The sequence below is a fragment of the Buteo buteo genome, chromosome 4 (assembly GCF_964188355.1).
Source record: "Buteo buteo chromosome 4, bButBut1.hap1.1, whole genome shotgun sequence".
Lineage (NCBI taxonomy): Eukaryota > Metazoa > Chordata > Aves > Accipitriformes > Accipitridae > Buteo > Buteo buteo.
In genome coordinates this window covers 49,691,325-49,835,503 of record NC_134174.1, presented here as the reverse complement: position 1 = coordinate 49,835,503, position 144,179 = coordinate 49,691,325, and the positions used below count along the sequence as shown (strand labels likewise).

Genomic DNA, 144,179 nt, shown 5'->3' with positions numbered 1-144,179 from the left:
ATGTTCACAAAGCTGTTATCTTGCTGGGCTCCCAGTTCAGTGCCAAGTGGAGGAAAAGCCTTTGAGGTTGCATTTACTATTTTACCTCCTTGGATAATGTTATGTCTGCTCACTGGAAGCTGGATACCAGTGCAGACAGAACCAATTAGCCAAGCCCTTCCACACCTGGCACACAAGTACCTGCATGCTACCATAGCTAAATGGCATTTGACCTGGGAGCCTGATCTTCCATAGACAGCAACTTTATTAAGAATGGCTCAAGGAAATTCACCCACCTCAAGTTGTGCTGTGCTAAGTTGCCCTCTGCTTAGTCACTCCTGACAAATACTGGACTGCTAACGAGGCTTTGCGGCATACACACAAAGCCACTACAATGGATTTTACTGGCATACCCAACCTTCTCTGCTGTTGCTTATTGCCATCTTTCAGCACAGTGTCATGGGATGTTTGTGTAAAAGGCTTAAGTATTCATCTCTCTAGAGGTTCATTTGCACTGTAACATCTCAGACTTGGACTCTACCCTTTTTTAATACATTCTGTGGGATTTGCAGTGTATAAACCAACACAGAGTGGTTTATGAGAAATTTCCTCTGGCAGCATGAATAGCTAAAGTTTCTTGGAGCATGAGAGTTTGTGTGGAGGGTGTGAGTTTTGCTCCTTGAAGGTTTTTTTTGTTGTAGTTCGTTACCTGCTTAGCCCAGATTCACATGGCACTTTACATCCAAGTGAAATCAAATGCCCAAAACGAAACAAGGCAGTTTCACGGAGGGAAAAACCCAACTATGTAGTTTTGATATGATTGATGAGTATGACATTAGCAGAAGGCTCAGGAGCTACACATCCAGGTCATGTTAAAAAAAGACCCAAATATGCATGACTTTGCTCATATGTACTAACTACAGCCTTCTTCACAGCTGAGACACCTTTCCAGATTACCCAACCATAAGTGGCACACCAAAAAAACCAATCTATTAAGAGATGACCCATTCTAATTACTTATATGACTCCACTGTTGTAGCATACAAAAGTCTGTAATGTTATTATGCCTAATCTTTCCTGCTTCGATGACAAGTGCAAACTGGGAGATAGAGAAAAAAAATGGCACAGTTAAAGCATCACAGACTGTTCAGGGCAGAAAAATTGACCTTGGAGGCTTGAAGCACAGGTCTAGCCTCCTTTGCACTAGACTGACTGTTGTCTTGAGAATCTTCACGTGCAGATAAGGACATGCACTCTCTCTCTGTATGTACAGCAGACAATGGGTTTGCTGTACTATAATAAAGTACAAGAGACACTGTTAAAAGTCACTTGAGGCTGAATCCTAAGGATTTCAAGATCTGGCAGTAAATCTCAACTATAAAGCATAAAAAGTGAAACACCACTTGTCTTTTGGGTGTTGTTTGTTCTACTAGGTTGCTCCAATCCAACCAGTCACCTGTTTCCAAGGCCATCTTTGTCTACAAGTTCAAATCATTCTCCTTACAAAAAGTGAATTTATATTCTGAGAGGAGAAGTGGTAGCACTTTTCAAACAATACTGTTTCAGTATTGTTTCCTGCTATGGATAGACTAGCTTAGAAATAGAGCAGTAGGAAGTATTCATCATGATTTGTCATTGCAGCTGTACTATAGATTCATGATTTATATCAAGTTTCCCAAAGTTTGTGGGCATTTTCAAGTGACATTCCCCTCACTTCAAACCAGACCCGAGTAAAACTGGATCAGTTTATAGCTCCAGGTCAAAACTATAAGAAATTCCTTCTTTTGACCTCAAAGCAGTTGATTTTGAGTATGTTTATCCCTCAGACCTTGGATATGTGGATCAAAACTAAAGAAAGCATTTACAACAGAAACCCTTTCACCATGAATCTGCATAGCTTTTCTTGGGAACTAAAGGAAAGCAAGCTGTTCATTCAGCTTTGAAGGAAGACGACAAATTGTTTAGGATCAACAGTGTTAGAGGAGAAAGATGCTGCAGCAGTTTATTAACAAGCCTGGGATCCAAGACATGTGCCTTCATTTCCCACTTGAACTACATAATGTGATTTTTCAACTAGTTCTTTAGATAAGAAGGAGATTACAAATGTGGTGTATTCTGAATACAAAACTTGCCACTTGTAAAGGAGGAATTTAACCTCGACTACAATCAGTAGTTTCTACAAGTGCAGAAATAGTAACAATCAAAATGGGGCAAGAATACTACATGAAAATGCCATAACCTGTTTCTTCATTCGAAGTTTTCAATTTAGAATATTAAGTCTTTGAAAAAATAGAGTGTGCAGAGGCAACATTGCTAATAAAAAGACTATCTTGACATGCTATATCTGAAGAAGAAAATGACTACAGAAGGTTTTTTTCACACATTTGAATGAATGTTTGATTCTGCCTTGTACTATGCTTTTCATTGCTAATTGATTACAACATTTACATCAGCTAGAAATTCAAAAAGTAGGTACATTTACTGAGATCACATTTCAGGCAGGCATAAAAATAACAAAACTAGACTGGCAGAGAAAGAGCAGCATCCAGGGACATCCACCCTGCAGTTACTCAAGGCTTCCCTTGCATTGCCTACCCTGGTTCAGAGCAGAGCAGAAGGACTGGGAGAGGGGCTCCTGTATCATTCTGACAGTCTCCTACAGGAATTCAAGGCTCACATGTGTCTCAGTTTTTCTTTCCCGGAAGGACTTTGAAGCTCTTAGGACATCTAGGATCTAATGTGTAAGAGAGGATGAACCTTAGTCGCTACAGAAAAACATCATTAGGTGTGTTTTCTGCCTTTAGATCCAAGAGCCCTTTCCACAGGTTCCGGGACTCTTTGTCCCATCAGGTTTTCAACAGCTCTTGGAAGACTAGGAACAGAAGATATCTCTAGCCACCACCTCAGACAGAAAGATCTTCTTTCAAGACTACAGCTTCCATGTGAGAGAAAAAGTCTGCAGTGAGACCCACAACTCCATAGGAAACCTCAGCCTTCAAGAGAACTCTCTTAGGTCAATAGTAACATGGATGCAGGCAGTGGGAACCTGACCCTGTGTCATGGGAGCATCCTGTTATCCCTGGCGTCTTGAGTAGAGAAAGCAAGCTGCCCTGGGTATCCAACAGCCCACAGAGAGAGCCCACTTACTTTGTGGGCTGCCTAACTGGCTGTATCCTCTGCAAACCTAGTATCTTTGGTCCTGAGAATCAGCTTCTGCCCTGTGGGAGAGAGAAGAGGTCACCTCCAGACCTCATACCTCTGACAGACAAAGTAAAGGGAGCAGGAAGACTCAGTGGGTTTGAAAATATATATATATATATATATAAAAAAAAATTTTTAAAAAAGAAGCAAGCTGAGAAACTCAAGTGTTGGATGTGAAAAGTAGCTAAACTCTGTATTACCGAATACAGAACACCATGAAGCCTCTGGCAGCTCCTTCCAAGGGAGGAGGACCATTCATTAGCATTTCCTGCAATTTCTGCATTTCTCCTAGGAAAAAGAAAGAATCATTGGGCTTCCCTGGCTACCCAGCTCTCTATAAGTCCCATAGCGGTGAGGTCCTTGGGCTCTAGATGAGGAGTAGCTCTTCCACCTCTCACAGCACAGTTGAGTCTCCTCATCTGCTGAATGCAAAACAGGTCTGCTGCACTCATAAATATAAGAGTCAAGACTACCTGCTACACTCACAGACACAAGAGTTATACCCTCTCAATAAAAAACCAGTCACTTCACTAGTGAATCTTCCTATTTTTTCTTCCCCATTGTTTATGCTCTGGTAGAAATTATGTATAGAAAAGGCCACGCTTCCCTTACAATAACTTACCTCATTAAGATTACTGTTCCTTAAGCACCATCTACCTCTCTGTGGACATTTTCCATCCAACCAGTAGCATGCTCTTTGTCTGCCTGCTCTTCCAAACAATAAAGCAATGAGCTAGACTTACTCTTAAAATAACTGAACTCTTTTTCTTCCTGAAAACCATGTATATATCAGTGCTTTATAACTGAAGCTCACCAAATGATTGGGAATGATGAAATAATTGAGTGGGCTCAAATCTGTTTCCCCAGCCTGATTGAATTGGCATTATTTTAAATGTTAATAACTGAAGAGAAACAACCTGGCTTGATTAGCTGTGATTGAGCAGAGGAGTCACCTGAGTTTTTTTATGGGTGGATACAAATTCTACATATGCTGATTATTCATGTAGAGCAATATAGTCATTTGCAGGTGGTTTGCACAAGCTGATGTCAGTGAAAATTGTCCTCTTAAGAGCTCCTTGAAAGCTGAAAGTATTCAGCTGCTCTCAGATCATCAAACAGTATTTAGCAAAACAAAAACCCTGTGAAGTTAATGGTACAACCAGCATCCCCACCATCACAATTACCTAGAAGCATCCAGCTTGGAGAGGATCCACTCATGCCAAGCATGCTTAATACAGTACAAAAAAACCCCAGGTTCCTGACTCAGAAAGCTTGTTTTCAGTGGTGCTCCTACTCCTCCTCTTGTGCTGTGGCTCTTAAAGCTCCTTGGTCAAAAGAGCTGATTGAATTCTGTTTCTCAATGAAAAATAGCTGGTATTAGATGGAAATTTAAGAGACTTTGCTCCTCCTCTCTTTTTTGTATAAGAGGACATCATTCAGAATCACAATGTTAAGATCTAAAGACTAAAACACTCCAACCCAGTGTGGTTTCTGTGGGAACACCATAAAATTTGTGTGGGATATCCCATAAAAGTTTGCTTTAAAGTCCCATGCCAAAAGCTGAGTTAAAAATCAGGCGAGCTGTATGGGAATGATGGCAAAGAAATCTTCCTCCAAACCATTCTTTTCTTTTCGGCCACCCAACCCCACTGCTGGTCACCCCCACAGGTCCCACACGTGTGTAAAATCTGCCACTGGAGACAGAACCTCAGTTCTCACTGAAGTCAGCAGGGTCTTCTACAACCCTTCACAACCAGCATATGCCCATCAGCTGTCCCTCCCTCTCTCCCCTTCACCGGGCACACCATGCAGAGCACCTCTTGAAGTGAACAGAAGTTTTGCCAAATTAAGATCTGCAGGTTCAAGCCCTGCATGCTATAAATAATTAGCCTTAAAAATATCCGCACAACAAAATTCACTGCCTGAGGACTTGTAAATGCACACAGTAAAATAATTCTCTTGCTGCCTGTAAAATGTGTTTCTTATTAGAGATCTCTCCTGACCCCAAGAGTGCCCACACTGTATTTCTCTCTCTGCCTCTCACACTTACACGCATGCGCATGTGCGCGCACATACTTTGTTCATTTCTAAACCTGGCAGCTGTAGCAGTACAGCAGTTGTAGACATTTTGAGTATTTATTCATCCCCCATATGTCAGGAAAGACTTTGGGGTTTCAAAATAAGATCCTTTGCCCTCACAGAAAGAAGAATAAATATATTTAAAAGAATGTTACAAATTTGGCAAATATCACATCACAACATCAATCCAGACCCTCATCGGAGCAAAGCAAATAATGACGTGTGGATTTTATTAAAAGTACAAGAATTAAAAAACTGTTTCCCACAACTGAGGAACTCAAAGCCAAAAATAAGCAAGTCTGAACTCTAGCTTTGCCTGCAGTAATGAGCTGTTCCTCCCCTGGTGGAGTAGAGATGACTGTTTGTTTCACCCTGCATTGCACTCCTTTCTCTGAGAGTTGTCAGTTAAAAAATAGATTGCTGTGACCAAAAAAGAAAACATTTTTTTCAGTAGCCAATGAATCCTGATCCCCCTTCTGCCCTGGCTTTACATGTTCTTTAAAGCAAAAATAACATTTTAATGGATGAATGCTTTTCCATGCAAGGTGCCTTCTGTTTGGTTTCCCAATACACAACGGCTGTTCAGTTTCCACAAAGATGCAACATTGCTTGATCTTAACAATTCCTGATTAGAACTAAAGGTAACTTATCGGCACAGTTGGACACAGAACAAGTATATGTAAGTGACTGTGTTCTGGGTGCAGCAAGAACCACAGCCATCATCTCCACAGCTCAAAATAGTTTTTGAGGAGAAGGAAAATTCTTTTCACTGTCATTGGGATTGTAATCACTGAGATCAGGCATAAGAGGGAGACGTGGTCACATAACAGGGCAATTCAGAGTTTAATTCCATTCTTTCTACTCTTAACTGAGGATAGCATGAGAATAGAATTTCCCCAAATGAAAATATGGAATGACTATTGGTTCCACTGAGGCTGCTCTGATTTATGCTGATGGAAGCAAAATACTGTCTGGCCTTAGAGGCTTTAGCTTTTAAAAAGGACTTATTAGAAGGCAGTCACAGGAGATAAAAAAAAATTAGAGTCAAGTTCCCTGCTCTGGGTAGGTACAACCCAAACAAGAAGTTCTGGGATTGATGCTGAATGCACAGAGTGAGCTTTCAGACCTGTGCTCTGAAAGAAGCCAGATTAGGTGATCTCTGTGATTCTTGCTGGCCTTAAAACCTCCTATCTATAAGATGAAACTACATAAACCAAGATAAAGATTTTATGAAAGGTCCTTTGTTTAGTTCCTCTGTATTCCCTTCTATTTCCTATTTGTTCACTTCATCACTGCTGTACTTTGACTTTGAATGAAATGAAATGTTCTTCAGCTCATGCAAGAAATAGCACTAAGGCAAGACTGACTAATAATTCCCAGCAGAACCCCTTGGTGGATAATGCTTATTTATCAAATTTGACATTGATTTGTATTTTCAACACTTGCAGCAATCTGATCTCTGCAGAAACTGTCACCTTTACATTGTCTTTGGAGCTGGAGGGTGTTTAGAATCACTCTTTGGATGCTGTAAACCAAGATCCTTATCCCACAAGAGGGTTTTACACAGAACTTTGACGGCATGTTTGAATCAGTTATATTAAACCTGAACATTTTTCAAGCAGTCAGACAAGTTTAAATTCCAGTGGAGCCAAAACATTTTCAGCCATATAACAACCAGCATTTAGTGCTAATAAATGTCATTTTCCTCCTGTCTACAGTACGTCACTAGATTCCCTCAGCATGAAATGAAACTGCTCCTAAAGAATGCTAACAGAGACACACAATACATTTGACCTCTTTGGACTCCTAGAGTTGTGCAGCAAGGGTAATTCAGGGGTACCTTCCAATCTCTGGTGCTTATAAGGTAATTTTCCTTTGTCCTCAAGACCACACTTGTCTCTCTGATGAGGTCAAAGAGATGACTGGGATGGAGGGGCTCCTAAGTGCAGATCTCATTTCCATCATAGATGGGGCTGGTAATTGTAGGCAGGTTACCAGACTCCTGAGGGCCAAAATCAAAGAGGGAGTCTGCAACCTTGTAACATCTATTTTCAGTGGCTTCTTTCAGCTCCCTCTGCCATTCCAAACACAGTTCCTCCAGCTTCATTTAGACTTGGGCTCAATTCCTACCATGTAAATGTATGACTTGCCTTTACAGAAGGTTGTTTGCTTGTATTCCTTCCCCTACATATGTGTATGGGGTCCCACATGCCAATAGCTCACACCAAGCACAGAGCAAAACCAGCTAGCAAGATGGTGTAGAAAGTTGTAAATTAGGAGATCTGCTCAGATGAATTTTCACCAAAGTAGATCCTCAACTGCATTGACTGGGGATAAACAAATCTACGAGAAAATAAACATAAAGGTATCTAAATCAGAACGTTGCACTATCCTACTGAATGTAGCCGAAATTTATTTCCCGATTTACAGTCTGTAGCCTGATCTAATAAGACCATATCACCTCATAGTGAATTAATTAATTTGTCTGAGTTTGAACCCATGCCTCACAGGACCTCTTGGTGAGCTGTGAAGAGTGTTGCCCCAGACATATTATCCAGTGTAACCCTATTAACGGAGAGTAAACTATGATGTCTCAGAACAAGGCTCTAAATGCAGGTGAAAAATCCCTTTGTATCCACTAAATGCATGCAAGCAAATCCTGATGATAAGACTATATAAGCTTCCAGGTGTAAATTGCCAGTAAAATATACTAAATATACTACCGTTTCTGAAACATTAATTTTAACGATTGAAATTTTCCAGGCTCAGTTACTTTCCCAAAATCATTTGAAAGTTTGACCAAAATGTTCAGCAGCTTTTAGAGCACAAGGATAATGAAAGCCTTCTCCAAACTTATTTTCATTATTAAAATAGGGGAAGAAGGGGAGACTTTTTTTTATTAAATGCAAATGCAGTAAAAGTTTGCACCAAAATAACAAAAAGAAAAAATTAAAACTCTTTCTTGGACATGTGTATTACAGATCCTACCTTTGTTGACATCTCCTCCAGTCAGGCCCTGAGACAGATGGGAAAAACAAAATAATACCAGTCATATTAATAAAGCCACGAAGCATAATTATTTATGGGTACGTAGCCAATATCCACCTGCCATAACCTGAAACTGCACTATGCTCCCAGGTAAGAATGTGAACCATGATCAAGTACAATGGAAGTCACAGACAGCTTTGGGGAAAAAGGAAATCCAGCATTTGTTTTCCTGTTTAAATCTTCAGATAAAAGAACATGGCTCCACATTGGGGAGGTGGCTCTTTTCACTGGCAGCTAGAGGGTTGGCTGGGGTCACTGTGGAATTCAAAACCATCTGAAGGTAATAGGCAGTATGAACAATCCTGGGACTCTGGCTGGACACAGATGCTGATTCATCCTTTGGCAATGATTGTCAGCAGGGAAGCAAAGGAAGCAATACAGGGAGAATTATAAAATACTTAAATATTCTACAGAGTTAGCCAGAGGATGTGAGTTATATTGATCTTGACGTCATGAAGTTTTAATTTGCCATTTCACATGTCACAGTGAGAGCTATGAATTCAGGCAGACACATATTCACAGCAATATTTTATTCCATATCTTATGATTTTCCCCTGAGGGACAAAGGAACTGGAGTGCAATTTCAGAACCACAGTGTGCACATATATAACGTGAAGCTGCCTTTGTGTCATCTGCTGATACTGTTGTATCACCTTTCTACTGATGGCAGGAAGCTCCTTCTAGGAACTACAACAGTCACACTAAGACATAAGCAAGAGTTAAGATAAACATGTGCTGGTGGCAACTGGACAGTACAGTCAAAAGTCGTTCTTAAAAATGGTCCGCAGGTCATTTTAGCCCATCAAAAACTTCGAAGTATGAAGGAATCTCAGACCCATCATTTCCTACTGAATTTATACGTAAGATTTCTCCAAGTGCTTTAATGGTCTGGTTCCTGTTGGGACTGGAGTAGACAAAGGCTAAAATCCCAGTCTAGATTTATGATATGCCAAATGTGAGTTTTGCAACACTAAGACATGGAGAGATCTTCAGTTCAAGAGTTCTGTGTCCTAGTCCACTAAACTAGTCTCACTTTCTTTCTGATGCTTCCTTACGTAGGAGACCTGTAAGCAAGTACAGTGTGACAGCTGTTACTGTGGTTTATTTCCATCAAACCTTTTTCTTTGGAAATTTACAATTAAACAACATCTTTAGAAAATGTCTCATCTTTTACTGTTTTTTTCTTCAAAACCTTGTAATTTAACAAATTTAAAGTGTTTGCCAAAATTTACTGATTGGAGAAGTTGGTAGAAAGAGACAGGTATGAGGGAGGCAGGTAGTAATTGGTAGTGTCTGGGGGAGGGGAGCTATTTTCTGCCAAAAAAAATGTTCGACTTTCAGAAACAAATGTATTTTGAGTTTTCAGAGTTTGAGGCAAATTTCTGAAAACAAAAGTTTCCATGGTGGGAAAGAGACACACTTTTTCTACTAGCTCTACATGATTCATCAGTTCAGTTGCGTGTTACGTGAACCAGCAGCCTGAAGTTCACTGTGCTATTAATTAGCCAAAGTAATGGGGGAAGGCTGACCTAAACAGAGCACCAACATTTATAACATAAAATATATTTGGAGGAGGCCAGAGCACTGTGCATAAGTAGGATGTAGTAGCAAAAGGAAAGAGAAGAGATCTTCTATTTGGCAGAATAGTAAAGTATTATGGGGCAGGTCTCATGGCAGTGGAATGGACAGACAGATAACTCACATCCAGAAGCTCATGCAACACCCGCAGAAGCCAGTAAATCCTGACAACAGTTTACATAACCATTAGTTCAGGGGCAGCCCCACAAAGGCACAGCCAGCCTGCTTACAGGGCAGAGTTGGACAGACTTCATGAGAGAGGGTATCTCTGAACCCACTGCCTGCTTAAATCACCCCTGTATTATCCAGAGTACTGTCCCGTTCTTTAGAAATACCTAACTTTTCCTCTCATCCCATTTTGTTAAGGTGAAAAACCTGTCTTTATGCATTCTGATCCCTTGAATAACCAAGCAGGTAACACAGCATCTATTTGACTGAAATGCTTGCTGATCACTTTTGAGTCAACTGAATGGAAGAATTTCAGTGAGAAAAGGTATCTTAGTCAGGTCTGGAGCGGAGCTTATCTTAAGAGGAAATGGAGTCCAGAACCTGAATCTGAATCTCTGAGATCCTACGAACAAAATTCTGTTCTCTAGGAAAAAGATAATTTCTAAGAAAACTCTGTTTCAGATTTCCCCATCAAGAAATAATTCCCTCCCTGTAGGAAAATTAGAAAAAATAGGGGACAGGCAGGCGGGAGGTTGAGAAAACAAAGACTTGCTTTGTTCCCCATCCTCTGACTGTCCTTAGGCTTTTGTCAGTTGAAAACCAGCTAATTTTTTTTTTTTATTCTAACTTTGCCAGTTGGAACAGAGCAGTGGAACTATGTGCAAGTGTTACTTTCTGAGTAGAAATAACACTTCTACATGGAAATGAAATTATTTCCAAAAAAGCTGTGCAAGAGAAACAAAACCTGCAATTACACCCTATTTCATTCTGGTGAAAAATCATTTTTGACAAAAAGTTTTTACTTTAATTTAAAATGTTTTCTAACTAGCTCTGCCTACAGAAGATATTTTAAAGATCTGTTTCACAAATCAGTGCGAGCTTTCCTAGGGCTCATTGGTGAGGCACACATTACTTTGTCCAAAGCTATTGCCCTTATCCAAAGCTTTCTGCCTCAGTTCTCGAGCTGATCAGCTTGCAACTGGCTCGTTTCATACTTGAATGCCTCATTTACACCAATGAAAACATGTGAGAGCCATTTGTGTTGGCTCACATCATATTCTGTTCTGCACAAAAGAACCGAGGGCAATTTCACTATAGGCAGAACAATGGCCACTGTGCCTGAGACCCGTGGCAGCTCCAGCCTGCACTGTTTACAGCCCCACACGTGCTCTGCCGCTGCTCCAGCTGGGAAGACCAGCCTTCCCATGGGGGATCTTTTGCTCTGAATGTTTTGGTCTGTCCAGCAGGAGATCAGAGGCAGATCAGACACACGGGATCCTCCCACTGAACACAGAAAGGGCCGGGAATCACCACAAAGTCACTCTTCTCTTATGATTTGGGTGGGAAAGAGACTCCAGGTACTTTCTCTGAAGTTATAAAAAGTTGGAAGCACAAAACGTAAAGATAGAAATGGAGTGGTTCACGTGACAACAGCCAGTGTTTAGGTTAAGTGCCAAGTTCCCAGTGCAGCAAAAATGCCAGTCCTTAACTGCCCTGGCTTCAGAGCAGATGCTACGCAAAGAAAGTCATGGCAGCACTCTAGCAGAGCAAAACTGGCCCTGAACTGTTAAGGGAGGTGCTCTTTACTACCTAGGAGTCAGCAGGGCTGAGAAGTTCTGCCTGAGATCCCTGAATTAATCCACCTATACCCACAGGCTACACAAAAGGCTTAGCTTTAAAGATCTCAGTTTCTAGCCATGTTGGAGAAGCAGAGCCATGGGTTCAAAGCAGAGGATAGGAAGAACATGAAATCGGATGGACCTCTCTTAAGAATAGCTGCTCTCTGTACCTCTGATTGAATGGACAGATCAATCTGTCTTTTTTTCTAGTGAAAAAAATCATTCCTCAGCCAAGACAGGGATTGTAAACTTTGCTTAATTTGACTCCTGCATAAGGTCATGCCATCATTCATTACCTTCCTCCCCTCTCTGCTCTGATGTTTGCAAGCCCTCAAGCCTTCCTGTATGACAGGGCTGGAAAGGAAGACACTACACTGCAGCCTGAAACAACTTCACACACCAGCCTTCATCCTTCTTGGGTTGCCCTTTGGCACAAGAAGCCACATTTCAATTGTCTCTTAGTTGGGAGAAATACGCAGGAAACACCTAAGGAAAATATATGATTCTTCCTTTTTTTTTTTTATTTTTATTTTTTTCTGAGGGGTACAGGGAGGAGGAGTACGGTGAAATTGCCCATCTGCAGGGAATATTTTCTAAAATGTCCTATTTATAATCCATCTCCTTTCATAGCTGACCTGCCAGGTAACTCTCTCAGGAATGTAAATTCCTGAACTCTAGAATCTGTGGTTGTTACCTGTGTTAAGACTTATTTATGAAGGAAATAAATGGTAGGAACACCCTGGATGGATGTGCCAGTGACGTGATTTCATTTCTTCCCTGTGGCATAAGTCTCATTACCAAACACATCGTTATCCTCTGGAACTCATTTCCACAGGATCCTTGGGAGTGGGAGACAGAAGCCAAATACACACACATACAAATCATGGGAACCACAGTCAGACTAGTTGGAAATCACTTCAAAATGCGGAAGAGATATAAGCCTGACTTTACTTTGGGGAATTAACCAAGCACCATTTAACAGAAATTAGAGTAATGGTGCATCCTCTGGTAACTTTTTTCCTGTTATCGTTCACCAAAAATTCTTCTATGATTCTGTATGACTTTTTCACAGCATTTCATACTGGTCACTAGCAGAAAGAGGAGATGGAACAAACTATTTGACAGAACTTATGAATGATTTCTATTTCCTATCTATTCGAGTAAAAGCCACCAGCAGCCCTTAAAGAACACGTTGCACCTAGGTGATGGTGGGAGCTCAGCTCTTTATATGACCAAAGAATCAGGGTTTAAATTGCTTCAGCCTCGACTTGTGCATATAGGTAAGTGCTTTCCTGAAGAAAGGCCCCTGTTTCTCAGTTTGCCACCTATTTAACAAGCACAGCAGACTTGCCACTTCACAAAAGCCTTTGGGCAAGGAGAAATATGTTGGTTCCCAAAGGGTGAGAGGGCCCTTTCCACCTGCCACTTTGCATCCCTACAAGGAAGCAGAGGGAATCAGCCAAGTGACCAGTAAGATTTTGAAGAAAGGCAGGGTCATGGTGGTGGCACTAATAATAAATCCTCTCAGCCACCCCATTTTCACTTCAGTAGCAGCCTTTTCTGGGACTTACAATGCACTGTGGCCCTTCCATGCCAAGCAAAATGAGGATCTGATTCTTGGCAGAGAACCATTTTGGTACGCTGTGACAATGACAAATGAACAAAAGACCAGCCATGAACAGCTGACGTCAGCTAGCTTCTTTCCAGAGCTGATGTGGGATGGGATATCGTCTTTTGGGGGCTGCTGATGGTGAACTCAGGAGGCAAAGACAAGCAAGAACTCTGTCTGGTGTTTGAAAGGAGTCAGGAAAAGTTAGAAGAGCAAAGGGGGTCTCCACAGAGGGGAGATAAAGTAATGATGACATCCAGCTGAACTGAGCGTTCACGTTCATGCCTGAGTCAAACCCCCAGATCGAAACATTAACTAGTTGTGGAGGGCGCCTGCCCCAAGATCTGTGCCTCGCAAACACCCACTCTAAAGAGAGTGAATCAAAACTTGTGCCTGAGTTTCCCATGCTATGGTGTGGCCAGAGAGAAACGCCAGACTCAAATCCCAAGCTTGATCCCCTTCCACAGATTAGATCCCTTAGGGAAAACTGGAGGTTCAGCTTGGTTGCTTATCCCAGCATCTGTACTTTGCACAGTGGCCTAGAAACCGCAGCAAGCTTGGCTCCCCCTTGGCACTGCAAGATTTCTCCTAGAGTTAACACTGGAAAGCAACCAGAAATGGCCACAAATCAAAACCACAAAGGGCCTGCTGCTAGTCTCACAAACCTTGGTTTTGCACCAAGCTAATAGCAGCAACATCACTGAAGCTATGCATGATTTGTAGTCTGTAAGTGAGAACAGAAGCTGGCCGTCTGTGTAGAGAAGCTAAATCCCTTTAATTATTAAAACATAAAACATACATTACTGCTGTTGAAAATCCCATTGCCATTGGAGAAAATACACTTGTAATAAATGTATACTATACATCAAAGACCTCTTTTGTAAATAAAGCATTCCATATTTTTTTCTTTTTTCTAAAAATGAATTGGCCCAGGGACTAAATTAATGTTCGGTCTGTTATCTTAGAAACATTTTAGAGTGGCAGATTTATCTGCTGTTTACATTTTTCCTCCTAATACAGCAATGAATTATTCTTGTTGATAATGGGAAATGATTTAATATAAATGGTTGGAGGGTCCTTTTCTGAAGTCAGTGGGAGATTTAGCTGGGCAGGAAAGGCAGCATTGGAGCAGAGGGTAGTAAAACTCAGAGAAGCATTCCTGCAGTCCCAAATGCATTTTGCAAAGCATAGCACCCATGCAAGCCTGCCCCATTCTGGCCCTCAGAGATGAATAAAGCTGAAGCCCCATTTCCAACATGTACAACGTTTTGGTTGTGAAATGGCAATTGTGCAGTTACCTCTCACTTATTACATGTTACAAATTCATGGCTTATTTCCAAAGGACCCAATGTCCCATACTAGTATAAACACCAGAGCTGAGTATTTGCTCTTCCCCTGGTAGAAACCTGTCTTGGCTTTCAACTGCACAGAGGTCTAGGCACAAGAAGCTGGGGTTCCCAGCTCCCCTCCCAGCCAGTTGTGTAGGCAGCATTTCTGGCACAAAGACCACAGTCAACTCTGCTAGCTCCAGAGTCGAGCTCGGCCACCTGGGTGGGCACAATTTGGCTGCAGAGACTGAAGACGAGAGCTGGTGAGCGCTCAGCCTGCAGCAGTAGGGCCTTTGCCATCCAAACTGCACCAATGATCTGGACTCTGCAGGGAAACCCAATGTGAAAGGTGCCACTTTTAATACCTGCATGTGTCTTACCATGCCCTTGCATCTTCTGCAGGTAGCAGACAGGCAGATTTTTGACCCCATGTCCCACCATGGGTTTGTGCTGTTCCTGCCATCGCTTCCCCTGCTGAAAGCAGGGTCCATTCCGGCCCTGTGCACCACCTGTTCTGCCCCGGGACCGCTGACACAGCAGGATGGAGCCACTGGCATGGCCCACAGCCCCTGATGCCTCTGTGTGCTGCACTTCCCCACTCCATCCCTGCAGCCCCAGGCACTGAGCCAGGCTACCACTTTCCCTCCTGCAGTGCACCACGGAGACCTGGCCAGCGCTGCATTTATGTAATGCTTCATAAGCAAGGCTATCTAAATAAGCAATGTGAGCACAACATCTGCTACCCAACCCTACCCATTGTTTTTACGCAGAGCTTCAATCAGCAGTCCTCCCCACCCGAATTCAAATTAATGTAAGGATACTGACTGCACATTTCTGCTTGGACCATGTTTTACACTGCAAAGTTGCAGGGCTGAAATAACAGACCCTCAGGGGTTTACAGAGGAAATACGTTCTTGGAAGTCCCAGGGGCCTTAAGCTCTGCACCTTCTTGCTGGCTTCCAGCCCATTCAGCTCCTCTGATCACAGGGGAAGGACCTGCCACGGCCCTTTTCCAGGCTGTCTGAAGGGAAGGTGCCATCCCTCTCCCACCCTCCCACCTCATTGATGGAGCCTCCAGGGCACCCTCCTCTACCTAGGGACTTCTGGAGTGCTCTGAATTTTAGCCACAGATACCCTGCTCCCTCTACAGTCCTGGGACATGTCCCTGATGCCTCCTTTCAGTAAGGTCTGCTGGGAAGATCTCTAGCCATCACAAAATACTTGGCTCTGTCCTCGTTGTCTGCTCCATCCCTTTGTCGTGTTGGACTGGCACAAAGGGAGTGGAACTGGCCTGAGGACTCACCTTCTGCTTGAGTGCTGCCTGACCCTCACCCTACCTGAGCTGGATGAACTTGAAAAAACTATGAACTATGAAAACATAGGTTATAAAAAGGCATGGGGAAATGATAAACTAGCTCTCCAAATGGTGAATCTCCCATCTAGCTATATTAGGCACTGATGGAGCTTTAAGGCAGGGCAGGAGTTCTCCTTAAGTAAGCCACATGAAAGCAAAGTGGCATATCTGAAGCAAGTATCAAGGGTCTCCAGAGAGTCAGAGGAGGACACAAGTACTTCCTCTAGAGTCTATTCAGATAATTGATAGCTGGACAGCTCTGACAGGACCTGTCTGGAGATTCTGGACTCTTTCGTGACTACAGAGCCTCTGTGACTTCCTTAGATTTGACGCCATTTACAGGGCTGAAGTTGGCAAAAAAAAACCACCAAACACTTATTGCAGTGTAAGCCTTGCTAAGCAAAGCTACCAGCTGTGGGCGGAGGAAGCCTTGGAAAGAAACCCTATACCAGGTTTCAAGTGTCGTGAATGTATCCCTTCAAACCAGGTCCGGATATAAATGTTCCCCACTTGGGCCTTTCCACTCCACACTAACTGTTATTTATAAAAATCTGTTATTGCCTGCCTTATCAGATCTGTAGACAAGGAGACCCTCCTGTGTGCCTTTGCCAAGTGCTCATACAGTTCCTGTCCCTGAACTTTCAAGTCATTCAGGCAACTCTTAATTTGATCTGTAATAAATCCAGTTTTGGTTGGCAGGGCATTGCAAGTACTCCATGAGCTTTCCTGCTACCCGTGGGGCTGAACTGAAAGAAAACCCACAATCTGAGGAGAAGAAATAAATGCAGAGATTGCTTTTGGGTAGCTGAGAGAGTAGTATCTATTTTGGGAGTAACTCAATGAGAAATTTGTTTATGAGACTCTGGGGAGGAACAGAAGTTATGTGCTGTAAACCAAAATAGGTCCTTAACCCTCTTCCTAAATACTGTGTACTTGAAGGCTGCTTTAGGGTGGAAACACATGCAGTCCTTGGAGACAAACCACAGGAACAAGAGTAAAAAGAAAAATAAAGAGAGCTCTGCCCACCCACCCCTGCAGCAATATCCCTCTCTGAGATACCTATCACCCCAGGGCAATGGTTAGGAGATTGTCTAAATGGACTTTGGTCAGGGTAAGAACCTTGACAGTGCACATACTGCTGCGGTTTTAAATACAGACCTACAGGGTGGAATTTCAACCAGAGGCAGTTGGTGCCTTGCACTCTTGGCTTCCATAATTCCCAGGGTAGCTGGGGCCAGCCACCTTCGATCCTGTAAGAGATGCATGCAGGGACTGCTGCATGGCTCTGTCTTCTGATGATCTGGCTACGAGCTATTTTGGCAGGCAGATTGTGCAATGATTTATGATGCCAAATGTTCACTTGAGAGAATACAGTGAAGTCTTCATGAGGGAACCGGTATCTGAAAGTTTCATTGAGGTTTTCATAAACGCTGGGGTTTTAGCTTCCTTATTGCATTTGTATCTCCCTGAAGCCTCACAAAGCAGCAAGCTGGCAATCCAAAGTATACATCCACATCAAGTCTATACACATTTACATGTTTTGCTCCATATTATTGATATTACAGAGACCCCAGTGCTAAGCTCTACATCACATGTCCCCCTCTTATCCTAGACCAGATCATACCATCAAAGTTGCTTCACAGCTACTGGCAAAATTAGGTTACATAGGTCGGACCCAGAAAAAGATAAAATTTAAAACAAAAAAAATTTAATGACACTTTTTTAAAATCAAAGATCTCATTTTGAAAATGCTGAAACATTTCATGTTGACTTTTAAAATTATATTTAGGTCAGAGTTTGTTTTCAAAATGGAAATAGAAATTTTCATTTAAAATTACCTACACTTTACAAAAAAAGGTGAAAGGGGTTTAATATGAGCAAACTAACTCGAGAGCAACTTTGTTGCAGCTAGATCTGAATTTTGATGGAATTAAATATTTTTTTCCTGATGTATCTGCTTACTACACTCAACAATTGCTTAGCTCAGTAACGACATTAAAAAAACCACTGGCTGCTCCAGCCCTAGGTGATATTCATCCTTCAGCTATCAGTGAAATTGGTTCTCTAATGAAGTCACAGATGCTTCATGGAGTGAGGTCACAGCAGCCCCTTGTGAAGACCCAAGGGTGTCATGGCTCAGTGCTCTCACGATATACAGTACCCAATCCTCTCTCTTTTCCACCCCTCCTTCCCCCAAGAGTAGCATAGCTATGGGTGGGATATACACTGAATGGTGCAGATATGCAGAACACTGGGAAGGCCCTGATGGAATACTGGAATAGCCCCCAGTCATAACAACGGTTCCTTTTCATTGCTCCAGTTATAGCCAATCATTGACTATGGCTCAGGAAAAGCAGGAGCTGGACACCCTCCAAATCTGCTGAACAGAGCACCAAGATGCTGATTACAAGGGAGACGGTTCCTCATGGGCTCTGCTTCAGCAGGACAGAGGCATCTGTGTGAAGGATGACACAGAAGGGTCTTACAGTCCCAGAACTGGAGGATTTTGCACTCTGAGGCCCCTCTTCAGGCCCGTCAATTACCCTTCATTAGAGGGGTGATGATTCTCTGCAAAATCTGATCTGCCTCTTGGGAAAACCAGAGCTGCAGCAGTTTGTTCCAGAATACATTTCCACTTTACTGTTTCACTTAGCCTCGCAGAACCAAACATGTAAAATAATTGTGCTAGTGAGTTAGCTAGCCCAAGTGCAGGCAACCTGGAGTCCATTCCTCCCTAGGCATTGGCATGAGATCCATTAAGATTATCTTTTTGTGCAAGATGTCAGCCAGCCTGACTCTCAGATTCCAGCTGGATTTGCAGGACAGGTGGCTGGAAAGGAACATATTTCCTTCATGGTAAAGTGGGCACATGTGGATTGGGCTTTCTGTGCAGCAGCAACCAAGGCATATTTTTGCTGCCTTGCTTTTCAAAGCAGAACTGCATTTAACCGGCAGATACTCAAGTCTGGGAGCAGGAAACTGAAAGCAGCCCTGATATCCTAATTATACGCTGCTGCGTCTCCCAGCTGGAGTAGCCCTGGAAGGCCCTGCAGGAAGACCAGCCGCCCCACACACAGCGAGCTTGTCATTAAGGGCCAGCCAGTCCTGGGGCCTGCCATTCCTGCTGTCATTCCCCTGCTATATTAAAGAAGGCAGTCTCTGTCTGCTCCTCCGTGCGCACTCTGCACCGGGCTGCTGGCAAGTTACCAGTTAAAGCCGTGGTGGGAAAGCCTGAAATTCTTCCTTTCCATCTACATTTCCCCTTCAGTTTCTCATGCTCTCCAGACAGTCACTCCTACAGCTTTCCTTCCCTCTTGCCCCGACCCACTCAGCACCCCAGCGAGGTGGTGACGGTGTTCTGCCAGACATGCTGAACCTGAAAGCGTCCCCGTCTTGCCTGGCAATCACCCAGGGAGGGAGGCAGTATTTATCACCACTCCATCAGCCGCTGCCAGACACTCTTGCCATTAAGATGTCAAAACAGGTTTCTCTCTGGAAATCCAACAGCCCTGCAGACTTACCCTTGCCAGCAGCAGCCCCAGTTGGACATCTGTTCCCTTTCAACCTCACACGTGCACTTAAAATGCCGGTACTGTCCACTTCTTCGGGGGATTAGGCTCCTATTAAAGCTGCCTTCCGCATGATTCATTGTTATCTCCTGGTGTTGATCTGATTTATGGATTGGCCTGTGTTAATTAAGGTCATAAAATTGGGAGCGGGAAAAGGCTTCCAGCACTGTGATGCTGTTTAACGTTGGGTTATTTTCCAGTGCCTATGTTATTTTGCAGGGGATGGGAGATGGTGCAGCTGATGTCCTGTGGTCAGAAATGAGACTTCACTGGGAGAAGCCCTCGCTGCCCTGTCAGCCTCAGGAGAGGAGACAAGTCACTGGGAAGGTGAAACCACCTCTGCTCAGCACTGATTCATAGACACCAAGGAATTCATAGACCAAGCTGTTACTATTCAGATTAGGCTTGCGTCTACAGCCCCAGCTGAGGCTGGATCTCCATTGTGCTAGGCACTGCACAAGCATCTTGTAAAGATTATCCCTGCCACATGAAGTTTTGCTGAGCACTCAGACCATGGGCACATTGCAGTCTCCTCTGTGACCGCAGCAAAACAAAGACAGACCTGAGACCACTTTGGTCAGCTCAGGAATGACCAGCAACATAACCCTGGCCAAATGCTGCTCCCTGCAGGTTACCACTGTGCTCCCAGGGCACACTGAGCTCTGCGCTGCCGTGACTGGTCTGTTACTCCTTCCTGAGCCACACCGGTTGAAGCTAGCTCAAGCACCTAAACCAGGGCTTGGCGTATGAATCGGAAGGAGTGCTGTCACCAAAGCAGTACCCAGACATGGAGCGACTGGCCACCGCACCCAAGGTCACACTACGAGTCCACAGAAAAGCCAGGACCCAAGTGGGTGCAGCCACCACAGTGCTTCAGCCACTTGACCACTTCCCACTGGACCCAGACATCGGTCCAGCTGCAGTGATGCCATCCTGTCATTTCAACGGTGTCTTTTCACACTTAACTTTGGGGTTTTGATTTGGGATTGGGTTTTTGGGTTTTGGGGTTTTTGGTGAAAAAAATCTTCAAAGCCCAGAGACTGTTAAGATAAAAATTACTCATGAGATTCACCTCTGGTACAGCAGCACGGACCTGGTTGATGCACATTCAGCCTCATGTGCTATCTATGAAATAGGCAGATAAAAACACACAAAACCAGCACTATTTCTATTTGTAAGCTGCTACACTTTGTTTCACTAATTTGTTACAACTTGTGATTTCTTACACTTTCACAACCTTCCCTTATTTTACAACATACTTGCGCCCATTGGTAGCACAGGTTTACCTTTGGCATGTGAACCTGACTTCCCCAGAAAGGGTGATTTCTTTCTCTGTTTCACTTTCCTCTCACAGACAATTTCATTACAAGTTTCGCATGAACTGGCTCAGAAATTCACTCGTTGTGGCCATATTAGCCACCAGGGACTTCATAAGCACACGCTTATTACACTTTCATTTTAACATCCAACTTGGCCACTGTAAATCTGCTATGGCTCCGCCATCAACCACAGCAAAAATGTTTACTTGATGCAAGCATGATGCAATCATATATATTTCCAGTGCTAGACAAAAATATTTTATGTCCCATAAATAAAAGTGAAAAACAGTGCTAAATATTTCTATCTGAAATTTCAATTAGGAAAAAAAATCAAAAGCAACATATAAATTTAATTCTTCTGTTAAGAGTTTGCAGACTTTACCAGAGGGATATGCAAGTAGGAAAACCTAAACATGGTAAATTCTTCATCACATGAAGTCTTTATTTAAAGAGTGCACATCTTTAAAAAAAAAAAGGTACAATTTATAGCCTGGTTGAAGGAATTTTTGGGTGAGTTTCTGTGACCTTTGTTATGCATGAGGTCAGATCGATTATCATAATGCTCCCTTCTGGCCATGAGCTACGAATCTGTTAATTTTAGCTCAATATCCCCTTTCTCTGGGGGCTAACCTAACTGAAATGATATCACATTTTCCACTTTAGGACTAAAGACACACACACAGTCCCTACAGTTGAGCTGGCATGTACTGCTGTACTATTACACATTAACTTCTGTGTATATCTGAACCTTTATTCAACTAGTTGATAAGTCACTTCGTCCTCCTTGGATTATGAATTATTAATGATATTTCTGATGATCAAAATCAGACTGAGATATCCCTTGTGCTCCACCCTCCAAAACCTAGGACATTTAAAAACAATTAAATATTCATCTTCCTTCTAACACAAATGTTTAAGTTCCTGTTTTGGAGTTCCCCTTGTATTCTATTTATGAATTATCACGGCTTATTTATGTATTTTAAGAGGACCTGAAATTCTCTCAGTCACCCCATTCCCATAGGTGGGGCTTTAAAAAAGAGTAAACAGATACCATGATACTTAGCAGTGCTGCAAAAAAGCACTACTATTATAGGTTATCAGAAGAGAAATTGAACAATTTCACAATTAAGCACACCAATGTATTTCACGGCAGCAAGGCTTCTCGGTGGCCAAGTAAAAGCCACAAATTTCATTTCCAGCTGTTCGTGTGATACAATGTTAAAAAAAGGTTCTTTTCCAACACAGACAATCCACCCGCAATTAACTGAGATCTGACTATTCCATTTTGGGCTCCTTAAGCTGAAATCAAAACATTTTGCCTTGGCCAGCCGAGCAGAAGCATTCTGCTTCAAATCAGTTTAACGCTCCTTTGCTTTTGGCCCTGGTGCCTTCCCGGCCATTGCACAAAGTAGGGTGCAGCATACCTGAATGCTTTGCAGACTCCACCCCTCATCCACTTTGAGATTTTTGATTCCACATTTTTCCTAACCGTACTTTCTGTGGGAAACAAATGAGCTATCCAGTCTCTTTTTCCCAACTTGGAATGGAAACTAGTAGTGATATATGAGGATTTTCCTTGAGAGAAAACATCCAATTTTTGCACAGAGTCTATCCAAGATGTTGAACTTGGATAGAGGAAAGATTTGGTGAAAGCAGAGAGGAGGGGTTTAGCCCAGGAAAAATTATATAATGTTTAATCCTGATCAGTTCCCCAACTCCTCCACAGGGACATCCAAAGAGCTGTGCTGGTACAAAGGAAAGGGAGAAGGAAGACATATTGGGGGCAGGAAAGAGTGGCATGAAGCCAGGGAAACTTAATCCAGCTCTCATGAAATTACAGCCTCAGAATGGGAAGGTCAAAATGGGGTTTACAACAGAAATGCAGACACAATATGATGATGGGGAGACAATCTGCTCTCCATAATATTCCTATTATCCTAAGCAAACAGAAGATGAGAATACAAAGTACCACAGGGCTGTTCTGTTGTGTTTGTGTAAAAATGCCGTTTTAATTCACTTTCACCAGTGCCTTTAAGTCAATACTTTTTTAGAGCTACATTCTCATGTGAAATCTATATCCTGGCAATTTGAATCAAGATTGCCCCAGGTCAGACACCTGTAAAGCTGAACTGCAACAGGAAAGAATGGCACTTTTGTATTAATAGGCCAGAGACAATTCAGAGTCATAGTTTTCCTGTTGGACCTTCAGGAGGCAGAAAAAAAGACTCGTCGTGTGATTACAAATGTCCACATCATTATGCAATTTCTCATGAACCTTCCCCCTTTACTCATCTCCACACTCACTTGCAGAGGCAACTCAGGGAGGCAAATTCCAGGGTGATTGGGCATACAACAGATCCATGCCAAATCTGTCTACAAACACTTTTGTAGATTTAATCAGTTTTTAAAGACTTACACTCCAGGTTCTTTGCCTTTCCCAGACTTTGGTCTCCAAGATTTGTCTAGTGAGATTCCTGTGGCTTAGTCACTGAACTCTACAGTTGGGAAGGGGATAGGGAGGAGGAGGGAAGAGTCCAGTCATTTGCAGTTTATGCCAATATAGAACTACTGTAGATGTCCTCAACACTAAGTGAAAACTTGCTTTTATCTCCAAAAAACACAGCCAGTACCTTGATCTAATGGCTCATAATGCAAAACATGTGCTGTGGGTTCCTAACCACGTTCATCCCAACAAACCAACCAGTCCTTAGAGGATGCTGTTATATGTACCCACAGCCCCTAGATGTTTTGCCAGCTGAGGTTAAGCATGCAGAAAGTAACCTTAGTGAGGTGTCTTTATATCCCCCACTATCCCTGATGCCTGAGGTGAGAGCTGGGAGACCTCGCTCACAAGCAGCAGCAAATGGGTTGGGGTGGCTGATTGGGTTACCCTTCCCCACCTTTCCACCCCCTCTTTCTCTCAGAGGTTGCTGCCACTGCAGCATGGGTGGCTTAACTGCTCGTGAAACTGTTCCTGAACTACGATAGTTTACTGCCTGATGTCTTAAAGGCTTTTCCAGATGTGCTGGAAACAACCTCCAAGAGACGGATGAGACAAACAGCTGAGGACAGCAATTTCACCACCCTTTCTGGCTGCACCCATGGGTGCCTGTGACTCAACACCCTCAAGCTCTTCAGCTTTGCTCAGAGGCCAGGGTCTCCCAGCAGACAGCTCAGCAGTACTGGAGTTGGAAGAAGAGCAAGCACTAGCAGACCAGGCCTTGGACCTGCTGCCGGGAAGGGCAACTGGTGGCTCAGAGAAGTTCCAGGGACACCCTCCCCGTCCTGTATCTTCCAGCAAACAGCTAATGCTAATGCTGTGCAGGAGGCAGCTGCAGGGGAGCAAGACATTGCTGCTCTGTACATCTCTACTGCTGCTGCAGCCTGGAGTGTGTCTTCTCTTGCAACCAACTGCTAGGATTCTCTGAGCAACTTGCCATGATTTACAGTACAGCTACTAACTGCCTGGAAATGCTAAAGAATTATAGATCCTAAGGCATAAAATATCTATCAACCTTAACTCAAACAAAATTGCTGTATATTATTACATAAGCTGAAGACCTATTATTTTCCCCAGGCTAAGTGCCTCTTAATTGAAATCCCTGATTGTCCTTTCCAGGCCCCTCTCCAGCCCGCCACCCAAAGATTAGCGATGCATGTAGTAATGTGTTGTTAACATGCAACGATGTGCGGTAGGGATTGCCCACGATTATTTCACCAATCCCCTCTGTGGTGTGGTCTTCTTATTGAAGCAAAAGGGTCTTGCCAGACTTAATTGAAGTTAAATAAGAAGAAATTTTTCCAGGGACCTCCCTCCACATATTACAGATCATATACATGACACTCAGTTTTGCAGCCCATAATCACATTAGCAATGCCACTGAAGTGAACAGAGCTCCTTGGGTAAGTAAGAGTTACTTGCACAAAAAAGTATTTCAGATTTGGTTACAGACTAGGCTGGAGTCATTCCAAACTGAAAGTTTCATATGCCCTAGTCTTGTTCATAATTTGGGGGCAAAGTTCATCCTTTTAAGAAGTGATGCCAACTGCACATCAGATGAGTGTGGGCTTTCTATTTAAAGAATGGAGTGTTTCTAACAACTTAATTCCACTGATGCTTTATGATTACAATCCCAAACACCGTTTTTGCAGCTGACTGATTAGAGATGAAATAAGACCAAAGCATCTCAGTAGGGACGAGTCTTTTAAGCTGCACTGGATGGGATGCATGCACACCTCTGTAAGACACAATGAGAGACATATATGCTGAATAGAGCAGGACAGAGCCAGTTCTGGCACCAAATACTATTTAATGTAGTTCAAGTCCATGGAAATGACTGGGCTGGGGTGTTCAAGCTGAACAGAAAGTGGGGTACCTTGTTTCCAGTGTAACTTTCAGACAGCTGTGTGTCCTAGGGCTACGGGTGCAAAGTTTCAAGCAAAGGCTGTATCTTCTGTAGGCAGCATAAAGCCTGTGGCATGCTTTGGCCTCACACAGAGGGGTCATTCACACCACCAGAAGACATGCCACAGCATTTCAGTTGCTAATGGAGACACTCATCTGGGGTTTGCTGATCCACTGAGCTCCTCTTGGGCTCTGGCAGGCAGCCCAGCAGCCTCAGCAGTCCTTCTGTGCCACACCACTGCAAAGTCACACAGATAATGGGTCCTTTGGGAGTTATCATCTAGCTCCCTTGGGATCCTTTTGTTCATAGACAATGCTGAAATAACATCAGCCATTGTGGCCAATATCAGTGACTGTATAGCTCTCCAGAAACCAAACCACAAGGTTTCAGACTGACTTGAGCCACAGAGCTAGTCTGCACAATGAACGACTGCACCAGACATATCCACAACAGGTCAGAGCTGAAGGGCCCCTGGAGACTCATGAAACACTCCCCTCCTCACACAGACATTTGACTTTTGGTCTTAATTCCTATTTTCCTGGGATAGATCTGGTTGCTTTCTGAGGGAGAAACCCAGCCCTGGCTCACTCTGGAGCTGGAACCTGCCCCCCACAGCATGGTCTCTCTTTCAGCATGAATTACATGTTATGCTACAACTTTAACATTCCCTGGGGCTTTGCCATGCTGACATCTTATGTGAGGTGCCCAGGCTTTCAAAAGAAAAGGCTTTCCACCACCAAAGACGTGGCCAGAATGGCCAGGAGGAGCTTCCAGAAAATCTACTACCAGCAATGTCATTCCCACACCCCAAATGCCCTCCATAATACTGCAAACAATAAGTAAAAGTTCGCTTCCTGTGAAGGATCTTTGAAAGTCCTTTGGGACTACAGTACAGATCAGGAAAATGTAGGTCTTTGGGATCACAAGTGCAGGAAACAATGAAACAATATTCAATTTTTTAATAAAATGTATTCCATATTGTATTGCAATGCTTCTATGAGACTGCTCCTCAGTCACTTGTGGCCCTTAGCACACCCTCTTCTCCTTCCCTGGGGGCACCTGACATTTTTAACATCAGCAAATTTGAACATGATTTATTCAGTTTCTTAAATATAGCACTTACCTAGTTATAAAATACTGCCCCAATTCTTTTATATACAATAACCATTGTGCTTACGATGACTTAAGCCATGCGTATTATTTTTTAAAAGAATTATATTTACATGGAATGTTTAAGAAAAGAATTTCCCAGATTCCGGAAGTAGAACCTCCTTCAGAACAGGAAGGAAATCATTAATTTTTACCTTAAAACCCAACAAGTGTAATGCTTTATTACCCAGCAGGAAAACAGTGAGAGAATTTCTTTTCAACTTGATGAGGTGGGTGTTTATATTAAGAGATTGTTCTGAAACTCCGGTGCCACCAGAGAGTGAATAACAACACTCAGATCATACCTCAAGCTCAAAACATTTTAGAGATGAAGTCAGTAATATTTTGGGATGGGGGGACACATGAGGCACAGTGAAAGACGGGGACTTGCTCAAAGCCACCTCAGAGGCCAGTAGCAAAGCTGAGCATTGAACTCAGGGCTCCAGTCACTCCCTTCTACTGGTCTGACCACGATTCCTTCCTCACTTCTAAAGCCTCAGTCACAAAGTCTTTTTCTGGAGTCATTAATTCCTCCTTGATGGACAGGACTTTAGGGATGCACTCTGTCATACTGTCAGGTTCTAGTACACGTTGTCCCTGGATTTTGAGCTCAATATAAGGACATTTGAGGAGATTGACAGTAACTCAGAATTTGACAGTATTTTGGAAAGTCCTATTTAGAGATTAAGAGAAGAGAATAAAAAAAAATATATGGCCTTGCTGCAGCAGGACAACTGTGTGTTCACATCTGTTCATGTCTCCCAAATGACCCCAGTTCTGGAACTGCCCAATATGGATGTGCAGGGATCCAAGTAGGGTGATACAACAGTGAATGTGTTTTCCCAAATAATTTCTGAATCACTGTTCTTGCAAAGCTGAAGTGCCCCAACTCCAACACAAATCAAGAAAAAAAAAACCATTCCCCTTCAGACCTGCAGGTTCCTGCTCAACATTAGGAGACTTGTGCCATTTCAGGTACCTTCTTTTGGCCAATAAAGTCTTAAGTACTTGTGCTATTGGTGATCTTTTGACACATGTGCATAGCATGACACCAACACTGATATCCTGGCCACGTAATGATTAGGGAAGTGCTGTCTAGCCCCTTCCACATTCCTGCTGGTGATTCAGTTCCCTTTGTACTCTGCTTTGCTGCACAACCTTGACAGTAAATAGCCTGCCTTGCTCTGTCCCAGAGGTGGGGCTGCATTTCAACAGTGGCGAAAGTAATTCCTGAACATAACTGTTTTCTTTTATTTCCAGGCTTCAAAGCACTTTGAGATCCCTCAGAAGCTGGGGACATATTACTCCTTCTATAGAATATTACTTCTCCTACAGACATACATGTACCCCTAGGGCCCAAAGGCAAACACAGGGGAACTTCAGTCCTAGAGCTGAACTCCAGCTGCATTCATCACCTCATCTGTTATTTGATGGACTTTTGCCAATGGGCATTGTCAACAGGAAAAAAAAAGGAAGAAAAAACCCCTAACAACTTTCCAGCTAGTATTTTAAGGCTGTGAATTACACACCATTTCCAAGAAAGGAGAAGAATAGACATTCTGAGCATGTGTTCTGTCTTTAGTTGGACATGGGGAAGGTATGCCACTGTATGACGGGTCTTGCGGCATGAGCATTGCATTAATCAGTCAGGAGAACTGCAGGGGGTGAAGCTGCAGAGCTCTGAGCCGTATCTTCTCCTTTGACAGATCCACCCCTTCATGAGAATACAGCAAAAAGATAACCAGCAGGGAAGAAGATTTGATGTTGGGGTGTCTAGTACATCCAGATATGTCAATGACTTTAAAGGATATCCAGTTAACATGCGTCAGTGAAAGCAAGCTCCATGCTGGCAGTGACCCAGCCCTGTGGGATGTTTTGTGTGCCTCCGCTAACACCCATTCACCTCCGGCCAGGGAAATGGGCTGCACAGCCCCTGATCCTTATTCTCAACTCTCAGACATCACTTCTAGAGAAGTCACCCCCCTGCCTTAAGAGCAAAACTAAACTTAAAACCCAAACACTTTCCTGAATGCTTGTATTCCCTAAACCAGCACCTTCTCAAACTTTTCCATCCCTCACTTGCTTCCTTCATTGAGTCACAGTTTGTCACTTCATACCAGCAAGCAGGCTGCATTGAATCTGGTGGTGGGCACATGTGTATGCAGTCACAGGCAAGTGCCTGCACCCTGAACTGGATGAGATCAGAACTACAGCACAGCAAAACTGTGTGTCCTGAACCTCTGTAGTGCAAAAGGCAACAAATGATTCACCTAGCTTAAAAGACCCTGGGATCTGAGCTTCTGGAACAATACATTTTATTTTCCTGGTTTCTGCGAAATAAGATGTAGCTACTGGGCATGTAGTCGAATCAGGTATTGGAAGCCATACACTTGTTACAATTCCTCCTCTCTGGGATTAGCAGTTCTCAGAAGTGGTCCCCAGCATGCCACAGGCCAGCAGCTGGGGGGGCTAGCTAACCCGCAGCCTCTGTATTTCTAACATCTGATTCAATGCGTGTAAGATTCACCTTCCCTAAGAATAGACAGAATTTGCACATTTGCCACTGTTTGCTTACTGTTGGGCTTCAAGAGGCAGAGCACCTCCAGCATTTGCTTCTCAAAGGATCAGAGCTGCAAATCCTCTTGCGGTGACTCACAGCAATCTCAACTATCTCAGCCTGAAGCTCTGCAGAACATTAGGGACAGACATACCAGCATGTGACTGGACATTGATTCAGAGTTTATGTTTGACCTCATTGTCAGGACTTGGGAAAAAGGGGGGAAAGGGGGAAGGGAGAACTGGACTGAAGTCAAAGTCATTAATATCCTTCTACTTGAAGAACGAGTCCAGAGAGCAGAGGCAAGTAAGGTCAAATGTATATTAAAGTAGTGAGATATAATAGCCACCAGGCACAGCTGAAGTCACAGAGCAATACTTGCCTCCTTTTTCCCCCCTCCAAACTGAAGAATTCTTGTCTAAGCAAAATTAAGTATCTGGGCAGAGACTAATCCATATTTATAATCCTCGGTGCTGAGGCAGAGTGAAGCAAGCTGCCAGATGCAGGGTGGAGGCAGCTGAAAATGAGCTGCTCTGGGCCTTAGGGATATCACCACTTCGGTGCCACAGAGGTGTTAGAGCTGCATGAACTGCTGTTGCAAGCATGGTCATCTCTGGGCTCCCTGTGATTTGCAGAGCGGCAGAGCACCCTTGTGCACTAGTGAGTGAGATGTTTGGGAGCTCTGAACCACTCTGCTGTACTTCTTCCCAACATGGGAGAGAGAGCACTTGGTAAACACAGACGGCTCGAAATGAGTAATCCTTCTAAAAGCTGCTCCTCATACCCTGTTACTAAACCAAGAAGCCCCTTCCCATACCAGATCTGACTCATTGTGAAACCAATGGGAAGAGTGTCTGCGCTTTCACTGGCAAGTCCTTGAGAAATCACTGGGAAATATATTTTCATAAATACTTGCATTTTTCACAAATCTGGTAGGGACGTCTCCATCTAGTGGTCTGGCCAGGGAAGAGAGGCTTACACACTTCATCCTCCCCCTTGTCCTTCTACGCTGAGCAAGCCCGCTCTGTTTCATGTGCTTTGGCTTCTCCAGCTGCACATTGATACAGCAACATTTCCCAAACATCCAGGGGGTCCTGTTAATGTCAGAGAAAGGCCTGGAGATTCTTGGCCGGACACTCCGCTGTGAGCTACAGCCCAGATTCCACCCACTCAGCTCAGCCAAAGCAGGAGGGGATCAAATTGTCATCTCAACATCTGTTTTGAATCCAGTAAGAGTGTAAGTGTCACACACGCACATACACACACACTCAAGTGCTTACAAATAGCAGGCCGTGGTGACATCCAAGTGGTTTCAGAAGGTGGAGGTGTGAGTGAGGGGAAAATCTGGCTGCTCATCAGCCCCCAAATACTATTTACTTGGCTCTCCTTAACAGCAGGTATAGCAAGTAACAGCAAGCAATACCAACGTTAATGCTTTTATCTCCTCAGCATCCCTAAGAGTCATCTTCACTTCATGGTTGGGGAACCAAAGGCCAAGAGTAGCCAAACCGAGTCAACACCAAGTCACACGCAGGTCAGAGGCAGAACGAGGAGGTGAATGTAGGTCCTTCACTGTTCAGCCTAGCCCGCTTGCTGACTCCACGCTTACTGACTCACTCTGGAGCCTGGCAGAGGGTCCAGAGCAAAGCTACAGCCCAGTATAAATACAGTAATACAGCTTAATTCCCTATGTTTTGTGTAAAGTAGTATCTCAGCCAGGGGACACACTTGGATACCTCAACAGGAGAGCTTTGTGTTATCACCAAGTATGATGATGAATTGCGTGCTAGAAGGTAGATTTCATCCTGCACAGCAGATGGGGAACGAGCCATAAAGATAGCTCACAAGAGTACAGAGGGGAGCAGGGCTGGGTCCTCCTGCTGACCAGGCACAGTGCATCGCCTGCCACAGGGTCTTGGCCCCAAACTGAGCATTTTGAGGGGCAGCCAAAAGAGGAGAGTGGAAATGGATGGGGAGGTACAGAAAATGGCAGGGACTTCACACAATGTAAGCAGACACATTTGGGATGGAAAAAGCAGCTCTAATCAAATGGTACTGTGAATTTCCCTCTAGACACAGGGTATTAAAAATAATCCCAGCTGAACTTTACCTACCTCTTTCACAGCATCTCCCAGCTGCTTCAAAAATAAACAGCTCTGTCTGGGTGGGGCTACAGCCACACATGATTTTGGGCTCCCAACCTGAGTGCAGAGACAGTGAATAGAGCTTCCATGGCCCAGCTGTCCAGGGGCATCTGCCACATATGGTTTGTGACTGCAATGCCAACTGCCCCGAGGATAGGACACAGTGGAAAGAAGCACAAGCAGAAGGGCTCTGAGGCCATGAGCCTGCTCCCAGGCTGTTGCCACAAGCTGCTCCTCGCAGACCTGCAGCCCCCCAAGCTCCCAGGCTCCCTCCCACCCTGCAGCCTCTGTGCTGTCCTACCCCAGCGCAGCCTGTGTTCCCACCCAGCTACTGGCTGGCCTCAGCCCAGCTCTGGTGAAGGCTTCATCCTGGTTTGCTCCTGCTCAGAAACCCACTGCGCACACAGACAGCCCCTGCTCTGCTCCCACACACCAGCCCACCCCACTCTGCACAGCGTTTCCAGACAGCCCCACTCACTTGCCAGCACCCACACCTCCCTGCGGTCCTCCGTCTTACACCTCCCTCCTTCACACACACATACATTCCCACGAGCAGTCTCTGTCTCCCCAGTCTCACCCCTTTTTTCCCCCAAACTCCACCTCATGAAGCTGCTTTGGCCCAAAGCCACAAACCCCCAGCACACCACTCCTTTCTGAGATGTCTGTCCTTCTTTCCTCTTCCAAGGCCTGGGCATCTTGTGCAGGTAGGTTTTGAGGTAGTCCTGTGTTTTTCCAACAGTGCTGCCAGTGCTACCATCCCACCCCAGCACCCACATGGGGCAGCACCTTGCCAGGCGCCCCAAGAAGAGAAGGTGTTAGACCTTCCCGCCAGCATGCCAGGATATAACCTCCACATTGCAAGATGCCAGGAAGGACACACCCCACGTTTTAAGAGGCTTTAGCACAAGTTATGTAAATTCCAGTGCCCATGGGACTCTCTCTGCCCACAGGCTCTCCAAACCTGCGACAAAAGTTTCACCAGGAGGCCATGGGTGCCTGGTGGAGTCAGGGCCAGGATGGGGTGCAGGGTCACTGGAAGACCCAGGACCTCTCAATGACCATGTTTAGCCACAGTCATCACAGACCTTGCATCTCTGCCCCAGAGCTGGGCCAGCAGCAAGTCTGGCAGCATGGGAGTTGGGGAACACAAAACCAAGGCTTTACTGGTGCCAGGGAAGAGGACACAGTTTTCGGTGTGAAACAGCTCCTGACTGGCTCTTGGGTTTTAAGTGGTTTATGTTGCAATCTCTACTTCTTTAAATTATCTGAGGTTATTCAGGTGTACAAAATTTCCTGCATCAGTCTCTGCTGATCTTCAGACACCAGAAAGCTTTTCATTTTTTAACAAATTCTCTCCCAGGGACTGCAAGATCTAACAGATACCTGGCAGATGACAAATGAGCTCAACCCAGGCTGGAATGCTGCTCTCCGTCAGCTGTCTTTCTGCCCCCCTTTCAGTCTAAAGACCAGGATCCCTTCCACCCTTGAACCCTGCCAACTCCTAACACTGTACAGAAACCCCCAGGGAAAGTGGAAACTGCTGTCTCCAGCAGACTCCAAGTCTCTGGCAAGTTCCGAATTTTTGAAGGTGTTAACCTTATTTGAAAGGGGAAGCAAGCAACAGGGCTAGTCCATGGCAGAAATAAACGGACTGGGTGGGAATTACAGCTCCTTTTGACGGGGCACACAATCCACTCAGCAACAAACCCTTTGTTAATCTCCCACCTATTTCCTGCTGCAGCATTAATTGTCAGGAGTTACTCAGAGGGAGGCAGCAGGCAGCGGCAGGCTTTCTCTTCCGACCCAGCAAGGGCCACCGCCGCCCCATGGCGAGCACACCATGTCACATCTGAAATCTCCTTTCTGAGAGACTTGGCCAAAGGACCGTTTCCAATTCTGTCTGCTCTATTTCAGGCAGACCACATACATCCACCCCAGGCTTGATGCATCATTGCAGGCTTGCCTTTTTTACTTTCCTCAGATTCTGTTCAGGCAAATTCTCATTGACTTCTGTCCTCCGGTACATCCTTCTCAGCAACTTACCGACACTCTCGGCTGTGCTGAGGCTGAGTAGCCTACACCCTGCTCAGACGCAGGCAATCTCCAAGGAAGCCTCAGAGGGAGATGCAGCCACATGCTCCCACCTGCCCCATCTGCCATGGGTTCACAGTGGGAGGCTTTCAACAGGGGAACCCCCCAAAAGAAGCTTCAGCCGCTCTCCCTCCCAAGCTGCCCATGTGGGCAGCAGGAACAAGGCTGGGCACCTTCCTGCTCCCAGCAGAGGTTTCTCCAGCACGGACATGGTGAGAACTCAGCCAGGGTAGCAAGACTGACCCAGCACAGGCGTACATGGAAGTGTCCGGCCTGGCACAGTTGTCCCTTGATATTCTTAGAAATGTCTTTCTGGCACGAGTGAGGAGCTTTTCCCACAGGACAGATGGGGCATGGGAACAAAGCAGGCATGCACGAGAGAGAGCCTTCAGGCAGCACTTGACAAGGGGTTTGAAGAATGTGACGGAGACTGAAAATCTAACACTGGTGAGTTCATGAAATGACAGAAAACCATCACTAACAATCAGCTCCTTCAAGTCCAAGGCCTCACAGATGTTCCTGAGCCTGTCACTGCTGCCAGCTGCATTCTGATGTGACAAATCCAAATTTTTAACATACCAGCATGCTTTCCCCACCTTTCCTATATGGATTGCTCATTGTTCTCTCATTCCTCATGGCAGGCAATTGCTCCTTGCAATGAAGATGTTAAAGAGTCACAGGTTTCCTGAAAACTGTAGCATGGCCTGTGAAACTAAACAACACGTGCTGTACAATAAGTCATAAAGTATGTGTGAAAAATAGTTGACACAGAAGCTGTCATGGAAACCAGTGCTACCAAAGAGCACGCAGCCACAGAGCTCCCATTAAAGGCTGCAAAGTTGAACACAAACGCTAATCACTAAGGCAGAATATATTAAATTTACCCTCATGCCCCATTCAATCTTCACAGCAAGTTAGCTGAAAACTGCAATCATTTCCGCTAGCAGCACTGGATGGTAGTTAGTAGTAATTAAATTACCAGAAATCTTCTCATAGAGAAATTCTTTTCATCTTGTGTACTCTAGAAACTGTTTTTACTGACTAGGCACCACTCTTCTCCCAGGGAATAAGTCTGTTTAAAACAGACTACACGCAATTCCCAGGTTTGGGTTATAGTCTCCCACTTGATTGTCTCCCCGCTCCCCTCAGCAACAATACCCTGCGAGTGAGAAAAAGCCCAGGCTGGAAAAAGAAACATGGTGAAACCAGATTAGGCTGTTTAGGCAAGATAAAGAGAGACAGACTGAAAACTGCACAATACCCTGCAAGTATTACAGGCGTATCCCATACCATGATCAAACCTGTGGTCCTTAGATACCAGCTAGAAGGAAGTAAGTAAGTGACGTAAGAATATTTGCATATATAGATACCTTTTGACATCCCACAGGCAGAGAAGGGGTGGAGGAACCTTGCCCTGTGTTGTGGAGAAAAACCCTACAGCCTTTCCTCATTCCCCAGCCTGGCACGTTTCTCAGATGGCCTCACTGGCTGGGCTTTGGACATGGGCATTGCATGTTCTGATGTGATAGAGACACACCAGAATTCATCCCTGACAGCAGCATTTACAGCTGAGAGCAATGCTGAACTGTCTGGTGTGGTCTGGATGGAGGCACAAGATTCCATTTTTTCCCTCTGCCACTTGCTTCAAAAGATTTTGATGTATCCAAGGGCCAGAGCTGTGCATTTAGTGTATTTTTCATGCTCTCTCTCAGGGCCTGGTCTTTATCTCAGTGACTTCAGAGAGCTTCAGGATTGCACTGGTTCAGGCTATGAGGAAAGCCAGCTTTTTCTGCTGACTCTACAAACATATAACAAGGCTTTTACTGACCTATAAAGGAAGCGTCTAGGCCACAGTTGTCAAAAATAGGGCACAGGCAAACTTATTTCACCTTATTTTTAATCCACCTAAATACCACAGGTTGGAAAGTTCATCTAGTACTCAAATGTTTATAGGGATCTTATTTTGCTCAAGAGGCTATAGAAAGAGAAATGGTGGAGGAGAAAATAAAATCCTGATGAAGAAAAATTAGGACTGGTTGAAAAATTTGTCAGAATTCTTTTTCTGGACAGAAGTCAGATCCTTGAGTAAGTGAAATTTTTAGATTATATGAAAAATGTGAGCTTTCTGTAGAAAATAGTGTTTGTCATAACCTTTTGACTGGAAAGAAAGTGATTCTGCCAGATGGTCCTGGCTAACTCTTTTTGGTTTATAGGTGAAAAGTTGCCTTGTTTCACAGGGAGATGGAAGAGGAAGAGGAAGGGTCAGGTAGGGAGCGGTCCAGTTACAGTTCTACAAGAAAAGATTTTAAAATAAACTAGAGAATGCCCCACTACAGACGAGAAAGGAAGAAGGATCCTGAAAAGGGGATGAGACAAGAAAGTGTAAAATTAAAGCTCAGGTTCGGATTTAATGAGATGCATAAGAATGACAAAGTCAGTGCACTTTTAATGTAGGAGTCAGAATAATGTCTTTGGCCAAGAACTAGGGCCTTTTCCACACATTCATTGCCTTCTTTAATGATAAGATCACAACCCATTTTTTCTACAGTGCTGTTCACTGCACATACCTTGTTATTATGCTTCAGCGTATCAAACTACAATATGCACATTTCTTATGATACATAAAAGGTGCAAGCCTAGCTAACACAGATGGCTACATGACAGTCATGATGGGAAAAGGACAATATTTTCCATTAAACAAAGAGCCTTCAGTACATAAATATTGAAGTGTAACACAAGATCAAGCTGCAGCTCATCAGATTGTGTGCAGCTTTCCTTTAGACTCACTGAAATCCAAAGTTCTGCTGCTGACTCCATGTCAGCCTAGGTTTCTTTCTTCAGAAGAAAGATGTGAATGCCATGGCTCCAAAGGAGGCATTATCTCTTCACTTGCTCTTTCCCCACCTGACAAGATGGGGAGGTTGCTGTATTTGACATTTCCCATTTAAAGTTAAAATACTTATACTGATGCTGCCAAGACCTATACAGAGCAAATCACATTAGCTATACTGATGTCAATACAGTGGGGCAAATTTACACCAATGGAACGTGTGACCCAAACTGACTCAGACCTCAGCAGTTTTTTCTGTGAGAGAGACCCCAGAAATGCCAGTTTTATCTCCCAAGCTTGACAAAAGCAGCTTAAAGGCTTTCCCATCACACTCAAAGTGAGAGCTGATAAGGCTCAAAATCCAGAAATTACTTACTTTAAAACTCTAAGTCCCTTTCAAGCTGACCTTCTGCCCTGAAAGCCTAAAACCCCTCACCAACAACTATATTTAGGCAACTAAAGAACTGGAACATCTGGGAATAATAACAGCAGTCTCACTTGGAAATGGCATTTATATACCATTGTCTAGAAAGCATCACCATGCTGCAAAAGCTTTGCAAAATCCACTTTGTAGATTTCAGACTGGAAAATTACCTGCTAGACAATTTGTGCCTCACCAGAAGTGATGAGTGACAATCATATGTAGGAATAATCCAGTTATTAAAAAAAAAAATCTTCAAACAAGGCTCAGCAATGGGATCTGGGGAAAAAAAAAAAAAACCAAAAAAAAAGCAACAACAACAAAAAAACCCAAAACCTTTAAAAAGCATCCAAAACTTTCTTCAACCAGAATGTTTTTCATGATCTTTTGAAGGTGTATTTCAACATTGCCCTTCCAGCACTGAAAATGCAAAGCCATCAACAAGTGACCAATGCCTGAGAAAGAGGAAATCAAACTGACGGGTATTTTTACCTCCCAAGCTGAGCAGCATGTGAAAAAAAAAACAAACAAGCAGCCTTCAGGATCTCATAGCACTTTCTTTTGATTGCTTCCTTTTAAAGGGGGCTGCAAAGCTAAATGGAGCTCTGGGTCAATATTAGCAGCATTAGTTGTTTGTCCAGTCTGCTCTTCATCACAGCTTGCCTAGGGCTATGCATGTTCAACATGTAAGTAAGCAAAATAAAGTCAGCCAAAAGTTCTTTGTAGATATCTAGAATTCTGTTGGAGCACGCTCTGATTTCTTGAGAATCCCTAAATGGTTTGGTAGTGTTGAAAAACAGCTACTAACAAGCCTACTTCATACAGCCATGGGGGCAGTAGCAAATGTGGGATCTATCTTGACCTAACACTTGACACTCAGGACTGCAAACTGGGTGCAGACATTAGCTGTTGGACCACTAGATGTCCCCGGTAAAGACCTCTTTTCTAGACTGTCCTGTACCAGCTGTAATTTGCTGAAACCAGTGTCTAAGCTTGCAGTGAAGTGCAAAAATAGCAGTTACAGTTACACAGGACATCATATTCACTGGCTCTGTAATGCACGGCATAGTTCTTTAGGTGGGGGGTTAACAGCTGTATCTGGATAGACAGCCAGGACAATTTCAGTATGATGGACCAAGCCTAGCAAACATCTTCATGCTGTGGCCAAGAGTTGAGGTACAGACAGTCAAGAATTCATTTGCATCCAGACACATCAGTACATTGAGTATTTAAAAGCATGTGATGTACCACGCTGATACACGCAGAGATATCCAGGACCAGAATCTGACCTCCATTTGAGGCCAATAACACGCTGCCTGTGGCTGAGATACTTATTCAGATTTACATCTCTGGCTCTGCCTGCTTGCAGTCATAGCAGCTCCATGTGATAATTAAATGTCTGTTACACTAGTATGCTAGTACTAATTCCTGGACTAGTAGGAACATCCTAAATTTAGCAGCACAGCATCAACACAGACAGCAAACAGTGTAAGACTGGGACTGGTTAACATTTGCAAAAGTCAACACACAGACACTTACATACCAACCTCTACCACACCTGAAAGTAAAGGCTGGGCTCCTAAGTCCAACAGCATGTCCGCACCGATTACTAGGATCAACAGCAAGGTTACTGTTAAGCTACAATCCAGTGACCATATGAGTTGCAAACCCCCTTACTCTTTTTCACCATCATCCAATGCAGTCAAGGGAGTTTTGCTGAACCCCCACGTGTGAAGTCAGCACCATCCCCAGTCTTCATCCTCTCTACTGGATATTTGGAATTTAGTCAGGAATGCAGGACATCAGCCCAAGAAGATCCCCTGCAACTCCACCTCACTCCCGCTTCCTCTGCTCCCCACTTCCTCTTCCACCTCCCCATAAGTAGCAGCAAGTCTGTGAGGGTAGGTAAAAGACTTTTTTAGATAAGATTGCTTCCTTGAATGGAACTCAGAAAGGCATCTGAAATACATGTTTTGCATGGAGCTTAAAAATAATATGAAAAAGCAGCAGCATCTGGACAGCCCTGGTGTGCACTGCAAGGTGCAAAGCCCGCAGAGGAAAGGCAGCTCACACACTACTGAGCTGGTGGATCCAGGTCCACTTACCAACCCTGGCTCCAACTATGATGTCACACTTCCTCTTCAGTTCACCTTGGTGACTGTGTAGCATCCACATGCTTGTTACGTGCTTGGCAAGTGCCGAGGTCAAACTGAATTCCCACTGCCTCTCTGATTTCAGCTTTAGGCTCACTCAAAAACCCAAAGCTGTATCATGTAGCATGCATTCTTTAATTTTAAAATTAACTTCTGTGGGGACAAAAGGTGAAATAAAGTAGGGAAGTAGGATAGAGAAAGGCAAAGGAAATTGCTTTACTGGAACACATTTTATTAATTTTGGTACTGTCTCTTTTTCAGCTGGCCAAATAATTGTCAAAGCTGTTTCAAATCCTGCAGAGGAGTTTGTGGAGACTCAAGTGATATGCACTTGTCATGACTCAGCCAGTCAACTTAAGGTTCCCCAGCATCAGCCTCTGCGCCAACAGGACACTTCATGACTCCACTAACAAAACCAATAATAATAATTTCAGAGAGTGACAGCTATGAAAAATAAACAGCAACAAAGACTAAAGACTCCAAAGTCACCCAACCAATGGGAGATACAGTTTATGTACCCAGTTTAAAAAAGACGTCTTAGAGCTCCCCTGTGGTCTTTTGGCAATTTGATTTAATTTAGTCTGTCCCTCCAACAAATTATTTTTAAATTAAAAGAAAAGAAAAGGAAAAAAAAAAAAACCACAACCCAAATGACTGCAGTGCATTTGTCCACTGCTCAGGCTTGGTTGCTTACAGATCTCTAGTTTCCAGGAAATCTTGGAAAGCTTTAAAAGCCAGACGACTGTTGCTGGATCCATGAATTCGTCCCTTTTGCAGATGTTTCTCCCTTTACTTACAGTCCAACAGAGCTCACCACTTCCAGTCACAGTCAGCTAGGAAGATGGGAGTCCCCTGTCTTTGTAGAAACTGACCACAACCATATACATAGCCAACCAGTAGGTATACAGGGCTCCCTCCAGGGAGAGCAGGAGGAGCTATTCCTGGTCCTGCCCCCAGCACCACTAAAGAAGTAGGAGGAGGATTTAAACACACACTTTCAACCCAAATAGTGGAGCCATTATTGCTTTTAGCACCTGTTACACACAGGTCGACTAACAACACTGTTTTCTTCTGGACCTCTTCTTTGGGCACTTGGGCACTTCCTCTGTTCTATACACCCTCTGATCAGGCAAATCATCTGATGGTTCAAAGGACTTAACTTTTTCATTTATGCCTGCCTTTCGTAGCCTTAGACCTTCACCTCCCTCCTTTGCAGAGGTCCCCCCCCCGCCAGTCCCTCTTCAGTTCTGACCATGCTAAGGGGAATTTGCAAAGACAGCCATGCAAACTTGGGCTTTCCTCTGCTGCTTTTCAGGGTAACAGCCCTAACTTGCCTTTCTCCAGCCCAAGTCTGCACCAATGTCAGCATAGAGATATGCACTGAAATCTGCTGAAAGGAGATGAAAGTCAAAGAGATAGAAAGAGCCAGGAAGGCAGACCCCATCTTGACAAGCATATGAATTTCTGCAGGTGAACATCACACGTTGCAGTCTGAAAACAAGCTCTTCAGATGTGTTCTCAAGCTGGAGGCTTACACTAGCCTCAACTCATGCAGGCTGGACTGTATGTGAGTGCTTGGTGCCTGCCAGAGCACTGAGCTCCTTCACCACCACAGGGTGTGCTGGCCTGCAGTTACTCACAGATGAGATCCATGAGCTGAATGCTGTCTTTCGGTCAACATTACATAGAGCTTTTGGGTTACTGAATTTTCTTGTCAGGCGCTTCCTTCCAGACAGGTATTTGTCAAAGACTCATCCCATGCTCTCTGAAGCCAGCAGAAAGGTTAGCAGGCACAGAGCCAGACCCCAGCACTGCAGCACTAGCTTTAAATTTTCATGGACCAAATTGTATACTCAGTTTCATCCTCCCCCCAGTTATATTTTACAAACACCTGTCACTCAGAGCTGGATCAAAAAGTTTCATCTATCTGCACTCCCCCAGATCCTCGTCCTTTAGTTTTTGAAACATCTATTGGTACACCATTGTCCACAAAATATTGAAAATTCCTGACCTATTTTGAGAGCAATGTCAAAGGCTACTTGCACTATTAGTCTGAGAAAAGGGACTTCCAGTGCAATGTATCTGAGAAAGGAAATTTAAGACATGAAAACCCTGAATGATTTATTATGTCCTGAATAGGAACAAATAGTATCTGTGTGACTTTCTAGAAAAATGGTGGTATTTAAATGATTCTTCATTTTATGCTGAAATATAGTTTTTATACTTTTCCTTACTGCTTCCTGCCAAGCAGGTTCTACCCCACTCTCCTCTTTATCTCTATTCCTTGTACCGATGGTGATTTCAGGAACTTGCTTGTGAGGATCTTAGAGTCATGTTTTTTCATATGAGACTTTACTCTTCTTTATATTCTTGTCACTTCCTTTCACTTAACACTGGGTTTTTACATGATGAAAGAACAACAAAAACACAATTCAAAAAACGTTAATGCTGTTGGCTCGCTCTCCTTGTGGAACACACACTCCTACATTCTGGATAACTCAGCAGTACTCAGAAGACCTACTGCCTACATGCCAGCACACACACATGACTACACACAACTACACTTTATGTAACGGATCCAACCCTTGTGTGTGGCCAGTTTGTGGCCAGCACAGACTCAGCGGTGGCTCTACAGATTCTCACCATCCCTTGATTCTTACAAATTTACCTTTCTGATCCATTCAGTCAATGTTTCATACAAACATATTTCAACCCCTGATCTGTCTGTCTTCTGAATCACAGAGCATAATCATAGCTACAGAGTGCAGAAATCAAGAAGAAAACTCATGAGAAAAGTTACCAAAGCTTATTTGGCAAGGATGTCCAAGCAAACAAGGCTATGCTTTAAAAAAATATGGTTTCCTTTTACCAGAAAAACAGGACTTGGGTGTTTATATCACCACCAAAGCAACTGCAGTAGCACAGTGACTGTAGAACTTTGCTGGGACATTGATTTAATAAATACAATATCTCAATAAACCAACACTATTTCCTGAAACACCTGTTCTTGTCTGCTTCCTATCCAAGTTTTGGCATGATTGACTCTTGCTTAGCATTGAGATCTGATGAGATCATAGCCCAAAGCAGTATGTTGAGAATTAAAGGGAGGAGTCAACCAACATTGTCAGAAGCCCTAAATTCTCATTCAAGTCGACACTGGTGGGCTGCATGCCCTTTGGAAGTAATTACTGTATAGTTGTTGGCAAGGCACTTAAATCACCTTTTGTCCTTCAACTCATTTTTATCAGAAAAATAACCAGATGAGGAATGACCTTCAGTTGCTCCAAGTCACTTATCTTTTTCTAAATTAAAATGGAATAAAAAGTGAAACAGTCATTTCTGCAGTACTTTGAAGGCTGCTCCATGCAGCAAAAAACAGTGCCAACATTTTGAGTCAATATTACAACAATCAAGTCTCTCCCTATACTAATGACCTGCAAGTAAGTATCACTTTACATCCTCCTTCAAATATTATCTCCCTTACACCTAATCAATCCCGTTGTGATCTCAATGTAATTTGTAAAATCCCTTATTATTTGTTGGTGGGAGGGAAGGGCCATATTCTTTGGGGACTGCTCCGTAAGGCATGAGAATACACATCAATTGGTAACATTTAAGGACTATTGCAATATTTTTTTATAAATTCCACTCTAATTGCTAGGCTGCCATTGACCATGCTGCATGCCAACAGTTCCCGGTAATAGGCTTCTTCACATGAGGAGTGAAAGAGATCTGGCAGTAAGTGGTAGGTAGTGTCAGTGGCTTTCCTGAGTAATTTCCTGAATTCCTACAGAAAATGAACCTGCAAGACAGCTGCCTTAAAGTTCAAGAGGTATAATCAGACACAGATGTGAAACAAGGGCAGCTTTTTGCGCTCAGTGAGAGGAATACATCATTTTGAATGCAATCCTCTATTGGCAGCTAATTAGTTCCAATCAAATTGGGTGTGCGCTGTTTGTCAGGGCTCTGAAAAGTCCTTCACTCCCAGAACACAGATAACAAAACACTGTGCCTGACCCACCTGTGCTGTCATCAAGGCAAAAATGCTCATGTTGAGATTATTTTTTAAAGGTGTCTTATCAAAACAACTATTTCATACTCATTAGAAGTATTTCCACCAGCCTTTCTAACTATATTAGTCCCTCTCTGTCCACTAGGTACAGCCCTGTCCTGCTGCTGTGACTTGTCTAGGTTTGCAAAGGCCACTCATAGCTGAGATATGCAAGCCCAAGTCCAGGTTTTCTGAAAAGCCATCTCCACCTCTTCCAGTGATGGAGCATTTCAGAGTCAAGTCAAAAAGTCTTGGAAAATGGAGCACCCACTAGCAGGCACCACTGAAGGCCAGGCAGTATTAACCTTCATGCAGGTTGGCTGTTCTCCAGTGAAAGCCACCTGGAAGAGCAGTAGAGGAGAGGCTCAGACAGAGAGAATATGCAGCATCATATTTGGAAGACTGTTGCTCTCAGAAAACACTGCTTATGACCTCCCATAGAGTCTCTGCAAGCAATTCAAGTGGCTGAGATGAGCATACCACAGTGTTGCAGTTTTGCACCAAGTTGATTGTTTTCACTGGGGTGTTTCTTATTTTGCCTTCCCCCCCCCCCCCCCCCCCCCGCTTAATTAAAAGGAGCTAAGATTTTGTCTAAGACTTGTTAAATCAGGAGGGAGAATCCCACCGGCCACAATGAAGGGTGCATCGGTCTGTTTGCAAGGACATGTTGGTTTAACTCTAGTAGCATGAGCAGATTGAAGATGCTTACATAGTATTTACAGACTGGTTTACTGCTTGGAAAAAATCCTAAATGAATCCTGTAATGCTTCGCCTTTTTGTCAGTCTTAAAGATAACTCTTTTGACATAGTCCAGTAAAAATGGCTCTTCCTTACTAGAATAACCCTATCCTTGAATAAGTATAGTGAATTTGTATTTGGAGAAGACACAGATCTTACATGTTTGCTCTTGTTCAGTGAGGACATTTTTCTGCAGCATTCCTCCTCCTCACCTTCACAAGGAAGCCTGTAAGTACAGGGTGGGATTTTTTTGCCGGGCTCTCTATTCACCAAGCCAAGGCACTGTTCAAGCCCAGTACCCTGACAGTCTGATCTTTTCACTGTAGAGATAAATAAGAACAGAAGCTGCTGGCCTTCTCTTTAATCAATGCTGCACTCCCTGAAGAGGCTAGAAGCCAGCCAGGATCAGAAGAGAGAAGCTGTGGTCATTGCAGGTCATGGCTGTATTTGCTTTCTGGCTTCCTTCCAAAGTAACACCTTTTCTTGGACCAGAGTTTATTTTGCATTCTGAAAATATTCTCAACAACACCATTTCCTTTTTCAAGTTATTTTTTGCACAGCCCTTTGGGAAACACTGTAGCATGCTGGCCAGCATGTGTGCGTGCGCGCGTGCATGCCTAGGTCTCACACCACCGCCCAGGACAGCCTCAGAGCTTTCACAACAACTTCTGACCTCTGCAACCTCGATTAAGTCTTGAGTGGTTGCTCAGTGCCTAGGCAGCTGCAAACATAACTAGTGGCAATAGAAAGAACTACTGTTTTAGTAGACCTAGGCCTAAATTGTGTCTTGCCCTCTCACTCAAAACCGCATCTTTTTTTCAAGCATCATATACAGCTTAGCCATGGCAACATCATATTGTGAAGTTCAACTATGCAGGATACCTGTCCCAGTGATTGAAAGAGAAGCAACCACACTACCAACACCATTTAGGCCAGGCCTCCCTGGGCTTTCTGATATTGTTCTATGTTCACAGGGACCACATACACCTTAGTCAAGGTCCTCTCCTGGAGGCCAAACTGTAGAACTGCCATGAAGGCAGTTGCAGCAAAGGGCTACATTCCCATCTGGCATCCTCTGGTTTAGGATCTCCAGTTCAGTTGTCATAACTCCACTCATGCTTAAGCCCAAGAAGATCCAGTTTGCATCACATCCCTTTCACTTCCAGTTCAGACATTAGACTTGGTAAACAGCCTCAAATCTTCCAGATGACAATAACATTGGGTCACAGCTGACCAATTCTCCATTTAGGAAATGGAGGATTAAACAGCACTGTGGTTCCCCCACCAACAAAAACACAGGACATTTCCTTCAGCCCCATGCTTTAGTTTCTCAGAGAATGTTTACCCACACGCTGCCAGAGCTAATGATGTACTGCAGGTTTGGGGACTTGTCGTGAACCAACCATAGGATGAACTCAAGGAGCAGATTGCAACTGCACGGTGTTTCTGAAGGTGAATAATGGCTCAGTGAGTAGGAGCAAAGGGCATTGATTAATCTTACTTTAAAATTACATGGCTTATTTGTCCCTACAGAGTATTTCTGCTGTACCAGAAAAATAGCAGTTTGAAACATATGAGACATCAAATTCTGTATTTAAAAATGCCTCTCTGTATTATTTCTCTCTCAGTCACCATGGGGCTAGATCAGGCAATGCTTTCCATGCATGCTGGACTGAACGTAAAAAGTCAGGGCTGGTGACTTAGCCACTGCCTCCTGAACAAAGACCTGTTTCCCTTTTAGAAAAGAAAGATAAAAGCTGAGCTTGAGCCAAAAATTTCATAGCGATCCAACTCTGACTCTGGTTTTTGGGTCAAGTAGCAGAGTAAGCAGGGCCACTGTGGTACCTCCAGTATTCTAGTGTTGGAAAATGTTGTTTTCTTGAACTTTAGATTTTCTGTTGCAAAAAAGATGTCAGTAGAACTGACCCTGGGGAGAGGAGGGAAGCATGGAGGGAGTGAAGAAGAAACATTTCCCTTCAAAAAATCCCCTGCATCCACTCAGTTCCTCATATCCCCATTTTCTCCAATGGACCACACTAACCTCCCAGCTGTCTTTTAATTTACTTGTAATCAGAGGCAGTGTGAGCTACACTTTCCCTTATTCTTCCCTATTGAAATGACCTCTTTAATGCAAAGATAGGAAGTATGACTGAGTATTTCTTTATACTTAGCTGGTGCTTTATGTGTATAGTACTAGTCTGAGTCACTGTGCTGAAGAAGGAGAGCACAGCCTTCCCCATCAGTTCAGGACACTGCATAGTCTCTACATCTGCGTCACAGATGTCAGTATGGAAGACCTTTCCATAGATACAGCTCTTGTCCCAGTCTGCTCTCAACTGCAGCTCACTGATGTTTTTCTTCTGCTCTCAACCCTACCTTGAACATGAATCACAGAATCATAGAATTATAGAATGGGTTGGGTTGGAAGGGACCTTAAAGATCACCTAGATCTAACCCCCTTGCCATGGGCAGGGACATCTTCCATTAGACCAGGTTGCTCAAAGCCCCATCTCACCTGGCTTTGAACACTTCCAGGGATGGGGTATTCACAACTTCTCTGGGCAACCCGTTCCAGTGCCTCACCACCCTCACGGTAAAGAACTTCTTCCTTACATCTAATATAAATCTACCCTCTTTCAGTTTAAAACTGTTACCCCTCATCCTATCACTACACTCCCTGATAAAGAGTCCCTCCCCGTCTTTCCTCTAGGCCCCCTTTAAGTACTGGAAGACCACTATAAGGTCTCCCCGGAGCCTTCTCTTCTCTAGGCTGAACAACCTCAACTCTCTCTGCCTATCCAGATAGGGGAGGTGCTCCAGCCCCTTGATCATCTTTGTGGCCCTCCTCTGGACTCGCTTGAGCAGGTTCATGTCTTTCTTATGCTGGAGGCCCCAGAGCTGAACACAGTACTCCAGGTGGGGTCTCATGAGAGCAGAGTAGAGGGGGAGAATCACATCCCTCAACCTGCTGGTCACACTTCTTTTGATGCAGCCCAGGATACGATTGGCTTTCTGGGCCATGAGTGCACATTGCTGGCTCATACTCAGTTTTTCATCCACTAATACCCCCAAGTCCTTCTCCACAGGGCTACTCTCAATCCACTCATCACCCAGCCTGTATTTGTGCTTGGGATTGCCCTGACCCATGTGCAGGACCTTGCACTTGGCCTTGTTGAATTTCATGAGGTTCTCACAGGCCCACCTCTCAAGCCTGTCAAGGTCCTTCTGGATGGTATCCCTTCCCTCCAGCCTGTCAACAGCACCACACAGCTTGGTGTTGTCAGCAAACTTGCTGAGGGTGCACTCAATTCCACTATTCATGTCGCCAATGAAGATGTTAAACAGTGCTGGTCCCAATATCAACCCCTGAGGAACACCACTCATCACTGGTCTCCACTCAGACATCAAGCTGTTGACCACAACTCTTTGACTGTGACCATCCACCCAATTCCTTATCCACCAAGTGGTTCATCCATCAGATCCATGTCTCTCCAATTTAGAGACAAGGTTGTCGTGTGGGACAGTGTCAAACATTTTGCACAGTTCCAGGTAGATGATGTCCATTGCTCTTCCCTTATCCACCAACACTGTAACCCTGTCATAAAAGGCCGCCAAATTTGTCAGGCACAATTTGCCCTTAGTGAAGCCATGTTGGCTGTCACCAATCACCTCCTTATTTTCCATATGCCTTAGCACAGTTTCCAGGAGGATCTGCTCCATGATCTTGCCAGGCACAGAGGTGAGACTGACTGGCCTGTAGTTCCCCAGGTCTTCCTTTTTTTCCTTTTTAAAAATGGAGGTTATGTTTCCCCTTTTCCAGTCAGTGGGAATTTCACCAGACTGCCACAACTTCTCAAATATGATGGACAGTAGCTTAGCTACTTCATCTGCCAGTTCCCTCAGGACCCACGGATGCATCTCATCAGGTCCCATGGACTTGTGCACCTTCAGGTTCCTCAGATGGTGTCTAACCTGATCTTCTACAGCAGGCAGTTCTTCATTCTCCCAGTCCCTGCCTTTGCCTTCTGCAACTTGGGCAGTGTGGCTGGAGAACTTGCCAGTGAAGACTAAGGCAAAAAAGTCAATAAGTACCTCAGCCTTCTCCATATCCCAGGTAACCAGGTGTCCCGTTTCCTTCCAGAGAAGGCCCACATTTTCCCTCATCTTCCTTTTATCACTGACATACGTATAGAAGCTTTTCCTGTTGCCCTTGACATCCCTGGCCAGATTTAATTCTGTCAGGGCTTTGGCTTTCCTAACCTGATGCCTGGCTGCTCGGACAATTTCTCTGTATTCCTCCCAGGTTACCTGTCCTTGCTTCCACTCTCTGTAGGCTTCCTTTTTGTGTTTGAGTTTGTCCAGGAGCTCCTTGTTCATCCACGCAGGCCTCCTGGCATTTCTGCCTGACTTCCTCTTTGTTGGGATGCATCGCTCCTGAGCTTGGAGGAGGTGATCCTTGAATATTAACCAGCTTTCTTGGGCCCCTCTTCCCTCCAGGGCTGTATGCCATGGTAGTCTACGAAGCAGATCCCTGAAGAGGCCAAAGTCTGCTCTCCTAGAAATCCAGTGTAGTGAGCTTGCTGTGCGCCCTCCTCACTGCCCTAAGAATCTTGAACTCCACCATTCCATGGTCACTGCAGCCAAGGCTGCCCCTGAACTTCACATTTCCCACCAGTCCCTCCTTGTTGGTGAGAACAAGGTCCAGCATAGCACCTCTCCTTGTTGGTTTGTCTATCACTTGGAGAAGGAAGTTGTCATCAATGCATTCTATGAACCTCCTGGACTGCTTATGCCCTGCTGTGTTTTCCTCCAACAGATATCAGGGTAGTTGAAGTCCACCATGAGGACCAGGGCTTGTGAACATGAGGTTGCTCCTATCTGTCTATAGAGGGCCTCATCTGCTCGGTCTTCCTGGTCTGGTGGCCTGTAGCAGACCCCCACTATAATGTCACCTGGCCCTGCCCTCTCTTTACTCTTGACCCATAGGCTCTTGGTCAGCTCCTCATCCATCCCCAGGCAGATCTCCATGCACTCCAGCTGGTCAATGACATAGAGGCCAACACTCCCTCCTCATCTCCCCTGCCTGTCCTTCCTAAAGAGCCTGTATCATTCCGTTTCAACACTCCAGTCAGAGGAGCCATCCCACCATGTCTCCGTGATGCCAATAAGATCATAGTCCTGCAAGCATGTGCACATGTCTAACTCCTCTTGTTTATTGCCCATGCTACATGCATTTGCATAGAGGCATTTAAGTTGGGCCCCTGATGAAGCTGACTTACTGGCTGGAATTCCTTTGTGCTGCTCTTCAGGTGCTCTCCTGCTGACCTGTGATCCCTCTCCAGGCTCTGGGCATCTATTGCCAGCACTGGCATCAAACTGGTAGGAGTGGGATGGATTGAGGTTCCCCTTCCCCAACAACTTTAATATAAAGCCATCTTCACTAGTGAACTCACACATAAAATGTTTTCCAAACAACTGTGAAGCGCAACTGCAGCATAGGCTACTGAGTGAATGAGCTTTGTTGTTTAGCTGCTCAGAATGCCCCAGCCAGGCCAGATCAAAGGAAAAGAGAATAACAATTTCATCAAATGAGTCACACAGAATTACCACACCTTTTCAAGCAAGGCCATCCTTCAGAATAGGCAAGTTCCACTAACAGATTTAATTTCCTATGTCTGTGGGCAGCTTCTCAACAATATTAGAAATTTTTTGGTTTTCTTCCGAAAGAGTGGGTGGACGGAGTGGGGAAAATATAATTGCAGGAAACAAATCTTCAGGACCACCGCAGAATCTGTGATCCATTAAGCTTTCAGAAATGAACCACTTCCACGGTATGTGTTATTCACTAGCCATTACACACACTCTGCAGAAAAAGTCCCCCCCACCATGCAGAATGCCCACAGATAAAAGCCATGCCTCCATTTCCCACCCTCCCTGTCTATGTGTCTGCACTGTGCTGCACAGGGAGCAGGGGAAAGGGCCACTACGTGAGTGAAAGTGTCACACTTCTACTCATGGCCTCACCTGGAGCACCTGGGACTTCTCAAGATCTGAGAAACAGTCAATTCCTTCTGCTTGATACCTATTTCTTGAGCCACTGCTTTACCCAAGTGTACAGTAGAAGGTGGCCTTACTGTTAAAAGTTGCTTTCCCACAGCACTCCTAAAGGTCCTCTGCCTAGATTTATTTTCCTCCTGTTAAATAAATATAATAGCCTGCACCTCTAATGGTGACTAAGCCATGGTTGTTTTGTGTTTCAGCAAAGGTTTAGCTCCTGACAAATGGAGATGGTCAGATTATTATATACCTGATGTGAACTGGAGAGTAATGCAATGCTAAATGGCTTAATGAGCTGGAAGAAAGCAAGCTCTGCTTAACCACTGTTTTTGCAGGCCTGCAAATATCTGTAATTCATCCAAATAATTGGCAGATAGATGATCTATAGCAGCCAAGTAATTCTGGCCATTCCCACCTGGATAGTAAAAAATCTTGATGATTAAACAAAATGCCTGAATCTGTTGGTGGGAATAAATCTTTGCGTGTTGACACAGGATCTGAGCTAGCAGAGTCCATGGAGATCAGGGACGCTCTATGCTGGCTAGATCCCACCAGGGCAAACTGTGGTTGGGCTGGTGAGACAAGTAGCTACAACATTACCCTCGATGACAAGGAGGTGGCAGAAAATAAAATGCTGGTCTTAAAGCATCTGCTGCTATTGCTTATATAAAGTTTTCTGGAAGGTAGAGTTGTGTAGTCTCCCTGGCCTGACTGTGTCAGCCATCATGTGAAGTTCTGTCAAGGCTGAGGTTTATGGAAAGATGGATGTGCTCCCATGACTCACAACTATCTTCCAGTGAAAGGAGCTTTTAGACACTGTTGAATAAGACATGAAAAAGAAGTATGTCAGAGAAAAATAAACCCACCCTGATTTTAGTGAAGCCTCTTTCTTATGGCTACCACCCACTCAGCTTTAGAGGAATAAACATTGCAAAGTGGACACACAGCCTCCAGTACCCAGACACTGATGGGGTGCTCTGGGATGTATTAAACTTTCTGACAAAGAACAGCAGCACCAGTGAACTTATAAGGTAACAGAAAAAATACACAGAGCTAAGCACTGGTCGTATGTGCTGCTAAGACAACCAGAGCTGGGGTTCCCTTTCTGGCTCCAATCCAATACTTAGAAAAATGCTGCTGTTTGTTAGATGCAACTCCAAGTCAGCTGTCATCACCATCTAGCTTCTGGGCCTACACACTGTTTCTAACATGTGCCTCTGAACAGATGATATGAGCCTCCATAAACTCTGTCGAATCTAGATAGTGACCAACCTTGTGTCTCAGAACAATCCACAGTTACAGTTAACAGAACCACTAATGTGCCAATTGCGCTGAGAGCAGGGTTTGCCATTAGCAAGGCTCCATGCTTTAGATTCTTTCAGGATATGTGACTGATGCTCCCTAACATGGAAATCATAATGCAAGCAAGACTTGACAGTGTAGAGAATTTCCTCTCTTCACCTCAATAAACTTGTATTCTTGGTCCTTGAATCATTCCAGTTACTTCTAGGACATCACCAGGGATGGTGGATGCGAACTTTCTGGGTATGAAAACAAGTAGACAACATCTTGGAGAAAAAAAAAAAAAAAGAGAAACAATTTGATTTCATTGTGATCTATTACTTTTGCAGACAGATGGAAACTAAGGTATAAATCTACTTGCCTCCTCTGAGTTTATCAGTTGACATAGGCTATAAGAACCAGAAACAAAGTCTTGCAAAACACAAGATAGTCTTGATAAGAACTTTCATTATTGTCCATTGAGTTTTAAAAAAAAAAAGCAACAGTCTGTGCTCATCTGGCAACCTCAGAACTGCCACTAGAGAAGCCCATTCCACAGTTACAGTGGTGCAATCCAACCATCTTCATTTGCTCCCACACATGCTGTTTAAAGCAAGGCTTTTCCCTGCTCTCAGCAGCACATAACTGTGCTTTCACAGTGGAAGGACAAAGCACCATGGATTTGATGTGCACTCTCAACATGTTCTCATTTGTTTTGAAGAAGAAAAATGTGCAAAAGAAACTTCAAGCACTTCCTCAGTAGATTGCAACTCTGTTCTCTCTGCATCTGGTTTACACTTGCTTTCATTCCAACTTATTTCAAGTTAAGCCTCCTGGTTATTAACCAGAACAAATTGTTCTCATGTTCCCTTCAGCTCAGTAATCAGGGGAAGATTTCATACCCATAAAAACGCATTAGATGGTTGTGATAACGCTTTTGGGGGAAAGGGAGTTAATAAGAAACTCCTGCCAGCTTGAACACATTGGATAGTTTCTCTCGAGCTAACGTGGGAGGATGTGCTCCACACCTCTGATAGAGTGACTCAAGCTAGTGCTGTCCACATAAACCACCAACAAAGCATAAAGAAACATCTTGTCATACTTCCTAGCTTTGCATTAAACAGGTCCTTTTGACAAGGAAGAGTAAAGGAAGGAAGTTGCAACTCACATGCCCTTCATTATAAGTAAATCAAGAGACAGCTGGGAAGTTAATCTCAGATGTAGCATTTGCAAAACATTGATGCAACACATCTCTCCCTTGTGATATACTGCCTTCCTGTAAGCAGCTGTGAGCCCTTTAAAATATTGCTTTCCTAGGGATGACGTACGCAGACAAACAGGTAGCTATTTGAAGAACATATTGGTATGCTTAACTCCAAGGAGGCACAAAACCTATGCCTGGGCTGTTCCATATAACCACGTGCAAGACTGGAGCCCAGAAACTGCTCCTGCAGCATCCACTTCAAGTGGAATTTTGCTGTCAACCTCAGTGCAAGCAAGATCAGGTTCCTGAAGGCTCCGGCTGCAATTGCCTCAGCAAACTAAACTGATCTCCAGGCTCACTGTTGCTGAAAGTGTGAAAGGGTCTTGCTGACCCTCTCCACTGACAATTTTCACCTACATTAATGAACTGAATCAGGTCACAGACGAACCCAACAAACAGCAGAGTTGGCAGGAGAAAGGGGATGGGGTGACACAGCCAGGAGCAAGAGCAGGAGACTCTCACACTACCTATCAACAGAAGTGTGTTAACCAAAATACTGTCAGAGAAGACTTCATAAAACGAGGTAAAACTGAGGAGCAGTTGCATAATAGCAGTGTAAGCCTAGGCTGCCGATGGAAAAACAGGATAGCATAGCAAAATACTCCTGTATTCCTTAGGCCAGAGAGCTGAGTGGCTGTGGGACAGACTGGACCAGCTTGCTGATCTACCAAGTCTGCATTTAGCTGACCTTCCTCATCCAACGGCCACAGCACCAGCATTGCTCACACAGGGAGGGTGCGAATGCCCAGTTGGCAGCAGAGCGGTGCAAAACAGCACCCTGTTCACCCACAGCACAGCTGTCAATTAGCTTAAATCAGCTGTAAACATCGATCTCCAGTACTAGGGTCCCAAGTGCCAGGAAGGAACTATTCTGCTCTGATTTTCCAACCACCTGGTTGTATTAGTTTGCCACAATCTGACTATTCAAGGCTTCAGGGAGTTTAAGAGCATGCTGTGTTCCTAGTTGATAGTATGTTTAAGAACATGCTCTGTTCCTATTTGGTACTAGGTCATCATTGTGTAATTTAAGAGTCATAAGTTGTCAGGCTGCCAGCAGCACACTGTACATGGGGAGCGATGGTTTTTGTTGTTTAACCATTGTTTAAGTTTAAATAAAAACTTAATTGCAAACGGAAAAAAATCTGCCTACTCGATCAGGCCATGTCTGCTCCGAAGAGCACTTCCAAAGCCCGTTCTGAGTTTCGTAATTGGCTAGTTCAATCCAGTCCAGAAAAAACTTGCTGGAATTAACAATACGAAAGAGCTTGCTTCAAACTGCTAACAAACGCCCGCTGAAGACAGAAAACCAGCTGGAGAGCACCACCTATTGGCCAGCAAAAAATCGCTGTATCGCTACCTTTCCGCTTTCTGTAACTGAGAGCCAAAGGCACCTCCAGCAGGGCTAAGGCCGGACGCCCCTCCGCCGGCAGCTCCCCCGGCTGGGGGCCGGAGGCTGTGCCCAGCTGCCATACAGCCCTGCGGGGCGCGGGAGGGCGCTCGAACCCATCGCGCTCCTGTGTACCCCGTGCAGGGGCAGCCCTTTCGCGCTGAGGGCAGAAATTTTGGCTTGAACGTATGGGACCCAAGGGCCAGCTGCTGACGGGAGGACAGTCCAGGCAGTCCCAGTGCTTTATTTCAATGTCATTTTCCTCCCTGCCGATGACCTCTAGGTTTGATGACTTCATGGCACAACCGAGCTACTGGTGTTCTCTCATTCTGGCTTTAGACAGCTACTGACCCCTCACCCAAAGGTCCCGAAGGCCCATCCCACAGAACAGCAGCATCGTACACCCGTGAAACCAATGTCAAACTGGCACCTGGCCACTGTCTCTGCATGGCTCTGAATAAATTCATCAGCCCCTCGGCCTCTTTCTCCCCATGCACACAACAGCATTTTCCTGTGCGTCTCAATGCAGAAGGGGCAGGAGAGGGCTAGCCTACATCAGCACCTGTATTTTTATGACACTCTGTCAACAGCCCCATAGGTGGCTGGCTTGTCCAGAAACAGTATTTTTGACCTCAGAATTCTGCTTCTGAGGATTCCTACTCCAAGCTGCTCTTTAGACTATCTCCATTCGGATGCCTAAGTTTAAATTTCAAGGGTTGGCCTATGAATCCTACTTTTAACTCCGAAACACAGCTCCCTGGGGAACACTTTTATTAGAGCTGGTTAACGCTTTTGGTCAGGGAAGCAGGAAAGAAATCTTAAGTAGCTTTTCACTACTTTTTGTCTAATTGCCAATGGTGTTTATTAGAAACACCATGAAGGCATAAAAATGAAGTTAATGCTGTCCTTGCACCCAGGGAGACTGGCCCAGGCCAGGTCCAGCAACACAGGTGACCACCATACTCTGTGGCACTGGTGCTCTCCTGGAAGAGCTCCTCAGAGGTCAAATAGGTTGAAAGGTCTCGCTCAGTGTCCACCTCCAGCAAGGTCAGAGGGACGTGGCTGTGGTACAAACATAAGAGAGGAGCAAAGCCCCACAGCAAAGGCACGGCTGCAGGTAACCTGAGTTGGGTTTCCCAAAGTGACACCAGTGGTTCAGATCCTGACTGGCCATGAGGAAGGCTCTGAACTGCCCGAGCAGTGAGTCACAGAGGGACTATCTCCATCACATGCAGGTCTCTGGAGCATATGCAACTCCAGTAGTTTTCCAGAGACTTTTTGCGGAAGCTGTACAGAGTAAAGTTGGATAAATAAAAGTTATCAGCGATAACTGTGAATTAAACTGTCAGTGATATCAGTGAATTAAATAGCCAGTACAGGCTGTGTTTTGGTTCGAATTAAAATGGAAGTTTCCTGAGAAACAGAAAAGCTGTTCTGGTCAAACCTGAGTATTTAATACATATTTTTTCTAGAAAGAAATCTGTTAGTGGGGGTTTTGGGGGCGGGGGGGAAGTGGGGCAGTTCAGAGCTAAATTCTGAGTCGATACAAACATCAAACTTCAGAGCAACCAAAATCCGGATCCCAATCAGAACATCTCAGCTCAAATCAAATGCTGGCTGAGAAAGTAAACTTAACAGTGGCAACAACTGCACCCCCAACATCTCTAGAAAGGTCTGCCCACCGTAGCAAATTTCCTGATCTAAAAATGTGGGATGAAACAATACAAAACTAACTGGATTCCATGGGAGGGAGGGGGGTCCTCTTTTGTCAGAGCTCTTCCCCATGATCTCCATTCAAACTGGCACAGGATACAGTAAGGGATGCAGCAGTGCAGAAATGGAAAGGTGGGCCATGGTAAACTGCAACAAGTGCTCAAATAAATCAGCGCCAATAAGCTAAGCTCTAAGGCAAATTTCTGCTGCAGAGTAGAGAGGAGACAATTAAATTGGAAGCAAAAATTATGGCTGACAAATAGCTTGATACAATTAGGAGAAAGATAAATCAGCCTGTTAGTTATTCCAAAAGAGGCAGGCAAGGGAATCTCCAGCAGACAGCACCCTGTCTGAGCTGCTTAAGTGGAATTCTCCTGGGAGAAGGCTGGCAGGTCTGAGGTCTCAGAGACCAGAGCACAAATTAGAAAATAATGAAGCTGGTCTGCTGCGATTGCTATAGAGGTGACAGCGCTGCAAAACAAAGGGATTCTGGAGCCTGAATTAGGGCAGTGGGAGAGATCAGCTTACACATACGGCAAGGGGTTGGGTTACATGTAATTGCTCCTGTGAAGAGTGGGTGGTTTGCAAGTGTTATGACAGCTGCAGAGCAGAGGATGTCTCTGCTATGAGACAATACAAAGCTGGACCAGAAAACAGGGAGGCCCAAGTCACCAAACTCTCTAACACAGGGCAAGTACTTTGTCCCAAGGCACTTGCACTATGCAGGGACTCCAGAAGCAGGTAAGTTTATCAGCACTTACACTCATCCATTCATTCCCTCCCTGCATCCAAGGAGCGCAGAGTGGCTCCACACAGACAAAGAAATAAACTGCAGGGTAGCTAACAGGTTTATTCACTGCACAAACCCATGCATTAATCATATAAGTGGGACTTTCTTCTCACAACTTGCAGGGCAGGGCTGGGGGACAGTGATTTTTCAATCTAGGTCTATCATCTTTATCGGGTTTTCATCTTCCTCACCTGAAGGCAAAAAAGCTTTAATTGCATGTTCTTAACATGACAGGTTGTCTTGCCAATGTAATCTGTATTCAGAAGTTCCTGGAACTGCAGAGCTCATTACAATGTGCTTTTAACCTCTAAATGACTGATACACCACCTCACCTTTAACTCCATCTTTACATCTTTTATCTAGCAATGCATTTGGCAATTGTCTGGACTTTCTATTTAAGATACTTAATATGAAAGAGCCAGCAGCAGGGCAGCTAGCACATTCTTACACTAACAGCTCCCATGCACACCAAGAGCTAGCCGTAAGTGTTGCTGCTTTTAAAACGCTCTATATCTGCATGCCAGTCTGGGCAATGTGCTCACAAAGCATCCCATCACATCCCAATAAACTGGGCAGTGGTGCCTTGTAAATGCACATTCGAGGAGCCTGGCACTTTGTCCACAGCCAAAACCTGAGCAGGCCCCAGGGCTCTGGCAGGCCAGCTGGCCAGGGCTGCTCAGCCCACTGCCACCGCCACTGGCTCATCAGCCAGCCCTGCTGCGCCTTCCCTCTATTCCCTGTCTAGCAGGACCCCGTGGGTGCTGGTTTCTTCCCTACTGGCATCAGCATCCAAAACCCGTCGGAAATGCTTCACAATGGATGGGTTTGTGGTGCAAGCAGGGCATATTTCCCCCTTCTGATTTTATTCCACTGAGTCCTATTTTGCCTGTGCAGTGCTTGATCTCCTAAACTGTGTTAGGGTACCACTTGATTTTCCTGTTCTGGGGAAACTGGCAAGTGAAAAATGGACTTGAACAAAAAAAGAAAAAGCTGTCCTGAAGAGCAGCACAGCTGTTAACTTTCCCTCTGCCAGAGGGGAGCAGGACAGCATTTTTAACACAGACAGCAAGATGAAACTCCAGCTTAACAGCTTGGTTTTGATACTGCAGCAACAAATTTTCTTCCACAGTGCTTTCCATACCAAGTCGCCCCATGGAAATTAAATGGGGACCCTACCCACCCCACCCTCCTACCCTGGTGCCCAGGATTCCCAACACTTGACACCTATGTGGCTGTTTCCTACAGACTACTGTTTGGCCAGCCTTTGTTCACCCTCCCTTCCCAAGCCCTGTGGTCATTTCCCCAAGAATATAAGCCCATTAAAAACCTTAATTACACAGCCCACATTAGCTCAGTCTGGACAGACCCAAGTGTTTTCAGCACAGGAGGTCTCTCATTTCAATCCTGGGGGAACCTGCCTAGACAACCACCGCCACAAAATTAGTAGAGCCAGATTGTGCCTTGAAGGCTTGAGCCCATGTGGGAGCATCACTCAGCTGCATGACCTGGGCAGAAGCTCGAAATGTGATTCTCCAAGAGGAGGTGCAGTCCTTCCATTGAATAAGTCATCTCTGCTATACTGAAAGCACTGTCCCCTTCCCTTGCTAACAGTGAGGGTGGATTGTGCCTGACAGGTCCGCTGAGCTCTGAAAGTAAGACCCAGAGAACTGCTGGGGAAGGGACCAGCAGGAGAAGAGCAGTAAATGGATAAAGAGTCCTTGTATCTGCCCCCTTCAACATACCTTTCTTTAAAAAAGCAAGACTAGGTATCTCTGCCCCACATCCTGAAAAAACACCTTTTGGTTCTGCTGATGTGCTTTCTTCTGGACCCTGCCAAGAGCTATCTTTGAAGCAGAGCAAAAACATGCCCAGTGCATTACAAAATTTGACTGTACCAGGAAATCTAGGAGTGAAATAGAGAATGATGCTGCAGAAACCCGGTATCTCTCCTTCCACACCTCCCTGTCCTTGTAGAAAGGGCAGACAGCTAGCATAGTGGTTTGCTGCAAAGGGAGACAAAGCAGCACACACCAAGCCCTCACTGTTCAGGGCACAAGAGAAGAGGCACTTCTGCGTCAGGTCACTCCTGCACACACTGCGTGGGAGCGGAGGTGAACAGGGGACCTGCAGCCTGGGGGCCACCCCTGTACATGCTGGCAGCCACTTCTTTGCCCCAGTCCCCTCATTATTCAATTGCACTGTGGTGGCTCACAAAAGTACAGGAAAATCTATCTGACCCTCACCAAGGAAAAATTCCCTTGCCTCTGATCTAGCATTTTCAGCAGAGAGAAGCAGGCTCTTTGGCTAGTTGTCACTCCCACTTAGTTCTCTGAGAGTTTACCTGAGAAAAGGCTGAGAAATTCAGCCCTTCCACTGTAACCCAGTATGTACAAACCATGGGCAGGACCTGGCCCCAATAAGAGCCACAGGAACATTGTCACCAGTTTTGCTTGGGCCATGATTCCACACTTAGTTTTCTATTGAGAGAGGACAGAGAAGCCCCCTCCTCCTTCTTCCCCTGCCTCCATTCTCACTAGTGCTTGCACGTTCTCCAAATCTACAGCACAATTTGCACAGGAGATTCTTTGTTATTTTGCCTTTCCTGTAGTAGCACAAATTTAACATGCAACTACCTCGGCCTTTTTGATGTCAGATATGACTCGTGAGATAGACACTGGCTTTACTGATTAATCTTACTTATGCACATGTCTTATTCCTCCCCTATGACTTGCCAAGAGCATTTATTTCTGCTACACTAGGAACAAAATCTCAGCTATGTCTCCGGAGCATTACATACTGCAGACTCTGTCTCTTTGGCCCTCTGCATTAATTTTCTTCAAATGACACCAAGGGGCCAATATGTTAAGTTTGCACTATTGGTCTGACAAAATTTTGGCTTCTATTTGTAATCATTTGTGTAAAAAGCATCAGTTTGGGTTAGCTTAGACCTATTGTGGAGGGAATTGCTCTAGCACAGATCATTCCAAAATTGCTTTCGCTTTCTGTACTTGCTGAGGTTTGTGGTTTTGATGCAGTGTAAATTGTATCTGGGATACTGACAACTCTCTGACGTGCGATTGGAGGTGTACACTGGAAGGCTCTATTAATCCTGTCTTTGGGCTCCTGTCCTTTTTAAGCGGATTCCTTTATAAAATTAGGTATTGATCCTACCCTAGTTATTGGAGTTGATTCACAGCTGCATGACTCCATGGCCTGCTGGCATAAACAGTCTAAAATTAGAAGAATACTAAAAGCAGCAATACACAAGATGCAACAAGGGCAATTCCAATTACATACTAGGGATGGAGATTTCTGAGCCCCTTTGGACCCCTGCCCCTGTGGTTTACTTTCCTTACTGTTCATTTTCTTCATCATTCAGCTACAAGGATCTAAGATTATTCCTTACACAGTATTCTCCCAGGTTTGTGTATATCATAGTTGCATGTGACCCATGCTACAGGGCTTCTGATGTTTATTCAGGCTGACTTAACTGTAATAAATTTAGCTGTCATGAATTTCTTTGATATTTAGTCTAAATTTTTTTTTAATGTTGTCATAATGCTTCCAGTTATAAATGAATGCTGTCCCCAGCTACTCTATAGGGAGAAGGACTGTAAAAAGTGAATGTGTATCTTCATCCAAAACATTCAGAGAACACAAAGGTTTCCCTAACAGTGAGACATCTAGGGTGGGTCCCACTCAAAGGAAAAATCGCCTCTTCCCTACATGGTTGTTCATGGATATGTTGAAAAAATTCTTGCAAGCTTCCTTTTGATGCAGTAGCTATGAGCTCCTAGATCTGCTAGATCAGCCTGCTCATCTTGTGGACTCTTCCAGGACAATTCACTAGGACCACTCCTAGGAGCAACTTGAAAGCACACTGAATGCTGGCACCTTACAGTGCATGCATGGTGCTGCCATCTACTTTCATCCAGCAGTTCTGGGAGCACTGTGTTCCCTACATGTGCTGAACAGCAGTGATACAGATACACAGTAAGACAGACACTTCCAGGAGTATCAACCAGCCTACCTGACGGTAGGGGAAAAGGTGCACCATGCCACCCTTCCCTTACACAGAAAGGATGCAAATAACCCATCAGATAAAAATCTTGGGCTCTGTAAACCAATCCTAGATCTACTTTATATTATTCTTGCAGCAAGATATACCAATGGGGAAGAAGTGTGCCAACATCCTGAATGGACTGAGCAAAGACATATATTTTAATGCAGAACTTACTGGCTCACAGTTCCTACTATGTGCCCTGAAGGAAATCATAGAATACCTTTTGTATATACCTAAACAAAGGTATTGCTCTGCTTTTCCATACCTAACCACATGGCAAAATACAAACCAGAGCTACATCCTACATCCTAGAAGTACACACCATATACCCTACTCAATTAAGTCTTAAGTTAAAAACATGAGACTATTCACTGAGGAATCTTGATCTGAAGTTTTGGCTTTTGATCACTTCACAAGTAACTAAGAAAATAAACTAATGAGGTAACTGATTGATCCATGTTTGGAAAAAAATACTGTGCTGATATATACAGCAAGACAATATAAAGCTAACCAGAACTATCCCTTGCAAAAACAGACCAGCATGAACAGAGTCCCAAACATCTCATCCCTTCCTCTTTCTAGCTACATTGCCATCATATTTGGCAGCTTCTGGAATTTAGGAAAGTTTTTATACGCGTTCTTATGAAAAGCCCAACAAATTTTTGCAACCTTAATTGCATCTTGCCGTAATGAAAAGCCTCTTAGCAGAGGCTCTATAGAGCCTGGATCTGCTCCAGTGAAGTCTATGGAAGGTTGCGTATGGATTTCAACCTTTTAGGCTCAAAACTAAAAAGATTCATTCACACAAAGAGCCTCAGTGAAGCCAAATAACTAGGCTTAGCCTAGGCTGCCCTGAGATATTTTATTATAGATGAAACCAATTCCCTTTGAAGATAAGGGAATGCTTTAGTCGATGGACTCTATTTTGCTTCTGGCTAGATCTATGTAAATCTGGAGTAATGCCACTGACTTCATAAGAATCTCACCCCAGATTTACAGTGATGTCACCAGGAGCAGCATACAAGCCCTTGTTGATTGGAAATGAGTACCGAACCCTTTAACTGAAACTGAATCATAAAGTAACCAGTGGGAAGATATTTTCTCAATTGCACTTGTGATTATTTTTAATTTGTAGTTAATTATTAATGTAGCCATTAAAGTCTAAGAATTCACATAAATCAGCATAATTTATGTGAGGAATTGACCATACCTAATTAACTCAAATTGTCGATTATTAATTATTATTTTTTCTGGGTAACCAAGGCCCCTAATGCTATAGAGTGATGGAGGAAGTTTAGTCTGCTTTGATAACGTATAGATATTTGGGATTTCTAGCATATTGAAAGGCCCACATTCTCTTCAGTATAACTTGGCCCAACACAAACACATCCAAAGTGAGGTGCATGGAGAATTACATTTTTTCTTAGGAAAACTCTCAGTGTTTTTCTTCCAAAATATTTGAATTTTGGACCAAAATAAGCCAAAAACATATATGGAAAGAGAAAAGTTTAGGCATAAAAACTACATATTCTTCAAAAGTCCTTTCTCCTGAGAGAAATGCATTTTTGAGATACCTTTTTTCCACACTACTCATAATACCAAAGAAATAAGCCAACAGCAAATATGTTAGGGTTATGCCATACTTTTAAATGTTATTTAATGTAACATTAAGAAATCATTTGAGTTCCTGGCAAAGCCTACTCATTCCTTTATAAACGTTTAAGGCTCAGTGGGACCATTATCATAATCTAGTCTGATCTTCTGCTAAAAGGACAGCCAAGCATTGAAAGGGAATATATTGTTGATATCGTTAGTAGTGAGGCTTTGTATACCAAGTCTGGACATGGAAGACTCCATGGTGCCACTTGGAAGTTGCACTGTTCTTCTAGTCTTGACCAACCAGGCTAAATTGGTGAAAATTCTCAAGGTAAAATTTACTCAGCTATCTTAAGAAATTACATGATACAGAGCTAGCATTTTACAACAGCATAACCACTTACCTCATAGATGATCTTCACCTTTTCACCCCACTCTAACTTGCATCCAATACTGCCTACCATTAGATCATGGCCTCTAGAGGCACTTGATGGAGGTATGGTACCTTTTAAACCTCCCAACACATGTAGTTAAGCCCTTACACTGAGTAAGGTCCCTCACTTATGCTCACCTTGGGTCATTATGACACAGAAAGCAGGCTGCGGGAGCCTTACTATTTCATCAGTGACGTCAGTAGCCAGGACATTTATCCAGATCCTATTTCATCCTCCAACAGGCTCCTTGCCTCAGAAGATGTCATAGGGTCAGGAGATCTGGGGTAAAGTCCAGAGCTGAGGAGAAGGAGAACGTCAACCTCAGAACAGGCCACAGAGGGGTAGTATCAAACACGTCGTACCACAGACAATAGCAAGCCACTGTAAAGCAGCAAGATGGAAGATGTTTTCCTATCATTCCTAGAACTGATATTCTGGGTCTAATCTGTAATCCCAAACTTTACAACAGTCTGATCAGCCTCTTGGCCTCATCTTTCTAACTCCCACCTCATGCCCCCTGGATCTATTTAAAACAGTCCAGCTAAAATTATTTTCTTGGCCTGTTATTTGACCATGTCACATACACCAAACCTGAGCCAAAGGCAGATCCAGTTCAGGCTGTGGTTCAGGTTTAGGTTTAAATGAAAAGAATCCTTGTGCTTTGAGTAGATAGAACATTAACAAGTAACAACAATGTAATAGCCTGTAATAACAAGTTTACTTTGCAAGAATACAGTCACAGATGAGTCAAAAGAAGAAACTAATCCCCTGGGTGATACGGTTTTAGGATTAATACAGTATGAAAACATTTAGATCTTCAGAGACATGCAAACTGATCCAAAATGCTGTAGGGTTTGTTTGGCACCAAGTTTCCAACTTTGACTCCATTCTAATAAAAAACGGAGTTGTATATATTTTTGTATCTTTCCCCTAACTTACATAAACTGATTTCAACCAATTTAAAGAGCAAAACCCTCCCAAACTACCAAAGTTCAGGGGCCTCTATTTTTGCAGCTCCAACATTTTTACTAAGACATCTCCTACTTTGTGACATTTTAATTATTCACAGCACCAGCGCTCTGCAAGTAGAACATGCTGTGTATTCTCCACTCACTCATTCATTAGTTTTAATTAAACCCTTTAATTTTATTTATGCTGTCATGGACTGATTAACAATTTGCAGCACAAACCAGGAAGTCTTAAACAGCACCTTGAGAAATCTTCCTTGCTCTAAACAAAGATCTGCTACAATAACTACAGTTTTGCAGGATTATGTTCTGAAAGGCAAAAAGGAACCACATCAGCAGCTTTCCCAACACAATTTTCTTTAGCTGTTTAACAAAACATATCTCAAGGCCTTTGGTGAGAATCACAGATGATGAGGTGTCCAAGGGATTCAACAGAATGAAACTGCGGCAGACGCTGTGAAAGTTCCTTTATTAGAAGCAGTATATGGCTGAGCTGGAGCAGTGGACCAAGTGGCAATAGGAACAGTGAACCAAGTCCCACTTCAGCAGAGACTCAGGACATTTTAAGTGTTGCCAAAAGGATGAAAGGCACTGCCTGGAACTTGTTAAAGGATAAATTCATGGAACAGCTTAAGTGACTCTAAACAGGGGTTTGATAGCTGTAACTTACACATTTTATTATTCTTTTAAATTCCTGCCATCCATTTGAAGTGTCTGTAACTTGCACCTTCTGACAACAGACCTTCTGTCTCTTAAGACCTTCATCACAGTGATCTTGGAGCACCTGGGCCCATCGGCATGTACGCTATACCTCACTGAAATTCAAAGATTTAAATACACTCAAACCAGCCACCCATATACCTCTGCACTGCCCTGCTCAGCAAGTAATTCTTGTCCCCAGATTTCATAACAGCCCTTCCCTCACTCTTCACCTCTGTTCTTTCCTCTCCCATCCCTCTCTACACATTTCCTTCTAACATCTGTTTCTGTCCCCATCTGCACATCCCAGCTCTGCCTCTCTTGCTCCCTCAGCAGTGTTTCATGCCTCCTACCTGACTTGAAAAGACTGCCTCAGAACACCTTTTTCCCCCCTCCCTGCTAGGTGTAGCTGTGCTCACCAGCCAAGGCAAGGCAGATATAAGTCTAGGAGAAGAAGAAACAAGCATCTCCACTGAACAGAGCTCACTGAAAGATTTCAGCAGGATATCCAGAGGTCCTGGGCCCTTTATCCTTCCTCACTTCCCTTCTCCATGAACCACCTTTACTCCTGACAACAAGGAGTGGAGGAAAGAACAGGCAGTCATATTCCCTCTCCCCCTTTGCTGGAATTAACATGCAGGATTTTCAGCTACCTGATCCCTGCTTTAGGATTGTAACTTTCAACTCTCTGCTCAGCACAATATACAACTCCAGGTTACAGTCAACTGCTGTGGAGCCCTCAAATAACTATTCACATTTTTCTATGGTCTTTTTGTGCAACCTAGCAAAATGCAGTTTACAGACAGGGAAGCAATCCTACCATGAATGAGGGAGCTGTGCATTATCTACCCCTTATGTGGTACAGGATCCATGCTGCAACAGGAGGAGCTAATGGGGTACAGGGGGAGAGGGAAAGCCTCCTAAGAGACCACAACCATCCCTACATAGCCATCATCATTAAGTCAGTCCCTATTATTTTGCTTATAGGCTTGCAATTAGGGAGAAATAAATACAGAGTGAGGCACTGACATTTTGTCTTCCTGGCCTCTGCTTTGAGTACAAACCGAGGCCAAATAGGGAAATCTGTTTGAGTGTGTCAGTCTGAAGTGAACTAAAACAACAGAAGTCTTTATCCTTTGGCACAGCCCTCAAAATCTGCTCACACAAGAATTCAGCAATGAGCTATTTATAGAGGCTGAACTACCTCCAGGCCTTGTGCACAAGGTTGTCCCAGGAGAACCCAGCTAAGACAAAGCAGAGCAGCACAAGCTGAATCTGCCTGCCTCATCAGGAAGGTTGAATTTCACTCTGGCCAAGAGCATTCTGGGCAACAGATGAGGCCTCCCATAATGTATTCCAATAAAAACAGAGGCTTTAAAAAGAAATAAGTGTTTTGTTCCCTTCCAAGACACATATATCGGTTTAAATTGCGCTATTTTAGAAGCCTCTGTGATTTCTTTTAGGCGATGCCTCCCTCTAGTGTTAAAGCAGGCAGGTGGCTGCTAACGGGTCTGTCCCTGTCGGCCCAGTTTTTGAGGTGAAAGATTTTCAAGTACTTACTTCAACATTTATATACTTCTCTTCCTGGCACCATCTGACAGTTCAAACACGGTCTTAGCATGACTCTGCCAGCGAGCTTTAGAAATCATCATACATGCTAGTCACTGCAAGGAGACCCAGCACAGGTCTTCAGCAGGTGAGAAAGAAGCAGCCTACGGCTGCCTGGGTAAGACGGCAGCAGATGATCCTGGTTCTGGGATACAAGGGCCAGAGCTTGGTGATAAGCTTCCCGCTGAACAGCTATGAAGCACACAAAATGTGAAAGGCTGGTTTGCAAAGACTCAATAAACTTCCAGGTTCAACCTCCCTCTTTGACTCCAGGAGACTGATGCAATTGCTCTGGCAACATCCTATTACATGCTTACTCGGTACTTAAAACTAATATATATTTGTTTGCTTTTTATACAGGGCCTTAAAAAGTGCTGTGTCCGCGCAGTTATAAAAGATAGATAGCAAAGACACATGTGAAGCAATGATCTGGCTGCAGGCTCAGGAACAGTCCTCTACGAGCTGCAGCAGATTTGGCTAGAAAGTCACTTCTTTCTTCCTCTGGAAAAACAAGGAGCCCAAATAAGCACAAATGTGGAGTTTTCCTAAAAATTTGATGTTTTCAAGAACTTCCTTACATGTAAGCCTTAGTCCAGCAATATTTGTTGGAAATAGAAAAGGTGAGCAATCTAACCACACTAAAGTAGTAGAAACCTTCACTTCTGGAATTTGTACCCATTTGCAGTCATGACTTTTCCAACCTAATAGTGCATCAGAAGTAGATTTCTGCATTTAATTTCTTAAACACAACACAGCAGGGAGAGAAAGGGAGAAAAAAAACAGTTTTATTTCTCTGCAATATAAAGAGTAAGAGCTATTGCTTGCCAACTACACAATTATTTTCAAAGAGCTTAGCATCTCTCTTAAGTTGATATATTAGCTTTATTACACTGGCATGGCTCTGAGAGGTACTTGCCACTCAACTCGCTCGTACAAATTGATACAGATGCTTTATTACCCTGGATGGAATTCCCATTTCTGCCAATGTTGCCGGCAATTCTGTGCCCTCCTGAGAAGTAATGCAGCCTCTAAATCATTTATTATCTATATTCATCACAACTTCACAGTTTTAGCATTTCGTTTTAAAAGTGTCAGTGTGCCTCAGTGTACAGCATTTTCACCACCAGCACAGAAGTCTCCTAGAGTGTTGGCTCAGACCCACAGCTGATACTTCATCAGGAAAGGATTGAGAACTAGAGACACTAAACTGATATGCACTAAAATATGCCACTGCCATCTGTTTTTTAACAGAACAGTGCTGCCTGTGGGTACTAGGACACTCCACACCTGACTAACCGACCCCTCTAGCCTGGTGTTGGGATTTTCAGCTTCTAAGCTGGCTCCAGGCAGGACAAGTGTACCCAGCTGATCAGCTCAGCCACAAAAGCAGCATTTTTAGGAATAGCCATAGCACTGGGAAGCACATAACTGCTTAGGGAATTGTTAGGTGGAACCAGAGGTGTCCATCCCATTGCAGACCTCTAAGCAGGTAAAGGAATGTTTGTTCTCCTGAAATTCAGTCTCAAGGTTTTACAAAGTTGTGTTTGAGGCTTCTGCCAAAATTCCACTGGACACTTTCCCTCCACTATGTTTAACAGGCCAGCCCCTTATTTAAGCACCTGGCTTTTTTTTAAAGATATTGTGTTTCAGGCTACTTGAAACATGTTTTTTCATAGCAAGGGGAATTGGCCCCTAGAACAGTCTACCAAGTCATGTAGCGGATTTTCTACTGTTGAATGTATTTAAATCAAAATGTGATGTCTTGCTAAGCCATCTGTGCTACCTCAGTTCCAAGACACAGGCCTGATGTAGGAGTGAGAATGTTTGCTGTGTGTCACACAGGAGGTCAGAAAAATGATCTAATGGTCCTGTCTGGCCTTAAGCTCTATGAATCTATGAATAAATGAAAATCTTAGGCCTAAGCACTTTCGGACAAGGAGCGTCTTTAAATATTTAGCAAAGCACTGCATCCACTGGGACTGCTCCATAAATAAGAGTTAGCAGCCACATGCCTGAGGCTCAGCCATCTCAGGTCACCTTAATGCACGTAAACACTTGTGTGATGATTGCTCGAAGAAGATGTTCAAATCCTGGGGTCAGTTAACTCTGAAAATGTAGTGGTTCAGATTACTTTTTTCTTAGCTGGCCAGTCCAAGCCTTTCTGTGCAGTTGTTCTGTTGCACTCAGTCATAGTTCATGCACAGGATTTCCTCAGAACAAAATCCATAAAAATGTTCTGTCACAAAGTCCTTCCTTAGCCTTCAGTTTTGCAAAATACAGACTAGAATCTGTGGTGGAAAGGCCTAATTGAAAAAGCAAGACTGAAGATTTGGCTAACTGTCAGCAGGGTACACGCTGAACAGCACAACCAGGCCACTAAAGGGCTTGAGAGGATCATCTCCTGCTAAGAACCAGGGACTTGGACATGGCAGATTGTTACTGGGTACACTGGGTACATCACTGGGATGTGCTTCTCATAAAATTCCCATGACTCTCAGGATAACTTTTTAAAGTAGGAAACTGAATAAAAATGATGGACTAAAAAAATTAAACCACTGCCCCTTTCCCCCTCATCGCTGACAATAATTTACAGAACCTGATTTTTCATTACCAAATTCAGAGTCACAGAAACAAATTGTTTCCTTTCCAAGTTGTTATTCTATTTGAGCTTCCTTGGAAGCCTGTTTGCTTTTCCTCAAAGCCCTCCAGAACTGACAGCTGAGCTCTGAGCTGCTGTTTTCCACACTCTGCCAGGATCCTTCCCAGTAATCCTGCAAGGCTGATAGAAAGGGAAGACATCCACGCAGTTTAATTTCCCAGTCTTGCTAGTTCAAGTAACAGAGCATAATTACTGCATGTCAAAAGTTGCCAGAACCAGCTCCATCAAGAATTACGTGTCATCACTATTGCCTGCATACAAGGGGGGTGAAGACTGTGGCTACATTAACAACATTACAAAAACCTAGCCAAACAAGCAGAACTTGTCCTGCCCAGGAATACACACTGCCAATGGTTTAGCAGCGTAGCTGCACTGCAGCTAGCAGTCATCTATGTGTAGAAAAAAAAATATAACAAAACAAAGGTAAATTCAGTTAAAGACTTCAGTAAAATATAGAAATGAGTGTGTACGCATGCATTCCGTATGAAAAGATCAGAAGCCATATGTGTATGTAGCTGAGAGCAGAATTGAACTTCCAGTTCATCAGAGGTTAATTTTCTGTGTGACAATGACTGCACTGAAAATATAACTTCAAAGTCATTCTGGTTTATAATACAGATTTTGTACTTTTACAGCCTTTGAAATGGACAGTTTCAGGCAATAGCTGAGGCTGAGAACAGAATGCAACCACAGATCTCAGCAGCTGAAGCAAAACTATGTGTTGAGTTAGAAGAGGTAAAGAAAGGCATAGTGTTGCAAATGCATTGAGGACGGACCACCACGAAATGAGCTTTAAAGGCCTATAGAATCTATCCTTGCTATGACTTTAATGGAGCCATATTGATTTTCAAATGCTGGGAGACCTGGCTTCAGCAGGCTTCAGTTGAACAGCCTTCATTCACACCTCCTGGGAGTGTGACCCAGTTTGTAACAGACTAGTTGTATAATATGCTTATTATTTATACATCATTCCCAGTGTATATGGTGTTTCATGGACAGATGCCATTGATCAGTCTCTGCCTGAAGGGCCTCCCACATTTTCATATCACGCTTTCAGAACGCTCCCACAAAGATCATCTTCAGTCCCATATAACCCCTCACCTACAGAGCACAACAGGGATCTTTATGAGCAAGCTCTACCAGGGATCTTTGGAGTCACAGTCAGGATACCAGTGTAACTGCTTTGTTCTGCGAGTACTTGTCTTGAAGCAATAGTATTTAATGTTGGATTACAGCGTCTTCTTTCAGACTTAGTACTAACCATCTCCCATATCAGTAATCTCTTAACGTATATAAGTCTATTAACATATAGGAAAATCTTCACTTATTTTCCTCTTGAGCTTGGGAAAGAAGCAACCTTTCATTTGAAAACTCTTCTCCTAGCAAATAATACAAAACTCTGTTTTCTTTCTTCCAGGACAGCTTATCTTTCCCCCCTCATTAATCAGTTTCTGGAAAACTGAGCCTACCCCTCCATACAGCAGTTTAGTTTTGACAACAGCTTGATGTTGCTCTGTCCTTAAATGCCCCCTGGTTGCTGCCTTTCTCACTCTGCTGAAAGACTTTGCACTCCACATTTTCAATTGTTTCAGCAATTACGTATTGAGTTTGCATGGCAAGGTTTTGGTAGTGGGGAGATTACAGGGGTGGCTTTTGTGAGAAGCTGCTAGAAGCTTCCCCTAAGTCCAATGGAGCCAATGCCAGCCAGCTCCAAGATGGACCTGCCGCTGGCCAAGGCCAAGCCCCTCAGTGACAGTGGTAGCACCTCTGTGATAACTTATTTAAGAAGGGAAAAAAAAGTTGCTGGGTCACAGAAACCACAGCCAGAGATAGGAGTGAGAACATGTAAGAGAAACAACCCTGCAGACACCAAGGTCAGTGAAGAAGGAGGGGGAGGAGGTGTTCAGGCGCCGGAGCAGAGATTCCCCTGCAGCCCGTGGGGAAGACCCTGGTGAGGCAGGCTGTCCCCCTGCAGCCCAGGGAGGTCCACGGTGGAGCAGATCTCCACCTGCAGCCCGGGGAGGACCCCACGCCGGAGCAGGTGGATGCCCAAAGGACAAGCAAGGTGGATGCTGTGACCCCACGGGAAGCCCACGCTGGAGCAGGCTGCTGGCAGGACCTGAAAATCCATGGAGAAAAGCCCACACTGGAGCAGGTTTTCTGGCAGGACTTGTGACCCTGTGGGGGACCCACGCTGGAGCAGTGTGCTCCTGAAGGACTGCACCCTGTGGAAAGGACCCACACTGGAGCAGTTTGTGAAGAACTGCAGCCCGTGGGAAGGACCCATGTTGAAGTTCGTGGAGGACTGTCTCCCATGGGAGGGACCTCATGCTGGAGCAGGGGAAGAGTGTGAGGAGTCCTGCCCCTGAGGAGGAAGGAGCAGCAGAGACAACATGTGATGGACTGGCCGCGACCCCCATTCCCCGTCCCCCTACACTGCTGGGCACGGGTAGGTAGAGAATTTGGGAGTGAAGGTGTGCCTGGGAAGAAGGGACAGGTGGAGGGAAGGTGTTTCAAGATTTGGTTTTATTTCTCATTACCCTATTCTGGTTTGATTGGCAATAAATTAAGTTAATTTTCCCCAAGTTGAGTCTGTTTTGCCCATGACGGTAATTGGTTGAGTGATCTCTCCCTGTCCTTATCTCGACCCACGAGCCTTTTGTTATATTTTCTCTCCCCTGTCCAGCTGAGGAGGGGGAGTGATAGAGCAGCTGCATGGTGCTTAGTTGCTGGCTGGGCTTAAACCACAACAACAAAGCATCATTCCTTGCACTTAGAAGATAGCAACAAAAGTTAAAAACAAGCCTCCTCATTCTAGTCATTAAATACGAAGTAAAGGATATTTGCAGTAATAGCATATTTCAGAGCAAAGGAAACAAACAAGAGTATATCAACTAAGCACTACTTTATTTGCCTGCTGACATTTTGTGTCTTGGTCTTACAGACCTTAGAGAACCCATTCTGTGGTTTCTTGAGACTTCCAGACATTGGGGGAAGGAGGGAATAAGGGAATGGAAGGAAAGGAGCATCTTAAGTCAAGGACCTGAAATTGTAGTTCAGAATAAAACCACCAACAATTTTGAGAGTTATTCATTAATACTCACACCAGTGGGTATTAAAGGAAATGGTATAACGTGTCATAGAGAGCTAGCAACATGGAGAACTTGGTAGGATACAGTATTTTACAAAAACTGTCAGTGGTGGTGATTTATGAGAAAAAGTAACAGAATCCCTACTCATGTGTAGGGAGTCTGTGGGTGTGTTAGGTATGCCACAAATTTGGCAAAAAAGTTTCAACCATGTTTGAAATGCTTGAATCGCTGGATACTTTATTTATCAACAGTGTTTTACTACAGCAGCGGGCTCCATCAACTCACTGTAGGGACATAGTTGAGAAAATGTCAGACAATCAATGTCTACAGAGACTAGGACTTTCCTGGTACAGGAGACATATGGGGCTAGTAGACAAGAGTCCAGCAAAGGGCCACTAAGATGAGTAGGGACTGGACCATCTCCCCTATAAGGAAAGGCTGAATAGAGCTGGGACTGCGTAGCCTAAAGAAGAAGGAAGATCTCATCAATGTGTACAAATATCGAAAGGCAGGGTGTAAAGAAGACAAAGCTCAAAATCTAATAAAAGTTACCATCTCTCCCTATACACCCTAACTTACATCCTTAAATTTTCATTATTAAAACATTACATCTAGTCATACACAAACACCACCTCTGCTATTCCTCTGTTAAAACAACTGACATTTCTGCATAGCTACAATCACAATCTTCTATATGCAGGGTGACTAATCAGTAGTATCTGGGATTTCTTTGGATCAAAGGTGCACTATAGATGTATTATTATTATTATTGGACTTGTTTTCTCTCATCTGCAGCATTTTGTTGAAATTAAGAGTGAGAAGCGTAAGGTATCATGCCTCTGTCACTTACTTATATATGCCTTGTCTGCACCCCTGAATAATTTACAAAGTAGTAATATATTTTTCACAATATGCATGTTGTTTCAAGACATTCACTGTAAAAAGACAGCATTAAGAATACATGGAGCAGGACAACTGAAAGGCAACTGAAGAAAGCAACTCTGTGGTCAAACGGAATCACGAACTGTCCCCTAAAGCCAAGAGCTAAACTCGATAGAAATGGCTCAGCATTTCATTAGCAATACATTTCCAAATGGATTCGGCTACGTATTTATCCTCTTGCAGTTGGCCCAAGGCTGTTGGCAAATAAATTCAGTTCTGCTGCCCAAAGAGGGAGGACCTGGGTCCAGGAGTTTCACACCACTGGAACGGGGAGATAGAAAGATGGGGAGAAATTGTAGAGACAGCAAAAAGACCCCCGAAGAAAATCTAGTTTTCTGCTTTCGCCGCTACCAGAGAATTATGAAGAAAATAGAATGGAACGCATAAAACATAAGGAACTGCTGCTACAGAGCCCAGCAGGCAGATGACCCGTAGCTCTTAAAAGACTGCTCCTCTCGCCAACTGATTGGTAAGCCTCTAAGCAACCCTACTGCTAAATCCCAAGCTGCATATTATGCACCCTTCTCTCTTCTTCCCTTGGAGGAGCCTTGAAGCAATCAGACTACTTGCTCAACAACACTTGTTTTTTGAGTCCCGGGCTAATTTTGCAACCACTAGAGCACGCTTCCTTCCCCGAGCCTTTCAGAGGACAATCACCTGACGCTAAGAGACGTCAAGTGAGAAAACCGAACTTCTGAAGCGGTCCCTGCAAGCAGTTCCTCTGTGGCTCCGGCCTACCGGCCCTTCTGCCCCAGGCATCGCTCCCCCGCAGGGCGGCCGGCCCGAGGTGCCCCGTGTGCCCCGGCCCGCAGCCCAAGCCGGGCCCGTGCGCCGCCAGCTAAAAACGCCCTAGCGAGGCAGCCTGGCACGCCCGCGGTAAAGGTCAGCGGCCGCCGGCGGCCCCGAGGAAGAGCCGAGCACGGCCGCCCGCTCCGCCGCCGCCCACCTCGCCTCAGCCGGGCGAGCGGGCCACCACGGGAAGCGGCCGCGGCACGTCACTGCCCCCAGCCCCGCCGCGCTGCAGTGACGCTCACCGACGTTGCGGAAGTGACGCGTGCGCGTTCGGCGTGGGCGGGTCGCGCGTCGCTGGGGTGAGGCGTCCTGGGTGCCGGGCAGCGAGGGGAGTACCGCGCCGGGACCGCCAGCGGGGCCGCGGCCGGCCCGGCTCGGGCAGAGGCCGGGCGGGGGCGGGGGCAGGCGGCGCCCCCCCCCCCCGGAGCGCCTCGCGTTTCCATCCCGGCCGGGCCTCGTCGCCAGCCGCGAGGGAGAGTCTTCGGCCGGCCCCGGGCTTGCTCGCAGAGAGAGGTGGTGAAGCACGGGAGCTTGGGGACCGGTGTAGGGGCGGGGGGCGGCGGGGGGCGGGGTCCCTCGAGGGGAGGCGATGAAAGAAAACCGTGAGCTGGGACCGAGACCCGCGGGCAGCCGTGCTAGGAGAGGATGCTGATGAAGCCCCCCTGCCTTGTTAATGTCTTCCTGCAAGTTAATAACACTTGTTTCTCCCCGAAGGTGACAAAAATTACATCCTTTCAAAAGGCAGTCTCGCCCTGAAGGCTCCAAAGAGTAATCAGCTCCAGGCTTGCCTTGGTAAGTCAGTCCAATGTTAACTTCCAAACAGCTAAGATGCTTTATGTTCTACTTCAAAGCTGAATTGGGACACTAAAGTCTACAGCCAACTATTCTCATCAGTGTTTTCACTGGCAAGTCCTACCCTGTTTCAAAAACTTGTATTCTTTGGTTTTGGACATGTTAAGTTGCCTATGTTTTTGTTATGCTGTAGTCTTCAGAGCGTGACCATTTACACACAAGATTGAGTTCACTGTCTGGCGAGTAGAGTAATTTTTACAGGTTGTTTTATTTATCTTGATATCAGTGTTTTCCAGGAGTATTCCATATAGTTGTCTTTAAGAAGTTTTGGCCACTTTTTTCCTTTTGGTTGTGGAAATGAGCGTGGAGAAGCCTTTATGGGGAGGACTCATGGAGGAGTAGACTACTAGGTGTTTTGAAACAAGAATTTCTCATAAAGAAACGTGTTTGTTGTTTTGCTTATTTTTATTTGGGCACAGTCTTCATGAGGAACTTTGTGTGTGTGAATGTTCTTATAATGATGTGGTTCTTCTTTGTTGCCTTGGAGCAGAGGATGCCAACAGACAACAGCCACCTGGCAGATAGTATCCAAGAACAAGACCCTGTTACTACTTCAAGCAATAATTGCCTGCATAATGCTGAGGAATTGGGAATTGAACAAGAAAATGGCATTTGTAACAGTGACCTGGGTAATGGTATTAGAGTTCCCAACTCTGCCAGCCAGTCATCCACTTCCACGGCTGTTCCTTTGGAGGTGCCCAGAAGAGGACACCCCCTTTTACAGATCAACAGGCAGCAGATTCAGTCCATCTCATATAGTGCACAGGCTGCTGAGCTCAAAGGTTTAGGAGTTGATGTCTATGACCAGGATGTATTGGAGCAAGGAGTTCTTCAGCAAGTAGATAATGCAATTAATGAAGCTAATAAAGCAACAAAAATAGGTGATGCGGAGAAAGAATATCAGTCAGTGTTGGATGACTTAAGGTAAATTGTGTCCTTTCTTACTGTTCTTTTCTGTTACTGACTATCTATTGAGGCTTGGTGTCTCATGTTTTTAAAAGCTGGAAGATGAAAAGCTGTTTTGAAAACACTAGATTACATGTACTCTTCTGAGTCGCCTACCTTTTAAAAAAAGAAAATATTTTTCACATCAGAACAATGCTTCATTGCTCTTATTTGACTAATTCAGTCATGCATCAAGGCAGTAGAGGACAGTGCATGTCCTTTTTCTTCTTTGTCTCCTACCTTACCAAGATGTATGTCTGTTTTCTGGGCAGTGTAGAATTGCATTATACTCTATTATTCAAAGTAATAATCAGAAAAAGTGCCACTTCTTCAATTCTGTATGCTTCATAGGGTTATCTGCTTCTGGTTATGTGCTTTCTGTAACTTTGATGACTCGTATCATGAGTGTGCTACAACCAAAATAACCTTATCACAAGTGCTTGTATGAAGTATTTAAGGACACCTTAAAAGAATCAAATGCTTAATTAACATGGTATATTGATAGCAGAAGACTTTGAGGGATAGGAGCCTCTTTCAGGTTTTGATCTTGGATCTCTCTTTCTGTTTCTAGTCTCATTGTAGAGTTACTGTGTGAACTACTGCAGGTAAATAATTCTACCTGTGCATCTTTCTCTGTATTGCATTAATGTTGGGTTTTAGTGCTCAAGAGTGCTGTAGGCCTCCATTACCTATGTGAACTGTCGCATAGCTCTCTTATTATGCATATGCTTAATTTTATGCACTTCATTAATTTTCCAGTTTGGGTGTGGAGATGCGAAGTTAAGTAAGTTTCCGAGACTGGAACCTAATTTCAGATGTTATGTAGTAGAAGGACATAATGTGTAAGATGGTCATTGAGAGGACAAATGGAGCGGTGTAACCATTGCAATTAGATTATGCAGTTATTGAAAGAATGGTGCAGGGCATTATCAATTAGTTGATATTTTCCTGGTTTTCTTTAAGAAGCATCCTATGATTTTTCTTACCCCCCTATTTTCACCTTCTGCTTAAAGTCATAAAATGAGATTTACATGAGGGGATGCAAATGGTTTACGCAGACCTGTAGAACGTCATCTGTATAAGATGTAACATGCAAGTCTGAAAGTTGATTTTGGAGATCAGCAGAGATATAGCTGTCTTGTTGAGCAGAGGGACTAACAAAAGTAAAGATGTACGAGTAGAGCATGATAGAGTTGGTTAAAGTCCTGTAGCATGGTGAATGCATGACTAGAGGTAGAATCAGGCAAGAAATAGTTTTTGAGCAGTTGGCATGGAGTTCATGGTAGAAGCTGCATGATTCTATAATATACACGCAAATTTAAGCAGAAGGAGGAGAATAAAAAAAGGTTGCCTGTTTAAATCCTGCAGTCCTGTTAAATAAAGCTTTGTGGAAGAAGACGGTAGCGGTATGTGTCAAGAGACCCTAGGGCCAAGGAAGCAAGAGCCAAAAGGTAGGAGACTTGCAAGAAGGTGGTATACTTAAAGCAACAAAACAGAAGACTAACAAAGGGGATGGGATGGTTCAAAAGTGTTGAAAGAACGGAGAAGTGAAGATGGCAGTGATAGCTGGGGAGCTAGTAGAATACGTGTCCTAGGAGAACAGTGGTAGAATCCAAATTAGAGCTGGAGAGAAATGTGGTCCAACAATTTTCTCCCTGACAGTTGAGGAGACTTATGTAGTGCTTTTCTTTGCATATGAGGGGAATAATGGCTGCTTTGCAGGTGTTGTAAAGAGTTTTCTTTGACATTTTTCATAATGCTTTGAGATGCTAATTTGTATATCCTTACAAAATCTGCTGTTTGAATCAACAAGCCTAGATTTGGTGCTTCTGATGGTGGGGCAGTATCTCCTTTCTTGCGAACAAATTCAACAGCAGAAACAGATGATACTAGGTTATAATATGTGGTTCAACCTTAATTTCATATTCTATATGGAAACATGAAAAATGGTAGTGCGTGAGTAAGGAAAGTTTTAATGTTATGTGCTGTTAATTCTTTGAGCTAGTCTGTCTTCCTGAAACTGTATTTGTATCTTGTAATCTATTCATTGTGTAAAAGAGGTGTTGTAAAGGTAAAAGAAATAGCCTTCCTTATATAATGGCATCAAACTATTAAAACAGTTTTAGAAAATGAAAACATGGGATTTTCCACTCGGGTTTTTGTTTTGTCTTTTGTTTACCGTGAATAAAAAGCAACAACTATCATTTGCTTATTATCATCATCAGACTTGTAACTTTTGAGTACTAAATATTGCAGTGGTTTAAGTTTCCTTGCCTTTAGAATTCTAGTATTAGCAAAATTTTGTTTAAAAATATTTTATGATGTACAACTTTTTAAAGCGTTTAGTATTTCCAGTGTTGTTTAAATATAAGATGCTTATTTAGAAACTTACTTTTAGACCTTTTTAAATCTTACCTTAAATTTCCTGGAATTTCTAAATTGTCTGAATCAAGAATGTGGTATTTTTCTTTCTGGAGTTGACTAGTACATTGCAATCTTCTTGTTTTTTCAGATCATGTACAACATCTCTGAAACAAATAAATAAAATTATTGAGCAACTTTCACCTCAAGCAGCCGACAACAAAGATATAAACAGAAAACTAGATTCTGTAAAACGGCAAAAATATAACAAGGTGATTGGATTACGTTAATTTCCTACTGACAATACTTAGCTTGTGCTTTGGCTTAAGGTTTGGATTATGTGATACAATTCTTGCTTAATTATATAGTTCAGAGTCAGTCTACAATTGCTGTTCCTTCCCTTTTAAATGGTTTAATTTTCTACCAAAAAAATGTAAATAACTAAATTAAAGATGTGAAAGTAAGAGCTGATTTTTTTTTTTTATTCTAAGTTTCAGAACAAGCTGTAAAACTGAAATTCCAGGACCTGCTCAGAAAACTGATTTGCATTAATTTAATTAAATCCCTCCCAGTAGTATTTGGAGAATTAACAAAGCATTGTTAGGGCACGATTTAATAGCTGACCTAAATCTCAGCTCTTGTGGTCTTCATTCCCTACGTTCCTTTTCTTAATCCTTTTTCATGGTCTGTATCTTTCTTGTACCAGTACATATCATTCCTTCCTGTGAGCCATTTTAACTCGGTGATTTGGCAGAAACTGCTCCAGCCTTTTTCTGCCAGAGTAGTAAGTTAAAGGAGCTTGTAGAGCAATCTATCAGGCATCAGAGTAATGTAAGCGATAGACCTGTACAGCTGTGAACCGGAAGAAGGAGATCTGAGAAGAGGGAAACTTCTGGTCAGCTCACCATCTGATGGAAATTCACCTTAATATTTTTTCTAACGATAAACCTGACTGAGAAACTTAATTGTCCTTTGCCCTCAGATACTTCTTCCCAGTCTCAGGCCATTTGCCACAGAGTCATTCAGTTGTTTGTTTTTTAACCTTGACCATTTCAGCAACTGGATAACACTGTGCTCACAGTTTGGCCAATTAAGAGAGTGAGGGGGACAGTACTGAACAGCAGCACAGGGCTAGGAACAAGTAGCTGGAAGTAGTGGGAAGAAATGCATTAAATCAGACTTACCACTAAAGAGTGATCATGTAATTGGACACTATTTTACTTGTTTTCATATTGCAGTAATTTACGCAAGCATTAGTTGCAGGGGAAGTTCAAACCTCATTGAATGTTCATTGTTAGCCATCTCTAACAGTCCTTGAAGTGTAAGAATAAATCCCTGTATGAAAACTATAATTTGTAAAAGTAGTCCCAATTAACCACAGGAGTGTTTTCGAGGCTGTTTGGAGGCTGGCAGTGTATTTAAACCTGGTCTTGAGCTACCTTATGCACAGAGGAGTGCTTTTTATTACTCTTCCTTTTGTAGTATTTAAGAAAAAATAAATGGTTAAAGACAACTGAATTCTTCCATTATTGAGACAAATGGGAAATTAATGACTGGGAAAAGACTGCTATTTCCTTAGAGCTGTCATACAGGGAGTGTTTTATGTTATAAAGTACTCTGGTAGCAAGGATTATAGTGCATACACAGGAGATAATATATTGTACCATACATGAATATACTTACCCTTAGTGGTTTGATAAGTGCTACATGAAGACACGGGCAGACTAGTGAACCATTCCTCACCAAAAAGAAAAAAATTGCTCATTTTGCCATGAACTTGATTTTTACTGAAATACATGCCTCTCTAGGTAAGGAAATATTACCAAAGAATGGAGTTACAAATGTGGAAAGTTACATTGCCTATGTCTTTATTTTACTGGTTGGAATTTCTTGTTTCATAAGTGAAAGTTAGTGACACCAAGGAATCACAATGTCACCAGTAAATACACAGTTGAGGATATTACAATCAGATAAAAAGTGTAACAGTAGAGCTAGCTATGAATTATTTTCATAGCAGGAATGAACTATACTTGTTATAGCATCTGTAATGTTGATTTTTTCACTTTTTTTTTTTTTAAGTAATTTCACTTTTCATAGTTTTTGCTGTTAAATTAGCTGTAACCACTCCTGAATTAACCGTGTACAACCATATATTAGGATGATGGACTGATTTACAATTTCAGTTTCTTTCTAACAAAACATTCCAACACTTCTGGGATGATAAATAAATCTTATAGCTGTTTTTAGTGGCTTGTTAACCATCAACCCAGCCTCGCAAATCATGATGAAATCTTTTGGTGTTCTCTGTGCATCTCACAATCTTCTTGATGGGCTTCCTTCACTAGAATCAACACATTCATAAAATACCTCAAAAGATGTACATAAAAATGCACAATGTGCATGTGAAATTTGTGTATAAACAATCTGATCTTACTGTATGCATATTGTAAGATGATTGTACACACAAAATTGTGTGTGTTCGGTGGGTTGGAGCACTACAGATATTGTGGTGTCACTTTTTTGCACTTTTTTTGTTTCAAATGCAATACTGTGAACATTTGAATATGAGGTTCTGGTGGAAAATACTGCAAATGTATTAATTTGTCTTGTTTAAAAGGATAGCAAGTGTATGAACCAGATTAAAAATTAAATTATGTATCTACTTGTCATTCAAGGAGCAACAGCTGAAGAAGATCAAGGCAAAACAAAAGCGTCTCCAAGCAATTCTTGGTGGAACGGAGATTCTTGATAAAGTAAATGAGATTGAATTAGAGGAAGATGAAGGTATGGGAGAAGGCTGAAAGTTCTGTTCTACTTTGATGTAATGCTTTTTGTTGTTGTTGTTTGAAGCTAGTTTGCAAGATCTTTGCCAATAAGGAAGTACATTTCAGTGGTTTGCTTTTAATGAGAGAGTTAAGAACACTTACTCTCTGCACCTGCAAAATTGCAGATCTTGGCATATTCATGTGGGAAGTTTTAAAAAATGGATGTTAATCCGTGTTCAGCTCAGTAGGGATGGCTGAGGCACATTAGAGTATTGGGCTTAATAAATTGGAAATTCTAACATTTTTTTCACAGCTAATTTGATAAAGATGACTAACATCATGATTGAATTACATTTTATATGCTGGATGCTATCAATCAGCATTAACAAAATTGTTTTTTCTTACTGTTGGGATGTATCACTAGAAATGGAAGGGGGAAGTGCTTCTCTTTTTCAGGCTGCACTGTGATTTAAAAAAAAAAAGTAAAATAAAATAAGGCTTCTTCCGAAGCAGGATATCTATTCTCTCTGTTTCGCTAGGTGTTCTTTATCACTACTGTCTGCAAACTGAGCTTGGATTTTTAACTCCACCTTGGCTGTGTCTTGGCCACAATTACTAATCTGCAGTATTCTGCAGGGCAAGTTTGGACCCCATTGACATTTGCACATCACCTTTGGGTTATATTATTGTGTGCAAAGGTGTAAACTCTTTGCGCTATTTGTCCATTGCAGATGTGGCTGCAGTGGATTCCAGATCTCGCAAAGCTCATGCTTCCCTCCTGATTCAACAAAACTTAGAGGAGTCAAAACCTCAGTAAACTTTTCTTGGTAGAAAAGCATCTTTAATCCTCTTTCTTTGAATGGGTTCACGCAGTAAAACTCAGGCACCTGGTGTGATGCGATGTAACTAGGAAGTGAATGGACCACAAGACAGAAGAAGTGGAGTTGAGCCGTTCCCATAGTTTGAGAAACTAAGGTGGTGGAGAGGGAGGTGTTTCATGCCTGATGCATCATCATTACTTGTTAAACATGTTTTGGTGATAAATACAGCGCTTCAGATGGGACCATATACAGTAGCATGCAGTGCTGGCAATTGTGGTACAGCTATTTAGAAATTTTGGACCCTAATAATAGATTTCAGGCTGGAATTCCCCTTCAGCTTCCTGAATTCAAGAGCTTTTCCTCCTCTTTGGTTTTAAACATCAATTAGTTTGTGTTAATATGTATAGTAACTGTGAATGCAGTTTAACTGAAGAGCTCTTTTATGGCAATGTGCTGTGCAGCCAGTCCAACTTTTAAAGTCATTATCCTAATGTTAGTATTGTAGAGTAGGAAGATGGGTTTGGGGGTTCTTTTTGTTTTTGTTTTTTTGAAGCATGTGGGAAGGCAGTCTTTTATGTGTTTTGTAAGATTTGTGTCTGTCCTGGTATGGTAATGTAAATGTCACATTTCAAGCTTATGAGTGGGACTGAAAAATCAATAATAAAATAGAAATGAACGATGTTGCTGCATGTGGGAACGCAGTGGTTTCTTGCACTGAACATGGTGACATGGGTTGAACTGACAGCAGAGGGAACACACCAGAGTTCATGTGCCACGGGGGACTGTAATTTTATGGTAATTCTTGCTCTGTGTGTTGTTTCAAAAGTATTTGCATTTTGATAGTATGCGTAATGTTTCCTATATGAAGTTTGAGAAGTAGTTTGAAGTAAAAGTTACAGTCTGACTTCTTCGGCCTTCTGTTTTGTTGGGTTTTGCCTATTTTGAACTTCAGGTATTATGTGTGACAAAAATTTGGACTTTTAAGATGTATATAAAAACTGAACCAAATGTATATAAAGCTTGGGGGGGGACGGGGGACGGGGGGACCAAAATAAAACACCCTTGTTCCTGCATTTGAGTTATTCAGAAGGTGTAAAAGGCATGCTGGATGTTCTGATTTTTGTTGTAGAACCTGGTCCATCATGTCTTGGCAGTATGCTTATGCCTGTTCAGGAAACAGAGTGGGAAGAGCTTATTCGTACTGGCCAGATGACTCCATTTGGAACTAAAATACCTCAGAAGCCAGAGAGGAATACCCGACGATTAATGCTAAATGAAGCATCTGATTTTGAGAAGTACTTAGCAGACCAAGCTAAGCTGTCATTTGAAAGAAAGAAGATATCCCTTCACAAAGGAGCAAAGAAGAAAGCACAAGCCAAAAATGTTCAGTGCATAGCTCCTGCATCTACTACAAAGGAAAAAAGGGGTAAAGGCATGTCAAAAACAGAGAAGCGCTTAAAAGAACACATGAGAAAGCTTCAGAAGCATGCCCTTCAGATTCAGTCCAAGGCAGAGATTCCAAAAGAAAAGAAATATCTTGAGGCCAAGAAGTTCAGGCGTAAACAGGAGGATGATAGTGGAGAGTCTGAGTATGTACCTGATGAGGAGCTCTTTGATCCAGAAGCAGCAGAAGAGGAGGAAGAGCAGGCATCTTCTCATGTTGAGAATGATTCTGATTATGAACTTAGGAATTTGTCAAGAAAAAGAAAATATTTGGTAAAGAGAGATTTTAAAGGAGCTGAAGATGATGCTGACTTCTTTCCAAGCTCTGAAGAAGAAGAGCATACACCGGGGAAGCACAAAGTAAAGAGATGGAGAGATGATGGAGATGAAGACTATTATAAACAGAGACTAAGGTTAGTCCTAGACATTTATATTAGTAACATTAACAAATTATGTTGAACATGCGAAGGGCAATGTCTGTAATACACTGCTAGGAATTGAAGTAAGGAAAACAAGACAGTCAAAATGATCATAGCCTTCCAAAAGGAATCAGACATACCTCTTAATTACAAGGACGTTGCTGTTAGATTTTTCTGATTGTTACAGGTCCTTCAGTAATAAGCTATTTGTATATCAGTGTTTGTTTGTTGTTTGCAGAACTGTGAATGTGCCCAAAATTGAGTAGATAGAAAACAGCATATTACTTGGCAGCTTTACACCTAAGTACTGCCTTTGTCTGTAGATCATAATACCTACCTTTCAAAAAAAAAAAAAAAAAAAAGTCTTCTGTTTGATAGGCAAAATTACAATGCAGACAGACAGTGCCCTCCCTCTTGAGAGGGATAGCACTTCTCCACTGAGAGAGAAATCTTTGGTTTGAAATGGGGCGAGATGCTTAGTTTTTGGCTTGAAATAATTAACTGCTAGTCAAGAAGAAATCATTTGAATAAATTATAGTTACATACTATTTTTGTAGAATCTGTTAGTTTATTGAAATCCGAGGCAATTACATACAGTTTATATGGCTAACGGGTTTATTTGAAAACCAATATTAAAAGGATCTTTTGAATTTAAACTTGTAAAAAAATGTATACTGGAAAGGACTATATCTATATTATTTGATTATTAGCACATGGTCTCTTGCATAGCTTATATTGGAAGACATAAGTGATGAAGACTGGACTTTTATACTGCTGTTAGTCAAGTCTAAAAAGAGCTGCTCAGTTTGACAGTGATTTTCCGGTCTTTGTTCTTGATATGAGTGAGGGTAAAAACATCCCTATCTAAAGAGATAGTGATAATGGTGGTAGTAGTGGTGTTTTATGTTGCTATGATGACCTAAGGTTGTAAACTGAGTAAGGTTTCTAAGGAGAGTCTCGTATGTTAGGTGGGGAAATACAGCTAAGAACACAAGTTATTTTTTAAAATGGCAGCTGAAACACCTGGTGCTAATCTGTGATTTATGAAATTTGTATAACCTGTGCGTTGATGATCTCTCTGTAACTACAGTGTGCTGTTTAGATGTTTTCTCTACTGATGCTAACTAGACATGCCAGTGAAGTTAAGAGACATTTCTGCACATACTGGGAGTCAAAAGATCAAGATCACTAAAATGGTTGTTTTGTTTTAATTGTTCTCTAACCACTGGCATGTTGTCTCTTTTCTAGTATAAGGGTTGAGCTTCATATAATGAACTTCAGCTTGTTGATAGCATGCTTACTTTTAATTAATTACCTTTAGTGAATGTCTTTCAAGTAGTTTTATAGTCCTCTAGAAAATGATGGATTCCAACTTGAAAACAGCTGCTCTAGAGTGAAAGGAAGATATATATTAGGGCTGTCAGCAAAGGGTGGTTGATGTAGTAGTGGTAAGGCCTAGCATAGGGACTTGGTTAATGCTTGGGAGACTCGAATTTTACACTTCTATGGAAATATAAAATCTTACATATTTAAGTGAACTTGTATCAGAGAAGGGGTCAAGAAGTAGAGGTATAAACACCATCTCTTTCTGTCGTGAGAGCCTGAGTTGCTGTGGAGGAGGAGGTATCTTCTGACAGAGGTACTCACAGTTGTAGAATTACTGGTAAGAAAACCTCAGGTAGGAGGAGCCCAACTTCACTTTCACATCCCAGGTTACAAAGGCAGATCAGGAGCTGATATGAGGCAATAGGTTTGCAATCCCAGGATGCTGCTTTTCAAAGTTAGAGCATAGTTTATTGCTCTTGAATAGAAGATTTCAGCAAGAGGCTAATCTGAACAATGTCCAAAGGGTCAAAAAGAAATATTTTTTTTATAATATGTTTTTTATTGGATGCATTAACAAAAATTAATTGTACTTAATTGGTAAAATATTTACTATTTTATTGAATAAAACTACTCTTCACATTTGAATTAGACCAATATTAAATCATTTTTAATTCAGTGTTTTCATCAAGACTAATTTATTTTGATTGAAAGTTTTAATATGATTCACAGTTTAAATTCATTCAAACACGTTTTTTAATAACGTTAAGATTGTGACAATTTATCCTTAGCAAAGTCATATCATAGACTACGTTTCTTTTGGTTACTAAAGTTACAATAAAAGCCTAAATGAATTTTAGAAATATCAATAACTGTAATTGCTACCAAAACACTACATCTCTTAAAAATTTCATAGCTACAGTTATTGTGGCTGTTAAGCTGCAGCTGTCCACATTGACGTTTTTATGCTGACACCCCCAGGTAATCTTCATTACGGGAAATGCCATGAGAAAATAAAATGTAGTGAATTAAGAAACATATTAAGAATGCTATAGAAATGCTGTCATTTGCTTACATTTATGTCTTGTTTCATGTCAGTTTTACTTTTGAATGCAAACGAATGGGTGAGATTATGGTATATTTTACCCCTGAGAGAGGCAGGGGAAAATCCTTTAGGATTCCTTTAGTCTTCTGAACATCTAGTCTTATGCTTGGCGCTGAATACAGTCCTACACTCTTAAAGATTGAAAATGAGTTTCCTTAACATTAAAACTTTAGAGATGGGACTTGAAGAGATTGGTCTGTGTCAAGGGGAAACTACAATGATGTTGTTAAAGCATGATAATTAGCTAACTGCAGGACTGCAAAGCATCTCTAGAACGAGAGGCTGTTTTCAGAACAGGAGCTGGTGTTATCTGCAGTAAACAGGGCAGGCAGGAGAGCACCCGGCTCTTTCCTGCTAAAGGCTATTTGCAGCGGTCAGCCTAGTCACTCAAAGCAAGATGTGATCAGTGGCATGTGGAAAAGTAAAAGTTAGCTATACAGAATTCAGCTCATGCTCTCAGTAATTTCAGTTCTTTTCCCTTGTGTGGGTCTTGCTTTTCTCTAATTACTGTTACTGGTGCCATGTTGCTGTGCAGACATGCAGGGGAAAAATGTTCTGTTCTGAAAAGGTTAACATCTAACGTGAATGATAACTTGCAAGAATAATGAACAGTAGCAAGGAACATCAGGGTTATGCAGAGTAAGGTAAGTAAGTAGGATACTGTCAAGCAGCTGAAATGTAAGTTTAAGATTCAGTGAAAAGTAGCGTATCATTCCAAACTGTCCTTCATACCGCCTACTACCAGCTGAACCCAGAGGATTAGGCAATCAGTCTCTAGGGTGATGCTGAATGTCTCAGAGACTTGATCCCCATCAACAGGTATGTTACCAATGTATATTTTGTCATACTCAGCAGTGACCATCTTGGTCTAGAAGGGTTCAAAATTGGTGCTGGTGGAATTTTAACCTGTTGCCTCCTGCCCTGTGGAATGGTCAGGTCATGGCAGAGCCAGTTTCTTTGAAGATATGGAATGAGTGAAAATGCACCTGGTTTTGGCTTCTTTTACTTAGTATCACAAAATAAAAGTAACCTTGTATGCAGATTAAATGCATAGGAAATAAACATTTTCTTTGTTCTCAACAAGAAAACTGCTGCATGGTTTGCTTGTATTATTCTCAAGACTTTGCAGATTTGGAAACTGCAGCTTATCAAGATTTTTTTGCACATTAATGTTTTAAGCATAACCAAGGAATTTTTGCTGCTTATAATATACGTAGTTAATGTGTTACACTATTGACGTAACTAATACAGTATCTGCATAAGGTAATAGCTTGGAGTCAAAACAAAAAATTAGCAGTCTTATGGTCACTACTCCCATAACTTTTGTCGGTATGTATCTGCGTGCTGCTTCAAGGAAGGAATTGCATGTCATGTTATGGGACATTAGTGCTATGTCTGTGTTATCTTGTGTATTCTGTATAGTTTGTGGAGTACAGTTGTTTGAATTCTTTAATTGCTGTCAAGTGCTCAAAGGCAAGGCTAGGAAAGCTACTTCTTTCCGTGCCTCCCAAGTGACATCCAAGCAGCTGAGTACCTGGAAGTTGTGGCTATCAGTGCAACAAAGCAGTTGATACAAAGAACCAAACCAAAAAAAAAAAATTTGCTTAAAAATAAGTTGGTTTTCTCAAATCGGGTCAGTTTTCATGTGCTAGCTCTCTTTGAAATATCCGAGTCACTGAATATCTTGATGTTTCAGATTTATAAATTAAAAAAGGATTAAATATTACCTTTCCTGAAAGATACTTTCTTAGAGCATCCTAACTGCTCTTTAAAATGACAAAGCCAAGACACAAATGAAGATATATTTTGGCTCACTCGCCAAGTACACCTTTCATTCTAAGCTCAAGTGTGTAATTGTCTACATCAGTCTTGATTTACTTGTGGAGACTTGCGGTACTAACTGCATGTATTTCATCTGTTAGGACGTACCAATTAAATCCACCCAAGACCATAAAAAGTTAGATCAGAAAAGTAATGCTGAATGCTTCAATTTAGCAAATTAGAATAATCTGTAAGGGATTCTTAGCTGTATAAAACAGAAAACATATTGTGCTTCACAAATGCAAACTATATTAAACACTCAGTTTGGTTCCTGACTGTATTTTTAAAAAAATCAAATTGTGCTCATTACTGTTTTGGCTGCAGAATTTCTTTCTAGGGTATTGCAATAAGTGGGAAATGGGCTTAGTATCTGAATACATTATTTAGATGAAAGTTTTAATTGTATGATATATAGCTTTTATACTGCACTTTCAGGATAATACTGTATGTCAGTAAGCATGGACAACATAAAATAGATTTCTCAAATGTCATGCTTTTATTTTCAAGAGACCTTGGTGATACAGTAAAACCTGTATTTTCTGATTGTTTAGGCATACTAATGATGTCTAACTGAGGTGCATAAGGAATATATTGACCAAATGGTCAGTCAGGAGTTACCATGTAGTTAAGTCAACTTTGAGCTACTGCTGTTTCTCATTCTACAGTTTGACTTCTGGGGAAAGGTGCAAGACCAGACTGACCAAGTGACTGATCTGGTCTAACGAATAGCGTTTGTCCTCCCATCGCTTCAGCCATTTAGATATTTACACTTTTTTAAAGAAAATGATGATGGTTTAGTGTAGAATATCTTAATACAGTGTCTTCCAGTAAGTTCACAGGCTTTCAAAAACTGAATAGCTTCTTCAAACTTTGAAAGTTGTTAGTGGTAACAACAAATTGCTGCTTTTTCTTTAAACTGGTAATTGAGGGCAAAAAAACCTCCAGACCTTTGGAAGAGATGTAGTGCCAGAGCCTTCAATAGTACAGCTTTCCTAATTACACACTTCAGTAAAGTGTATACAGTGTATATAAAATACACTTTTCTTTAGAAAAATTAAGTATGGGATTTATTAGCTCGAATTCTAGACATACGCATTTTCTAGATATCTAATAATTTTAAGAGAAATCCCAACATTGGTCACACTTCTTGCAGAAAATATAGTAGTTACATTAAGGTAAAGTGCCTAAATTCCTGGACAGCTATGAGCTAATCTCAGAAATGTTTATTCTTGATTGTTTCTGGATCACTTTTTCTAATGTACACTAGAGGGCAATCTGTTTCTTCCCAGGGGAGACTGAAGCTCCAGTGTTGGCTAGTGGTGATTCCTATTGGAATATAGAATTAGAAGCAAACTCTTGTACAAATTATTGCCCTGCTTGAATTTAATATGGACTCTTTACCTAGCTGTCACTTTGGAAGCTTTGTAATCTACAATTGTTTTGATTTTACTGTGGTAAGTAGGAGTTTTCTTTCTTGGTTTGAGTCTTGTCATAACCCAGTCAGTTAAAATAATCAAGTTCTGACATGTCTCAGTTCCAGTAATGACACAGTCTGAAGCAATGACTGTCAGCATTTGTCAATTTGAATCATTGATCTTTCTGGAACTCAGAATAATTGACCATCTGTGCCTCATAGCCCAACATTGTAGTACTGAACAAAAATAAATGCATTTTTATGCTGTGGCTCTAGAATGTATCATATCTGTCTGCTAGACTCCAGAGCATGAATGTTATTGTCTTAAATCAAACATTTAACACACTGCTAGTCTAGGATAGAGATTTCCATTCCTGTGTTAGGATAGATATATAAAAAGTATCTGTGGGGGAGATTTTGACACTTTATATATTTTGAGTAAGTTCTTTTTTTACTGCTTAACTGGATACATGATTTCATATAATGAAATAAGAACAATCCAATAATAACATTAGCAGTTCATCAGTTTTTAATCAGAAATCTGAAGACTATTTTTGTCCATCTTGGAGTTTTCCCCTGCATATGCTGCTTTTTCTCTCCATCACAATTTTTGCTTCTGAAGACTTCCTGACTTGAGATCAAAATATATTCCAGTGAAGCTGGCTTTCTCAACCTGTCCAGCATTGTATTGTCGTAGTCAGTTTTTCAGTGCAGTTGGTTTTGGCAGTTATTGCAAGGTGTATATTTGGAGGTGGTGGTGTTTATTTTCACTTAATAAAACAATACCATGGTTCCAAGTTTGTGACTGGTTCCAGAAAGGCAGACTGTAAGTATTTTCTCAAAAGATACTGGTGAAAATCTGATCTAGAAACCTGTCATAATTAGCTTGCTTTCATGAGAAAGGGCGTATGATTGTGTTGGTTGTACATGAAGTGTTGAACTTCTTCCCTGTTCTCTTGTTCCTAACTCAAGTTTGTTTTAAACAAATTTACCAGAGAAGCAGAAGCCTTTAAGAGGAAGTTCCAACAAGTTTCACTGAAGTAAGTGGTCAGGAAAACAAGGGAAACTCCATTAATGCTGCCTACTGGAGAAAACACAGTTTGAGTTTAAGTCTTGTTATGAGTTTGCAGATCCTGTGGAAGAAGATTTTGAATGACCTAACAGCAAGAAGAGTCTCTGCTAGTATTTTCACCTTATTTCATACCACAGAATGCAGAGTAGTGACCTTAGGAACAGGCATCATTGGTTTAATTGCCCCCAGAATTGCTTATGTAGTCAAAAAATACAAGGGGAACACTAGACCTTCATTGCCTGGTTGGTTGGTTGGTTTTTCATTCACTAATGTGTTCAAGATAGAAAACTTGAATCAAATTTTATTTTAAACCGTTTTAGCTGACAGGATTTTTCTCTGGTGGAGAAGACATTTCTCGTATCAGGCTGGAAGAAGTTACGGTACTGTACATGACACTGTGCCAGTCATGTCTGCTCTTAACATGACTGAGCTAGATAGCAGCATGGCTGAAGTCTTAAAGACTTGGAGCAATGCTTGAGATGTTTTATAGTGTCTTCTGGTTTGTTTGCCAGCTTGGAAATCCAAAATGTCAGGGATGGTAGCTGTCTTATGGGCAGTTGTTTGAGGAAAAGTTTTAACAGTGACTTCTATCTCCCTCCTTTTGGCTAGTTAGGTCAGGATATAAATCAAGATAATGAAACTGTTTAAGTTATGTTGCCATAACTGATGCTATTGTCAACTTTGGGCCAGAAATTAACTCAAAATTTTATGATTATGCATCTTTTTCCTGACATGGATAAAATTGGGCTAGTAGCTTTGAAAACATAAGGCACTCGGCCCATAAGCTTAAAACACAGTGGAGTTTGCATAGCAAGGCTGGAAATAAGATACAGTTTGCATGTCAACCTCTAGATGCAGTTTATCTTGAATGCTTGAAAGCAATGCAGAGCTTTACAGAAAAATCAGGATAAATAATTTTTTTTTTTTAAAAAGAGAGGAAAATGTGAATTTCCTCAGTTCAGAAATAGTTCAGAAATCCTTTTTCCCAGAATATGGAGTGTGTTTTGGGGAGGGGGTTGGGGGTTTTATTTTGGATTTTTTAGAACTCTGTTAATCCATTATCCTGCCATTTTTTTTGCTGCTCCAGAGGCAACCTAAGCTAACAAGAAGTCATTTGTGTAATGGGTAGATGGTAAATTGTTATCAGGAGGCAAATGGACTATTCACTCGCCTGTAACGTTTGTCATTCAGAAACTGGAAGTGTACTGGAAAACTGTTGCATCCTGTTAAGTCCTCCTCCATCCAGTTACTGCAGGACTGTTCTAGAGTGCATTCTCCGGAGTTTCTTTAATGTAGAGTTGAAAGACTGGACAGCATTTCACTCAGGAGGCCATTTGTCACTTAATGCAGTAGATTTCAGTACAAGGCAGCCTAACTTACTTTTTTTGGTTTGAATTTTCTATTTGCTTCTTTTCATCCTATCGCTACTGTTTATAGTTCTTTGGGACCTGAACAATTTTAGTCTTCGTGTCTTAAATTTCAGATACTTCTAGACTATCAGGTCTCTTCCTTCAGCCTTTTTATGAAATGAAATATGGCTGCTTTTGCGCTGCATCGAGAACAGGAACATAAGGATGTTTTTCATCTGTTTTATAGCTTGCCAATTTCTGTAGGCAGTCAATTTATACACCATATTCAGTGTGCCTGCAGTGAATGGCACTTTCATGGGAGGATTCCAGCAAAACCCAAGTTGTCAGTGAAGTGCTGTTGGTTGGTTAGTACATACCCAGCTAGCAGTAGCATACACTTCACTATAACAGGTAGATGGTTTTGGGTCACTAAAACACAAGTCCATAATTTCCTTGGATGTTGAAGATCCTTTGGGACTTTTTCAAAAGAGGGGGGAAATAATGGAACAGGAAGGTAATTCTCTAACCTGCCTAGAGTCCAAATAAGATTAGGCTGCAGACCACAAATCACTCCATAATTTCAAAACCTCAAAAAACTCATTCTCTTAGTAATGACAGCTCAACAGATTTAGAGCACGTCACCCCAAAGATGGTGATGTTTCCAACTGAGTCTTCTGTATAAGATTATATACTGCTGCACATTTCTGTAGGTGAAGGAAGTTATTTAAGCATTTGGTTAAATTAATAAAATACCTTTTGAATACCTAAGCTTTATTGATATTTTTGTGGGGGGTTTTTATGGAGGTTTAGGAATTTAAGGTAGCCAGATTTTTTTATGGTGTTGACTGTTGATTCCATTGTATTACTATTTCTGTCTATAGAAAATTGTAACTAGCTATAAAACTCTGAACGCATATAACTAAATAGTCAGGAGTGCATGCACCTTTTAATTTGTCAGGTATTTTGAGCATTTACTTGCATAATTCTCTCCTCCAAAGGTTTATTATTTAAATCATTACATCAGAGAATGCATTTTTGTTGGGTTTTTACCTAACTGAAAATTCAGTGTAGTTTTCATGTAGTATCTTTTCTATGTAATAATTGAATATTGACTCCTTGTGTCACTCTAGGAGGTGGCAAAAAGAACGTTTGAAGGACAAAGAATGTCACACAGCTGAGGAACTTTCTGAAGAAAGTGACGCTGAATTTGAAGAGGGTTTCAAAATACCAGGATTTCTCTTCAAAAAGCTTTTTAAGTACGTATAGTGTATTTTATTTTAATATTATGTGCTGCGTGCTGCTAATAATATTAGTAGTGATAGTCATGGTGATTTCTGGATGCCCTTTGCTGTAACTTTTACTTCAGTGAATAATGCCTCAACTTTTACTTCAGTTGTTTCTGTAGGATTATTTCTTTAAAGAAGGCTCCAGGATCAAACCTCAAAGAAACTAATTTATTACAAGCACAAAATGTAGTTACATGAAAATACAGATGATAACTGCCTGATGTGAATATTGTGAATGCCTGTTAGCTAAATGACTAATTGAGAAGCTCTCCTTGTCTATTTTTATAAATGCTTTCTTTTATTGATAAGTGTTTGCTTTTAATTCAGGTGTGGAGTGGTAGTATGAGTTTACTTTCAAGAATAAGGTGTTGGCAAGTTGTAATAAATGAAAACAAGAAATGTAGGTGTTCCTGTGATTGGGTGGAGTGAATGAAATTTTCTGCCAGTAAAAAACTATAGACAACTTTTTCTTTAAATAGCTACTCAAAGTCTACTCAATGTAACTACTTGTAATTCATATTATAAAAGTCTTGAACATTTTGCCCAGTAAAATTTTAAAATGTGGAAAGTACATTCTTAGTTCCTTTAGTAGATGGAAAACACTCTACAACTCATTCTTTAGTTATTTAATGCTGGATTACAGATTTGGACATGACTGCTTTCTGTTTCAGTTTTTTGAGACCATGGTGCCCAGTGGCACTTTCAAGTTCTTCTCCAAAAACTATTTACAAAAGGCAGCCCAAAAAAGCTAGCAGCTGACAAGTTAACTTCATCCATAACCTCACCCTTGCATAACAGGCTTGAATTCATTTTTGTTGGCAACATTTGGCACAGCAGGAAAAACATCATCTCTTTCAAAAGTTAACTCTCTCAAATCTTGTAATTAGTGTAGTAGAAACCCCTGCTTTTTAACGGGTGTGCATGGTATCCCTTCCAACAGGACCTCTTAGTCTTAACCTCAAAGAAATTATTACTGTTGTCCTGCAGTTCCTCAGAAGGAAAGCACTAGATCTGAAATGGAATTGAATTAATGACTTGGTTACCAGGACCATATACAGCCAGTATGTGATCTCTAGTTGTTTATCCAAAGGTACTACAGAAGTAATCATCCTGAGAACGATGTGTTGTCTGAGCAACCCAAAGGGAATTGAAATAAAGCAGACTGCTAAAAATTAATCTTAGAGATACCAGCCTCACTAATGAAGGGTATCCCTGCAAGCATGAGTCAGTTGGCAAAACTTTTTAAGTGGTTAGAAAGATCAATTGAATGATTCATCTGACTTGTAACTTAAATGCTGAAATCTCCAATGTAGGAAGGCCCATAGTCAGTAGGCATTAAACTTCGAGTTCTGAGCAAGTTTAGTACAAAACATGGAAGTAAATTGACCCAAGGAGGTATAGAGCAGTGTACTGTAAGTGATCTTCCTGCATAGTTGAGTTGAATTCCGAAGAAGTTAGATCACACAAGAAATAGTAGACCCGTAAGTTTGTTCTTTGGTAAGCCTGTTAAAGTGGACAGTCTGTTTCTTTTCTATATACTTGTCTGCTTTAAGGAGCATTCAGCAAGGATACCATTGGTGCTGCTGTGGAACAAACCCAAATATAGTGAGCAAGACTGACTTACAAACATTGCCTTATACTGTCTGCACTTAGCGTGAGAGAATGCTGTCCGTGTAAACAAGAAACCAGATTTCTTCATTATTGCTTTCAGTGTGTGATTTCCCTGATATGTCTGAAATGCAATTTTGTCTCAGCAACAATGCAGCTAAACTCTGCTAGCTACTGTGGTGAATTTTGAGGCATGCATCACAGCATGATAGCTCATGTGAAATACAGTTCAAACATAACTATTTTGGAAGACCAGGCAACACTTTTATTTTGCTTCTACAGTATTTTTGGAGTAAAAAACAAAACATAAAAATTGCTGCAATGAAAGCATAAGATTAAAGAGAATTGATTATCTCTCCATACAACCATAAAAAAAATTATTGGGGGGAGGGGTACTTTAACTTTTGCATAGTTGCAATTATTGCATGTTTATATGGTTATACAAGGAAAACACCTGCATCTTTTCCATTTTTAGAAAACCTTGGAGCAGAGTTTTTCAGAAACTTAATTCTCTACTGTGAAACTTCCTCAGGAGAAGGGAGTGAGAAAGATGCTTACAAATGCAGCTAGCTTTTAAGCACTGGATGTAATCCTAAGAAATAATACAAAATAATGTCAGGAAGTTCTTGAGTGATTGTCTTCTGAAGAGACATGCTCAACATTAGTCTGGGGGAGCAGCTTCTGACTGGAATTAGGGTTCTCCAATTCTTTAATATTTCTGTTAGAAAATGTTTTGTCTTCATAAAATGTAGTAATGGTAGCATCTTAATTATAGCTAATCCTGCAAGCTGTTTCATAGTTGGTTTTAGATTGCTGCATTTTTAAGGTGAATTAATTTCTAATAAAAGGGGATTTTCTAAGGGCTTCTTGGTATAATGCATTTGAGACACCAGCAGATAGTATGATGTCTGAACCATTAGATGTGTTCTTTGATCATCTAACTACTCAAGCTGTTTGTTTGTCTCTGTTTAGCAGTCTCTAAATCCGTACAGAACTCATCATAAATTGATTTTTAATAGTACTTTGTAGACACTAGTGTTGTTAGCTGTCAGTAGTCCCAAATATTATTTGTTCAAAGAATGAAACAGGATTTCGAAATGCACACAAGACAGTGCCCTGAAATGAACAATCCATATTTTACAAAAAATAAAAAATAAAAATGTTTTGCTCTTTGCTGTGCTCTGCACTCCAGGAATGCATGCCATCAGGAAAATGATATCAGTAACCTTGTTCTTCCTCCAAGTTACAAGACACAGAAGTGCTGAAACATGTATTTTATTTTGATTAAAATGCAATTTAAATATACTGTTTCTTCATTTCTTTGTTCTGTTTTCAATTTAACCCATACATGTGGTGTTTTATTCCTACTGGTCTCACTATTTTATATCATTATAAAAAAGCATGTCCTAAAGTGATTCTCAGTCCAGCATCTTACCTCCACCTTTTTAGCTTGCTATCATAAGCCTTGCTTTCTAGTCTACTTCTTTTAATTAGAATGTATTTTATGTTGTTGCTTATACAATTTCCAGTGAATGACTGGGAGTAGAAACTGCCCTGATACTCTCATGTAATAATGCTCCGCTGCATCCCACTTGCTGGAATAGTTTCTATTGTTTTGCCTTCCAAAACATTTTGCCTTGTTGACTTTTTTCTTCACTGAAAGAGACTAAATGTTATTAAATGGATTTATGTAAAAAGAAAGCATGCTTTGGCAGATGTGATCAGTTTTCACAGTGGAGTATAAAGTGTGTACCTCTTACAAGTCAAACTTTTCCTTCAGTTCGGGGCATATGTTCCAAATAATATTATTTACTAGACCCTTACATGTCGTCTTTTCTGAAAAGATAATGCTTTGTTAGAGTAGCTTTCCAAGTTGCTTTTAACACTTAAAATATACATTAAATAAAATACCCTCTAATTACCATGACTATCAGTTTAATTAGAAATGGTTTAGTGTTGCATAAAGAATGAAAGTCACATGTAATGTCTGAGCCCATCAAAAATGTATGACTTAGTAAATACAGCACTCATGTAAAACACAGATCCAGCATGTTACTGTAACTAGTGTAAGAACCTTGCCAAATGATTAATTCATGAGTACTTTCTGTTATGATCTGTATTATCAAACATTTGCCATCTTCTTTTTCCTTGTTTTAGGTACCAGCAAACAGGTGTTAGGTGGCTCTGGGAATTGCACTGCCAGCAGGCAGGAGGAATTCTGGGAGATGAGATGGGATTGGGCAAGACCATCCAGATAATTGCCTTCTTGGCAGGTCTGAGCTACAGCAAGATCAGGACTCGTGGTTCAAATTACAGGCAAGTGCTCCTCTGCAGACTGTCAGTCTGTAGAGCTCAATTAATATTTCATCAGATGTATTGCTGGTGGAGGAGGGTCCTGTGAATTATTAATGACATTTCAATTACAATATTCCTTTAATTCTTTTAGTGGGGGACATCAAAGGAAAAATTTTACGAGACAATGGAGCTGTAGGGCAGGAAAAATTAAACATGTAACACTTTTAATGAATTCCAGGCATTGATGCTTCATTTTGCAGATGAGCCGCACTAGATATTTTGGGTCAATACAGTGTCTAAGGTTAGCTTCCACAAATGGATTGTTTACAAACTCAATTACATTAATATCAATAGTTTACACAATATGGAATTTTAAATTAGGTGTAATACCTTTAGTTCCATTTATTAAATTTTACATTAAAATATTTGTTCTGGCAAGCCACCAGGTAAATGCTTTACAGGAAGTAGCAAGCTGATTTGCAATGAAAATTAGAGTTTCTGATCGGCAGGGAATTATCCATGCCAAAAAAAGAGTAGTAATAGTAAAACCAATAACTTACACTGAGGAATTTCCATCTGCTTTTTTTGTTGTTGTTGTTGCTTTTCAAAACTATGTTAGAGTGACTGACCTTTATTACAAGACCTTTTATGGTTTATTGTTACTGAACAATGCTTTAAAATTCCTTCTTCATAGGTGAAATTACCAGAAAAGATACTTCTTAGTGTTCTTGGATTTACAGATGCACATGTGAATAATACTTGATTTTTCTAGTTCTGTTGACCTGTTTACCTGATGTAAATTACTACATGCAATTAAGCAAATACCATAATACTATACTAAATGAAAATAATTAACTTTATATAGAGGCATATTTAAATTATGTTCAGCATGTACATGAATTGTAAAATAATGCTTTAAAGAGAAAATATTACTGTCTTTTCTTCAGTTGCTTCCTGCTGTAGCCTTTGTATAGAAAAGCTCCAGGTCGATTTACTGTATTGCTGCCTGATTTAAGGATACTACTGTACAGATTATTTTGTGTAGGTATGTTCCCTGCCCCAGCTGGAGGACCACTGAGTTGATGGAAATCCTTCAGGAACATCTCTTGACATTGTTACATGGTTACAGCCTAAGATACTGCAGTGAAACTACAGTAAAACTTTGAAAAGGCCAAAATATAATTGCACACCTAAGTAGCAATGTTCTTTCTGCATGTAAGATAATGTGTTCAGTTTCATTTTGTGGCTGGTGCATGTCACTGAGTCTAGGATAGTTATTCCATGGGAGGAAACAAGGTTTAATTTTTTGGTGAAACTTACTCTGATTTTGCTTGTGTGCTGTAAGACTGAGGGTCTAAACAACTTGATGTTCTCATAGTCAAGTATTTTCCCCATCCGCAGTCTGAACTAGGAAGGCACTAGCACCATCTAACTAGCTTCTATCTGAAAGCCACATAGTCTAGTAAGCAGAAGACCTTCTGGTCAGTCCAGCTGAGAAGCAGGCATTAAGAGTGGACATAGTTGTGTTGTCAGCATGTTTAAATGTCTTCCAGCCTAGCTTGTATGTTATTACCTTGAAGTGTAGGTGGAGCTAGCATACTACTGTATGAGTCTGGCACTGCGGGCTTTCCCAGCCTCAACTGGCATTCTGTAAAATGGAGATAATACTGTCGTTCCTGTGCAGACTTGCAAAGGTTGTTGTATTTGGAGGCACTTGAGTATTAACACAAAAAGGTCACTTTTGTTGATATTCAAAATACTCAGCTTTATTTTCTATCAGTGAAATTTTCTGGAAAAAGTGTTCTTTAAAATGAGGGGAGTAGAAATTTCCTTTTGTAAACCACTTCTGATTCCAATGCTTTTCTGATTTTGAAGGAGCCTGAAGACTAGCTGAAGCAAGGAACTACTTGTTACATGGAGTATAATGATTACAAAAATTAAAATGTTGTCTCACTTTTAACAGTTACTGAGCCATACAGCTGCAGAAAGCCAAATGTCATGTGAGGTATCAGTAGAAGTGTTGCAGCTATGGTGGTGTAAGGATATATGGGAAGCAAGATCTATAGAGGGGGAAAGGTCTTTCATTAGACAAGCTGAGATAGTTGGAATAAGCAAATAATCTCTCAGACCAGTGGTCCCTTCACAAGAAAAAAAAAAAGGCAGCAGCAAACTTCAAGTAACCCATCTCTAGCCTGTATCTAGGTTGAAATCTGTTGTTGAAACATGTTGAAGAGCTTGGGGGTCCACAAGTTTGCTTCTTTCCAAATACATTTTTTTTTTTTAACAAAGATGTTACCTTTCACTACAGACTTTCCTTCATTTATTTGAGAGATCAGATGAGAAACGCTGCCACAAAGTTTATACACTGATTATTTACTCATTTGTGCACTTCAAGATACTGAGATATAATCATACACATTAAACATTAAGGCTCAGTCTCTGCTATGAGGGGCAGAGAGATTAATTTCCATGGCGCTTACATAAATAAAAATCCATTGCCCCAGAAAATTTGTATTGCTCTTGCTGCCCTGTCCTTTTATTTTCACTAGGATTTAGTTGTCATTTCAGTTTCATTTTGAAGGCATGATTTGCCGTGCTTGGCAGTAGAGTTGGTTATAATGCAACATGTTTTCCTGTGCTGATTTTCTGAGTACTTAAAGATTATAAATATAGTATAACTACAGCTTCCTTTTTCTTGGTAGTAAGTTGCAGGAATAGATCTTATTTGCAATTCCAATCACATGCAATTAAATAAGAACTAATAAAGGATACTTGCTGTGAATTTGGGTTTTATAAACCAGAAGCAACAGAAGGAGAAAGAGATTTGGATATATTGATCATATATGATATTGACCATAAGCTATTAGTACAATGCAACTGTGAAAAAGGGACAGAATACATTATGACAATATATTTGGGGTAGGAACAGGGCAGTATTAGTATTTTGGTGCAAGGCACCAGTAAGACTTTGGTTTGGAATGTTATTAGTGTTACCTTTGCTCAAGGAAAACAAATATAAATTAGATGGGCAGCAGAGCAAATCTGTTGCAGTGATCAGGAGAATGAAGGATGCCTCCTAAGTGTAGCAAGCAGGAGCGAGTGCTTTGTTTAGTTTTGTGAAACAGCGCAGACTGGAAGAAGTTAGATGACTCTTTTATATAAATAAAAGCTCTCAAGAGAAGAATAAAATGTTGGCTGGTGGAAAGTGGTTAGAGCCAGATTAGACAGAAGAGGTTTCACACAACCGAGTGGAAGGGGAGTAGATTTTCTGAAAATTGATCAAAGGAAGTGTGAACTCTTTGTGTAAACTGAGAGGGGGGGGGGGCTGGGATAAACCCAGCGTGTGAGCTTGTTTGATACAGACCGGGGGAATAAATAGAGGTAACTTGTTACTGCCCATGAAGAATGAGAAACTAACCTGTTCTGGGAAAGTTGGCTTTTTTGCTATAGATATTTTTAAGAGCAGTGGCAGTGGTTATTTGGATTTGTAGCATAGTTTTAAGCTATTTTTTGCATCTCCAACTTCTAACTTCCCCTTGGATTGCTGGGATTTTTTTAATTAGTCTATGTAAGGTTGTTATATAGAATTTTTTCGTAATGAAAGAGATTAGTAACATCCAGGTTGTTATTCTGCATATGTATAAGCTTTTAATAAAGAGTATTATTTCTTAATGTCAGCAGTTTCTGAAGGCATTAACAGGTTTTTTTTTAAAGCAGGGTATTGCTGGTGTCTGGGAAATCCTTATTTATTGCTGTATGCGTATGATCTTGAATGTATACTGTGATCTTTTCAATTGTGTATTTATTACCACTTGAATAGTACATAGTCATCCAGACACAGATCACTGTGGTAACCATAGCTATTGCCTTTGTTTGCAAAGTCATTTTGTTCTGTTTTTTAAAGAGCAAATATATTTGAAAAATAACTACTAGTAACCACTACTTAGTGCATTTCCTGTATGATTGTTGGTATCTGTTTGTGATGGTAGTGTTTCTTGTTTGGCTGTTGTGCAAGAGATTTTTCTCTTCTTAACCTTATGAGTAGCTCTGAACTTAATAGAGAAGGACTTTGTTTCAAATGTCCTCAGTAATTCTCAGAAACAATCATATGATTATGAATAAGAAACTTATGAGACAGTTTAGCCGAGCTCAGACCTCAACCTCCATGGATGATACATTCTGCTGCTTTAGAGTCCTTGTCTTATCCGTAAATTATGTTGATAATTGTACAGTATATTACCAACATGAAGCAGAACACCTGTGTGTAAGTCCATTTGTGAGACTCTAGCTACACATTCTTTTTAATAGAAGTAATAAAATAGTTGTTTGTTAATGATTTCTTTTCTCTTATAGAAACAGCAGTCACCCAAACCTGATTTGTATTACCACAGAAGGAAGTTCCCTTATGCCTTATTGTTTGGAGCTTTTCTATTTCTGTGTTTATCTTGATAGATGCATCCATTAACTGTTCAGTGGATGGGTTCTTACAGCAGTACACCTTTCATCTTCCTTTAAAAAGCAGACTTCCAGAAAAACAATGCCAATTAATTTCCATAGCACTCATATTCCACTTGAACTATAAAGTGTATCATTTTAATATGTGTGTATTTTAATGAGCCACTTAATATGGAGTATTTATTTCATGATAAATATTTGGGTTTTTCTTGAATACTTTATTTTAGGTACCACGGATTGGGTCCAACAGTGATTGTTTGTCCAGCTACTGTGATGCATCAGTGGGTAAAAGAATTCCATACTTGGTGGCCGCCATTTAGAGTTGCCATTCTCCATGAAACTGGTTCTTATACCAACAAAAAGGTAATGGTTGACATCCATTTTGTAATTCCAGAAGCTTTTCTTTTTTTCTTTTGTGCTAGCCAAAAAAACCAAAAAAATCCCCTGTTCCTGAATGTTTCTGTGCAGGCTTGTGCTTTTTCTCTGATTGTTTTAAAAGAACAAAAAGTTCACTGTCTTGTATAGATTTGTTAGGAAACTGGACAAAAAGGGGATGACACAGAGTACATTTATATTATGGTACAGACTAGTGTTGCCTGAACGAAACTTAGTAACTGGTTCCTTGCTTGAGCTTTGCTTGTAGTGTAGTCCATGCTAGAAGTTCATGACTAGACTGCTTGTACACCAGATATATGCTTCCAGTACTGGTGAATTCTTTCTTCGCACTTATGTGCATCAGTATGTCATTGATCTAATATTTAATACATCTTGCTTGCACAGGCAATTTCTCTTCAGTTGGTCAGTATGTCAATTGATACCACCTAGTCTCATTTCCTTTAATGACAGTGTTACTTTGTTGGTTTTCTTTTTTTCAAGCACTTCCTTTTCTGTCTTTTCATTTTCTTGGCAAGTCTCTTAATATGTGTGTTCTTACTCCATTTCTTAAGTTGAAGCCTGACTTGTCTGAAGTTTTAATCCTTGGTACCTTGCAGGAACAAAACAAGGAAAACTTAGTTTTTTCTTTTCCCTTGGCCTCATATTTCAGATGCTTAAATGGATTTTCAGGATTCGGCCAAGCATTTTTAAATTTCTCTTTAAATATTTATTGAATTTCTTGTAATAACATTAAAATGATATGGTGCTTAATTGCACTTGATTAAACGTATTCTGAGGTAATTGATGCAGTTACAGTACATGGCAAAAAAAGAATAGCATGCTCTAATGTGCTAATAGCTTCCTGTTGTTCAATTAACTTGGTGTGTTTTCAAGCCCTAAAAGTCTGTTGACCTCAATAACATGCTCACATGTCTTCCTAAATTAAATTGTGTGTGCTTATTTTGGGGTATTTGTTAATTAATGCACTTGACAGACTGGCTCAAATTTTTCCATCTGCAGGAATAGTCAGATTTTCAGGACTTCACCTTCCTGTTGTCCTCCCACAAATGCCTACTCAACAACTTAAAGAATTTGGATACCATGTGATCACTTTAGATAGGTTCAGTTCTCTATTCTGCTCTAATGCCTCATCTTCTGAGAGCTGCAACAGTATGCTTTAAACAAGTGTCACTGCTGATGTGGTTTTTACCTTCTGCACATTTTTTTTCCTAGATGCCTCTTAATCAGAGAAGAGCAAGCTCATGACTAAACTAAAGTTTTAAAAAAAAAAAAAAAAAAAAAAAAACACACACAAAAAAAACCCCAACAAAACTTTCACATTCTAGTTGTCCTTATACCTGCAAGAAAAGTTTACTACTAATTTATTGGCATAAATAACACTTGTGCACTGAAAATATATCACATAAAATACAGGCCAGGTGATTTTCTCCTGCCTAGAATTTGTTTTCAATATATGTTCTTGCTATGAGTACATTAGTGCTGATCTGATCTTGTGACAATTCCATCTTCTGATAACCTATGGCATTACAGGAGACTGCTTTTGCACATGTTAACATTAATAATACTCATTCAGGGACCATTCTGCCCTTATGCTCTGGCACAAGGCATAAACTTAAATAAGAAAATTGTGGTTAGACTGCATAAGAACATATGTTTGTTCCTTGTTTGAGATTAATTTTACATGGCCAAAAGCCAAGTCTCTGGGCACCTGTGATCTCAATGTTGCACAGACCTGTTTGGAATTAAACTGACAATTCCAGGGTTCACCTGTTGTTCTGTTAGTGTATCATGGTTTATCAGGAAGTAAATGAGAAGAGTTTTGTGCTGGACAGCTAACTTGCCAGGAGACAGGATTGGGGAACTAAATGTTGTTACCTGCTTTGGAGTGAGAAAGGTCACTTCAGCCTCTGGGTGTCCTGGTTTCAGCTGGGATAGAGTTAACTGTCTTCCTAGTAGCTGGTACAGTGCTATGTTTTGAGTTCAGTACGCGAAGAATGTTGATAACACTGATGTTTTCAGTTGTTGCTCGGTAGTGTTTAGACTAAAGTCAAGGATTTTTCAGCTTCTCATGCCCAGCCAGCAAGAAGGCTGGAGGGGCACAAGAAGTTGGGAGGGGACACAGCCAGGGCAGCTGACCCAAACTGGCCAACAGGGTATTCCATACCGTGTGACGTCCCATTTAGTATAGGAACTGGGGAGTGTGTGGGGGGGGGATTCGCCGCTTGGGGACTAGCTGGGTGTCGGTCGGCAGGTGGTGAGCAATTGCACTGCGCATCATTTGTACATTCCAATCCTTTTATTATTACTGTTGCCATTTTATTAGTGTTATCATTATCATTATTAGTTTCTTCTTTTCTGTTCTATTAAACCGTTCTTATCTCAACCCACAAGTTTTACTTCTTTTCCCGATTTTTCTCCCCCATCCCACTGCGGGGGGTGGGGGTGAGTGAGCGGCTGCGTGGTGCTTAGTTGCTGGCTGGGGTTAAACCACGACACTGGGCTAACAGAGGTTAGAATGGTCTGGACTGGTGGAAGAACATAATTGTCCCTGAAATTAACTGGACATCAGACAGTGAAGATCTTAATGGATTTTGAGGAATGCATTATCCCACAGTAGTTGGCCAGCAGGTTGTTCATGGTAAAACACAGTATTGCAGCTTGCTCTATACAGGCCTGTGAAAGAGGGACAAAGGATTTCTGAGGAAAGATTAATCTTAAAACTGATGAAGGAGAATTTTGGAGGAAAAGAGTTAAGCAATGACAGGTGTCCCATAAGGCAAGATGGTATTTCATAGCAGAAAGAGACAACAGCTGAAGTTTCATTTGATAAAACTTAAGTTGCTCTTTTAGGTAAGATGGATCTACGTAATTATTGCCATAACATTGTCAGGAATCCTGAAATATTAGCAAATACTAAATCTTTCAGCACTGGTGAAATTATTTGCTTTTATGAATAGGTATTTTCTGTTGCACCTTCTAAGGTACCCAAGCATCAGTGCAAGATCCTGTCTCCCAGTTCTTTAGACTTGCCCACAGAACTATTTGCTTGATAGTGAGGGGTGGGGAAGACGTCTGTTCCAATTGTTTTATCATAAATTGATACTAGGCAATACCTTGCACATAGTTTCGGTTAGTGACACTTCTTTAGTATTACAAAAGGACTTCTGAGCGCTGTGGTAAGTAAAAGGCTCACCGGTCATTACCTTGGCATATCCTCTCTTCCCAGTCCATTTCGGTTTTCTTTGCCAGCAGCTTTAGGGTTTTCCACAATAATATTATGAAATAACAGCTGGAATTGTGAGCACCAGATTGGCTGCAAATCTTGTCAGCCTGTTTCAGATGAGTCACTGAGACATCCTGCTTAGATATCTTTGCTGCTATAGTATTTGCGTAGGGTTTTTTTACCATGTGAAGCTTCAAAAGAGAGACTACTTCATTCCTTTGCTAAAATAACAATGGTAGACAATTTTGGCAGTAAGGGGGAGAAATTAAAAGTTCCAGTTTCACCCCTTGAGATATGAATAACAATTTAAAGGCCTTCAGCTATCCACAAGGGAAAGCAGAGTGGTATTTTAGATGATGGAAGGAAGACACAATAGCAAGTTGGATAGGTTTCCAAGAATTTAGAGCTAGTTTAAGGCATTTGGGTGAAATGTAAAACTTTCTTTTTTATTATTAATTGTGCTCACAGAAGATCATGTGGTTCTTCTATGATGATAAACATGCTTAAGTTGGAAGCAGTAGGAAGAACCAGATTTAAGTAGTAGTCTTCCCTGTGAAGTCAGCTTTCAGTTTGAATAAGGCACAGCATTTGTGGCTAAATATGTCCAGTGGTGCTGTCTTATGCTATTAACCTCCTACTATGGTTTATACTAAATTCTGATGTAGCTTAAAGTGACTTGTAAATATCAAGTGCTCTGAGACTTCTAAGGATGAGAGAAAATAAAGAAGTAAATCTAATGTAGTGTATCATAAACACCGTTTTATTTGCGGTATAGAACAGAAGATAAGGGGAAGAAAGCCCTGTAAGTATAGGGGAAAAAAGCGCCTTTTGTACAAAGAGCTTGTCCTGTTGTTTCAAAACTTCTCATGGCACATGAGCACTTGTATATCACAGAATGTAAGAGGCAATGTGAACTTTGGTTATCTTGGTTTAGCATATCGTATATGGAAGGAGGCTGTATTTTTTAAGATCAAGGCTGAACTTTCAATTTCTTGATCTTTAGAACAAGTATCACTGAGTTTAACCATTCTTTCTGGTAATCACATACCATTTGTAAAGCCGTAACTTTACATTCCCTTATTCCAGTCAAATGCTGGACACACAATGCAGTCCTCAAAGGTAATTGTCAGTTCATGATGCTTGCACCTGTAGAATCACCTATTTGAAGATGACTTTGCACTCTGGAGATTTTAGACGTTCTGCCCTCACACTACAGTAGAATACGCAATCTACATGTAAAGAAAATAAGCTGCAGAGGTTACAGTTACTGGCATGACTGCATAGGGAACCTCTATTTTAGCCAAAGGCTCTATTTCTGAGCTAAGGACCAAACTCAGATAAACTCAGTATCATGCCACAAGAAGTAGCATTCTTGTTAAATATGTAGTAAGTGCTTTAGCTCTTTTTATTGCAACTTTTACATTATTAAACATTGTAATGTGTTCTTTTGAAGCCTCTTCATGGTGCCATTTAGATTGTTTTGTTGGGGGCAGGGAAATAATAAAGAGGTTTTACAGGTTGAATTTATGGATCTCTGGGCTTAATGGTTGGTTATAAGATAGTGATAAGCCTGCTGAAGAATGCATTTTTGATTCACAAGTGATGTATGGTTGAGTAAGTGACTAGATACTATCTCTAAGTTCACACTTGCCTTAAAGGTAGCTGAATGCTTAGAGAGTTTTGTAGTTATCACTCATCTAGTTCTTTAAGTTCAGTCTTAACATACACATTTCTGTTTAAGAAAATTACCATTTTTAATACATAATATTATAGAAGAGTTCAGGTCTTACTCTTAAATATTTTTTAAAACACTACTTTGTGCTAAAAAAAGATAAATCTTATTTCTGTAAGCATCAGTCAAAAAATTTGTCCTGTTTATGTAGCTTCAGAAACAAACTTGTAGCTACAGTGAGGTACCAACAGGAAAAAACCACTTGCTTAGAGGTGTGTCCTTAGAATAAATCATAAACGTTTTAGCCTTAAGAAATGGAGCTTGCCAAAAATCTTCCAGTCTTCGTACATTGCATGTGTCCCTGTGAAGACAATGCAATGCAATCAACTTATCACCCTAAGTTAGGAGAAAATACTGTCTTTGAATTGTAAAACCCTGAAATACTGTGCTGAACAGAACTACAAGATCAGAATTACTCGATCTACTCGCATGTTCCTCTATTCATTAGCGTCATTTAAAGTCTAGAGTTCAGAATTTCAAAGCTGGGTAACTTCTGTGTAATCTTTTGGCATTGGTAGGATTTGTCTCTCTTAAGCTGTTTGGGGGGGGGGGGCCTGTTTTGGGGGTAGTTTGTTTGGTTTTTTTAGTTTAACAGCACATGCCCTGAAATATTTCATTGAAGTGTATTTCCTGAGGGGAAAAAAAAATTAAATTAAACATGCCTGAATCTAACCAAACAGGAATTGTGAATTAAAGAATACATGATAAAATAGCATAAATTTTGAAATGCCACAGCCTCAAAACAGTGTGTATCCAATATTGAATCTGTTATCGTATTTTTAAATATTTAAAATCATTCCAAGAGCTGCAACTAAAGCAAAGGCAACCTCTGAGAAAGTACCCAATGCAGTAAAATGAGAGTTAATAAGTGTTGTAGTGTGAGTTGATAAAATTGTGCTGTTGTATTTCTTCATTGTCAGCACAAATCCTTGTTTATTAAAAATTTAGCTTGAAGGAAACTTTAATTAATTACAGGTTCAGTAAATCCTGACTAGGATTCTGCTGTGGTGTGTTTACAGTGAATGGCCTTCATGTGCCTGTGTTTCACTTCTGTTCTCTCTGCTACCTGACAATGTGATTTATGGCTGTTGTTTTCTACTAGTCCACTGTTTGCCCTCTAGGAGGGATTGGTCTCTTGAGCCTCCATAATAACAGCAGCACTTTCACAAAACATCTTTTAATGACAACAGTGTAACATTCTGTAAGTCAGGCTAATTGCAGACATACCCTATTAATTGCAAAAACTAGGAGAGGTTACATATTTTACAAGCTTTTAATTTGAAATCACCCGAGATGATTTGTCTTTAAGTGTTTGGGTAGAGATGTCTACAATATTCTATGATAGGCCATTGCTGAGATTCTAGGACACGGTTGCAGACTGTGGGCAGTGTGCCAGGTAGAATTAAGCTTTGGATGTCCACATCTGCCTAGAAATCCTACTCTGTCTGTAATACGAATTGTTCTAAAGATTACATATTCTCTTGAGAATCATGATGTCAACATTAAATAATGTGTCATGGTTTTATCAGGAGCTGATAATCAGAAAGTAGAAGTTCTTGAACAGTTGAACACAGAAGAGCTTTTTGAATCTTGGGGTATGTCTGAGCAAGAAATTTTATAATAAGAGATCATGAACTTTTAACACCATCCGAGTCTTTGAGATGGATTTTTCCCTTTTGTTTTTGTTGGGTTGTTTGTTTTTTGGTTTTTGGTTTTTTTAAGGTACTTCTAGTAATAAGAGTTTTGTCTTTCCTTTAGCAAATTCTGTGGTGGTTCTAGTTTTTTTTTCTTTTACAGTGGGTATTTTTGTTTCATCCAGAATTGCTTCCCAGCCCATCATCTTCTGTTTAGGTCTTCTAGATTCATATGTGGAGAGTAAATGCAAGAAAGATGAGTCTTGAATACTATGAATGCTTGGAAGGTGACATAGATGGTCCCTGCCCTACATAATCTACAGCTATAAAGGGTAGTAAAAACTTGGGGAAAGGATATAGCTTACAAGAGAAGCACAAAATTTGAAGATTACTCACAAATATATTAATCCTATTAATGAGAGAGGTTGGGCAGAATTTAGGAATAACCAAACAGACTTTGTGATTTTTTTTCAGTTTTTCACTTGTTTAATTTTCTCAAACTTTCTAGATCTTGCATGCAGTACGCAAAGCTGGGTTTGTGAAGTGCATATAGGAGAACTTTAATCAAATGTAATGTTTGTTTTTCCAGACATTGCCTTTTAAAATAAATAAATAAATAAAACCCACTGTTTCCTTCTGACCAGTTTTCAGGTCAAATTCTGATCTGTTATAACACAGTGTTCAAGTGTTTCATTCTTTTACAGATGAGCTAAGAATCATATAATCAAAATCTTGCCTATACTTATTTTCTTTGCAAACTGAATTATATATCTGCTTTTTCAAAACTTTTTGTATGTACCTTGGACAGCAAACCTGTAGTTCAGTAGGTCTGAGTTTTCTGTCTCACTGTTACTGACAACATGCACCTTTTGCTTTTAGGTGAAACTAATTCATGAAATTGCTTCATGCCATGGAATTTTAATTACATCTTATTCATACATTCGACTGATGCAGGATAGCATCCACAGCTATGACTGGCATTATGTGATTCTGGATGAGGGTCACAAAATCCGAAATCCAAATGCCGCGGTCACACTTGCGTGCAAGCAGGTACTTTATAAAAAATGAATGAAATATTTTAAGTGCTCTGGGGGGGAGGTTCCCAAATCTAATAGCCTGTATTACTTTATCATAAAAATGCACATTTGACCATTAATAAAGAACAAAAGCATAAATCAAAATGGTCTGTATTTGACTATTTAATTTACTTAACATTTTTAATGAGCTTACATTAGTAAATTTACAGAAGTATGGTAGAGAAAAAAATCAGAAATTTTAAATTGTGTAGTAATTTACCATTTGGGATGAATGTCAGATTGCTGGTGTTCATCTTCTCCTAACAGTTTATGGACAATATATTGCAGAAAGCTGTTTATTTCAGGAATATGAGGCCACATATTTTAAAATGAGAATTCATTGATGGTGAAATTGAATATACTCTGAGGCAGGAGGCAGGTTACACCATGAACCGTGAAAATAACTTTCTTTTGGTTTTGTGTTTTTTATTAATAGTTCCGCACACCCCATCGAATCATCTTGTCTGGCTCGCCTATGCAAAATAACCTAAAGGAGCTCTGGTCCCTCTTTGACTTTGTATTCCCAGGGAAATTGGGAACACTGCCTGTGTTCATGGAGCAATTTTCTGTTCCAATAACCATGGGAGGGTATTCTAATGCCTCTCCTGTCCAGGTAAATGCCTCAAAAATATCACTTTGCTTGAAGGAAACTGTTACGTTGTTTCTAAACTGACTTTTAAATGTACTTCATGCTGTATGTTCTAGACACAACTTAAGAGAGAGGTGCATGTGTGTTTTACTGCTGCGTTTGTGAAAAGAACTGTTCAACTAAATGAGACCATTTTGTTTATACAGGGGTATAGCTTATACACAAGGCTTTCTTGTCAAAAGTTTAAATCATTAGAATTATTCTTTGATGTAAAGATAAGCAAATTGCGGTGGGAAGTGTATATAAAATACATCTTGTGTTTTGATGTATTTGAATAAAACTTTCCTGTTTGATATCAAGTTTTGGCAAATTATGCAATAGAGGAATCCTTAAATCCAAACTGAAAACCGTTTTCATTTTAAAAAGCTAGAGTATGTATTGGAAGTCTGAAAGTAGATAAACTATTTAATTTTGAAAGCAAAAATTATGGGGAATATTATTTTGAATAAGTATGTCTATTAATCTTTGTAGTTGTGGTTCTCAGTATTTATGGGCTCTTAAACTTTTTTCAAATTAGCTGATAGATAAATTGTCTGCATAATAATCTGCAGACTAAGTTTCATATAAATGCTAATAAACTTGTATCCTTTTAAATATTCTTGTAATGTTTTGCACACATACATTTCTAAAGTTTTATTTTCTTTTTGAGTTTAAGTACTTCCCCTGTCTAAAGCTTAGTAATTTACTAAATTGGACAGCCAATTTGTTTTTTACAAATCAATAATTTATTATATTCTTTGTTTTGCTTTAAGAGAAATGAAGGTATTTTTTAGCCATTATGTACAGTTAATACCCATCTCACACATCCATTACCCATTATAGAACCATATGCTCCATTTAAGGCCAGAGTGACCTTTAGTTTCTGTGATCATGAGGATTTTCTTGTACCGATTTTTTTTAATAGTCTCAAGTGGGCACTAATCTTCACTTATTGTCTAGTAACCACCATTGCTGCAGGCTTGTTTTTTGATCTTCAGTAAATGTATTAGCAGTTTTTCATGAGGAATTTGGTTCTGTGCAAGTTTATACTCACTTCTTGAATTGGTTTCTAAAAGAAATACCTCATTTCTGATCTCTTTTAAAGTCCACTAAATTAGGAAAGATAAGTTAGTGGTATCTGAGGAACACTTACTTTTTCAATGTTATTGTTGCTAACATGAATTTTATTGCAATTCATGTTGTGTTGAATATGTAACTGTAGATGCATGTGATTCATAAATAATCTAATTTTATTAGAATTTTCCTATTACTAGATATGGAATTTTGCTTGTTACTAAAATTAATATCAAGAACCAAAATACAACTTTTGCTTTTTCTTCCTTTTTCAGGTAAAAACTGCATACAAATGTGCCTGTGTGTTGCGGGACACCATAAACCCCTACTTGCTGCGAAGAATGAAGGCTGATGTAAAAATGAGCCTTTCACTTCCAGATAAAAATGAACAGGTTTGCTTATCTTTACTATTAGATCTGAGCCCTCTCCTTCCCCAAAATCCAATCTTTCATGGACATTTGGAAATAATTTGTGCTAATAGTAGATGAAATGCTGTTTTAACTAAAGATAAGATGTAGAGCTTTCAAGTTGCATACTCCTTCCACCTACATTCTGAGCATTAAATGGTCACAGTCTTGCAGGGTCTGTACAAGTACACTCTCATCTAAAAACCAAAGGCTATATGAAGCGTAGTCAGGTCTGCTTAATACTGTCCTCCGAGGTCACAGGTGCATACAAATGAGTTGTCCATGGGGTGTTTGCTATGATGCATCTCTTGGACACTTTAACATTGTTTTCTCCTTTAAAAGGTTCATTTAGGCAGCAAATAGTAGAGAAATACTTGATGGCAGTTGTTCATATGGCAAGCTAGCTGGGCCTGTACATTCTAATAAATTTCCAAAATATTAGCCTTTTGATCAAACACTTGTTTGCTCTACAAAGAGGTGAGATATCTTTTTAGGAAACATTCTGATTCAAAGTAGAGGTTGAAAGGATTGTTTAAACAACTGAAATTCCTACAAATACTCACTTGTAGTCATTATTAGATTCTTCTGCCACTCAGGTTTCAGTGCTTCAGGCTTTCCTGTCCTCTCTTCAATCTTTCTTCTCTTTTAATTCTTTCTATTCAGTATCTTTTAACTTAGTATTTCAGTATGTCAGACATCTGTGAAGCTTCATTGTAGCACATTGCAAAACTTTAAAATTCACTCTATTTGGAGTTTACAGGTCGGGCTTGAGCCCGACCTGTTCATTTGTTTCATTTGTTCATTTGTTTGCTTTGGTAGGTCCTCTTCTGCCGTTTGACAGATGAGCAGCGTCAAGTCTATCAAAATTTCATCAGCTCTAAAGAAGTTTACCAGATTCTCAATGGAGACATGCAGGTTGGCATTAATTAATGTTAATGACAGGTAGAGTTTGATGGATAAAGTCATGGACTGACCTTTGCATTCTTCTGTCTGGATTCTAAGCAGAAAGGGGAGCAAACACACTAATCTCACTTCTACTTTTGTGGATGTATGCTTTTTTTTCTCAGAAATATTCCAGGGAATATGTAGAGTTAGTGATCCATATGTAGTGGCATGAGCAGATAAAAGTAGTAATGGAATGACTTTGCAATATGTTTGTGATCTTGGGAACAAATTATGGCTTGTTGGAAGACCTGCTGTAGGTTACCATATGCATGCTTTTATACAATTGCAAAAGTGAAGCAAAGGAAAAGAGTAATTTGTCCTCAGAGTACAGTTCAGGTATGATAACTTTGTGATGCAACAGTTGATTATTTCACAGAGTCTTAATGTATAGCAGAGCAAATAGCAAGCATCCTTGTTACGGTTGTACTAGTCACTTCAACACCTTTTGCCTCCATCCTTACAACATAAGTGTTGAAATTGCTGTGACCAGGTTGACAGCAGTAATGGAAATACAGTTTCAGATGCCTGCTGTTGCCTGTGTAAAAAGTCTGGTATTCCCTGTGACTCCTACATTGCACACATTTGGTCCATTTGACTTTTGTATGCATGCAGTGAATGTTTTTCACTCCCATTTTACCTGCAGGATACAGATCTACTGTTTGTAAGAGGAGAAGTAATATGTCTTGGTTATGATGTGTAATTTACCATGTTTCCTTGTCTTGTGAGCTGTGAAATCCCTTCTGCCCCCACCACCAGTGACTCCAGTTAGTTGTATGGTCAGTACAGCCATGTATATTGCAGTGCCATACAAAGCAGATGTTGACCTTATCACTGTTTTTACTTTTATATTTTTTCAAGATCTCGCAAAGGTATAGTGACCAAGCTTTTTCAAATGCCTAGCCATTTTAGTTATCCCAATGAAAATTATTTTAAGGAGCTTGATCTTCAAGAGATGGCTTGTACAAGACTATCTGCAGAAATTTCTCTTAAGATGTACAGAATGGGCTATCATATTTACTAGAGTTCTGAAAATTTTGAACAGTAAATGTCAATGCTTTTATTAGATGTTTTGTGATGACAGCAGTGAATTCCAGCTGAAAAACAAAAACCCCATCATACAAACAAACCATAAATTATGAGCAGGCTCATCCAACTTGTAGCGATAGAAGATTGAGGGATTTGCTGTTTCAAGCTAGTTCATTTTTATGAGTGCCCATTATATCAGAAGAATAAGTAACACTTGTAATCTTGTTGAATGAATAACTGAACAGAACCTTCTAACATGGCACCAAAATTGGTAATTTTCAGCTTCGTATGTTTGTTCAAATATGTTTACTCATCTGTTCTTTGTTACCATGCATGCTGGTGGGTATACTTGCTATCCTCAAGGTCTGCCTTAAGTTACCTGCTAACATGGCAGGGGTTGGAAGGAAGGGCACAATAATTTCAAGTAACAAACTTGGTGGAATCTTTCCTTTTGAGTAGGAAAAATTTGACTGTGAGTTACAGCTAAAGACTACTTTTGCTAATGTGGAAATTGCTGCAGAAACAGCAAGGGAAATTGCTCTTAACATTGTCACCAGAATAGGCTCAAAAGAATGTAAACTTTCATTGACCTTCTCTTGTACTTGATTCTTGATTCTTCTTCTTGATTTTTCATAAAACTTTCCATGAAATGAGTATTAGCGTCCATTGGCTTTTCTAAAGAGCAAACCACTATTAAAAACAAACTTCTTGATGATTACTGGATTAATACATTATTTTTCTCAACCACAACCCATACAGACAAATGTATTTGTCAAGAAAATGAAAATAAAAATATTTTTCTCCTGTGTTCTTTAGATTTTCTCAGGACTAGTAGCTTTGAGAAAGATTTGCAACCACCCTGACCTCTTCTCCGGTGGCCCCAGGATTTTGAAGGGTGTACCAGATGCTGAAGTGGCGGAAGCAGATCAGTTTGGATATTGGAAACGTTCTGGAAAAATGATAGTGGTAGAATCCTTGCTGAAAATATGGCATAAACAAGGTCACAGAGTGTTGTTTTTTACTCAGTCAAGACAGGTAAGATGAGCTAATTGTTTTTAATTTTAGTTATTACTAAAACTAAAAATGTGTGTGTATGTATCCCAACAAGACTTGTAATTAGAACCACCTTTTGTAGTGTCCTTCTCAGAAAATTAACATCTTATTGAAAAAAATACCAAAAATTAGTAATGTCTTTGGAATAATTGGAGACCAGTTCCTAAGCTCAGTAAGCTTTACTGGAATGACACAGTGTTGTGGCAGTCTTGCCCAAATTCATTATACTGGGTCAAAGCTTGTATCAGTTCTACCCATATAACACCAAGCTGAAGCAGTGGTGACATATTTATTGTCCCTACTGTGTAGTTTCAGGATAGAATCGGTAGTCAGTTTGCTTGCTGTGTTTAGTGCATGTGCTGCACATCTGATTCTCAGAACTGTTTGCTTTGGGCCAGTAGCACAGACAGTGACCTTCATTTGTTTTCCCTATGTATTGATGATTTTATCTTGCTTCCATGGATTCCCATGGAATGCTGCACCTTTTACCTGGTTAATTGTCTTGAGACCATGGCTCTGGACTTCCCAAACCAAGCACAAACATTCCACTCATGCATTCAGCAGTGAAATAACTACTTTTTATTATTTTTTTTCCCCAATTACATAAGTTAATGAATTTTCTGCTTATTTAAGTTTCACAAGTTTTTGGTTGTCATCTTGTTTGTTTGGTTGGCACTGCAGTTAGTACCAGAAATTCTTATGACTTGATCAGACAGTTGCTCAGTCTTCATGTCTGGATTTCATTAAATTTTTTCCATCACAACAGATGCTGCAGATACTTGAAGTCTTTGTGAGAGAAAGAAACTACTCCTACCTCAGGATGGATGGCACCACAACAATAGCTTCCAGACAGCCCCTTATAGCAAGATACAATGAGGTGAGATGTTGCATCCCACACACTAATGCCTGTTAGTGAGTGTGGTTGAGTTCTTGCATTCCTTTTTGGTCTGTTTTTAATTATACTACAGGTTTGACACACAAAACTGGGGACTTCAATCAAATGAAACCACTTTCTTTGTGAGAGGGGGAAAAAAGTGATCACTTTTTTCACACTTAAGTTGGGTTTTCTTCTAAGAAAAAAACCACAGTTGAAAAGGGGAAAAAGAAATTTTATTGGACAACAGTAAATGAAATTTAGATCAAACTACTCTTATTTGTCAAGAGATATTAGGCAAAGAAGGAAATGCATTCCTTCTCTTGGGTCCCTTTGCATCTTTGTGAATAATGCTGATAATAAAAGAATCCAGGAAATGAAAAAAAAAAACAAAACCCACAATAATTCTACTTTGGTAATTCTTGCTTTAGTAAATTCTTTCTTGTGTTATAGGACAAGTCCATATTTATTTTTCTTCTAACAACTCGTGTTGGTGGCATTGGAGTTAACTTGACTGGTGCTAACCGGGTTATTATTTATGATCCTGATTGGAATCCTAGTACAGACACACAGGTGAGTGGTTCATTACATTCCATTTACCAGCTAAGTTTAAATAAAACTGAAGACAGAATGACATTTATCTCCTCAAATAGTGTTAAAGCACTATGTTGCTCTTCCCTAAGTTGTTGTTCCTAGCAATGGTCACTTAGGGTGCAGTTCCATATTATTACTCTTGTGGCAAAGCCGATTTAAGTGGTTCCCACCACATCCCCTTTATGCTGTTATATCTTACCACTCTTCAATATTGTCAATTCACATAGTCTGTTTAGAGTGTAGCCAAACAAACAGTTGAAATGGCCTGATTTTTAAAAATAAACAAACAAACAAACCAGATGTTTCTGAAGGGAGAGTACAGCTGTGCAAGCTCTTGAACACGCATGACTGTTTACGGTGGCAATGCAGGGTAAGAAAAGGGGAGCAAGTGTTGCTTAAATTGGCTTTGTCACTAAATAACGATATGTAGCTATACCCTTAGAAGCTGCTGTTAAGCCAATACCTTGAAGAAGTTGTTCTTTATCTGATGGTGTGATGAGACCCTGGTTTATTAGATCCCTCAACAGTATATGCGGCTTACATGTTTGAGAGGAAAAAACTATTTCTGATGAAAATCCTACATAGCTCTGAGATCTGCAAGTGGTATGTTTTAGTTGTTGGTTCAAGAAGTTTATAGGAAAGCTTTCAGTTAAGAAAAAGAAGAAAAGTTCAACCGAAATGCGTATATTAAAGATCTATTGTAAAATAGTTCCCTTTTGGAATAAGTCTATATAAAGTACATATCCTAGATAAGAGTTATAATTTTAACGTAATTTATTTTTTGAGATTTATTGCATAGATTTCTTGGTACAACTGGAAACTTTTCTTTTTACGTAGGTAAAATTTCTAAATTGTTTTCCTCTCCTGCTGAGTTAGTTGTCCTAATGTTGTAGAAATACCACAGCTATGCAACTTCTTATTAAATATCCAAACTAGGTTTGAAGCAGTGGTATCGATAGCTCTCTTGTCAAACACATGTCTAAGAGGCTAATGTCTGGTAACCAAACCTTTTATGTTCCAGGCTCGGGAACGTGCTTGGAGAATAGGCCAAAAGAAACAGGTGACTGTGTATAGGCTTCTCACTGCAGGTACTATTGAAGAGAAGATATACCACAGGTCAGTTGGATAAAGCAGTATGCACAAGAAAATATTTGTAGCGAATCTGAGGTGTACATAACAGTGACATACCTGTGCATGTGCACACATGGCTTGTAATCCCCATCTTGGTCATGATGGGCGAGTCACTGAAAACTTTTAAAAATTTCTGCTGAGAAATGGACCTTCATCTAATATTAGGCTCCCAGCTGCAGTGCTGTGCTGCTGCCTCTCTAGCTCCAAGAACCACATGCTAAACATACTTCATCAGTCTGTTCCAGCAGCTGTGTCCAGTACATCCAGAATTCACTGTAAATGAGAGAGTATGAGGCATAGACAGGAAAAAATGAGCCCCTTACTCAGAACATGAGACTCAACAAGTCTGAAATGCAAATTGAAATCAACAAGTTCTTTATATTGTCCTTAGGATATATAAAGATGTATGTGCTACATACATCCATTTACTACTCTGCAAACCCAATTTGATTTTATTCCCAAATCATTCCAAAGTGAGAGAATTAAATCCCAAGAACCACCAGTCATATTCACATTATTTATTCCAAAATGTTGCTAAAGCCTTGAAGTGCTTGTATTTTGAAAACAGTGAGATCTTTTTGTTTTACTTTCCTGTTCAGCTTTCTCAGTAGTTAGCTTCACTGACATGAATTCCAAGTGAATGTACATGGGAATCCTCTGTCCAGGCATTGCTCTTCAGAACTGGAATATCCCCTTTGAAAATGCAGATGAATGAAAAGCTCTAAATAATGAAATACCCGCACTTATTGAGTGCCTTTTAAAATCTATTTTACCACATGGACACAAAGCATCCGCTGTTGGTTGGCTTGCATCCCTCTGGCATACTTCTTTTTGAACAACACTGACCACATCAAGGAAGTGGGCTCTAAGGGTCAGGGCAGCCATCAGAAATTCATTTATTTCCTGAACAGTGCAATGGGCTTTGAACTTTGAGCAAGTTGCCTTTTCTCTTCACCTGTGTTTTCTTTTCTGCAATTATGTGATCATCCTTGCAAGAAGCTATGAAGCTCAGTTAATTCTTAAAAACTTTAAAGTCATCTGATGGGTGCACTACAGTAGCTGGCACCTAAGTTTAAACTTAGTTTTTGCCAACTGGATTTAAAAATACTTACCCTGCTTAATGCCAGCAGAGCCAAAACCATGATAAAAACACTTCTTGAGAACTGATTTCCAGCTTTATTTAGGGATGTATTTTTTGTACATGAAAATAGTGTGTAGAACTTGAAATCAAAAGCTATGTAGTACAAACATGGCATAGAAGTAGATTTACCAATGCTAGAAGACTTTTTGCAGCTTAGTTCTCCTCCACATTTGTTTCTTTCAGTCTTCTGCAGATGGGCTTTTATTCCCTTCCTCTCAACCACAAATCTGATTTCCCTTTTCAGTGATTGTCATCCAGTCATCACCATCGGACTGAGCTGCTCTGCTGCTTTTGATTCCTCCAACCAACTGACCGTTAAAATGTTGTAATTTTAACAAGCTCTTGTTTTTCTTTCAGGAGCTTTCTGATAGTTTTATTGTAACACATGCAAGCTTTTCAATTTTAATGGACAAAAAAAATTCTAGCTGTGAGGTTATTTATTGCTTAGCTAAGGGATGCCCCATAGGACATTTCAGGATGGTGGTTACCTGTTGTGTTATGGGGTTGTTGCAAAAACAATAAATCCCTGTGTTTAACAATTTAGTTGGTTGTTTGAAAGTTACTAACTCAAGATTGTCTTTTGGAAACTAACATCATCTTCCCACTGCTTAGTTGTTCTGCAGGGTAACATTTGTGCTTATACAGTTTTCTGTTTAAGTACTGTATTCAGTACTTAAACGTAGCTAGACATTGTTTCATGCACAAAGTACTTTTTTTTTCATTTTTAGACAAATCTTCAAACAGTTTTTAACGAACAGAGTGCTGAAAGACCCTAAGCAGAGGCGCTTTTTCAAATCCAATGACCTTTATGAACTTTTTACTCTGAGCAGCCCAGATGTGTCTCAGGGGACAGAAACAAGTGCAATTTTTGCAGGTACGCATTTTTCTCTGTTTGTTTAAAAGAAAAAATGTTTGAAGTGTTTGATAAATGGATACTAATTTCATTCATCCCTCAGGTACTGGTTCAGATGTTCAAGTCCCAAAACACCAATTGAAACATAAACTTGAAAAGCCACCTGATAATGACACTTCTAAAGGTGATCTCCATCTTACAGAAGGCAGCTCACCAAAGTACAGCAAGTCATCCAATTCCTACTCAACCACCCACATGACAAATTCTTCTTCTAAAGCAATAGACGCAAGTGAGGAAACCAAAGGGAATTTGGAAGCCTTTGACCAAAATAGCTATGCAAAAGATAATATACAAGCTGCTACTAATATAAATTCATTGAATAAAAGCAAGGAGGAAAGCTTGGAAAGAGCTGACAAATCTATGTTCCAGTCATTGCCAGATGATGCAGGGTCTTCAGAGAATGCCAAATGTCTGAACACCATGGTAGCTGATGAAGTACATGGAGCAGCTAACGCAAATGCAAAGGGAGATTTTAGCCTTACATGTGGTGCAGCTGGCTCTTGGGAAAAGCAGGTTGCTAAAACTGAAGATGGGCAATTAGATAATAATCATTATAAGTGTACCTCAAAAACAAAGCACAGGGTGGATATGCTGTCACACGAGAGCCACAAAGATAAGTCTAAGAAGAAGCATCACAAAGATGCCAAATTTGAAGGAGAGCGCGTTCCTCATCTAGTGAAACAAAAGCGATACAGAAGGGAGAACAGTGAAGAGAAGGAGGAAGACTCAAAGAAAAATGATGATTATGTCTTGGAGAAACTTTTCAAAAAATCAGGTAACAGTTGTTATTTTGCTGCTCAACAGTGTCAGACTATTTAAACAGAGGTATATAAAACTTATGCAAGTGAAGGAAGGAGCAGTTCTGTTACTCTGATGGTCAGAGCTACAATACAAAATGAGTTTTATCTATTCTGTTACTGTAGTGAAACATTAAAATGTTCATCACTTAAATGCTTCGGTTATGAATGTGCTCATTACCTCGGCACAAACGTTTCAGAGAGCTGCAGCCTTCCAGAAACACTTCTGGATGTAGAAGTAATGCAGTGTTTCTTCTGGAAATAAGGATATAACCAACCTTCATTTACACAGGGGTTTCACTTCTGTCTGCCATGTCCATAACAATAGAAATGATCAATTTACCCACATAATTGCCAAGTCTGTTGTGAATAATGACCTCATCAGCACACCAGAAGTGGTTTGCTGTCAAATTGATTGCTTAACTGATAGAAGGGGGTTCTCTTATTAGAAATGACTATACTGAAGTGCTGACTATAATCAACCTGCAAAATGAAAAATATGATTGTGGCATTCACTTAAATGGTGAATATTTAATTTTACAGATAACCATGTAAATGAACAGATGTCCTCCTTCACCTTTTCTTGTATCTTCTGGTTTCTAGGGGTGCACAGTGTTATGAAGCATGATGCCATTATGGAAGCTTCCAGTGCAGATCATGTGCTGGTGGAAGCAGAAGCAAACAGAGTGGCCCAGGATGCCTTAAGAGCCTTAAAAGTCTCTCGACAGCAATGTTTAGGAGCTGCTTCTGGTGTGCCAACCTGGACAGGCATGAGTGGTCTTTCAGGTGCACCATCAGGAATAAAGTAAGTTCAGTTCTCACACTGCTTTTCCAAAACCAGAAAAGTTCCTTAGGATGCTACGGATTTATCATTTTTTTTGCACTTGGTATTTGCAATAACATGTATCAATGTGGAGTTCGTGTTTTATATTTAATAAAGACATGAAGGCATATTACAAGCCTAGGAAGTCCATTCTGAAGTACAAAGAAAGCATTATTGTTGCATGGTAGAGGAGAGAGAGTTTGGCAGAGGGCTCTTGAGAATCCTAAAACACAAACCCAGTCAAAGTCTTTGTCAAAACTATCCTAATCACTTTGAGAAGGATGTTTTATGGAGCTAATTCTTTTGTGGGTTTTCAGGAGTCGGTTTGGTCAAAAACGAAACCCCATGCTGCTTTCTTCACATTCCACTTGTGCATCACCTGCGAAGAAGTGCAAGGTAAGAGACAAAAGCTAACATTTCTCTTTTAATAGCTGATATATGTGAAATGTTCTGATTTATGCAACAAATCTGATTTATACTGTAGATGTGTCTCATACCCATTTGTCGTATGATTATGTAGAATTCTAGAATTTTTAGTCACCCATGAATTTGATTTTTCATGTGTTGATATAGCATCTTGATGAAGTCTAATTAGATCCAGCAGTCACAAATTGCAACATGGTCTGGTTATCTGTCTAAAGACCAGCAATGCTTTTTCTTTCACTTCCTAAGTTCTAAAGTTGAGACTAGAACATATTACCTCTTTATTGTGTATTTCAGATGACTAGCTTCTGAGTGTTCATGTTTGTTGTTTAAGTCTAAACAGCAAGCAGATTTTGTATAACAGATTCTGCGGATCTCAAAATCCAACTTTCTCCATAGTCTTTATGTTTGTTTGCAGGGTGCAGATACAATAAAGAAAGAAAATGTAAAGAAGTGTAGTTCCAATGGGCACTTTGATGGAAGATCTGGAGAATCACCGTCCAGTGCACTAGACTCTTCATCTTTATTAGCTAAGATGAGGGCAAGAAACCACCTTCTTTTACCACAACAGACAGGGAATGAGGCAGATGAGAATCATCAGCAAGCACCTGCTCTGGCCCTGGGTTCAACAGAATATGATGAACTGCTCGTGGATATGCGTAACTTCATAGCGTTCCAGGCCCATGTGGACGGCGAGGCTAGCACTCAGGAAATATTGCATGAATTTGAGTCCAAACTGCCTGCAGCGCAGTCCTGCGTCTTTAGAGAACTTCTCCGCAATCTCTGCACCTTCCATAGGAGCCCCAACGGTGAAGGTGTCTGGAGGCTAAAGCCAGAATTCCGGTGACCTTTGTCAAGGGAAGTCATCTGTCTGTACGCTTGGCCACGACTCTTCTTTCAAAGACTTACTGTTTGTCTTTTAAAGTGAGGAATTATTTCGTATTCATGATTTAATAATTGACTTGAGCAGTCAGTGGTGCAGCGCTTGTTGCAGGCTTAGAGCTAACTTAATTTCTGATTTACACTATTTATATCAAAGTGCCGTCTACCTCATAGATGAAACAATACAAAATATCAGCACCTTTTCTTTAAAAGAAATCTTAATATAACTGGGATGAAGAATACATACTGACTTTTTATTGCAATAAGAACCATGGATGTTGCCATGGGTTGTAAGACTTTGATTTCTGCGAAATTCCAAGAACTTCCTCGATTTTCTGTACGTTACTTGAATGGTCATGGGGCACACAGTGTACCGTTAAAAAAAAAAAAAAAGAGGAGGAGGAGATGATAGGGGTCAGCATGAGAGATTCACTTGCACCGACAAGTGTGTCAAAGTCATTGTATTTCATCAGTAGTGAGAATTCTGTTTTAATGTAGGTGCTTTCATTGTTGCCAGCATCTAGCACACGCAGTGTAACTTAGATCACTAAATATTTTGGGAAATAATTCTACTGCAACAGAGGTTTAATCACAAAAATTGAAAGCCTGGCAGGATATTGAGATGACTGACAGTTGATAATTATGGAAAACTTAGGATATTAGGAAAACCCATTTACACTATAATCATCAATTCAGTTACAGTCCCATACACCACTGGCAATTGCTTGGTACAATATTTCTTACCACTGAGGTGACAGTAACTGTGATGTTTGTCACAGGTTGTGGACTGATAGTTGAAATCCCATGAAATTATCATGGGTCTCACTGTAATTTATGTCAAAAACTTTCCAGTTCCCTGTTAGCACTTAGTCTTTGTCAAGGTGTAAAATTTTGAGGTGTTAGTTGGCCAGAGGGGGAATGGTTTCACTGCATTTTACTAAACATAATCACTTTTGGCCAGAGACATAATTAGAGCATATACAGCACTCACAGGTCATACCTATTCTGTAGATAGGGGAAATCTCAGTCTTCCTGACAGTCAGACAAGTTCTAATACCCACTTTCTTCCAAGGAAGGAAGGATTGGATTATTTGTGGCAAATCTGAGTACTACTTTGGGTCTATCTTCAAGGTACTAGTGTGCTATGTAAGGAAATCTTAAGGGGGAAAGAATGGATAGATTTTTGAGAAGAAAACTACATTCTTGCAGCAATATTAAATTACTGTATGGCTTAAACTAGGAACAGTTAAATATGCCTAATGTCCTTCCTATCCCTAAGCTACTTAGAAAAGGGAAAGCTCTAATTTTTTTGTTCAGTGTGAAAGTATCTTCTTTACTTCAAGTGAAAATACAAATACTGAAAGATGAATGGTGAAGCAACAATACAAACTGTTACTTTTTTCTCATAAAGAAAGTCTTTAAGATACCCCAGTGGCTCTTCTTCTTGGTTTTGCTCAGTGCTAAAGGTTCTGTAGAGATTTGCAAAAAGTGGTGACTTGCTGTTTCAATAACTGGTCAGTTGGCTTTTCACAGACTGGAGCTGGACAGGGCAGCCAAGAATCTGTTTCTTTTCCTCATGGCATTTCAAGGTGGGACTGTGGCACCTTTTCCTGACATCTCTTTTCCTGATCCCCTTTATATTCGCTTACCTTCCCTCTTTCAGGAGAAAGGTAAAACCAAGAATCTAGGCTGCAATTACAAAACACTTCAAAAATTGTAGATCTGTCGATCTGACTTAAAATGGATCAGTAAAAGAGTAAAAAAAAAAACAAACAACTTTGCTGTTCTCTCAAAAGCTGTAGGGAATTTTAATTGGTTTTGGGTGTCATGCCCCCACATATCCCTATGCCCCAGGAACAAACCAGGAATTCAGCTGTTAGCAAAGCTGCTGTTGTCACCTTAGCTATCAGTTCTGGTATCCTGTTTTATTTACTACTTCCAATCTTAAAGAAATAGTTCCTGTATTAAGGAAAGTTTGCAGCTTCTCGCTGATCTGTTAATGTAAATGGACTTGCATGTGCTTTTTATAAATCCTAGGCTTTTATGGACTTAATAAAAAAGCAAAACCAAAAGTCTGTTCTAGAAGTCTTCTTTGGGGGCAGGGGGAAGAATGGCGGGGAGGCATCTCTTCCTGTATAGTGTGGCTCTGACTAAATGATTCATATTATCTTTAAGTACATTTCCATTTTTCATACAACTTCAAATTATGCAGCCTAGTAACTAGATTTTTTTCCAGTACTAGCTTTTAAAATGTTTAAAAGACTGAATGAATATTAGTATAATACTCAAAAAAATATTTTTAAGTATTTCATCTCAAAAGTGTATGTGATTAAAGGTCTACAGGCTGATTTATAGGTAAAAGTTGTTCTGGAATATAATACAGCTGCTATGCATCCTATAGTAGAAGAGTTATTTCAGAATAATCCTACTTTTATTCCATAAAGTATTATCTGGTTTTTTGTTTGTTCAGCTTTACCTCTGTAAAGTGAATTGCTTTCACATCTTCAATGAATAATCTGAAACAATTCCTGACTAATGATATTGCATAGTCAAACATGTTTACCATTAAATAGCTTTACAGATACATAATATTTTTAAAGCTTGTATTTTAGCCTTCTCAGTTTCCTAGTATTCAGTGCTGCAGTTGGTAGTTGCTACTTTATTTGTGCATGATTCCAAAAATCACTTATGTGGAATGCTTGTGTTTTTATAATTTGTTTTCTTACCTCAGTAAAAAGTGGATAAAGAACAATTAAAATATAGATGTTAATTTAGGAATCAAGTTGGAAAAAATCATTAAATCTTATTAAGAAAAGACATTTCAGCATGGAGCAGTGAGTATAATCTTTAAATTAAAAAAAAAAAGTATGCCACAATAAACTACTGAAAACTTGTTTCCTGTAAAGATGCTAAAAGCTGAGCACCATGCTACTCAAAAAAATGTCATGCCACTGTAGATGATGTGACCTACTACCCACACAGCTCAGCAGACAAATGCAGTTGAACAAAAATCTAGAAAGCTAAATAGCAAAAACTTGGATTGTTCTGTAAGCAGTTATAAGGGCTGTGTACACTGTTTGGGTAAAACGTATTTTAACAGCAGAAGTTAAAACTTACCATAATTGTTTCTTCTGGTTCCAAACCATATTTGTAAAGGGGAGGTAAAAACCAACTCTTTCTTTGTTTATTAAGGTGTTTTCTTCCCTCCCCCCACATCTTGTCCTCCTTTTACATTTTTCCAGGTGTTTATTCTCCCATGTTAATCCTTTTGCTGGAGACTTAAGTCTTGTATAGTCAACCTATTCATCTCTGGTGTAAGAACTAAATTCTGACCTAGAGAAAAGAGATTCTGCTAAAGGTTGTAGGGGTTTGACTCTTCTGAACAATAATGACCTGCCACAAAAGGAACGTTAGCAAGATGCTGAATAGATAGATTGATAGAAATGGTGATTAAAAAATGGAGAGGAGTATTTTTAAATCCATAACTTCATACTGTGGCTTGGCCTCTTCTCAAAGGGATACACCATGTGGAGAATTAAGTCTACTACAGCTAATAAATGTTACCCTCCCAAGTAAAGCTGTAGGGAATTGGGCTTTTTATCTGCAAGTTTTGACTTCAGATGATATCACCTACAGACAGTTGTACTCAAGTCACAAGGTCAACTTTGCTTTCGATTCCAAGATTGTTAAACTTGGCTGATTTTTACTGTCTTCTAGTGGTGCAATTCTCTGCCTTTCAAGAAGCTACAGCAGAGGGGACAAGACTTTCAAAAGGACTTGATGGGATTTTTGTTGTTGTTCATAAAATCCCGCAGCACTCCCCTTCTTTGAGCTACTGACTCATTAGGACTAAGAAGTTTCCAGTTCTTCAGCTGTTGTGAATGCAGCTCCACTGACATGGATGGGCTGATGCTGTTCCTCGAGGACCTAGCGAGTGTGTTACCTGGGATGCTGCACATACGTGATTGAAACAGGCACAGAACATCAGCCTTTCTCCAGTTTCTGTGTGCTTACTGATACTGCTGTATGGAAAGGACAATTAAAGGCCAGTTGCATTCCTGAAAAGGGATAGCCTGTTGCACAGGTTTTTGGTGATTTTCACAAAGAATGATCTTGTGGGCCCCGTTTTTGGCTGAACTCCAAGTACGGTTTGAGATGTGCTTTTCAAAAATCATGGAGATAGGTGATGGCAATGATTTTAGTAGCTGTCTGAAGAGACCTTTGAGTCTTGATTCCCCAGTTAAAGTTATGTATGAAGTGCACTTTGTTATACTGATGTTAGTCTGCAATTGAATCGGGACTTTTTTTCCTCACCTACCAATTAACTGAGTTTGGTAGTGAATGAATACTGCCAGGACCCGTAATGCCCCATCACTAGTATGTAAGGAAAAAGCTCTTCAGAGGGAGAATGCTTTGCATTTGCTTAGACTGAGAAAATACACAAAATCTGTTCAGTAAACAATGATACTACTGTGTAACAGTGTAAAAATGAGAGGGGAATCCTCATAAAAACATTGGTTGGGAGGGAGGGAATTTTCCAATAGATTTTAAATTGTTACACATCGAGATCTATCCAAAAAAAAAAAAAAACCCACCACATATAATGATATACGATACTTTCTCAGTGACAAAGATATCCAGGCAGGCATCACATAACTAGAAAAAGCAGTGTGAAAATTATTGTTACAGGATGTATTCTTCAGGGAAAGCTGTCACAGGAAGCAGTAATTTAAGCAATTAATTTGACAAAACAGTCTTAGAGAAAACAGTAACTTGACTAATGTTCTTTCAAGAGGGTAACACTTTTCTTCAACATAAAATAATTTTATTTTTAATAGAAGGAACTGGGTAGGTGAATAATAAAATTGGTGAGATAATACGTGACTTGCATTCTTTTTGCATACAGCTGTGATTCCTCTGTCAAATCTAGTAATAAGTTTAAGCAGTTTTCTCTCTCGGAGGGAGGAAGGTGTTGAGGAACAGCCATATCTCAGTGGTTCAGCAAGGAAGGACAATGCAAAGTCTTTTGTGATGGTGGAGACTATGCTTTCTCAAATGATACATGAAGATGGTGAAAAGATTAGATGTGAAGAGACCCCATAGCACCTTTAAACTTGGTGTACTCCCAATGTATGGGGCCAAAAAATTACTTAAACCATGAGAAAAAATTAAGAAGGAGTTAAGCTGGGTAGCATAGTCACTGAGATGGTTTAAAATGTGGAGTAATCTACCTGTTTGGTCTTTTAGGAGCAGGGAGATCTGGATTCTCTTGCTATAAACCTCTGGGTGACTTTGGATGCCGTACTATAGTGCCTGCTGCATTGGCTTCCCCATCTGTTGGATGCAGTCTTTCGGGGATGGCAAGAAATCTTTCAAGTCCTTTGGAAATGCTTCAGGAAATGATAGCACAGTACGAAGAATTCCTGATTGGAAAAACAGAGGTAATACAGCATCTTTCTGTCTAGATTATTAATTCAGCAACTGTAGTTTACACAAAACTATCATACAAAATTGCTGAGAGTCCAGTTTTCAAAGGTCTTGAGTAAGGCACATGTCTTGGAGTCAGGATGTGCTGGCAAGTCTGCACTTGGGAGTTTATCTCCTCTGGGAGAGGTATTTATATATTGGATACATGGTAAAAACACTCTCTGCTACTTAGGGCCATTTATAATTTCCCTGTTCCAACATTCAAGCTAAATGCTGAATATATGCTTACTAACTCAGTGGCTCTCTCCATCTACCCAGCCCTCAAGGGATTACTATTCTAGGCTCTGGGGTGACGTCAACAGTCCTACTTCACATGATATTGCTGATGTGGTATAGTCCTGTTCCTTCAGCTGAGACTTAGATGAAGCTTTCCTTAGTAATTCTTAACTTTTGCTGGTGACCCTGGTTTTGCTGCCTCTAGTATCATTAAAAGTAAAGAGAAGTCTGACATCTTTCATGCAAGGGTCATACCTCTTTTCTTTTTTAAATGGGTCGAAGACAGCTGCTATGAAGTGAGTGAAATACCTTGTGTTCTTGCTCCCTGCCTGCAAAAGCCACAGTGAAGACTGCAGTACATCATTGCTGTGTTCAGGGAGCAGAAAACTACTCTCCTTTTTCCGGAAAGAGAAGATCTGCGTGAGTCACTAAACTAGGAACTACAAAACCTGCCCAGGTACGGAGAAGCATCAGGCATCTGTGTTGAGAAGGAAGCAACTTTCACCCTGCTCTATCCAGTAGTTTCTCATTGTTTGTGCTAACCTGGAATTAATGGGAGATGGGAGAGTATATTTTGAGCTGAGCTCTTCATTTCTGAATGGCAGGGTTGGACTTGCATTTAAGTCCAAACTTGCTAAGGTTCTGAAATGCACAATGAAGGCTCCCAACTAAATTTTGCTCTGCCCACTAATGATACTTTTTCAGTACTGCTGTCCATATTAACTATAATGGCATCAAAGATGATGTGGCAGGCCACATAATAAATCTCCCCATTCTTACCCATAAAGAAAATCCCCCTGTTCTTACCCGTCTGAAAGCCAGATGATTTTGAACTCTTCAGACCCTCCAAGCTGTTTATCCAGTCATTTGAAAGAGGGAGAAGAAAAAGCAATGCCAGTGCTGAACTCTTTAGAGAATCCACCTAAAATTTTAAGTTGTTAACTGTCTGTCATAGTTCCCTACAGATTCCTTGCTTTTCCTGGGGTCCCAAAGCCACACTGCTCACAACATGTAAGTTGAGAGAACCTATTTTTATTGTACAGAACAGGGAGGTTGAAGCCTTGCAGTAATTGCAAACCAGTAAGTAGTATCATCAGTGGAGCTATGACCAGCTCCTCCATAAGGCTTACATAAGTGGTGAGTCATACAGTCTTAGAAAAGAATAGGGAGCGAGGCTTTCATTATGTTGTTTGCCTAATCAGAAATATGAAAATAAAAGAACACAGCACTCAGTGGGTTACGTTTGGCTAACTGTAGGCTGGAATTTCTGCAGTTGCACTACTATGATTGAGGCATTTCATTGTTTGTGGTCCCAGCTTATATTAAACAGAGAGGATTTTTTCATAAATCTTTGCCTCTAGGGCAGAGTTAAGGTTGTTTGGGAACCCTAGCTATGTGTTTCCAGACATTAATGTCTGGAAGCAGCACCATGAGAGTAAAACTGGAGGTATGTGCCTAGGGAGGATACTAGGAGTAAATGAAGAGGCCCAAGGGCAGGGTAGGGTTTGTAAGGATAAGCATGTGAAGAAGCAGTGGAGTGGAAGCAAAGCTTTTAGGGTGACTGAAAAACAGTCTAGTGATAATTTCTCATATCTTACTAGTCTCTTTCCATGCTGTCAGGCAGATAGTTGAACAGATATTACTTTATCCAGCACTGCTGTTAGCCATGAGCTGAGATACCTACAGCTCTTGGAAGACAGCTGGAGAGTTCTGAGGATCAAAATTGGCTGTAGCTTTATGTGCAGCAGCAATGCTCTTTACACTGGTCTGATTAACTCATCACTGCTTCTCATTTTCCTCCATCAGTCCTCTGCACCTCATGTGGCAAACTGATTGGCAACCTTGTCTCCTGGTGAAAAAAACATAGCAATAATAACTATCCAATTTCTTTTTCAAGTATGTGGCTACAATAGCTGAAGGCTGGAACAAGTGACAGTAGGAGAGAGTCTGGAGCTCAAGACCGCATGGCCAAGTGCCCTAGGAACTTCAGCTTTACAGCAGCGAAACGTGAGTGCTTTCTGTATCAGAGCTGTTTGAACAGTCCAGATTAAACCGTTTTTTCCTTCAAATGTCTAATTTGGGAGCGTGCGGAGCTGTAGCCTCTTTGTCGCCACCTCACGCACCTGTGGGCCCACATGCCTAAGCAGAGGAGCCAGAGGACGTTTCTACCTGCCCCTGCCCCATAACCTACCTCCCTTTGCCTTCCTGCCTGGAAAGGGAACGAGGGGCCGTGTGGCACAAGCAGAACAGGCACCGCTGCGTAAACCCTCAGGAATGTATAACTGCTCCTCAGTCAGTTGCCAGACTACCTTAAAAAGGACCAGTATGCAGGATGTTTAGGGTTTGGGTTGGGGTGGGTTGGTTGGTTGGTTGGTTTGGGGGGGAGTGGAACTCCCTTCATCAACGAAAGCGGGGAAAAAAAGGCAAATTAATTGAAAGCTGGTTCAGTCTGGGAATGATTTAAGCCTTCAAATAGCTTCTCAGCATACGCATGCCTCCCTCCATCGCTAATTACTTGGAAGCTTGGCTGCTCTCGCTGCACGGCAATCGCAGGCGGCCGGACTCTGTCCGTAAAGCCTCGCCCTGGGCAGCTGTCGGGCCGGACTTACAGACTTGTGCAACCGCAGGCTCTGTCCCGCAGCACGGCCGAGCCCACCCCGGGGCCTGCGCCCACACCAGGGCGAACTCTGTGGGCTGTGAAGCTGGCAGATGCGGAGGCTCACGCTCATTTTCAAGTGTACTTTTTATTGCTCTGGCACTGACAGGCAACGGCACCCGGGATCAGCAATGCCCAAATCAAAGCCTTTTTTTAAGAAGGCAAGTTTGAAGAATAAGACTCCCACAAGTGCGGTTTTCTTTGCAGCTACTTGGCCTCCCCCGACACCAGCAGCCGTTCCCCCGAGCCCCGGCCGGCGGCCCTCTGATGTTAACGAGCCAGCGGCGATGCCCCATTGAGCCCGTAAAGGGGCCTTAATGGCCCGGGCGAGGCGCGGCCGCCCACCCCCGGGGGAAGCGGCCATCGGGGCTGAGCGCCCTTGCCCCGCGCTCCGCGCACTCGCCTCGCCGCCCTCAGCTGTGGCGGGCCGGGGGCCGCGGAGGGCCGCTGCCGCCTCAGCCCAGCGCGGTCACAGCCGCGAAGCGGCGCGGGGCAGCCGAGGCGGCCTCGGCCTTCCCGACCCAGCGGCCTCGGCCATGGCGGCCCGCCGGCCGGGGCTGGGGCTGGGGCTGGCGCTGGGGCTGGCCTGGCTGCTGAGCCTGCCGGCGGCGAGCGGCCTGCCCCTGGCCCCCGGCCCGCCCCTGGCCCCCGGCCCGCGGGACGAGGTCCTGGCGGCGGCCTTGCAGCGGCTGCGGGAGGTCTTCGACATCGAGGAGCTGCCGCCCGACGTCCTGCCCCGCAGGAAGCCGCCCCAGTTCATGGTGGATCTCTTCAACAGGGTGGCCGACGCCAACGGCATCACCCGCGCCCCGGGGCTGCTGGAGGGCGACGTGGTGCGCAGCTTCGAGGACCGAGGTGGGCCGGGGCCCCTGCCGGGGCCGGGGGGCGGCGGCGGGGGCCCAGCCGAGGGGCGAATTCCCCGCAGCAGAGCAGCGCCGGCGTTTCCCGAGCGGGGCGGGCGGCCTCCGTGCCCGCGCCGGAGCCCCTTCACCTGCTGCGGAGCCCCGTCCTCCACCTCCCGCTTCGCGTCGTGTGCGTGTCCCGCAGATTTGAGCAGACCTGGCAGCTGCTGTGGAAGGCGCGGGGCTACAGCTTATTTTGCGGGGTCTTGGGCTGTTGCTAAAGAAGGCTCTCTTCCAGTTCACGTGGACCAGTACCACTTCTACTTCGACGTCAGCGCCATGGAGAAGGGCGAGCAGATGCTGAAAGCCGAGTTCAGGGTCTTCAAGCTGAAGAGGACCCATGCGTCTGGAAGGTCTGACGTGAAACACTTTTGCAAAGTAAGCGGGGAAATAGCGTGTCAGTTGAACACTTAACTTGTGCTTTCATTGTTAGTAATACTGAAAGTGAGGAGTGCAACCACTGACCGCATAAACCTGCTTTATTTTTATTTGATTGTCGTCCACTCTTTGCCTCCAGCATGCAAAAAAGTAGACGTGAGGTTTTGGCTTTGACAGTATGCTGTCCTTTGCGCGCTATGACAGTGAGCTCTCCCTAAAGATACCCGTGTCAGGCCTATCTCGAACCATACTGTACTTTTCTGGGGTTTGAGATGTTTTGAAATGTGAATCGAAATTTATCTGCTTGAGCTGCTCTAAAAAAATAATAATAGCAATCAGGGATTCGTTGGAAAATGGGGCAGGTGGGGACTCTGACATTGAGTGTATCTGTCCCCTTGGCAAAAGGCAGGATTGGACTTTTTGCAAACCTGAAGACAAAGATGTGGAGGAACAGAAGACTTTCATCGTATCAGATGTTCAAAATAGAAAGAAAAGGGATGGTCAGGATATTTTTCTACAGTATCAAACAGTCCAGTATCGTGCCTCTGCACACATCTAGAAGTAGATGTATGTAGCAATACTTGTTTTTCTGTTAAACTGTCCAAAAGCTACTTTTTGCCTGGTTTAGAATGACAGTACAGTTTTACAGCTATGATGTGGCAGAAATATGCGTAATCTTCATCCTCCTTGTTTTGCTGGAAGAACAATTGGTTTCATTTCTTACTGTTTTGTTATATTTCTCTCATCAAGGTGGAAGTGCATGAGCTCTTGGAGAGTGGAAGTAAGCCACAAAAAAAAAATCTCATTGCATCAAGATTATTGTCCCTGTACACAGAAGGCTGGGAAGTATTCAACGTCACACAGACAGTAAGCAGAGAATTCTGACTTAATTCTGAATCTCTTAAGATGACAGTCAGCTTGTAACTCCAGCATTGCCCTTATGCTGGGTTTTGTGGTCAGTTCAAACTGAAGGACAGCAGCGGCAAGAGAAGCTTGCTTTCTACACTTACAAGTACACCTGGTGCTACCTGAATTAAAGAAGTGTTTATATGCTGCTAGCAGCACAGGCATGATGAGAATTGAGTAACCCAAACCTAGTCGATAGGAGGGACGTCAGGCCAAGTATGTCATTGTGATTAACACGTTAGTCTTTAGACTGCCAAAGGAGATGGCATTGATCGTGTGCTAGGAGCAGCTTTTCATTTCTCCTTTTTATTCTGGTGACATTACTACAGAGCAGATGTGCAGTGTGCTTTAACATTGTGTTTCTGGAATTGATCAGGGTTGGATTGTTTTTCATTTAACTTCCTCTGTAGACTTCTTCATTTGTTAGTTTCAAGATGTGTTTTGTAGATATCCTTAAACTGTAACAGTATGTGAATGCCTTTGCGTAGCAAAAAAACAGATGTGGTTTAAAACATACAGTTTCTTGGGTTTAAATCTGTATTCTCGGGCAGTGTTTTCTGTTGCCTAAGCTTTATGATGAGACTGAACAGTGTACTTGGATGATTGGTGGAGTTGCATCTTAAGCCATGATAGCCCTGCTTGAGAATGGCCTGGCCTTATCTATTAGTTTGTAATTATAACAATTAGATAAAGTAAATTTGCTTGATTGCAAGTTAATCTCTTCAAATGCCATGTTTGTTAGATTTAAATGAGTTTTAATGGTATGGAAAGTCTGGAGAGTTCATATTACTCTGTTATTAAGATTGCTATGAAAAATAAATTCCTGGCTGAAGTCAGAGAGGATTTATTTGAATGTTAATTTTAACTCCTAGACTCATCTATCCACTAGTAAATTCTCTGAAATTAATTATCTTCCTCTAAATGTAGCTTTGGGGAATGCATATGGTATTTTGTATTTTTAAATGTTGAATTACTGGTTTAAATATTAAACTCAATTGAGTCTCAGCTATACAGTTACCTCACTTCTTTCATAATATATGTTCTTATGCTCTGATGGCTTGTTGCCTGTTCCCTTTTTCTAATATAAACATTGCTCAATCGTAATGCTGTAATAAGAATATGGAAACAGTATTTTTCATTTCCCTGTCATTAACAGGTTTCCAAGTGGGTTGGAAACAGCAAGTCCAACCATGGCTTTTTGATAACTACAACACATGTATTCAACAACAGAATTGAGCACAACCTGGTTAAGTTTGCCAAGAGCCAGGGCACTTTGCAGGAGGGTAGAAAAGCTCTCCTTGTCCTCTTCACCAACAGTAACAAACGGAGGTCTTCCAGCTTTGTACCCTCTTCCACAAGTAAGTTCACACGAAAGCACCAGCTTTGTTTTAGAATATGAACTCCCTGTTAATTTTCTTTTACCTTCTGCTGCCTCGTGTATACCTAATCTCAGTATTTATTTGCAGTGTTGAACAGGTTTGAAGTTCAGCTTTGTCACTGATCAGAGTTTGATTTGATAGTTCTTGCTAGTAGGTCACCCAGCATCTTGGTTTGCAGGGTTTTCTGTAGATGATTGAATTTGCATATTGGAAAGAAACTGTGTAGGAATTGCATCAATATTAAGAAGTAGGTGGTGAAATTGATTAAAAACAAAAATGAGGCTGGCCTGTTTATTTTTGTTTTCCAAAGAAAATTTTTATAATGAAGCCTTAGATCCCAATTTGATGAGCATCAAGCTCTGTATGGGATACTGTGCCAGGATCGAGAAATTTATACCCATTTCTCAATGAAGATACTCCCTAGACCTGCCTGTTGTTTGTGATCAGTGAATCTGTGCAGATTGTTCTTCTACCAGCCTGTGTATCCGTGGTTTTTAGCCTCTATATGTGGATCTTGAGGTCTCCATGGACAGTTATCAAGGCTTCTCAGAAGATACTTTAAGAAAGCAAACCTATTGTCAGTAAGCTTCATTCTCTAGCAGAGTTCCGTAAACCTGGTGGTAATAGATCCAAAAACTGAAAAATATTTTTTAAAATATTGCTTTACAGGAACACACTCTGTTTTGCAAGTGTATGGGTAGAGTTCCTGGAAAGAGAATACTAGAGAGAGAAAAAGACTGTGATCTCCACCCTCCATTAGCACTGTTCAGTATGATGTGTGTTGCAGGAGTGGCCATACAAAGACCTTTAATACCATTCAGACCAGATTCAGCCCTGAAAAGGGCCTGTGGAGTTCACCAAATGTCTTTAGTATATCATTGAGCTTTTCCTTTGTATTTCTGCCGAGTTGGGGCCTTTCAGGCCACAGAGTGAAACACAAGATTTGGCAGGTTTTGAAATATGGCTGAAATGGCAATTTCACACATCCTTTCTGGTACTTTCACAGTTTTAAGTGTCATTTTAAAATCTACTCTGAAGACTTTGAGGTAGATTTATGAAATAGACTTTCATGCAGAATACTGTACTTAGGAAATTAATTTATTTTGAGAAAGATTAACACACAACTTCCTTTCCCAACCAGATATGAACCCTGCCAAAAACGATGCTTCACGCATGCCTCATGAAACTGAGATCATCGAAAGCAGCAGTGGAAGCATCAGCAGGAGACCTCGAGCTGCTGCAATCCCTTCTGCCAAAAGCCAGGTAGCAGCATGTCATCGAAAGGAACTCTATGTTGACTTCCGTGCTATTGGCTGGTCAGGGTGGATTATCTACCCAAGTGGATACAATGCATTTTATTGCAGAGGATCCTGTCTTTTCCCCTTGGGGGAAGGTTTAAATGCAACAAACCATGCTACAGTTCAGTCCATAGTCCATACACTTAAACTGTCTCAAGATGTCAGCACGCCCTGCTGTGTGCCAGATGAATTGAAGTCCCTCAATCTTCTCTACTTTGATGACAAAGAGAATGTGGTCCTTAAAAATTACAAAGACATGGTGGCAACCAGGTGTGGTTGTCATTAACAGGACCTTTTTTTGTCTGCATTTGGTGTGTGCCTGGATTCAGTTCCCCATTTGCCACTGAAGATACCAAGGCAGATGGCATTTTAGTTTACAGGGCAGGAGAGCCAGAAACTCAGCTGTGCTTCAAATCCTTCTCCCCTCACCATGGCTGTGTGGAGAGGTGTTTAAAGGCTGGCTTTTGAAGAGCTGTGGGCTTCTGGAGGGTATGCTGACCTGCATGGAGAGGTCTTTGAGTGCCTGTACACCAGAGGAAACTATTAAAATGGGAACTTGCTATGTGACAGAGTTGAAACGCATTAAGTTAAGCATTCAGGTTAAGGTCTTGTTCTGGACATTGAGGCTCACAATTTCTGATGCTTTAACAGGCACAGTATCCTACCTTAATCCAGGATGGGGTGCAGGTCTCTTAGTAACACAGCCTTATCCAGTTTTGACTGCATGATCTGGTGGGGATGTACACTTCCACATAGAGCTTTCAGGATAGTTGTTTGCCCGGAGCTAATGTCAGAGGCCTCTACCATCTGCAGTTCATGCGTTACCCAGAAATGCCCTTCTTCCCCCAGTTCTTTATGCAACTCTACCAAATGCGGAGACCTTGTAAGTCCCCTTGGGACTCGCTAGCCAAGTGTTTGTCGGTGAATCAGCAAACATAGCTTTCAACTCAGGGGCACCTCTGTACAATGAAGGGTCAGCCAGTCCCCCTCTTTGTAAAATCATTCTCTTCCACCATGGTCTGCTGTGGCTGTTAGGCTGTGTGGCAGCAGAGATCACCTTTGTGTATTTATACAGTGGCTGTACAATGGGATCCTAAGCTTGGGTCAGAATCCCCATAGTTTAGCAGGAAGAAAGATGACCACTAAGCTTTGGAGGTCCATGAGAATATGCTGGATGCTGGCCTGGTCCTGTATCTGAGGCAAGGTTGATGGAAGCTACTCACAGATTCCATTCCATTCTTCTTGAAGAATAGGACATAGACTTGGAAGGGCCCCCGGAGGTCTTTCAGGCTTGCTACAATTTAATGCAGGTAACCAGCCCATTGCAGTTTCTCAATCAACTCATTGAGTTGTAACTTAAGCCTGGTTAAGTTTCTTGTCTCCATTAAACCTTGAAGGAGGCTGACTTCTCACAGAATGTGACATCTCCCATGGGTAGAAACTTCATGGAGAATTTTTTTATTCCAATGAGATTTAGAAAAAAAAACCAAATTATTTATGTAAATGTTTTTCTTTCTGTAAATACTGATGTCTGTAATAGATTTATTTTATTTAAAACCCAAACACTTATTAACTTAATCTGTAATATAAAATGTTAATTTTCAAATAAATGTAATGTAACATTGGTCTGGTTATTTGTGTTGTATTTGAACCTCCTTCCTAGAGTCGTGAATCAAATACTTTTCTAGAAGAAAAGACATTCCCAATGGCTTCAGTGGGCACTGTATCAAGTCCTCTGACTCCATGTCAAGGTGTATTATAAGGTAAGCAGAATAGATGTGTTTCCCTTCAGGGAGGATCCAGTAATTTTTCCTGAAGTGGAACTTGCATTGAAGCTTCTTATAACTCTTACTTGAGTTAGGTATAGAGATAAAAGCCCTTCAGGTTGGTCACATGTGGTGCTTGTAACAAAGCCTACCTTGTGGAGGTCCTGAACTTAACATACCTGAGATGGTTTCAATTATTCCTGGTGTGTGCAAGGCCTTATTTTCATGTATGTTGTAATATCTTGGGATGCCTTCATTAAAATTTCAGTAAGTTAGAAAGCCAGGACAAAAGAAATACTGTTATTCACAGATACAATATATGGGTGAGAAGACTGCCCCATATGTGTAGGCCAGGCATGTGCTTATGGGAACTACAGCCTGGAATGGGTGGAACAGAGGAGCCTGAGCAAGACAAGGATTCAAAAAGAAAGGATGGCATGCATGGATCAGTGTGGAGAGATGGGTTTTCTTCCACCTAGTTGTTTCTCTCGAAGGCTGCAGAGACTGTTGTATCAGCAGAGCTGTGACACTCCGATGACAGAACAGCTCCAAGAGCAGGTCTTGCTGCTGGGAGCAGCAGTTAAGGCAAAGGACTTGGTGCTCGGTCCAGGCTGGAACAGGCGGTAGAGCATTCAGAAGCTCATTTCTGTTGGGGACAAAAGGCTCGATTCCCCCACGCCACAGAAACAGGCTGTAATAGGGCTGCTGTATTTCCATCTGGCAGACCACATGTTGAACTGGTGGTGTGTGAGCTATGCAGTGCAGGCACAGGGACTCCAATACCACAGCATTTCAAACCTGCTGTATGTGCTCAGCACGGCAGAATAAAAGTGTTCATCCTTTCGGCAGAACAGCCCATCGTGGCCATGCTGACCACACTGCCTCATGTTCAGAATTCCCAGACAAATGGCCAAAATCTTCCTCTGCCTATGTAAAACTTCTGTGTAGGGGGGGGGAGGAAAAAAAAAAGGGTGTTTTGATCTTGGTATTTGGTCACCCTGGTAAAGTAGAATATAGATTTGGTAGCAGGGTGGTGCGAACTGCTGTATCAGCCACGCCCAGCCATTGGATTCAGTGCCATTGGCAAAGGGACCTTGGAAAGCATAAAGAGTTGCAATCTCAGTTTACTGGTTTATTTCCCAGGCTGCTGTTTTGCACTTTTCCCTTTTCACTGCAAAAATTATCTCTGGTATTTTAAGTCTGTAGGAACCACACCTTGGGAGTGGGAAAATGTATCTACAATGAGAGTTCAGAGAAGGTGATTTCTGAATGGTGACTTCAGCTGATGTTGTCTATGCTTCTTTTGGTAGGAGCCGAGAGAACTGAAGCCAGGAGTTTTCACTGCCAAATAATGCTGGGAGAAGGACTGCATTTGGAATGGGCTAGCTGAGGCAGGTTCTGTGTCTAACACGTTCTCGTCTTCTGTCTGTGACATGACAAATGCTTCTAGCACCATCAGCTGTGTATCAGCTGCATCCTTCACTGCTCAACTCAGAGAATTGTCCATTTTTCCAGGATATCTTAATGGGTTTCTTCTTGTTTCAGATGCCAGGGAAAAAAAAGGAAAATTTTCTATTGAAAAGCAAGTATGATTAATAAATAAATGATGGGCACACTGAATACTAGCTAACATAGTGCTGCCCTACAATAGGTGAAATACGCACAGTCAAGCTAGGAGCGCTCAGTATTTTTGCACACATTAAATTATTTTTTTTCTGCACCACTCAACATAGTCTCATTATGCCCCATTAAACCCTGATAATTAAAACAAAATATATTGGAATTGTTTATCCTGGACTTTGTAGGGAAATGAGGTTCATAATAATGCCAAGGGAAAAAATTTACACTACACCAGAACTTGTAATTAGAATAACAATTAAGCACAAGTATGCTCTTTTTTTCTTTTTTTTCTTTTTTTTTCTTTTTTAGAATAAAGGTACATTTTCTTGTTATTCATTAACTGAAATAAGTAAGAGTTCCAAAATAAGAAATGCTATGCTTTGGAGTCTTGGTTTAATCAGAATATCATATGTTTACGTGGCATACCAAAAAGCAACAGCTAGGATTTTGGAGGGAATAGGGGTAGTCTTCAGCATGGACAGTCTGGAAAAGGATTGGTGACTCAGGTTGTGCATTGTTAATACCATGTTGCATCACAACTGCAGCAAGAGGAAGTAAGGCCAGCAGCAAACCCCTTGTGATAAACACTCTACCAAGACCAACCAGGAGCACACCTGGCCCTGAAGAGCTCTTCTTGTAAAGAGCAGAAACAAAAAGGAGTGACTTCAGATTTCATACGCAGGATGTCACCAAGAGCATCGACACCCCAGAGACTGAAATTTGGAGGTATACAGAGGAAGAGCCCCATGTTAAAGGACTGAGAGCCTTGCAGCATCTCTCCCCTGCCTCCGGTGCCAAGCCTCACCGAGGGCATGGCTACAGCAGGCGTGGGGCTGGCTGCCTGAGCAGGCTCAGCTGGTGGCTGGAAGCAGCAGAGTGCCCCATTAGCCATTCACAGCGCTCAGCTCTGCAGCTCAAGGTCTGCTGGCTTGGATCTCTGACAGCTAATGGGTCTATGGATCCTCTCCATAGCATGGGATCGGTGTGATTCTCCTCTGGTAAATAACACACCTTGCCTTTTATACCCACAGGCACAAGGCAGGCAGGTTTTCAGGGGCAGAAAGACTCAGGCAATGCTTAGAAGGAGAATCCAACCCCATGGTAAAGCTGTAGGGTTACGCTCAACCCCTTTATAAAGAGTTTGGCCCGGGTTTGGAACTAAAGAGGTCCAGGTATGTGAGGTATGTGCAGTCACATGCATTATTGTGTAAGGTAGGGAGATCACTAAACCTGGCGCCGACAACACTGCAGTGGGATGGAAGTGGGATTTGAGTATGTTGTGGAGGAGACCTAATGGTAAAGAGCACAAACCCACAAGAAATGAGACTTCCATGGTCTCCTGTTTGTAGAAATGTTTGTTTTAAGGGATTTCTGTGGTGCTCCTGTCACGAGGTATAGATGTCGAGACGGTGCTTCTTGGCACTGAAGCAGGGGGAGGGGTATGCTGGGGATGTCCTGGGGCGGGTAAGGCAGAAGGGATGGGCTTGGGGAAATTGCTCTGGGATAGTTTCCTTTGTGAGGGGGGAGATAACTTAAATGTGCCTGCCCTGAGGAAGCTGGAACACGGCAGTGCAGTAAGCAGCTGAAAAGCCTCTGTTCTGTCTGCTCTGCAGGCTTGAAAATCGTGTTCAGTATGAGGCATCCAGTTAGGAATGCTCTGAGTTGTTTCCAGACTGCCTGGGCTAGTTACTACGGTTCCTGTTCTCTGTGTAGGAAATGGGGCGCTTAGATGCTTTACTTGAAAGACCCATGGAGGATAGTATTTGATTCATAGCCCGCGGAGCTTGTCTCCTGAAGAGAGGAGAGAAGCTGGGTGCCTATCATAAGTTCCAGGGCTTTCCCACAGATACCAAACCCTCCAGATTGTCTCCTGTCCCTTTAAGATCACACATGCAAATATATACATGCAAATGCGTTGTATACCTGCGGGTTCTTTCTTATGTAAACCCGTGGGCCCGTGCATTCCTGTTCAGAGGCAGCCTCCCTCCTGGTTCATCCCAAACTGCTTCCCGAAGGATGGCACTACTTACACCTAGCCGAGGTGGAGCGCTCGGGGCTAGTGGGAGAACATTGCCACGTCCAGAGGGTGAGCTTCAATGGCTTTGTGCAAAACTATGTCACACCTAGGCTGGTTGTCCCTTTCTGGCGTGGAGTGTAACTCAGCTCACCTCCAAGGAGAGGAGTTAGCAGGTGTGAATTGACCTTTGGTGAATGAGACAATCATGCCTTAAAGCAGCTAATTAAATGTTTTCTTTCTTCCTACTGGGTTTATTGCTTAGAAGCCATTCACAGAATAAGAGGGACTGCTAACTTTCTGTTGTCACAAGGATGTGTGCAGCTACAGATTCATGCAAATACTAACTGCCCTAATTCAGAGCAAGATCATAGCCTGTCCAGGTCTGGAGAACAAAAGGTGTAAGTTTTGCCTGCAAGTGTGAAAATGACCTGTTACTGGGAAGCGATTGGCCTTTAACTGGAACCACGATTTGGTGATGCTGTAAATCCAGGCCTCATGACACAAAGTGGCGTTATGGCATAAATCCCAGTATACTGGATCAGATCTGCTCACAAAAATCTTGCTTGGTTAACTATCAAGTTAAAGGGAGTTGTCAGGCAGCATAAAGGCAATGCATATACTTAAAAATCAGTGTAGACTCTGTACTGTGTTCCATGTGTTGCCGAAATCCGGAATAAAACTCCTTAACAGCAATGAGAAGTTAAGAAGCAGGCACTTCTTTATTGCAGCGCTGGGCACACAGGGGATCACTCCACCTAGTGTGTGCACCTGTCTGGTTTAATCATGCAGGTTAAATATACACCTGTTATACATATTCACTAAATTTCTGGGAAATGTCATACATAATCATCAACTGTCCGATAAATCATTAGCATATGTAAATGTCCCTTTTACGCAGGCGTGGTGATGTCTCTGGTGGTCTTCAGAAGCCCTCTGGTGGTCTTCCATAGTCTTCCTCACTTTGTCCAATAGTTGACCTCTCTTATGTGATTCTGCACAGTATGATTTTCGCCATCATGTATTAGATTTACATAAAAGTACATTCAATGTTAATTCCTGAATTTAACGTTTCTAGTGATTGGCCCTCAGTCACACCACCTTATCAATATTCTTATACTAAAACATTCATTGGTTAATCTTACTTAATTCCACTAACTGGAATCTTGATCAAAGTGGGGTTTCTAAGCAACAGAACTAAGGTCCATAACAATCTCTCTTAGTTTCTTAGGACAAAACACTACAAACTAACAAATCGGTTGAAGTTTCTATGGTTAACTAATTTTAGACAATACTTATTTTCTTATGACTGTATACAGCACATTTTGTATGTTCCTAAGTTTCGATGACTACATTGCGAGCTTCAAACCCCTATATTCTACAGTCTTTACCTTTTGATCAAACCCAGCTTATATATAAAATTTTAACTTATCAGAATATTTGTAACACATGTAGGAATCAACTTTTTGTCCATGTCAAATTTTCTGCTGAATATGCTGAGCCAGTGTTGGTAGCCAGGGAACTCTGTCCTCAAAAGGCATAGACAAAAACATCAAGTATAGTTTCCCTAAAACATGTCTAAAATTCCCTAGGGTTAAATCAAGCTAAGAATTGGGCCAGCTTTCCTGACAGTGAAAGCCCTACGAGGCAAAGTGCTGCTGGGAATAAATGATCACAATTTTCAGAATAAGCAGTGACTTCTGGATCTCCACTGCTACTCCCAGGATTCCTATTTTACTGCTGGAGTCCAGGCTGTAAGTGGAAGGTGTCAAGGTTTTAGTGATTCAAAATCAGAATTAGAACAGGTGTTGTTGCAAGAAAAAGACTTGAGCAATAGGAATTAAAACTGATTTCTTGATGTTTGCTGTTAGAGCTAAGACATCAAATCTTTTAAAAAACCCAACCAAACGTACGCATATTAGATAATCCACTCGATATCTAACTTAACTAGATTAACAAATACCTTCTGAGAATTGTTTCAGTTTATTTAGTAAGATTTATGCTTTCTGTACCACAAGAAGAAGAGGAATGTGCCCCATGTTGGGGGAATGGAATATGTGATTGAGTTTGCCATTCTCAAAACACTCCTATGCTTGACTTATCAAAGAATAGAATCACAGAAAAAATTAGTCTGGAAAGGGCCTCTGGATATCATCTTTGCCCATGCCCATGCAGATACTTTCTGGTCAAAGCAGGGTGCTCAGGACCCTGTCCAGGTGAATTATGTGTATCTCAAAAGATGGAGATCTGACAACCTCTCTTGGCCCCTGTCCCAGTGCATACCCACTCTCAGCTTGAGTATTTCCCTTGACCTCATGACTATTCTCTTGCTAGTGCAACTCAGAAGGGGGTTAGGGGCTAGCCTTCAGCACTGCATAGATGTACCAAGGGCATATGATCAAGTCCTTATCCACAAGGATCCCCAGATAAACTAAGGAGTCAGCCCCTGGCCTGTGCCAATATATGGGGTTGTTCTCTACCAGGAGCAAGACTTTGCATTTGGTGAACTCCATGTGGTTCTTGTTGTTTCCCATCCCGAATAACTTTCTGTTTCCTAAACGTGGTATTTAGTTTTAGCATTGGGTTTTGACACAGTTTTTTCTGCTTCTTTTGTCATGAAGATTTTGTCTTGATAAAAAAAAATATTCAAAACCTCACATTTATTTTAAGATTATGACAATGCAAAAGCACTTCTAAATTCTCCAATGTTTCTCTGGAAATTCATAGTTCCTGAGTGATCCTCTTTACATTTATGTATTACCCTGGAAAGTTCACACAGGTTGGCTCAATAATAGCATAGATTACAAAATGAAAGTAGTTAATTTATTTTCATATGGTATTGTAAAACTATGCAAAACTTTGCTTTCTAGTTTTCTGGTGGAAAATGGGTCAGCAGGTAGCTAACATATAATTTCTGAGATATCTTGAGACTTCCTATGATTATTTCTCTTAGATTATATTAAGCTCCTGTTTCCAAATATAATTTATAATTATTATTGCAGTAACAGTCTTTCTGATTCACTGTCACAGGTGCTGCATTTTCAGCCCTTGTTTTACAGGCTCAAGTCCTATTCCTAACTGTAGCTAGTGACTTCTACCAAGATGAGGTTTTGACCTGGACATTGGACTGTTTCTCGTGTGCTTGGGCTGGCTGGTGGCTGAGACTTAGAGAAAATGGGGCTGGAATTCACTTTGCCCAACACAGATACTAACAACATGGACACCAACATGTGATCAAATTAATCCCACCCTGAGTGGCTTTCCTGGAGTCCCACAAAAGCCTGGTAGTCTTAGAGCTGGAGCACAAGACTAACTTCGCGCTGGCAGAACAGTGATGATAGGCAGTCACCAAGTGACATTTTCAAACTGACCTGAGAGCTTTGGGAGCCAAAAATTGCTGTACAGGTGGATGAGAGTCAGAGGCTACAGCACACTTGCCATTTCCAGCTGCCCATCACCTCCCTCCACTGGACACTTCTGCCACTGCTGATGTGCTGCACTTGAGGTGGTCCACGGCCGCTAAAGTCACCATCTGGCTCCTCATTCTGGTTTATAAGTGCAACAGCTCAGAAGCTATTTCAAAGGCAGCAGTCTTTGGTAAATGCACGGGATAGACCATGGTCACACACCAGGACACCAACTGCCTCTGCGGCTCAACAACTTTCAGCCTTACTGCTTTCCTGCAGCAGGTACTGTGCAGGAATGGGCAGAAATATTTTTCCCCATTGCATGAGAATTTTCAAGGTCAAGCAGTCAAATCAGCTTTCAAATTTTTGCATGCCAAAAAGCTAAAAGAAATATTTTACTGAAAATTTTGTTCAGGGTTCCATAATCCTTTATTCTAATTTCAACAACATAATTTTACATCTGTAATTTGAAATGATTTTAGGGTTTTCTTCATTACAAGTACCTTTTGGACATTTTGCAAACTTTTATTATTTTTCAAACAAAATGTCAAAAGGGCATTTTTTTTTTCTGTGAACAGCTTCAGTGTTCAAAGCTCAACATTTAATCTTTAAAAAGAAAATAATTAATATATTCTGAACAGGTTAATTCTCATTCTAGGCAGCAAGAGATATGTGTTCTGAGACTTGTGACTAGAACTCAAATGCACATATAAAATGTGAATGTAAACTTTGAAAGTGTAAGTATAATTTGCCCAAGAACAGGCTAAGAAAATAAACCTATTAAAAAAAAAAGCATTAAATTGAAGCTTTGAATATTGCAAGCCCTAAATGAACTCCAGAAAATGCCAGCAGGGTTCTCTGCTCCCATCCAGCCAAGCAGCATAAACAAACTGATTAACAGCATGACCATGGCCATTCTCCTGTTGTTTCTGGGATGACGGCTCATGAATGTATCACTTGCTTCTCAAGCAAGGCCAATCTTAAGTATAAGAAGTCCATCAGCTGCCCAGAGCTCTGTGCTCCTCAAGACCACCCACCCTTTCCTTCTTCACCACACACCGTCATGAGATCAGCAGTTTGTGGTAACCCCTGTGTGCTGACTACCTCTCCACACAGAAGCCCGCAAAGTAGATTATGCTCTTACTTGATAGGTAAGTGAAGTGACCTTGCAAGTACCACGATGTGTGATAACCTGTTCCTGTTCCAAGTCTTGTCTCAAGCCTTCCAGACTTATTTCACCAAATGCTCCAAGGTGCCTGAGACAGTGACAGGACCTGTATTTTAAGGTAAGAAAATGGGACAGAGGAC

The 144,179-nt window shown here is 41.5% G+C and overlaps 2 protein-coding genes across 3 annotated transcripts; both read left to right on the top strand.

The window, feature by feature from the left end:
- The first annotated feature begins 73,021 nt into the window (after window positions 1-73,021).
- ERCC6 (ERCC excision repair 6, chromatin remodeling factor) lies at window positions 73,022-122,914 on the top strand. 2 transcript variants are annotated; one of them, XM_075026001.1, is made up of 22 exons: window positions 73,022-73,249; window positions 73,451-73,528; window positions 74,079-74,512; window positions 77,046-77,166; window positions 79,570-79,678; window positions 81,610-82,336; window positions 91,557-91,682; window positions 95,478-95,636; window positions 100,298-100,433; window positions 107,935-108,105; window positions 108,568-108,744; window positions 110,109-110,225; window positions 111,060-111,155; window positions 113,028-113,246; window positions 114,031-114,141; window positions 114,592-114,711; window positions 115,754-115,848; window positions 117,733-117,878; window positions 117,961-118,692; window positions 119,318-119,519; window positions 119,855-119,933; window positions 120,379-122,914. In XM_075026001.1, the coding sequence occupies exons 3-22, from the start codon at window positions 74,082-74,084 to the stop codon at window positions 120,805-120,807; spliced, it is 4,503 nt and encodes a 1,500-aa protein (XP_074882102.1). In that variant the 5' UTR covers window positions 73,022-73,249; window positions 73,451-73,528; window positions 74,079-74,081; the 3' UTR covers window positions 120,808-122,914. The 2 variants fall into 2 exon arrangements, with proteins under 2 accessions (XP_074882102.1, XP_074882101.1); XM_075026000.1 differs by lacking the exons at window positions 73,022-73,249; window positions 73,451-73,528 and having other exon boundaries at window positions 74,013-74,512.
- A 6,604-nt stretch (window positions 122,915-129,518) lies between these two features.
- Window positions 129,519-134,588, top strand: LOC142030489 (bone morphogenetic protein 2-like). The gene is made up of 5 exons (XM_075026725.1): window positions 129,519-130,056; window positions 130,342-130,481; window positions 131,232-131,348; window positions 132,544-132,745; window positions 133,908-134,588. Exons 1-5 carry the CDS (start codon window positions 129,519-129,521, stop codon window positions 134,348-134,350), a joined length of 1,440 nt encoding a protein of 479 aa, XP_074882826.1. The 3' UTR covers window positions 134,351-134,588.
- Window positions 134,589-144,179: the final 9,591 nt, after the last annotated feature.

What these genes read in the sequence shown, in the direction of transcription:
- ERCC6 (XM_075026000.1), top strand. Translation starts at nt 74,013, where the DNA reads ATGAGGAACTTTGTGTGTGTGAATGTTCTTATAATGATGTGGTTCTTC. An exon ending in AACGGCAAAAATATAACAAG is followed by an intron (nt 77,167 to 79,569) that starts GTGATTGGATTA and finishes TTGTCATTCAAG; the next exon opens with GAGCAACAGCTGAAGAAGAT. An exon ending in ATCCTAGTACAGACACACAG is followed by an intron (nt 114,712 to 115,753) that starts GTGAGTGGTTCA and finishes TTTATGTTCCAG; the next exon opens with GCTCGGGAACGTGCTTGGAG.
- LOC142030489 (XM_075026725.1), top strand. Translation starts at nt 129,519, where the DNA reads ATGGCCCGGGCGAGGCGCGGCCGCCCACCCCCGGGGGAAGCGGCCATC. An exon ending in GCGCAGCTTCGAGGACCGAG is followed by an intron (nt 130,057 to 130,341) that starts GTGGGCCGGGGC and finishes GCTCTCTTCCAG; the next exon opens with TTCACGTGGACCAGTACCAC. An exon ending in CTTTGTACCCTCTTCCACAA is followed by an intron (nt 132,746 to 133,907) that starts GTAAGTTCACAC and finishes TTTCCCAACCAG; the next exon opens with ATATGAACCCTGCCAAAAAC.